The 121,896-nt window shown below is 36.7% G+C and overlaps 3 protein-coding genes across 5 annotated transcripts in view; 2 read left to right on the top strand and 1 right to left on the bottom strand.

Moving 5' to 3' along the window:
* Positions 1 to 5,166: 5,166 nt before the first annotated feature.
* Positions 5,167 to 48,443, top strand: masp2 (MBL associated serine protease 2). 2 transcript variants are annotated; one of them, XM_022676939.2, is made up of 12 exons: positions 5,167 to 5,278; positions 7,668 to 7,717; positions 25,537 to 25,753; positions 27,012 to 27,189; positions 28,808 to 28,939; positions 33,571 to 33,767; positions 42,750 to 42,897; positions 43,296 to 43,414; positions 43,506 to 43,584; positions 45,108 to 45,230; positions 45,351 to 45,425; positions 46,966 to 48,443. In XM_022676939.2, the coding sequence occupies exons 2-12, from the start codon at positions 7,680 to 7,682 to the stop codon at positions 47,742 to 47,744; spliced, it is 2,085 nt and encodes a 694-aa protein (XP_022532660.2). In that variant the 5' UTR covers positions 5,167 to 5,278; positions 7,668 to 7,679; the 3' UTR covers positions 47,745 to 48,443. The 2 variants fall into 2 exon arrangements, with proteins under 2 accessions (XP_022532660.2, XP_007246843.3); XM_007246781.4 differs by lacking the exons at positions 5,167 to 5,278; positions 7,668 to 7,717 and adding an exon at positions 22,366 to 22,474.
* A 5,469-nt stretch (positions 48,444 to 53,912) lies between these two features.
* On the bottom strand, positions 53,913 to 62,482 carry dffa (DNA fragmentation factor, alpha polypeptide). Its single transcript, XM_007246780.4, has 6 exons — positions 62,251 to 62,482; positions 59,633 to 59,791; positions 59,390 to 59,550; positions 58,134 to 58,323; positions 57,654 to 57,781; positions 53,913 to 55,398 (listed from the first exon to the last, which is right to left on the bottom strand). Exons 1-6 carry the CDS (start codon positions 62,339 to 62,341, stop codon positions 55,210 to 55,212), a joined length of 918 nt encoding a protein of 305 aa, XP_007246842.1. The 5' UTR covers positions 62,342 to 62,482; the 3' UTR covers positions 53,913 to 55,209.
* Positions 62,483 to 75,615: 13,133 nt separating this feature from the next.
* Positions 75,616 to 121,896, top strand: part of pex14 (peroxisomal biogenesis factor 14) — a 114,024-nt gene continuing 67,743 nt past the window's right edge. The window contains exons 1-4 of one of the 2 annotated variants that reach the window (XM_049486517.1): positions 75,616 to 75,709; positions 76,583 to 76,611; positions 76,935 to 77,160; positions 84,637 to 84,681. In XM_049486517.1, coding sequence (XP_049342474.1) covers positions 77,125 to 77,160; positions 84,637 to 84,681 — 81 coding nt within the window. In that variant the 5' untranslated portion in view covers positions 75,616 to 75,709; positions 76,583 to 76,611; positions 76,935 to 77,124. Of the gene's footprint in view, positions 75,710 to 76,582; positions 76,612 to 76,934; positions 77,161 to 82,703; positions 83,024 to 84,636; positions 84,682 to 121,896 lie in introns of those variants that run through there. The other variant, XM_022676940.2, reaches the window with a different exon arrangement.

The following is a 121,896-nucleotide window of genomic DNA, read 5'->3' as shown; positions in this document are numbered from 1 at the left end:
GATAAGATTTCAGCCACAATGGTTTCCCCATGGTGGACAAATGCAACTCCAGTTAGTCAGACTTAAAATCGAGTGCTGTGTAGGATGGAATATGCAAATTTGTTCTTTGAAAGGCTATTATTACTGGTGATTCAGTTGTGCTGGGAGGAATTCGGCTGTCAATGTGTTTTGGAGAGATGGATGTGTTTACACTGCTCTAACATGTGGCTCAGATGTGTCTCAGACCACTTGATCTGTGGTCAGATTTGTATCTGTTTTAATTGTTTTCATTTTTAGGTGGCTTGACCTAATCCAGATATAATCCTCATATTTAATACGTATTAAGTGACCAAGTGTGAACAATGTCTAACTGTTGTTTTTCAAGTTTTTTTTATGAGCTTAAATTCAGTAGGTTTGTATTAGCTGCACAGAGACTGCTTTAAAACAGTATTATGTAAAAATTTGCATTTCTTCATTCTATGGTTGTAAGAGCTTTGTGTCACCACTAAAGAACACGCTTTAAACATGCATTTTACAAGCTAAGAGAGATACCAAACCCTGTCATCTATAGTGAAAAATACATCTGAACTGAAGCAGTAGAGTAATACTTTTTTCAAGTTTTAACATTAGAAATATGGAAAGAGATTGAAGCATATGTTGGTGTCTGTGAGATTCCTGTGCTGTCATGCATACACTGCTCTTTTAAGATCTACCTTCAGATTTTTTCATAATGTTTAGGTCTGTGAGGACCATAGAATATCCTTTATCTTGCATCTCTTCAGATAATCTATTGTAGTTATCAGGTTTTTATGTGTTAATGATCTTATCGTCATCCTGCAGTAGAAGCACTTTTTTTCTCTACCAGTTAAATGTGTCACTGGCTGCAACACATGCCTAAAGCATTGTCCATCCATACCTATGTTTAACAGTTGGAAAAGTGTTCTTTATATTTACTTTCTTTTTTTTCTCACAAATATCTTTATTAATTTTTAGCATTTTACAACCAGAAATCATCCCCCCACCCTAAAACCCAATGCTCAATCTATCGATATAAACTTTACATCTTTACAATTTTTACATGTTACAATTTTTTTACAAATCGCAAGAAGGGTAACCACATGTCTTCAAAGTCATCAAGCTTCCCTTTAGCTATACAGGTCAGTTTCTCCAATGCCAGGTTGCTGAACATTTGTTTAATCTTTATATTTACTTTTATTTTTTTTTGTCTTATTGCCTGTGATTGTCCTGTGAACTGTATGCTTCCTAAGCTGAGATCTGTGGTTCTTGGGTTATGAATATCAGGCTCTATGACTGACTGAACCACTGAGATTGCCTCAGAAATGCCACATGATCTCACATGGTTTAAAAGCTTTAGAAGTACTTGCTGACGTGGAGAAAGATGGCCTGATAGCCTGATAATGAGTATAAAGCAGCATGTGTGTTACTACAACAATGAAATAATTACTGTTTGACTAAGCATATGGTCAGAGAACCATAAGATCGGAAGTGCACCACCTTTGTCATTAAGGAAAGTCAAAGAAATAAGACATCTTTCTTTAAAAGTTTTTCTTTAAAATTCCTTTTTCTTTCCCTGGTCCAGAAACAGTTAAGCTAACAAGCAGAGAGGATGTTGTAGCAGCAGCTCATTAGCTGTGCAATGACTCTGTCATATACCCTGCCAGCCCCCCTCAACCTCTCTGTGGTGCAATTACTGAAATGGACTGGAGACGGAGGACCCTGGTATTGAGCATCTTGTATAAACACTGGGATGACCTGTCAGACATGTACTCCAAGAGTCTTGATCACAGCAGGGCCACTTGTGGAGCAAAGCACGAAATTAGCCCAGGTTTACAGAGCCTTTGAACCAGTAATACATTTGTTGTGATAGTGGGGGAATGACAGTTTCGAACCATTTACTGGTATGAAGTCATCATCGTCAAGATGCACAAAAAAAAAACAATCCAAGGTTTGATTGCGGCTCTTTTAATATTCTTTTCAGCTTTATGGATCTGAATAAAGCTAGACAACAGTTCACAATATTACACGTATTATATTACATTGTTTATTATACAACTGTATAGTACTACTGTATATTTGTGTTGGTCACTATAAATACAATTCAATAAAAAATAAAAACCTATTTCCCATTTATATTTCAGTATCTGATTAATGAATTTTAATTCAAAGAGTAAACAAATTACTATGCATATAGAACAGGTGCTTTATAAGTAGGTTTGGACAGAAGGTGGGACCAATATATTAAACACTGCTGTTAAAATACTTGTTATATTCATAATCTCTGTTATTTTACAGGTTATATTCTTCTCCCTAATTCAGTGTAGCCAATTAACCAACTCACTTTAAGGTAATACACAGCATGCATCCAATTAAATAGGTTTAAAAAATAATTTAGACATAGAAGAGACCTGTGTTTGTTTGTGGAATAGAATAGACTAGTTTAGTATAGTAAATAGTTTTTTCACTGAAGGTTTTAGATAGATATGCAAAATTTAATTGGAAAATAATTTGGAAGCAAACGTATTGTTTCTGATGAAAGGGAAAATTCATATTCAAAAGTGAAGCAGTCTCTTTCAAAACCGAGTTTCATACATGTTTTTGAAGATTAATTCTGCTTATAGAGTAATGGAGACATTAAAATAATCAATATGATTAAATAATTTAATACAATCTAATATAATATATTTTTCTTTCCCTTTTTGTCTATTTTGGCTGCAGCATTTTGAAATAGCTGAAGTTTATTTAAGTTACTGGATGTTCCTGCAGTAACTTAAATAAACTTCAGCTAGTTCAAAATGCTGCAGCCTGGGTTCTTACTAAAACTAGAAAATTTGACCATATTAGTCCAGTCCTGTCAGCACTGCACTGGCTTCCAGTCAAATTCCGCATAGACTATAAAATTCTCCTGTTAACGTATAAAGCCCTACACGGGCTCGCTCCTGAGTATTTGCGAGACCTCATCTCCTATTATGAACCACCGCGATTACTTAGATCTCAGGGTGCTGGTTTCTTAGTAGTTCCTAAAATTCAGAGGAGCTCTGCAGGAGGAAGAGCTTTCTCTTATAAAGCGCCTCAACTCTGGAATAATCTCCCCGAATATGTTCGGGACTCAGACACAGTCTCAATCTTTAAGTCTAGACTGAAAACTTACTTGTTTAGTTTAGCTTTTGGTAATTAATGTTTTTTCCTTTAGATAAGGTTGCAGATCCAGGGGTTCATGGACAGAGGGAATTGTGGTAAACTGAGATGCTGGTGCTGTTGTTCTCCCACTGCACACGGTCACTCAGGTTTGTGGACGGTGGAGTGGGTGGATGCTGGTGTTTCAGGGAGCCTCCATGTCTATGTTACCTTCTGGCTCTCTCCCTTTAGTTAGGCTGTTTTATTTAGATCTGCCGGAGTCATTAGCCACACTCTGATAATATTTTATATTCCCTGTTTTACATAAATCGAGTCAAAACTAATTCCATCTCTCTGCCTTCCTCCGAGTTACTGACTGCCCACCTGTCGGACCCGATACCGATGTTGGACCCTCAGGCTCTCGCGTCTCCTGTCCGGCCAGACTGATGGAAGCTTCTGAAGTCAGCTCTTCTCCATCCACCACCCACCACAGATCAGCTGCTCATCGTCCATCTTATTCTCCACTACAGATTACATCCAAGCCATTAGTGGCGCTATTATACTCCAGAATATATAAAACCTATATGGATGTATAAAAGACTTTTTAAATTTTAATTTAAAAGCCGTTTGACCAGTGGTAGGATGGTCCCCCCTTAAATGTGAGTCTTGGTCCTCCCAAGGTTTCTTCCTCCTCCTGCAGCTCTGAGGGAGTTTTTCCTTGCCTCCGCGCTCACTGGGGGTTCTGTATTATGTATATTCTATGTTTAATGTTTTGCCTGATTCTTTGTCCTGTAATCATGTTTCTGTAAAGCTGCTTTGTGCCAACACCTCTTGTAAAAAGCGCTATACAAATAAATTTGATTTGATTTGATATTTTTGTTTTTTGTACCTTTGATTCTTAAATTGAATGTATTTTCATTTGTACAAATGCTGACGACAAAAAAAAAGAATAATAATTTTGCAGCGATGCCACCAAGGGCACCCAAGAGAACCAAGATATCATAATAAAAAAATGAATAATAACTATAATGAATAATATTAAATGTTATTACAAAGTAAAGGCAATGTTTATATTATTTATTTATATCATTTTTTGCACACTAATACTGGGTTAATGTATTCCTGTTGTTTGTTGCTGCCACTGTTGTGTAAATGCAGTAGTGGATAATTAATTAATGTGTGTAAAGTAAGTGCAAGCTGGCAAAGCCATGAATTCTCCCTTTGCATCAGTGAAAAGAAAATGCCAAATATTAATGAAATCTTCTCACTTCATAATTATTTGTTTGGACCCCGCCATATTTATTATAGAATATGATGTAGCCCTGTTGAATTTTCTTGTTATTTAATTTAAAGTTTTAGAGGATATTCTAAAAAAGTTCATTTTATTTATTTGTACAATAGTTTATTTGTGCTCACAAACTTTAATTCACTATTTTCTGTTAAGATCTCTTTTAAGTTGGTGCAAGATGTTTGGTTCAGTTGCCTGTCAGTCAAAAGACTGAGTAGTGGGCGGGGCTAGGAGCTGTTGAGAGCACCTGCAGAGTTGCCAGGTTTACGGTTTCCCCCCCAAATTGAGAGAGACAGAGAGAGAGAGACAGAGAGAGAGAGTGAGAGAGAGAGAGAGAGAGAGAGAGAGAGAGAGAGAGAGAGAGAGAGAGAGAGAGAGAGAGAGAGAGAGAGAGAAATCACAATATAACCAGAAATCACAAGGCTATGAAAAAAAAAGAGTGGGGCAAGAACAGAAATTAGTTAGTAATTGTTTTTGTTGTTGCTAATTTTGCTAATTATGTTATTATTAAATGTTCTTAAAAACGAAGAAACTTATAAAACACTAATGTTAGATAAATAGCAATACTGGTAACACATTTCTTATAAACAAAATACTAAGTCATACATTCATAGTTGTTTTGCCATTTGCTTCAAACGTGTGGCAGATATATATTTTGAGCTAGTTTAAGCTTCTGAAAAGCAAGTTTTAGACTGAATTTGGGCTGGATATTTTTGTTGGACCTGGCAACCCAGATCACCTGGGAGTAGAGAGAGAGACAAACAAACAAGATTCAGCCATGTGGCCCAGCAGCTTCAAGTTTCCTGCTCAAAACATGTCTAAAATGTGGCTTACAGTTCAACCACCTGTGTGACACTTTAAAGCATCGATAATGAGGTAAAAAGTGTTTCTTTGTGTGTAACGTATATAACCTATATGCTGTGTCAATGTAACACAATTTTAGGCTCTGTTGTTGGAAGCTGGTCAAAATATTGTTGTGTATTCAGTTGCTTACCTTTGGCAGCCACCATGCTACCTAGCTAACTAGCTTACTCAGTAGAGCTAAAGTATGATGTGGAGCTGCTTGTGTGATGAAAGGTGGTTAGAGTTTAAGCTGAGCTTAATTGTCTAAATACACACACCACAGTGTTTCTGGTGAGCTCAGTGAGCTTTACAGAGCTAGAGCTGCTGACCAGGGAGCTGTGTCTAAAACAGTCTCTGAATTAAGTGGTATTTTGGTAAAAATAGGTGTTTAAGAACCTGTTAAAAATACAACAGGAAATGGCATCTAGCTAATTTAGTAAGACTTTTACATGTGTGTCCCACATTAAAAAAAAAAATCTGTAATCATTAACAAAGTAACATATAGCAACATGTAACATATAGCAACTTCGGTTCAGTTGCTATATGTTCTGGAAAGATTAGCTGAATAGCTAATAATATGCACCCAGTAGCTAACAGCAGCTAACATTAGATAGGCTACCAAAAAATAGAGATGTAAGCTACACTGCTACACTGTATAAAATATATGTAAATTAATGGGAAGAGTGTCTGTATTTAATAATGGACCATACCTGTATTGTTACTTTATGGAAAAAGTTATTTTTCGAACACCAATTAGCATTAGTTACTTAGATAACTTGCTCAACATTTTAATATTAGAAAGCTTCATTATTATTGGAGCTCTAAGGTAGCTAGTTAGCTAATATAGCTTTGTATACCAGCTGTGTTAGCTAGCTAACTAGTGGGCAAGATAATTTAAAAAGTTAAAGTAGTGGCTAAAGTTCACGTCAGGCTGTGAAAATTGATTATGTTCAGCGTTACATGCCCACCGAGCAGACTAACAAGCTAGCATAGCTACGATTTAACATTAGTTCTGTTTGTTACAGTTGTAACTTACGTAGGTTATTTCTATTGTATAATTTCACATTTATATTATTAGTATTATATACTTATTTTATTCTCATTGTATTATTTACTGCTATTAATACTATTTTAGCTATATTGTAAATGAGCCCCATCTAATGTAAATCTAAGCTTAACCCTTCTACACACACACACGCACAATTTTTGTTTTAAAATGTAACAAAATATTTACTGATATGGGGGCTTTACAAACTAATAAACTAATCCAAAATGTCGTCATAATATTTTAGGTGTAGGGACAAAAGTAATTTCTGAAGTGGCGTATCTGAGTAACTACTGTGGTGTTGACTATATCTCTTGTGATTTGTATGTAATAATAGCAGCAGGTTGTAATGTTTTCCTTACTTAAGTGCCAAAATGCTGGTTTCTGTTTTCAAAAATATTTATAAATTTATTGCATTTTTTAAAAATGTAGAATCTGTTCTGTTCTACACTCTAGAATGTGTTAGTCTCTAAATCAGTTTACTATTCTTCCACTTTAACTTTACTGTTTAAACTGTGTAACTCAGGCTTTGGCAACACAAATGTAGCACTATTTGTCATGCCAATAAAGCACCTTGAATTAAATTGAATTGAATATCTTTTAAAGAGATAGAAAAAGAGAAAATGTACACAGAACTGGTCAAATAGAACTGGTCAAAACATGAGTGTTAGCAGGGCCAGACCCAACTTTGCATAAAAAATACAGTTCTTACATCTCACCCTGTGAGCTACATTTTAACTGTCACCAGAAAAAAAATAATATTTTTAGAAAATGTATAGATTTTCTCTTTAAATACAATAGTGAAAATTTAATAAAAGTAGGTTTCTTACAGTGACCACTATTACTGTTTTTTTTTATTAGGAATGATAATGATGATTGCTATATATTAAGGGCCTCATATATGGACCAGTTCTTAAAATTGCATGCAATAGCTGCTGTAACAGGTTGGTGAAAGTATTTTTTTCCCCTTTCAGTTTGACTTGTCGTCAGTCACTGTGATTAGAAAAAAATGAAATGCTTTGGGGAGCAACTTAATTTTAAAGGTTAATTCAAACTGTCATCATCTGTCTTGAGTCCAAACACTTTTAAGTGCCTAAGAGTAAATGTGTGTAAATATGTGCACTTTAACTTTATTTGATAATTTTCCTATTTTTTCCTCCACAATCCTAAAATCACTCAGCACTTCCAGTGTGCTGACCTGTGGCATCGTTTACCATGTTCATTTTAACCTTAGATTTATCACACTTTTGCCTTATTATTAGATATTGATATGTTTATATAACCTCATTCAGAAGTTCAGTCTGAAATGTCGTATTTTAATGAAACAACTCCTTCACCAAATAATTACCTTAATACTCCTGTTTCCTTTTTACTAAGGGACAGAACTGAATGAAGAGGCTGAATGAAGTATGGCTATGCTGGGTAAGGTAAGTTGTAAATCTGTTATGGAATTATAGTGTGAATTAGATTATTCATAAAGGCAGTCAGAAACAGTCCTAACTCAAAATACATTTTATGTGTTTGTACAGTTTTTTTTGTGTAAAGTTTCTAAAATATTTGCTTTTTTATTTTTGTGCTTTTACTAAAAGGTAGCTAGGCCTCTGACTTGCTAAAGTAACAAGCAATGTGAAATATCCTCATTAAATATTAGAATAATATACCAGAATTAAACAGTTATTAACCCAAAATTTCAATTTTATTAAATCTAACCACATCTCCTTTTATATATCTTTGAAAACAGGTGTTGTTTTGCACTAATTTAACTAATTCATAAATTTATGTAAAATACATCTAAATATCAAAACCTGACAGCCCATCTGAAAAATCAGAAAAAAATGGTCTAAACTGGTCTTAAATGCTAAAGACAAAAAAAGCTCTTTGTATAGTATTTTTATTAACTGCATTGTTAATTACCAATAATTAGCACAATAGCTGATGCATTAAAATATCTATGGTACATCTTATATGATCTATCCTGTTTTTCTGACACAATGTAACCTACTGGCATCACAATAGTAATTTGAGCCTATATATAAACAGACAAAAACTGTATATATATATATATATATATATATATATATATATATATATATATATATATATATATATATATATATATATATATATGTATATAGAAAATGTCTGCAGTGACACACGTAAGCTGTGAATAGAAATGTATAAAAACTTATAAAAGCTTCTTTTTCACGTTTTCTTTTTTGAGATAAACATGCAGCACCTCAGACTGTGGAGGCTTTGGAGAGTAAACAGCTAATCAAAAGCTAATCGAGCAAGTTGACACATACCACTAAAGTACCGGGGTGTGTGTTAATTGTGAGCGGTGCCGGGTCGCTGATGCGTGCCAACAAGCCCAGCAGGAGCAAATGGAGAAATGTTGGGAAGCGTGGCAGGCTGCTGCTGAGTAGCCTTTTAAAACCCGCAGCTAATGCTAGGGGGAATTACTGGTGATAAATCGAGGCTGAGTCCTCCTGCATTGAGCTCCAGCCTGGACGTCACATTGCCATTACTCTTTCAATTTACTCTTTCATGCATCTTTTTCAAGAATTAAACTTCCCATATGGCCTTTTCCTCACTTTTGTGGTCTGGCAGGCTTTTGCCAATTGAGTGGGCCTGACACGTAGGTGCTAGCCTATATAGCAGCGTGTAGCAGACAATAGCACGCGCATGAAAGTAATGAGGAGAAATGGTACACAGGTGCAGCACGCTGATTTTTATTCAGGACGACGGAAAAGCAAATTATTGAATAATGCCAGTCCAGATTAGGCTTTGCTGAAAACAGGGCTCTGCTCCCAGTCAGTGTTTTACGTGAAATTGCCACCAAAATACATCTCAAAACCAGGGTTCATTCCAAGGCCTTCGCTGATTCTTTTATTGAGGTAATTAAAATAAATATTTAAAGCTTAAAAAGGGAAGTACAATACATGTATAGCATTCAATCAATCTGAGTCAATAAATATATATTACCCACCCTGCTATAGGACAAAACCACAGAACCACATTTACAGCATTCAGACATGAACAAATCTTGTGCAACAATCAAATGCAATCATGCAAACATAGCAATCAAAATTCCAGCATGCATATTCAATGAAAAATATCTTTGAATGTAAAAAAAATCCAATTTACATTTTTAAGCTACCTCAGTTTCGACTCCTAGCACTACTCAGGCAGGTAAAACACCATACAACATCTACCAGACTCCATCTGTTTCAAATTTAATTAGGTATTTTAAATGTATATAAATATTTTAACTACCTGATATTGCTTTAGCAAGTGAAGCAAGTGAGTTGATATATTTATATTTAACAACAACCAGCAGCTCTGTGTGCGATCCGCAGCATAGTAATTTTATTTATTCATCTACACATTATTATACACGTATGAGCTGCTGCTTTAGTTCAGAACAGTGTATTATAGTTATTTTGGCTGGTATGACCAAGCCGTGGTAAACACTGCAGCCACCCACGCAAACATCCCACAACCGGTGTTTCAGTTTTATTCTTGACGCCGTTTATATGAATATTAAATTATATACGCTTATATCCAAGCTTCACCATGTAGTGGCTTTTTTTTTTTTAATACTCTTTCCCTTATGCCCTTTCTCACACATTTATGTTGACATGTCTAACAGAGGCAGATTATATTTGCTCAGTGTCACTTATTTTACTCCAATCTTAGATACACACAGTGCATTATTAATATCAGCTAGAAACTTTTGGTTATTAAAACTTCTACTTGAATATTACAACTTTTGGTTCCTCTAATGTTAAATTTATTTGTGGTATTTGTGTTGTTCTAATTTGATGATGTATTAGTTTTATGAATACTTTTATTTTATTTGGTTGTATTTTATATTATTATTTTCTATTTTTAGTATTTACTTAGTTATTTACTTACTTTAGCTTTTGTCTAACTGGGATGTTGTGTAAGGAGTAATCTAATGACATTATAATCCAATTAATTTCTTCATCATATTTCATAACAAATATAACAGAACTCCAAAATATTGTCATGTCAATTTCCAATACAAAAATGAAGGTGCTCCAAAGGTGTTTGAGTAATGCCATAATGAAAACACATTTGCTTTTTCAACCTCCTACATGATTCCTGAGCTCCTGTGGCTCCTGGCTTTTTTCTCAAGGGTATAAATCTGGAAAAATTCAGCAACTTTGCATTGCTGTCTTTCATTTGAGGATTGCTGGTTCAGATCCTGGATTATTCTGCTGGCCATCAACAGCCGGAGTGCGAGAGAGAACAATGCTCTCTTTAGGTTGGGTAGGTGGGGCACTCTACCCACATCACATCTAATGGAAAGTTTAGCAGCACAGACATCTGTTGTACCAGAGCTGGGTTGCTGCGCTTTCCTCTGAGTGGCTGACTATCCAGTAATGCTACATAAGTGGCAGTGGCTGATGTTCACATCCTAGTGTTGGGGGCATTGCTAGTAATAGGTGAAGACCTACTGAGTGGGTTGCGCAACTGCCCTAGCATATTTTAAGATATTATCTTCTGATTTTATAAAGAAATCTTTAGAAAGATTTATGGTTATATTGTTAATTAAAGAAATTTAAAAATAAATGAACAAAAAATGACAGTTAAAAATATATTTTATAAAAATCTGTCAGAAAAGATAAGAGATATTGCTCGGTTAATCAGTGTTAGAAGATTACCAGATCAAATAGTGGTTAAATTGGGTTGTTTTGTGAGGACCATGAAATGTCCCATGCCTAATTGCAGCAGAGACAAAACACTTTTTTTAATATAAAGCCCTAGATCAAAATTAGTGTGGGACAACCTCAATGAAATAATAACAACAAACGAGTTTTAGCATTTGGATCACTGGATGATTCTTTGTCTGAAAAATGTACAATTTGAAATGTAAAGGTTATATTCTGGATTAAAGGTTCTATTTTATTGGCATTTACATCATGTGGAGATTTATGTGGATGGATCTTCATGCTCACACATCTGTATAATATTTACAAAAAGTAATTATTTTATAGCCGTGTGCAAACAACCGATTTTTATTAACAAACAGTTTATTTCTAAGCACAGCATAATGCAGGAGTCTGTCCATGACTGTTCCTAAATTGATTCCTGAGGTCAGATCATTTCATTACTACAGATTAAGGTTAAAGAACTGTGCTGCCACAATCATAAGCATTCCAGCTATAAATATACACCTTTATGCACTCACATACACATACACATACACACACGCACAAAAGAAAATGTGGCGTATAAATTCTTCAGGCTGTCTCTCATTTATTTGCTCTCTCTGATCTAAACTGTCCCCCGGCCCCCTCCACCTCTCTGATTCCAGCTGTGCTTCACTCTAACCTTTTAGCAGCTACAATGACACTGAAGCGGTGGAGGTTCTATATCCGAGAGCATAATTGCCATGTGGTGAACACAGAGGAGCGTTTTGACGCGTGAGGTCAGGGTATTGATCCCGCTCACCACTACGGCTTTCTGCTCCTGGCCTTAGGGGCAGTGGACACACCAGCGTATTTAGTGAGAAAAAGAGAAATCTGTCTTCTGCTTTAGAAGAGTTGGGGAACTGCAAACAGGCAAAACTTCAAATTGGTAGGATTTTGATGTTGTTCACCACTGTGGGTATAAGCCTTTTTAAAAACTACCTTTATTTTTACCTTCTATTTTCCTTGAAATCGTCTTACAATATCTTTATGGATTGATATCCCCAAAATAATTATCATTAATTTTTGAATGACCATTTTCCAAAACATATTTATTCATTTATTTTTAAGACTAGTTAGACTTTTTGCTTACATTCACATGGCTAAAAAAATAATACGAAAACGAAATATTTTGGGCCTCTAAGTCTTCCCCTGGATTAAGATGCTGTCATTATGATCCGAGCACTGTTGATTCAAATACCGGATCATGCTGCTTGCCATCAGCAGCCGGAGTCAGAGAAAGCCCAATTGGCCCTGCTCTCTCTAGGTGGGTAGATGATCTTCACCCTCCTAGTGCTGGATTACTTGTGATTTTTTAAAAAGCAAGTTAATTTGGCTATTTATTTTTTTGTAATCTGCCTTTGGCCAAATGTTTCATTTGTTCAGTTTTGGTTTCATCCAACAATGTTTGTTTCGGGGCATCTCTAAAAGCTACATTAGGTAATTTTGTATAAACCAGTACTCTAAACCCAAAAACCCTACCCTCTACCTACAGTCCTCCTTGAAAATCCACACAAGATAAACACACCAGCTAGCTTTCAGTTCAGACCCACTGTACTTGTAGCAGGATATTTTTCAGTAACTCAATTTTCCTTTCCTTCTCAAGCTCCTCTTATATAAAATGTCTCTCACCACAAAGAGAAAAAAAATTAGGAAAATAACAAATTCCATTACAAACAAACAAAAGATGGTAATTACATGCTAAACAGCATCATTTTCCAGGCTGCAGGTTACTTCTCTGTAACTCCTCACCAATATTCTACAGTTTGACTTCATCTGATTTTTTCTGGGTTAAAGCTGATAAATATGCTATTAGGATGTAAAGCGTATGTCAATAAACACAGCAAATCACACAAGTAATTACAGCAATGTTTTTATTTATTCTACCCGTTTTCACATGCTAATGAAAAGCTAGACACCGTTTTATGGCCAGTTCGGTTCACTCATTAGTTCATGACAATTAAGGACATAAAAGGTCTGGAGTTGATTCCAAGTGCTGGATTTGCATTTGATAGCTGTTATGAAGAACTCTCAGTGTGTGGCTCAAAGAGGTGTAAATGCAAGTCAAGAAGCCCATCATCAAGCGAGGGGCCAAATCAACATTTATAATAAGAAGAAATGCACTGGCAAGCTCAAACACTGACAAACACACACAATGCAAGTAGATATACACAGATCTTCCTTGGTTAAAACAAATCATTACATCTATTTAAGTAAAGGATGTTTTACAGTCTACAACCAAACTATACCATCATGAAAACAGACGGTTAACTTTAAGTTGTAAACCACTGGTAACAGATTGCAACAAACTGCAATATTACACTATTAGAAAACACTTATCTGCCTAGGCTGTGGAACAAAATTCATTGGGCAATAAAAAACAGGATTAAGTTGAAAAGGAATGTAAAGGAAATACTTTCACAATCAGAAGAATTTCCTTATCTGTCAAACATGGTGGAGGCAGTGTTATAGCATGGGCATGTGGAATTGAGTGACTGGTGTCATTAGAAATGGGCCAAATCAACAACTGTTAAGACTAGGTAAGCTGTTTGTAGGCATTTGCACATCTGTGTCAGCAATAGGAGAAGTGTCCACAGAAATATGGGCAGATCAACAAGAATTAAAACAGCCTGTTTATATAGTTAAGTTTTCATACAGTCTATGTATGGACTATGGACTGAACAGTACATTTGAAATGTACAGTATGTGCTACATAAAACAAATACGATGAAAAATTTCCCATTATTCAGGCCTAACAACTAGTCTTTTCTCAACAATTACAAGATTTAGAAAGTAAGTAACAAAGAATTGCTTTGAAGTTTGCTTTCACTGTTGTTCTGTGTTTTTGCAGTTGATAGCAGCTTTTATTTTTAGCCGGTGTGGGTGGCTGAGCTTGAAAAGCATGCCTCTGTTGTGTTGGAGAGAGTGGTAAAGAAATTACACTGTTAGCCCCATTTTCTTGATTAGCAGCTCTTTAGCAGAACACTGATGCCAGAGGCCAGTATTCCACCATATACTGACATACTGACTCCATACCTGCATTCACAAGTGGCAGTGTTATTCTGGTATCTGGTAATAGTTTAAAATGACTTAAAGTATAATAAAATATTTGTCCATTGAATGGAATGAAACTTTGTAGGCAGTCATGCCAGACTGTCAAACTTTTGTCGGAAGTGACCAATAAATACACCTTTGGTCTTGGCGCCATTAACACTACACATCTAATGCGAAATCTGCAGGAACTACATGAATATTTAAAGCTGAATGGAATAAGCTATACTACTTATGTATGTGTAGCTCAATATATACTATATATCAGGGGTCAGCAATAGGCCAGCACGAAATATCTGGCCCGTAAAGTTGTTAAAATTATAATGACAATAATTAATAAAAAAAAATAATAACAATGCTTTTTTGGAGAGCTTTTGTTTACATGCCTCCCCTTTTTCTATGTAGCGTGGATTTAGTTTCCACCTGTTCTTGTTTTTCTGCCCGTTCTTGGGCTTTCTATCTCCTTATAAGGGCGTTTTTTTCCCTGGCAGTGTGCTACTAGTCTAGCACTCTATCCCATTACCCTTGATTTTTCAAAACAGAATATTTTTTGTGGCCCACCAAGTAATGGCTTGGAAAATATCAAACTTAATTGCCGACCCTTGATATATATATTGCCAAAAGTATTAGCTTTTGCGCACATATGAACTTGAGTGACATCCCATTTTAAATCAGAGTTTAATGTGATGTCGGCCCACCCTTTGCACCTATAACAGCTTAAATTATTTTTAGAAGGTTTAGTATAGTGTTTATTTGAAAAAAGTGCATTTGGGAAGCATGACACTGATTGGTCAAGAATGCCTGACTCACAGTCTCCAATTCATCCTGTAGGTGTTTTATCAGGTTAGAGTCAGTCAAGTTCTACCACCCACCAAACTTGCTCATTCATGTCCTTATGTACCTTGCTTTTTCATGTTGGTTCTCTCTGAAAATCATTGCAATCTGACACTTCCTTCTGGGTGCAATTATTTCTTTGATGATAAGTGGATAAAAATATAGATATACAGCTCTGGAAAAAAATTGTGACAAGTTAAAATGATGAGTTGCTTCGATTTTACCAAGTTAAAAACCTCTGGAATATAATGAAGAGGAAGATGGATGATCACAAACCATCAGACCAAGCTGAACTGCTTGAAATTTTGCACCAGGAGTGGCATAAAGTTATTCAAAAGCAGTGTGTAAGACTGGTGGAGGAGAACATGCCAAGATGCATGAAAACTGTGATTAAAAACCAGGGTTATTTCACCAAATATTAATTTCTGAACTCTTAAAACTTTGTGAATATGAACTTATTTTCTTTGCATTATTTGAGGTCTGAAAGCTCTGGACCTTTTTTTGTTATTTCAGCATTTCTCATTTTCTGAAAATAAATGCTCTAAATGACAATATTTTTATTTGCAATTTGGGAGAAATATTTTCCCTAGTTTATGTTAATGTTAATTTTACTTAAACACATACGTATATGTATATGTATTTTCAAAATGTGTTGGTCTCTAATAATCCAACACTTTCTAACTCTTTGTTACATAAAAAAGGCTAGCTTAAGCTTAACAGAGCTGATAGTCATTCAGTTTTTACATTATTTACATAATTTTCCATTACCTTGATTTTAGCTGATTTACTCTTCACTGTTCTGAAGGTGGAGATGACGTGAAGTGACACCAATCAGTACTATTAGCAGCTTAAAGAGCAGCTAAAGGGTTCTTCACAGTTCTTCAGTGAGCGGTTTCTCCAAAGCTGTTTCAAATCTACTAACAAGCAAGTGGCCAACCTGTGACTCAAATCTGACACACTGAATGTCACCTTAATTGGCTGGGGTTGTGAGTAGTTAATAACAATAATTTCCTTCTAAAAACAGCTGTCACTAATGAACTCTTTTATTCCACTGAGGTGACTGAGGGACATGTAAATGCTGTGTAGGACTGTAAGCTTTTTTAAACTCTGTACAGTGACCTAGTTTGAAACTACTGTATGTCTCTGTCTGTTCTGAAACCTGCGGTGCATACTGTACTGTACTGCAAAGTCATATAACATCACATAATATGTTCATATCAATTATATTTTATATAATTTTAGATGGCAATTATATTTTTATAAAACAGTGGAAATTTAAAACATTGTTTGATAAGGTCTATGTGTTCCATTCATGATTCAGTTAATTATCTTCTTAGTGGTTTAGAGTTTGTGGTGATTCTCTTGATTATATTCCAGAGGTTTCTAAATGGTAAAATCGAAGAAACATATTATTTTTAAGTGGTTTCTTTGAATCTTGTACTCAACATTAGTTTAATTATGCATTTTTTTTATGTATGTATTTATTTATTTGTTTGTTTTTAAATATCTTTACTCTTTTTGCTAGACAACATAACAAAATTATTCTGTTTGGATAACGCTTGGCCATGCCACTGCTCCCCAGAGCAGTGAGGCTTACGGGTTTTGCTCAAGGGCCCAATAGTGGCAGGCCTTGAGGTCTTTTTTTTAGGGTTATTCAATTAAAACTGTTGTGGTATTAAGTTACTTTATAGAACTTTCAAGAAAGGAAGAACTAAAGCCATTGTAACCATTTATTTCAGTAAATAAAATACTTTTTTTCAATTTTCTCATAGTTTGATATCCCTATATGTCAGTGTTTATTCAGTGTTTTAGATTTTATAATTCTGTGTGTTCTGTGTGTCTGTATTTATATCTGAATAACTTTTATTTCTTAATTTTCTTGATTTTGTCCTTGTTTTCTGCATTGTGGAAATCATAGGGCCCTAAATATGGGTTCAAATAGCTGTTGGAATATATGGACCATAGTGTGCATTTATAAAGTTAGGGCCGCTGATTGCAGGACCTCATAAACGTAAACTCTGTTCTGTCAAAGTGCCTTTAATGAAGACCGAACATGATCTGGCATCATGCTAAAATTGCACCTCACATCATGTTACACCATGCCTTCTGGATATGCAATGCATGACAAGAAATATTTTATTTTTTTCCATGCCAGTGTGTGAGCTTACTGAACACACTTCAGATCACAGTTCAGATCAGTATAAACAAATTATTGTTTTGTTTAATTCCAAATTGATTTGCTAATGATTAATTTTCTCTTTCACAATGCCAGTTTGTGTCAAATCTATAAATTCATGGCTTTGTTAGATGCCATCTTCACATATACAATAGCTACATGCAGAAACAGCTCTGTGATACCATGTTATTAACAGAGCCGAGCTCAATAAACAGCAGAAACAGCTGTTTCTTGCACTGGCCAACTTGGCTAACGATGAATGGAAGCTAGTAGCCACCAATTAGCATGGCTTCATTAGTGTGGGTCATTAATGGCCATTCACTTCCATTCACAGTTTGATACATTAGCTTTTTTTTGCATAACTATTGGCTGTTAATTCTTCATGTGCTGTTAAATGTTCTGGTGTTTGTATGAGTTTGAGCTATCAGGCCGAGTCAGTATGACGGGAAGACTTGGGGAAAGAAACTGTACAAACTGAGATTGTGTACTCTTCACTGCTGCTGTCAGTCAGAGAGACAGATGAATGTCACTGGTCTAATCGGAGCATTTTCAATTATTTCTCACCATGACTAAACACATTTTCAAAAACAATTGATTTACATATTTAAATAATGAGTGCATCCCTGTACCAAAACTGATAAAAGGTTCTGGAGCTGTCGTAACAGAGCGGTCACCTCCATCCGGGCTGTCCTGTAATTCTGCAGCTCTCCTGAGCTAAACAGAGCTATAATCACACTTTTTTTAGACATGTCTGTTTTTCTGTGTAACATAAAAAGCTAAAGGAGGAGATTTTTTTATTTTCAATCAACACAAATATTAACCTTGAAAAAAATGTAAGTCAGCTGTCTACAACTTAACCCTTAGAACCCTACAGACGGATTTTCCGTCCAAAATCGCACCTTGTGTTCTCAGCTTAATTACTCAGGAATCCCTTCACACATAAACATAATCCATATATGGTTAGAAAAGGCAGAATTACTCTTTCTAAAAATAGTGATGACATCCCAAGAAACCTACACATCTAAATCTGCATGAAACCCATTGGGAAAAACAACTAAAAAATTAGATCTCCCTCCCCAACCAATATTATTTAGCTTTAGTGCTTCAAACATATTTATATGACTCAAAAGTGTCCACAGAAAAAGTGTGAAACTACCTGCTTTACTCAAACTAAAGCTAGGTATGGCACTACTTTATATAGTTTTTATTTTACTTTCACATTTTTACTAAGTAGTTATTTTGCACTAAACATTTTTATTTATTTAGACTAAAAGTTTACATTTTTGTATATAGTTTTCTTTGTGTGTCCTGATCCTCAAAATACTGAGAGGCATAAGCTGCTCTGAGTGTCAGTTTTTTAGTATCTACATGTATCCTAGAGGTGTGATTATCAAGAAAAACAAGTACACCTGATGCTGTTTCCCCATGTATTTTGTCAAAGTAATGAGCCATGAAATGAACTATTATCAATATTCTTATGCTTTCAACTCATAAACACTTACAGTCTAGCCATTTTTGAAAAGATATCTTAGGTGTGAATATATTTAAAGTCTATACATCCAAAAATAGGTTAAAAAAAAAACAGGTGCTTGGTGAAATTTTGACTAAAACATGATCAGTTCCAGGAAAATATAACAATTCTGCTTCCTTTTACATTTTAAATGATTATATTTTTGAGCAACCGTATGTCTTCTGGAGTAAAAGTGATCAGGGCATGTGTCTGTCTAATATAATTACTGTGTTATAAGACCTGAAAGAGAAACTGACAAAAACAAAGAAAAAAAACACACCAAAACTGCCTAGGGTTCAAAGGGTTAAAGGAGAACTCCGGTGTAAAATTGACTTTTGGATGTAGTAAAACATGATAAAAAGTACTTAGCTTTGTTGAATAGCCCACCTCCGCTCTCCCACAGCTTTCTGAGATCCAGTAATTTTGTGCTTCTTGCCCAGCACTCTGTACAACGGCAGTTTCGGGGCATATTTTGCACCTATAAATCACTTTTTACACCGTTATCCAGGTTCAGAGTAGCTCCACACCTCCTTCGTAGAATCCGGAGAGCTCTGACACTGAAAACGAGGCATTAATAACTTTTAAAACTGCACAAGAATCTTATTATAAACCACTGTTTATCCCATGGCGCTAGCTTTCAGCTCCGGGCTGATAATGACATAAACATATAAATACATAGACTCCGCATAGCCTGCCTCCTGGAGCAGCCATTGCCCAGTGCATTTATTTACACTGAGGAAGGTGTTTAATAGACCTATAATAATCACATCTCTACAAGTTATTACTCGATTTTCACACGGTTTGGTTTGTTACAAACAGCAGAGATGTAGTAATGATGATTCAGGGCGCTGTCACACGTTACAAATACCTGCTTTCATGCTGAAATACTTTGTATTATGTACTTTAACAAAGACAGGCATGGTATGGCACCTGTCCCATGACTTGTGGCATATCAGTGTATTTAGTACATAGTGTCTTGAGGTTTTAGACACATTATTAACCAAGAAAATCTGTGTTTGTATTGTTGGATGCCATTCTAATAACATACATAGTATATCGTCGCTGTCCAATAAAAAACACTTATCTCCAAAACAGCAACTTTACAGGAGAGAGAAAAAAACCTTGTAAACTTTCAATGAAAGTCAATGTAAAAATTGTAATTTCAGGTCATTTTGAAGAGTTTCTATTGGTCCGTTCATCAAGATATTTTGGCACAGTGTAAAGGACAGTTTGTCTGTTCAAATTATGTAGTAAACTTAAAATTTACAAAAATGCAGATAAGTGTTTTTCATAGGACAGCGACGATATAAACTAATAGTGAATAACACCAGATTTATTCATTTTTAAGAAAATAACAACAATTAACCTTCAGTGTAAGTTAATATAAAGATATTTAAATAGTATTACTATTGGTCTATTTATCACCAAATGTACGCATAGTGTCCATAATATTAAAAAACAAACTGTGACTGTATTTATATAAATAATATTTACAAATATTTTGAGTTAACTATAAGAACCAGATCAGAGAAATCTTTTAAGCTTGTTATTATATAGAATTATGTCACAACCTAATGGTCTGAAATACTAAATGCAAACAGGTGTTGTTGAATCACGTTTCACTGACGTTTCCTTCATGGCATATTTGTCGCAAAACAAACCACTATGTCCTTGTTTCACTGGCAGCCTGTTGGTTAACAGTTAATGCAGGTCCTGTGGAGTTAATGTAAGAGGCAGCACAGCACTGACTTAGGACAAAATATTGCCTCCACTTTATAAATCACTTCAGCTGTGGCCCAACAACCTGTGATCCCTTAAGCAGATGAGACGAGAGGGGTCACCGCATTAAAGCAGACCCTCACAATCAGCAAGGGCATTTGCAACTGAAAATTACCATTGTCATCTATGTGGATAATTATTATAATCTCCATGTACGTCAACCATTACCAGTGTAGTCTATCGGAAGTGAGGACCCTATTATAAGCTTGCTTGTGGAACATTTGTCGCATTCACTCACTCTCCCTCCCTCTATCTCGCTTTAAAAGCTTCCACTTTTTTTTTTTTTTTTTTTTTTATATAAAATAACGACTAAAATAACCGTTTCACATCACGCCAAAAGGTATAAAAAATGAACGAGGCTCCAGCATTACAAAAGCATAGAATTAATTCCGCACTCAGGATAATTGCCACATGGCACAGCAACAGGCTTTCAACTTTACCTTGTGTTTCTAAAATGATGCAATCTGGTCCCATTCATCACATGCCCATAGCTTGATTGCCACCCGGAGAGGCGCCTCTGGTTGGATCTCTCATTTACCTGCTCACTAGGTGAAAGAAAAATGAGATATGAGCGTTTTCGTCTTGCATTTAAATTTCAAGGTGTGTAATTGCCACAACTTCATCAAAAGGGATCAGAAACGAGGAGAACGTCATTCTAGTTGAAGCATGTTTTTAAAACCTATTATATTCTTTACAGTCTTTAACACAAGCTATAATAGCTTGAGAGGAATACTCACAGGGGCACCATTCACTGATTTTACTCTTCATACTAAATGAACTGGATATTGGACTGGGTGTTTGTGCTTTATCTACAGATGTAGATAAAGGTTATATGCATATGTGAACCCCATTCAAGGGTGTAACCAGGATATCACGCTGGGTGTGCAGTATAGAAAAGTTTTATGAGGTTGAAACAGGAACCAGGAGATATTTGTTCACCTTTATACCATAGAAAAAAGTTTTAAGGAAAAATAGATACGCATAGATGCATAAATGCTTAATTCATAGCTTACCAGTATTATTTTTCTCCTGAATGGCCAGCTATTTAACCATCTTAATCTATCAAAGGTCAGTTTAGACCACTTGAAACCAGCTATCAGCAAAAGATGTTTTTGAGCTGGATATTTAACCAGGGAGTTTAAAAATACACTACATTGCCAAAAGTATCCGCTCGCCTGCATTAGATTTCTTCTTTTTTTCTGACCAGTGATGGTCTATCACTTCCATTGTAATCTCCTTTTAATGCATATTGTATTTACAGCAATAGCTTCCAAATGAAAATGCCACCGCTGGAATCAGCTTTAGACCTTTTCTTGCTTATTTAATGATGGATTAACAAGGGAATAGCCATTTAAAATAACATTTGACATAATGTGCCGAATTACTTTTAAGCCCCTGAAATGAGGAGGCTTTCCAATTCCTGACGTTTCATAGGATATTTTTGTTCAACCCCTTGAATTAAACCATAAAGTCTACACTTCAGTGGCATCTCAGTTGTTTTATTTAACATCTAGTGTGGAGGCATGCAGAGGCCAAATCATTGTGTCACAGCTTCATGTGTATCATGGATGATCTCACTTTTATTTTTTAATTATACTCATGTTTCTGTTATTGAGCTGAAGGATAAACCTCCTGTCAGTATTTTTGTGTATCTTTCAGACTGCCTGAAAGGGGGAAATCAATCAGGGACTAAGAAGAGAAATAAATACAGGCTGTTCATCACTACTAGCTGGAAATGCCTGTTTTAGAGCAGAAGGTATTTGTGATCAATAACCATTCTCACAGAAAACCAAACCGTTCTTCTGTCTAAATAATAGTTCTGTTACTGTTGTGAAGCAGTGAAACAACCACTAAGATTATCTACTTATACTGTAGAATCCACCAACACAAATCTGCCTTTTACCTGCTGGAGTGTCCTGAATACGCAGGAGCTCTGACAGTGTCACCAACTGGGAAAGTCCATGATTGTTGGTCAGCAGTATTTACACAGTTTTGATTAGTGGACTGGTGGTTCAGTAACCTAGAGTACACTATGTGGACATCAGCTTAGCTCCACTGTGAATATGAGGAAAAGTTTATTGTCTTCAGGGAATAACAGACAGATACAAATAATGAAAAGGTACGTAAGGCAACTGCTGGCCTTAATTGAAAGCAAAAAAATTAATAATTTGTGTCTTTTATTCAGTTACTGTCAACTTGTAAACTGTAAATGACTGTGTAGTTGTGAAAGTAAGGGAACTTATGGATAGGGTTAGCAAAGCTAGCATGTCTGGCTAGCTAACATGGCTAACAACATCTAAAATCTATTTCTGTTTTAAATTGATTATTTTAGAGTTTACTTATTATGAATGACATTAGCATTTAAAATTAAGCTACATAATGGCATTGTAACCTGGTATGATATTAGCAGTAGGCTTTTCTATTTCAAAAAGGCTATTTTAGTATTTATGTTGATTTCAGCTGGTCTAAGCTGGTGTTTGATGGTCAATGTGGTTAAAAAGCTGGTCATCCAAATGAAAGCATATTCTACATGTAAAGTTGTAGAGTTTAGAGTTGACTTATTGTAAATGACATTAGCATTTAAAATTAGGCTACATAATGGCAATATAACCTGGTAGGATATTAGCAGTAGGCTATTCTATTCCAAAAACGCTATTTCATTTTTCCTGTTAATTTCAGCTGGTTTAAGCTGGTTTTGATCCAAATCAAAATATATTCTACTTGTAAACTTTTGAACAGTGTACTGTATGTTTTATGAGATTTTGGTCATTCTTTGGTCTTTTTCGTGGAACAGTGTGGTCATGCTGGTCAACCAGCTCAGTCTTTCTGCTGATGTTGGTCAATCTGTTTAACCAGTGTGGTCCTGCTGGTTGGTCTGCTTGTTTATTTTCTTAGTCAACCAGCTTGGTCATGGTCAGTTTGAAAATTTCTAAATAAAGCAAACCCTATGCTAGATAAGAGCTAAACTGGTCAACCAGCTTTTTAGCAGGCAAACCAAATAAATAAATAATAGCATGAAGTTAGCATGTGAGCCTGAGATGTTATTTTGTCTTAACTGTTATGGATATTGGTGTCAATATAACATGTATACAGTTGATCCAGCATCTTCTGCTGAAGGCCTGATATGGGTACTTTGTGTTTTGGCTAAGACTTGGAAATAGAGTAGAAAAAAAGTAGAAATAGAGAAGTAATGTTAAAGGTAAAGTATTGCTACAAGTGTGAATGCACTTTTAGACAAGTTACAGTAAATGGTATTGTCATAACAGCCTGTTAGGCTGAATTGTCCTTGGTGTGCAATGACATTAACACAATATATGCATAAAAACACTCTTAACATCCCAAAACCACTATGAAGCAAGTACATATATGGGTATAAAACATAATTAGGATTATTCAGGCAGTTAAATAACTGGTTGGAAATTGAGTTCCTCTGAGATTATGCTTCTTCTAAAGCATTCAGTTCTTGGCTGTACTTCCTCCCAATGGAAAGAATGCTTTGGATAATGAAGACAGTGATGGCAAGGGATGTTATTAAATCTTTCCATCTTAATCATTATCTCTTAGTGATTATTCTCCCAACAAATTTAACTACCACAAATCGAATTATAATAGAGAAAATGAGCACATGAATTTCTTAGAAACTTGAACTTTCTTAGAAAATATGCAGTAAGTGGTTATAATATTAGAGCAAAATAATATATTTATTGAGGAAAAACAGAGCATTGAATAACCGCTCTAGTACCCTGTTGGGCATCTATAGCCTAAATACAAGATGTGATACAGTTAGTAATAGAGGCCCACCGGATGCCTATGGCTTCCTGCTGCATTACTACATATTTGTTCACAGATGTTGCAGCTGGGCCTGTAGCTCCTGCATACTTATAGGTTGCTGAAGCTGGAGTCTCAGCTGGTGCCATAAATGCTTTATTAGTGATAAACTGGCAAGCAGGCAGGCAAAGAAAAGGTTTAAATCTGGCAGAGACATTCCTGGAAAACCATTGTTTTGTGTGGATGAGCATTGTCCTGCTGAAAAAATATCACTAAGCTGTCAGTGTCCCTCGTATCTCTACTTGAGGTGACCAGCTGTCGTATGTGGTGGCTTTTTTTTTTAGCTTATCACACCAGCAGTCAGGGCAGAACCTCCATCCTCAAATTAAAAATTCATGGATCTTTGACAAAACCTAGATTTGTCGCTAAAGATGACATTGTTTCCATGGCACATGGTATTTTGTGCAAATTTTAGTATCATACGTACAATATAATCCTTCCCTATTCTTAAAATCTATGATCAGTTTCCCCCAATATCAAGTGGAGATTATTGTCATTACAAACCTTTTCAGCATATTTAAAGCCTTCCTTCAGATTCATCACTGTTGGTACTCATCCCAATTACTGTGGTATCATTTGCCCATTTGTGCAGTTTTAATGTCATGATAAGAGACTAAGTCAATTGAGTGCACAGCATAGAACAAAAAAGCAATGACATAAACCAAAATCTAGTAGCAATGATGAGCACTTACGGTAGCAAAAGCTGGAAGTTTTTGATTAGTTTTATATATTTTATAAAGGAAGGTATGTTTAAAGATAGATTTTCCCCTCTTTATTTTGCACACAGAAGAAGGAAAAGGAGAGTAGCATTCCCAAGAAACTCCAATTATGAATGTTAGACACACTGATGTGCCAGAACTCATGGGACAGGTTCTAGTATATGTTCAATGGAAGCTAAAGGATGCTGTGTTACCCTGTGGGATATGTGTGGGGTCTCTTGTATTGAATATGGATGTGATTTCTACAAGAGTCGCTTGTCTGTTTGCATGGGCAGTTCTTGCTAGACACCACCATTAACAATCATTCCCACCCACTGTACTGTCCACTGCCCACTTGTCTTCTACGACATTTATCTGGTACACACCTGATACTGATACAGATCAAGCAATATTAAATGCATGCAAAATTAAAAAATGGAGCATCCTGTCCATTTAGTGCCCACTTTCAGGCCTCGCTTGAACATGACGATTCATATGGCCTTGCCAGGAGCATGTTAACCAGTGTATACAAATGTGGGCATTCCAAAGCCATCTGGTTATCTTTCTTTAGGCATCAAAACCTTAAACATTTCTTTAGACATTTTTATTACTACTTTTATTTGTAATTTTATTAAATGTGTTTGTCTGGTTACAGTGTATCTGTGGCTGTGTTCAGTCTACTCCCACTGGCATTGAGCCTGGAATTAACAGAACCATTCGGTAGCTTCACGTCCCCCAATTTCCCAAATGTGTATCCAAATAAGCAGCATATAGTGTGGAACATCACGGGTCCAGTGGGGCACAAGCTTCGGCTCTACTTCACCCATTTCAGCGTGGAACCCTCACTACACTGCGAATACGACTACTTACAGGTAAGGCCCAAGAAAGCCTCCAGCTGTACTGCACACATAATTGAAAATAAGTTGGATCCAGACTCCAAGCAAGGGTTCCTCCATTACCAATCTACTTTGATCCCTGTGCCAGAAATCACCAGCTAGATTTTTAGAAGTAAGCCAGGATTACTGCCTACTTTGTATTACATAATTAAGACCTTATTCAAACTGGATTACCATCACATGACAAGCTGCAGTAAAATTAAATGTATATGTACCAAATTGTCTATTCTTAAATCTGGATTATATCCACAAATTTTGGCATCTTCAATTCTAGATTTTTCCAATAACTGGTGATCTTTCAGGCTGAGATGTCTCCAATAATTTGGCATCTTTTAGTGTGGATTATCTCCAATAAATATGGGATATTTAAATGTGTGGAGTCTTTTTGCCTTCGCTATCTCCACTAATTTGGAGGTTATTCAATCTGGTTTGTCTTCTGCACTTTGTGATTGTACAAATTTTTGATCAGTACAATTTTGTACAACCTTACAATTTTGGAATCTTTTAACCTGGATTACATCTGGCAATTTTGGCACCTTTTAAACTATGTTAGCGCCGCTCACCTTGCTATCTTTCAATATAGATTATTTAAACTTCCTTTGGTATCTTTAAATCTGAATTATCTCCACCAATTTTGGGATGGTTCACTTTGGATTATCTCCACTAATTTTGGGATTGTTGAATATAAATTATTCCACTAATTTTGGGATTGTTTAATCTGTACTATTCTAACTATTTATGTTTTTTTTATTTGGATTATCTCTACTAATTTAACCTGGATTTAATCTGCCAAATTAGGAACCTTTTTAAAATGTGTTATCTCAACCAAATTTGATGTATTTCAATCTGGATGATAATTTTAGGATTTTCAATCTGTGTTAAATCAGTGTATTTTGGAATCTTTAATCTGGGTTATTCCCACCTCTGTTTTTTACACGGATATTATATCCTGTATCAATGAGTCCCCAAACTACATTACATAACCCAGCTTTACACATCATCCTGGTGGTTTAAAGGAAAGTCATAATTAGCCCTTTAATGAGAAATCTAATTGCATGGCTCTGATACAGCTAAACGCATGCATATAATCAAGTTTATTTTACCATTAAAGAAACATTTTCAGATTTAGTTTTTGTTATCTGTATACTGAAGCTCACCCCAATATACAGTGTGAACAAGATTTTTCTTCCTGTGTGACGAGTAATCATTTATCTTTCTCCCGGTGATGTGACAGGTGTTCCCAGAGGGCAACGACACTGTCCGGTTCTGTGGTGAAGAAGAGAAAAATTATGAGGATTCCCCAAAGAATACCGTCCTCTACTCCTCCACAAACACCATGTCTGTCATCTTCAGATCCGATTACTCTAATGAGGGACGATTCACAGGATTTCAGGCTTTTTATTCCTCAGAAGGTGATTATATTATAATGAATTTACTCTGTTACATCTGTTGTTTAGTTGATAAATGCAGCAACTCTATCTATAATAGTCCAGTATATTTCTACTGCGCTGTCTTTCTAAATTCATTGCTTTGTCACAAAATCTTGAATTTCTGCTATGACAGCTTTATAGTGGATGAAAAAGTTATTCAAAGTTATTGTATAAATAAATATAAAGTGTTTAAAGTTCATTTGAAAAGACGTTTTTAAGTGTTTAAGGTTATTTGAATTATCAATCACTGGAATTTCTTTACTTTTTTGAATTAAGGAATCTTGAAATATGGAAATATTTTTAAAGTTTCAAAACAAACCGTTTACTTCTTACTCTATATAGTCCATATTTAAAACCAAGCTGCAAAAACAGCCAATCATAAAATAATTTTCTTTGACGTTATGAAAACCAATTCAGCCAGCCCACTCAGACTTTCTCAGTTTAGCCCTGCCATGCATACTGTAGCTCTCAGGGCTTCTTTAGCTCTGCTTTTTAAACTAGATACAGGACAGCCAACTGAAAATGGAAAATTATTACCAGTTTTGAGCATGTGTTGTATGTGGACCTCAAGGAAAAATATCAAATAGAATTAAAATGTACACAGAAAACTTAATAGTGTTAAATGAACCCTTAATGTTGATGGGCTATTGTGAAATATTTTGTATATTTGTTATTAAATATGTTTTTAGAAAATAATATTAGGACAAATATTTTTTAATAGGTTTAAGCTGCCACTAGTTTCTATTTATATTATATGTTTAATTTCTAGTCAGTCACACACTGGATTTTTCAGCATCAGAAAAAAAAGATGAACATGTAAAACCAAAAACAAAATTTAAAACAAAGAAGCTTTAAAAACAACATATTAATTTTAATGTTTTAGTAGTCAGTGCGTCCCTGTTCTTTTTTAGAGACTCACTTTCTCAAATCTTCAGGGAGATTTTTAGGAAGTCCATTTTTAACATTTAGAGCATTTTCTGCTTCTCATTATTTAAATCACATTCAGTGATGTTGAGGTCTGGACTTTGTGGTGATTATTTAATTGTTCTGAGAACACCAGCAGATTTCAGCAGTTTCTTATGTATAGTTTAGTAGTCTTACAATTTTGTGTGTGTGTTACTTTTTAACCATTCTGGGAAACTTTCCCTATAATATCTTATGTAAATAAGTGGATCATTTAAATAAACTCTTCTGAAATATGTCCTAAAATAATAGGAGGAAATAAGAGAGGCCTGTTCTAACTGAAAATGTAATTAATCAAAAGTGGTTTCTGACTTTCACACAGTTCTTTAAGTGTATGGCTTAAATAAAAGACGCCAGGTGCTGAACTGTATGTTAATTTAAAGAAATGTAAAGCAATCTTACTTTCTGGGCAAACAGCAAGGACTAATTATTGCACATAGACTATAGTTGATGACTATACACATTATTTTTTTGTGACTCCAATACCCCATCACTCTGATATAGGCTCTTTGGCATACTCATTTGAGAGTCCATATTGTTTGTGTGTGTGTGAGCATGGGTGTTTGTGTGTGTAAGTGAGTGAAACTTTGCCAATGGGAGCTCTACAGCTAATTGCTCTCTTTCTCACTGCGTACAGACATCGACGAGTGCCTGATTACTGTGGATGGAGAGCCTGTGTGTGACCATTATTGCCACAATTACGTGGGGGGCTATTACTGCACTTGCAGACTGGGCTACCAGCTCCACGCCAACAAAAAGGACTGTACTGGTAAGGCTGCCGGCAGGAAAGCATGAAAACTGCGGCCTTCTGTGACTTAATTTGGTCAGTGATCACATGCAGCGTATCAGGAACATCTTATTATTATTGTTTTTAATACTGGAATTGATCAGAAATGACATGAATACAGCTGTGATAAAACATTGTTATTTCAAATGTCATTGTTGCAACAGATCCTAGCAATATTTCAATAGGAATCTCAATATTTAGTAACTATAGCAATAAACATCTGAAACAAACCATGTCTTTGACTCATTATCTGTATCTGTAAGTATCTGTGTTAGAATGGATTCATTATTGGCCTGGCTGTTAAGTGTTCATATTGTAGACTGCTGCACAGTTTCCAACGCACCGTTATTGATTATTTTGAACTTTGAACTTTGTTCGTTTTGCAAGAAGCCACTGAAACACTGTTGTTGCCAGGAATGCTGTACGATCACAGAGCTATTCCACGTTTAATTGTCAACAACACAAAGCGCCCCATGCCCCACCCCCTAAACTACATCACTGCATGCATTAACCTTGTTAAAACAGCTGCATTAGATACCACAGTACAGTGATCAAAATTTACAGATGATTTTTACCATTTAAAGTAAGATTAGCATTTAAAGCTGATGTCTGTAAGTTTTGGGATTTATGGCCCTCTCTGGTGAGAATGAGTAATTGTACTAAGCATGCGGAAGAATCATTTGAAACTGGGTGGGTGTGATGCGGCCTTCTTTCAGAGCGGATTAAGTTCGATTCCAGGTTATGTTCAGTCAGAGAGAGAGAGAGAGAGAGAAAGAGAAAGCTCATTCAGAAACTTCATTTCAACCACACACTTTATTTTTATTATGAGTGAATGAGCTACTGAGCTCTGAGTTTCCTCTTCTGAAGTCTCCATTGCTCCACCAGCCGTTCGCGTTCAGTAAAACTGAGCCGGATCCCCTTTTAGAGGCTGTACATGTGACATAAGTATGCAACGACTTGTGACGTGGCCACAAGAACTCCCGCGAAAAGTGACCCAACACTCCAGTTTTGAGAATGAATATAATAGGCTTAGCAGGGATGATTGTTTCAGCACACTGGTACCATGAAACACAATATTTTGTTCCTTCCCATCTCAGAAATGCTTCAGCTTTAAGTTTAGAAACAATATAATTTGGACTGCCACTTTAATTGTTATTTTTGTAACAGTTTTTAGAGCTCCATCCAATAATCTTGAGATTGAGGAGTTGGGGAGTTCAGAATGAGGCGGGTTGGTGATCATCCTCCTAGATCCTGACTTCACTAACTGTTCTGAATCACAGATTGCAATCAAACCCTCACAGCAATTGAAAAATCCAAAATCTAATAAAAAGCCTTCCCTGGACAATACAGACAGCCTGAATTAAACAGGCTAAACCATAGACTTTGTATAGCTGGACAGAGCATCGTCTCTCAAACGTGAAGCCACCACAGGTCGGGCGCCCCCTGCTGTTCGGCTGCAGAAAGCTGTATAAACCCACCCATCCCCATAGGTTTCAATGGCAAAACAGACAACTTTCAATCACGTTTTTTTTCTAATATACTGTAATTCTACCTCCTTTATTTAAATGCAACAGCTAGTGTAACCTCTGCTTATATTGTCAAATTTTTATATTTCCACAGAATTCGTTTTTTAAAGCGTTATTCAGCTCTATTTAAAAAGGTGTGGTTATTGTAAAAAGGGCAAGCTCACCCAGATAGCATGAAGGCTCTGCCCGAGATCCGCTGATGTACGGCAGCACTGGCTTAGAGTCTGCATAATCCGTGCAGAATTTAGCCAAATGTGCTCAGTTTGTCTCAGCTGCAAAATTAACTGAGCTTCAGTACCGGATTCGTCTCGTTGTTTAAAGCAATAACTAGTCCTGGCATTCACTGCCGTTTGGTGATGTTTTTTTCGCTGTATTTTATTCACTTCCACTTGCTACATACAGAACTATCATGTGTCTGGGTACACGGTTAATATCAATCACGTGCACGAACTGCACTGTTACTATGAAAATATTAATCTTATCGTGCTGCAGATAAGTTCTCCGCTCGGCTCGACCGGACTCCGCTCGGCTCGGCTCGGCAGACTGTGTGAGCTTTGTCGAGGCAGCCCTCAGAGGCGGGTTTATTTAAATGAGTAGGCTGTCTCTCCTCAGTCTTTCTCCCTCCTCTGGTCTCTACTGCGCAGACTCGGGTTTCAGGATCGCCAACATGGCGGAAGATTTTGGCTTCACTTTCATTGAATGAATGGAAACGGCGACACGGCGTCCATCTTTATATACAGTCTATGGGCTAAACATCTAAAACAAATACATGATCACATTTCTCAGCTTGAATTCCAATCTTTAATTGGTACCTTTACCAATGTGAATCATTAAGCTTCATATAAATGCTCCCATATATCCTTCTTCACTTCAACAAGACCCCTGTGAAGTTCTGTAAAGAGGTAAAATTGGTTCTCCTGTGGCGTCGCTCCAGAGAAACCTTTCCAGCACCTTTTATTTTTAAGAGTTTACGTGCTCAGACTGAAGAGCAGCTCTGAAACGACATGCTTACACTCTTCTTTTTATAGCGAGGCAGAGCGTAAGCAGCGTAAATGAACACTGAAGGCTGTGTAGGGTGGGGATTGTGATTGTTAGCATTTCGGGCTCTGCTGCAGCGCCGCCACTGTATAAAGCAGTTGATCTCTGTCAGTCTGAGTGAGACTGGGTTAATTACCGTGGGTTCCTGGGGGAACAGCAGCATGGAGAGCAGTGGAAAATTGATACCTGTTTGCTGCTTTAATAGAGCAGTGATGGTGGGTAATTAATCACAATTACCAGCCCAGACGCGCCTCTTAATTATTATTCTTTGCCAATAGGGAAGAAAGTGACATAACATCACGCAGTGGAACTGTGACGATGACCTGCCTCGAAATCTGCCTAATTATATTAATTACCTGACCTTTGCCACATTCACTACAGTCGCCATTTCTTCACATTTCTTACATCTGGTTCATCTGACAGTGAAATGTTTGTGGAAACAGACATTGCTCATCATTCGATTGATTAAAGCTTATGCTGTGGTCATATATCTACAACCAGGCATAGATACTGGTTGATTTTTCTTTTTTTAAGTGCTCTGGTTAATGGTTTTTGCATGAAAGTTTATTGAGAATGCCAAACACATTCCAGGTTACTGAAAGGAATGCCGAAACGGACAGGCCTTTGGTCACTGTGTGTCTTTTTCATTTATACCAGTGATCTCTAGTCCTGTTTCTGAGAGAGCTACATTCCTACCAAAACCACCACCAAACCACCCCACTTTATCCAGGGATGGATGTTTATTTTTTACTACTGTATTCATGTTTCTGCAGCAAGTGCTGAACAAGTGCTACTTTTAAAGAATGCTGGCCAGTTACTATCTGACTGTCTACAAAATTGTTTAAATATTTGACTAGTGCTACCTGCTGTCATGAGAAATACATATAATAGAAAAAACAAAAGCCCTATGGGATTGGAAAATATTTCACACTTCTAATCAGTGATAAAACTCTTGCGTCCGGACTGCAATTGAAAAAACAGGAGGAGCAGTGAGTTTTTTTGGCTTTCTTGGTCACCTAAGTAGATAATTCAGCCTGTAAGTCTCTCAGAGGACATCTGAGAAAAACACATACATGTTCGTTCCGGACAGGAATAAAATCACCCCATAAAAAAATAAATTACCCCAGGACCCCCTGAATCCCATCTGGATAGGGCTAAAGACAAACATAAAGTGTTAGGACATACAGCCTAAAAGACACATAACAGAAGATAGAAAGATGAAAGTGCGCTCCAGCTCTCACCTCCCTACACCCATCTTTATACCCCTTCTGGGTGAGACAGATCGTTTTAAAAAGTCTGTCCATGATGTAATCAATTCCCTATTTCTGCTTAACCCTACAAAACTAGGGTATCCTGTTCTTTAGAGAAGAGGAAGTTAAACAAGCATAAAAAATATATCTGAAACAGACAAGTAAATCTTAAGATCTCGCAGGATTCTGAAAATTTGAGGAAATATCTAATAATCTTCGTGTTGTCATAAATACATTTCATTTGGTTTGAGCACAGTAAAATATATAATATATTAATCTTACAAAATGGTGTTCAATTAAATGGTGTTCAATTAATTGTTTCAAATAGGGTACATTTCCCTTTTATTCTATTAACTGTGGACAACATTTCTCCCAAACTTCAAGTTAAAATATTGTCATTTAAAGCATTTATTTGCAAAAAACAAGAAATGGCTGAAATATTAAAAAAAGATGCAGAGCTTTTAGACCTTAAATAATGCAAAGAGTTCAGAAATTAATATTTTGTGTAATAACCCGGGTTTTTAATCACAGTTTTTATGCATCTTGGAATGTTTTCCTTCACCAGTCTTACACACTGCTTTTGGATAACTTTATGCCTTTACTCCTGGTGCAAAAATCCAAGCAGTTCAGCTTGGTTTAATTGCTTGTGATCATTCATCTTACTCTTAATTATATTCCAGAGGTTTTTAATGTAGTAAAATCAAAGAAATTCATCATTTTTAAGTGGTCTCTTTTTTCAGAGCTGTACTGCTACTAGTACCGTTCTCATTATTCTGAAAGAGTTGTTTTTTCCCCACAGTGCAGTGCAGTGGTCAGGTGCTGCGGGAGAGGTCAGGGGAGCTGACCAGCCCCGAGTATCCAGCGCCGTACCCCAGAATGCTGCAGTGTGACTACACCATCAGCCTGCTGGAGGGCTTTGAAGTGAGCCTGGACCTCCAGGAGCCGTTTGACGTAGAGACTCATCCCGAGGTGCCCTGCCCTTATGACATCCTGAAGGTGGGTACTGCGGCTACCGGCAGGTTTTGACAGCAATCAGAGCGGGAACGGAAAGAGGAAATCAAGCCTGAAATACCAAGAACAGAACCTGCACTTTCAGTTTAAATGGGTCATATTCAGCCACAGTCTGACACTGTCACTGTCTACAAGAAGTTTTAAATAGTGAAGTTTGACCAGTGTGTTCTTAACAAACTACATAAAGTGTGAAGAAATTAGCCAATGAAGACTTAAATAGGTTCAAATTTTAATTATCTTTAATAATTTGTGTACATTTTATTCATTTTAATTTTATTAAATATCTTTATATTCCATTTTCTGAATGATTTTTGTTCCTGAAATAATTTATATATTATATTAATAAATTATTTTAGGAACAAAAATCATACAGATATTTTAACTTTATTATTGATATTTTAATCTTTCTTAGTTATTTTAAAATAATCTACAGCCTATTTTAAACAAACTTTAATCAGTGTCCTACTATCTAGTTTAAATTTTCATGTGTAACACTGTAATCCTGGATAGGTGGTATTTTTCACTTAACATTTCATCTATCGTTTACTGAAGTTTAGGGGTCTAAAACTTTTATTGTGTCTAAATTTGAAAAAAAAAAGTAATATGCTAAAAATTAAATAAATTGTAAGTTAAAAAAGGTAATTGTGCCTATATTGTTTTTGTTGTATTAAAAGCTTTTTCCACAATATTTCTACTATAAATTATATAGTCAGGTAAATAAAACATATCTTTATTTAGTCTTCTTTTTATTTACATTAAATAAAATAAACTAAAATTTGAGTATTTTATATTTTAGCAGTAACCAGCACATAGTTAGTTAGTAACTCAGCTTGGTTTTACAGCCTACAAAATTACAAGGCCAGTAATGTATAATCTAATTTTACAAAGGTAGCTTTGGGGAAATTCTACACACTGATAGAGTGTTAAAATCTGTAAATATTCAGTTTGACATAAAACCGAGTTCAAACAAATTGTAAGAGGTGTTTTTTTGCAGGAATGTGGCATTCATGCATACACTCTATACATTGAAGGGGTTGTGTTTAAACTAAAAACAAAACTAACCCCTAAAAGAAAGAGAACATAATGAAATATAAAAATGAAGAAATGCACTGATGAGCTTACAAAAAAAAAATGGAGTACTACGGAAAACAACTAAAGTAGATGATCACAGAATTCTTCCTTTGGTGAAGACGATCCCCTTCACAATATCTAGTCAAGTCAAGAACACTTTAGAGCAGGTAGGAGTATCATTGTCAAAGTCTGCAATCAGGAGATGCTGTTATGGATGTAAATACATCATTTATAACACTCAAGAATGCAATGGCTGGATTAGACTGACAGACAACCTATAGAAAGATGCTTTGAACAGATAAAACCTGTAATATTTTATTAAATTTTAGAGAAGGAAAGGAAGGGTTCATGATCTGAAGCAATACCACAACATCTGTCAAACATGGTGGAGGTAGTTTATGGCATGGGCATGTCTGGCTGCCTGTTTTGAAACTGTTTTGTCATTTAACCATTTGAATCTGTTACCTGTTTGAACAAATTATTTTGTCATAGTTAAACATATTTTGTGATATTCTAGAAGATTCTGTATTTTCGGGTGTATGAAGGAAGATCCATATAAAAATCAATCAATCAATCTTTATTTTCAGTTGGGATTACATTGAGGTTGACCCTCATTTTCAGTGCAGCCGAGCATTTACAGTCCAAGGGATTAAAATTAAATGGAAAAGAAAATGTTAAATAATATATCTAATATGAAAAAATAAAATGTATACAAAATCAGAAAATCTAAATAAAATTACCATAAAAAACATAGATAAAAACTAAGGAATGTATAAAAATCTGTCATTAAATAATAAAAATAGTTAAATAAGATCATGGGAATGACAAAATAAAAGTAAGAACAACAGAAATGTATAAATAAAATAAAATAAAATAATGATAAAAGAAACAATAAAGTTAGTTAAAACAGGCACAGGCTGTCTGAAGGTGGTTAAAACTAAAAATTTAATATGATTAAGTGACCCCAACAAGCCGACCTTTAGAGTTTCCTGTAGTGAATTCCAGCTCACTGGTGCTCTGTAGCTAAATGCAGATTTTCCCAGTTCAGTAAAACTCTTGGTACCTAACAGGTGATTCAGCCACTGAAATAAGTCTGAGACATACTTTTATATTAGGCAGTAAAGTGGGTGTATGTTTACAAAAGCTACAGCAGTCACATGTTTCTGTGAGATTATTGGCTGGTCACAAAGCAGAAATGAATTTATCGCCTGACCTATATAACCCCCGCCTTTTCCAATCAATTAATTACCCATGTGTGTGTAAACATATTGATCAGATTACTGACAAAATCTGATTTTTCTGCAGCTATTGGATGCTCTCAATTATGTTGTGCTAACAAGAAATTGAACTGGATTTACTCAAGCTAAAAATAAATGCATTGCCTGAACACATTATTTGATTTAAAAAAAAAATTTGAGTTGAATAAATCCACTTTAAATGCTTGTTACCAAATGAAGGCGTCACTATTGAGAGACATTTAACTGTCAATGCCTTTCTATAGTCACTGGTTTAGAATCATCTTTAAACTTCTAGTTTCTTCTAATTCATTGCTTTTATACTTCATATTCTTCAAAATATGTATTTTCTACAATTCAGCCTCATCACTTACAGTACCAGTCAAAAGTCTGGACACACTTTAAATTATTTTGAAAAAATGTCCTTATTTAAAATATCTGAATTGTATGTACATTAATCCTAAAGTCATCCAGTCTATGAAGAATGCATATGGAATTATTTAGTAAAAAAATATTCAGCAAACCAGAATATGTTTTATATATTAGATTCTTCAAAGCAGCTTGTCTTGCTTAGATGACAGTTTTGTACATCATGGCTGGATTTTCTCAGTCACCTTTATGAGGTAGAGTCACCTGGAATTCAGGATTTTAGTTAACAGCTGTGCTGAACTCATCAAGACTTAATTACTTGAATTTCTTGCCTCTTAATAATGTGTTTAAGAGCATCAGTTGTAAAGTTGTGAAGAGGTAGAGTTACAGGTATACAGTGAATAGCTCTATTTGAGTAATGTTCTAATGCATATTATTACAAGAACTACTCAACTAAGTAAAGGAAATAATTACTAACAAATGAAGGTCAGTCAATCGGAACTTTGAAAGTATCTTCAAGTTAAGTCACAAAGATGCAATGTCATGATGAAACTGGCTCTCATCAGGACCACCCCAGGAAAGAAATGCAAGAGTTTCCTCTGTTTTACAGGATAAGTTTATTAGAGTTACCAGCCTCAGAAACCACAAGTTAACAAACAGCACCACAGATAAGAGCACCTAAATGCTTTACAGTGTATTTTGGTTTGTTTAACAATTTTAAGTTACTTCATGATTCTTTATGACTGGATTACTTTGTCCACTTGTCCACTTGGAAAACTTTGTCCACTTGGCCATTATATTATGGCCAAAGCATTGCTGCAATGTTGCTTAATTTTTTTCTTTTTAGTTTACTACATCATTAGAACACAGCAGTTGTCCTGCACATTGTATCAAAGTTTCATGATTAATTTCATTTCATTTTACAGCGTTTATCTGAGGCTCTTATCCAGAGGGCTTTGCAAGGTTATTCCAGTTACAGAGGTAGGCCAACATAGTGTCATGAGTCTTCCCCAAGGGCTCCTACTGGTGTAGCGCAGCATAGTCACCCAGAGCAGGAACTGAACCCCAGTCTTCCACATGATGGGGTAGCTCACATCACCCTCAAAATGATGAATGGTTAAATAGAAATGCTCCAAAATGGCTTAGAATAAAGTATTATATACTTAGACTATATTTTTTTACAGTAACTTCCACTAAAAGTTAAGGTTTTTCTTTTCCTTTTATTTTGGGAATACATGTTTTTATATTTGATATATGCTTTTAACAGTGACAAGTTATTGCTCAGTTGGCACATCACAAGTGAAACTTCAGCTCTGTGATATTTAACAGCCCAAATCCACAGCATGCCTCTTTAAACAGCCTCTGCATAAACAACAGCATTATCAGTTATTTCTGGCATATACAGCAGACTGAAATGAACACATATCATATTAACACATCATCATTCACCAGGTTCAGACATTTCTAGCTGTAAACAGAGCTATTGACCAACTGTTTACTCTGAGTGATCATTGTTGTGAAGGTGCTAACCACACATCGGTAAGTGACACATCTGATGAGTCAGTCTGTTAATGTATCCTATGGCATGACGAATCCCTGGCATTTCACTGAGAGAATGATACAACTAATAATAATAATAATAATAATAATAATAATTAGAAGTAGAATTTTGTAGCTGGTTCAGCTCTGGTTTTGTAGCTCTCCTGCAACCACTTTCTCATCCCTTCGGTACAGACGCATAATTGAGCTATTAATCTTAAAACTTATTAAACAGGGGCTATAATGAATGATCAGTAACTACTCAGAAACTAATGTGTGAGGTATAAAGTTTTGAAAGAGGATATGAAATGGAAATGGAAATGTTCAAGTGGGCCAAAAGAAACCATCCAAAAGGACCTGTAATATATATATTTTTATATATTTTACATGAATGTTAAACATTTGTACATACAAAGTTTTTTAGTGCTGGTATCTTAAGCTGGTATGTTCAGACTGCAGGCAAATCTGTTAAGATGGCTGTCAAGCACTAAAAAAATAATCTGATTAATTACATTCTCTGTAATTCATCTAAATTCTAATCTAAATTTCTAAAAAAGTATTTTAAATACTTTTAATCTGGATTGTAGTAGCTTGGTACATCTCGGCACGGGCATGACATTTTGGCTTAAATTCTGTAGAAGAGAAGGGAATAAAATCATGATGTCTATGGTTTATATAATCATTGGGATAAACAAATGGTTTAGTGTAGGTGCTGCACGATATATCCTTTAAGCATTGTCATCGTGATGTGTGCATGCTCAATAGTCAGATTGCAGGATGTGTGATGTCACTTAAGGCAATTAAATCAAGCACATTGTTGCAATGTTTTGATTCTTGACACAAGAAGTCGATACACAGCGCTGTCTCTGTGTCTGTGAAAGTGACAGGCTGCTGCTGCCTGAGAAGCGCGAGGGGGAGGGGAGAGTGAGGGGCGGGCAGGAGTAAACACGAGGTAACCGCATGGCCTATATCCACATGGTTGGGCACGTGCTTGTAAATGCACATGTGGAAAGATGTGCATCCTCAGTCCAGCACAGTTTTGTGCAGAAATTTCAGTTGCAGCTGAATTCACGCTTGTACATTTGACATGGTATGTGTCAAAACAAAATCTGATTAGCAACATAGTGTAATTTTCATTACTAATTGTTCACCAAAACATGTCAAATTCACTTAAAGTTAAAAAAGCCACAGTTTCTTAATTTTATGATATTCACCAGAAATACCAGTGCATTTTCCTCGCTTCTCACGCCTACATTCTCACCAGTTACTGAGATAAACTATCCTGCCTATATTCTCAAGGATGAATTATACTTTTGCCTCGAGTCAGTGCAGGGTCTACAGCCTGCGTGAGTGCGTTTCTGTGTTTTTTTTGGGCCGCCCTGCAGTTTAAACTCAGGAAAGCTTCAGTGCAGAAGCATAAATTGTCCTTCAGATTTCAGTGCTGCCTTCCTCTTTTGGACTGTGTTATCCACAAGTAAGAAAAAGTCCCAGGGGCGAAGCAGAGCTGTTTAGTTCGCCACATTATAATGACTGGAACTGTCAGGTCAATGGGCACCAAGGAAGTTGATTAATCAGGGTACTTTTTTTTCCACACATTATTTTTCCTGTAATTATTTCATCAACATGAACACGTTAAATTGACAACACTATTTGCAAGTAATCAAATCGAGTTTGCCTGTCTGGACATCACAAATGTATCTGTAAGGGATCCTGTGGTAAGGAGGTCTTCCATCACTCTGGATTTAATTTTTTTTGTTACTGTTTGTCATGTTGAGTGATGCAGGTGACATGTTGAAATCTGAATTGAGTGGCCAGAGTATATAGACTGAGACATATATATTCAAGTCATATATTCAAGTCTGATTATAACTGCCTTTCAAACCACCTTGCAAAAAAAAAAAAAATCTGATTTTGTGTTTTCTGACTACCCAGGCTATCAAAAATCAACCTGGATACAATCTAAACATGCCAAAAATCTGAACTGGGCTGGCAGTTTGAACATAGACTAAATGAACTATCTTTGTAGTCTGTTATAAAAGCCTTTCTTTCCACCTCCTCTTTAAAGCAAGCTCAGGTTCATCAGGCATGACACTACCCATCAGAGTACGTCCTAAATCCCACAAATCATCCAGCTGAAGGCCAATGAATACCCAATATATGCTCTGGCATGCCTTCTAAACCTGACTGTCTTTGTTTCCCACAAAGGACATGTTGACAAGCTCTCCCCCGCATTTACTGATAAATCAAACGTTCTACACCTATAGTCAAGGTTCCTATACGGTTCTTGGCTGGCGTTTCTGGTTCAAATACATCTTAAATTGTTAAAACTACATTGTGTAAACACTAAAGAGTTTTTTTTTGTACATGCATCTTATTTACACTCTTTACAAATTAACTGAAAGGTTTTTAGAGCAGGGTTTCTAATGAGAATATAGTGAAAGTAACCTTTTTATGTTTATTGACTTATTCTAAATGAATGTGTGATTGAGAATTAAAACATGAGCAACAGCTTAAAAGATATGTAGTTTGTTTGTGTTCATTCACTAAAAGGAGCTTTTTTGTGTGTAGCCGTTTATTTGCCTTTGCAAAATTACTTCTGCAATATATTTTAAGTTTCAAGTTTATAGTATAGTTTTAACATGATTGAGCTTTTTTACCCATTTTCTCCCCAGTTTACACAGCCAATAACCCAGGCCACTCATTAGGACTCCCCCATCACTACTGATGCCGCAACACCAGTAGGATAAAGACTAGCACATGCCTCCTCTGATACATGTGAAGTCAGACATCAACTCTTTTCGAACAGCTGCATCATTGCCGAATAGAATCACAGCACACTCGGAGGAAAGCACAGCAACTCGGTTCTGATGCATCAGCTAACAGACGCTTTGTGACATTCCCCTTTTTGAGTGAGGAGGGAAAAGAGCGCCATCTACCCACCTAGAAAGAGCAAGGCCAATTTTGCTCTCTCAGGGCTCTGGTAGCCGTACCTGTTGTGCTTTCAAACACCTTGGTTTTCATTGGGTTTTGGACGTAGATGCGATTTTTCACTGCGAGAAACTCTGTGGCAGTGTGGCGTTAAACAGATTAAGCCACGGCAGACACACAGAGTCATAATCATTTCAACTTTAGCTCGCTGCGCTATTGTTGAGATTCAGTGCAGACAATCACATTACCTGCTGTCACCAATAATCCACTTTTGCAGCCGGCCAGCAAATGCTACTCGTTCCTGCACGTCCTCCTTAGGGACAGTCTGCAGACTAGGGGTGGGCGATATGACCCTAAAATAATATCACGATATTTCAGGGAAATATCACGATAACAATATTTATATAACAAAGATATAACAAAGATATTTTATTAATTTCAAGAAAACAGTATTGCAGAAAAAAATAATTATGTCGAAGCTTTATTTAGTATAAATGCATTTCACACTTAAATATGATATTTTTTTGCCTTTTCAAGACTCTAATGTAACATAAATATCACAAAATCCTTAAAAAAAAAATAAAGTGGCAAAACTTTTGTGCATGTTTTAAAATTTTACCTGCAAAAAATTATACTAAAATATTCTAAAGTTTCACAGTCAACAGAAGAACAAATACATATAAATATATATGCAAGAATTTTGAACACTTTAACTCCACAGATATAGTGAATTATCATGTGATCTGTTTGGTTTTCAGACGCTTTGGGTTGAGTGAGGAGTCGACTCACTGAGTGAATCTATTCACAAGTCAATGATCCGTGATTCAAAACATTGTTTACAAGCTCATGCGTTGACATGCCGCAGAGCCGCGGAGAAACTCAGACAGTGGATTAAACTTCAGAACGCGAGTTTCTGACTGAAATAAAGACTCTAAAGTTAAAACGTGAAAGAAACAGACGCACACATTATTGTTTAACAATATATCTAACCGCACAGCGATGACTCTGCAGTTTTTAGAAACGGTAGGATTACGAATTTCACACCGCTGAAGTAATATTTCCACTATTTTTCGCTACATGCTCGGTACGTTTGTGTTTGGCTGCATTTGGTAAAGCCTTTCTTCTCAGCAGTTTAAATTGGCATCATATCCTAAACAAATCATATCCTATAGCTAAACAAAATGCGATAGCTTCAGTAATTTCTTTCCAGCGTTTGTTTGTTTCTGACGGAGGTGGTGGAACAGGTTACCGGTGTTCCCCCCCCCTTTTGATATTATGCGCTTCTGACATAGCTTACATATTACCGTGTGTATCAGATATTTTGTAACCAAACCACTGCCACACTACTGAACTGTCCCCCCTTTTCCGAACGGGCTCCTCCACAGCAGAGCCGCTTTCCGCCATACTTGTTGCTGTGTCCAAACGGCCCACGTAATGAACGTACGCCACACGCGTAACTGTATGACGTACATACGTAAACAACGCAGAATACCGCTAATATCGCGATATTTTTTTTTTGTACCGTTTTAAAAATTATACCGGTATTATCGTGAACGATACGGTATAGTACACCCCTACTGCAGACCACTAGAGGGTGCTTCATGGCTCACTGGTGGTCCATGTCCCACAAGTTAAGAAACCTTGCTTTAGAGATCCAAATCCAACACAGTAAGCTTCTGTGGGATATGCCAAAAGTCATGGGACACAAAACTAGTTCATGTCCAGTCCATGACCTTTGTTATCTCATTGTACCTCAGTGTCCTATTTAGTGCTATATTAAGAGTAGCCATCTAAAATAATCTCCTGATTTGTCTTTGATTTCCAGATCACTGTAGGTTCAAGACAGTACGGGCCGTTCTGTGGAAACAAACCACCTGCCAGAATTGAAACCGGCTCTCACATAGTGAAGGTGACGTTCCGCTCAGACGGCTCAGGAAAACACCGGGGCTGGAAGATAAAGTACTCCAGCACAGGTACGGCCTCCTAGCCATTGACATTAATGACATCTGAGAGATTAAACGCTTTCATATTCTTCATCATAACTTCATCAGCTCCAGGCAGCTGTGCTCCTGAATTGTACTGGCAGTAAAGAGTTTGGTGTTAAAAAAATTGCTCCTCCGGGTGATGAATAGTCTGTCACCCAGTAAACAAAACCCCTCTTTCTGTCTGCCTCATGCACTCAGTATTCAAATTTGATGGTTGTCCACGGAGAGATTTTAGGCGCGATACATTCGAGCACACATCAGCATTTCCATGGAGAAAGTTAATAGTTCTGTTTTGTGGTTTCCTCGCTGCACATCGGAACGTACACTGCCATTACCACTAGCTCTGTCTGATGACTTAATGTTCATTGTGCTTCTCTCTCTCCCAGCCAAACCCTGCCCGAACCCAGTAGCTCCCCTTCATGGCTACATTCACCCTCAGCAGGACCAGTACATCTTAACAGACACTTTCAACGTTACGTGTGACCTTGGCTATGAGTTAACTCTGGTAAATGACTGGCATCTCACTTCTGCCAAGTAAATGAACAAATGGAAGTTCTGTTTTCTACAGGGGCTTAAAGTGACTTTTATATCTACAGGGGAACGAAAACCTGCCCACCTATCAAGCCATGTGCCTGAAGGACGGATTCTGGGATGGTCCAATGCCTCTCTGTACATGTAAGTCACTAGAATTGAAACAGGTGTGACCTGTACGTAATTGTCAATGGAGGTTTTATTGAAGGTTTACTGAAGGTGAGATTCCCTATACACCTTAAATATTGTCCAAAAACTTTGAGCCCTTCCAACAGATAACCATGTATTGACCATTTTTCTTTAGTATTGTAAGTTATTTGATTTTAAATGTCTATATGAATAAATAAATATTAGTATAAATAGACAGCCACTTCCAAGAAGCCACTTGTAGTAATAGTTTAATAATTATTAAATGTTATAATTTTTATTAACATTATATGGCACTTATTTGCATATATAATGCACAATTTCTATTTATTTGCAAAATTTCAGAAAATTAATAACATTAAATATAATAGTTACTTAGTAAGTTACTTAGTTACTTAGTTAGTTGGTGCCTACAATACTAATTTCATCAATTTTGTAATGTTCTCGTCCTGTTCTGTGTTTTTCCTGCCCTCCTGTTTGGTTTATTTATCTTTCCCCTGCACGTGGCCCTGTGTGTTCCTTCCGTGTCTCCGCCCCTGTCTTCAGTGTGCTCACCTGCGTTCATCTGTAGCTCCGCCCCCTCGTTACCTGTTCCCATGTGTTTCATGTTTCCGGTCTCCTTCTGTGTGTGTGTCTCAGTGTCCCTTGTTTTTTCTTGTACGTCTTATCATTAGTCAGGTTACACGTTCCTTTGTTTTCGCACTCTCTATGTTCTCTGTGGCTCCTTGTTTCTTTAGTATATTGTTTGTTTTGTACTTTTCTAATAAATACTTGCAGTTGTGTCGGCCTCCTTGTCTCCCTTGCTCCCTACCTGACAGATCTATGCAGTTATTCTCCTTAGTTATTCTCCTTAGTTATTCTCCTAAGCTGTTTCTCCTGGAGAGCTGCACTTATACACAAAAAAAGTATTGGGACACATTGCTTATTCATCATTTCTTCTGAAATCAAGGAAACAAAATGTAGCACAGCTCTGAATACAGTTTTATTTAACCTATATTATCACCTAGCAACTGCTTAGCGACACCATAGCAACCACCCCGGATCCCATAGCAACGCCTTAGCAACCACCTAGCAACGCCTTAGCAACCACCTAGCAACTGCTTAGCAACACCTTAGCAACCACCAGGGATACCATAGCAACGCCTTAGCAACCACCTAGTAACGCCAAAGCAACCACCTAGCAACTGCTTAGCAACTCCTTAACAACCACCACGGATACCATAGCAACGCCTTAGCAACCACCTAGCAACACCTTAGCAACCACCTAGAAACTGCTTAGCAACATCATAGCAACCACTACTGATACCATAGCAACACCTTAGCAACCACCTAGCAACACCTTAGCAACCACCACAGAAACTATAGCAAGCACCTAGCAACATCATAGCAACAAACAAAGCGTTCGGTGGGAGACATTTTAGCTGCACAACCATCCTGCGTTTCCTTCAGGAAATGCACTTTTCTAGTTTACATATATTATCCAATGGAAGATTACTAAGCTTTCTTATTTATATTTGTAGTGGTGGACTGTGGAAACCCCGATCAGATCAGCAATGGAAGTGTCAAATTCACTACAACCAAATATCAGTCTCAGATCCAGTACAGATGCATTCAGTTCTACGAAATGAAAAACAACACCACTGGTAAGAGATCTTTACATCCACACTCTAGCACATAAATGCAAATCATAGAACTTCTAGATGCTGAAAATACTGTACATGTGTGAATTATTAGCAGTGAAATATCTTTTTGTACTTGTTTAGGAGCTTATACCTGTGCTCATGATGGATACTGGAAAGATGCACTGGGTGGAAGAAAGCTTCCAGAATGTACACCTAGTAAGTACGAAAATCTTTTAGTAATAGTAATTAGAATTAAACCACAAAAGACAATTTAATATATTGTGTTAGTTGGCCAAATGTGCAGTGCATTGTATCTTAGCCATTACAATGAAATGACAAAAATCATGGGACCTGTGGCATATGTATGTGGGGCCTCCTTTTTTTTCAGACAATTCTAGCCAGACCGCACTGAACACAATCATTACCATCCACTGCACTGTTCAATGTGGGTGGTAATGCCTTTTATTATGTTTTCCTGATAGATGTGACCTTGTGAATTGAGAAATGGTAAACTTTGGAAATAAAACGTACTAGGGGCGCCGAGTGGTCCTGCGGTCAAAAGCGCTGCCACTATGAGTAGGAGGTCACAGGTTCGAACCCTCGCTCATGCAGCTTTGCAATTAAGTTGCCGGCGCTCAGAGGGAGCACAATTGGCCCTGCTCCCTCTGGGTGGGTAGATGGAGCTCTCTCCTCACATCACTCCTAGGATGATGTCCACAGCACAGGGCGTCTGTGAGCCGATGTATCAGAACCGAGTCACTGCGCTTTCCTCCAAGCTCGCTGTGATGCTGCTCGGCAATGCTGCATCAGCAGCAGCTCGAAAAGAAGTGATGGCTGACTTCACATGTATCGGAGGAAGCATGTGTTTGTGTGTTGGGGGAGTCCTAGTGAGTGGGTTGGGAAATTGGCCACGTAAATTGGGGAGAAATGGGAAAATTAATAAATAAATAAAACGTACTATCTGTCTGGTACCCACTCTCAGGCCTCACTTTAATTCACATTAATAACTCATGCATTTGCCATGAATACATTGGCCTTTGTATTGTGTCCCACTCAAGACTTATACAGATGAAGGTGTTCCCAAGCTGTCCCCTGATGATTTCTTATAAATCTGCACAGCAAATTCTTTTTTATTATTATTTTTTTTTAAATAAATAAACTAACTGAGAGTTAATATCAACGTGTATATCCGTTTAGGAGAAAATGACAACAAAAAGCATAATTACTGATTACAATATCTATATCATACTCAACAAGTGTATGCCAGTGTATGTTTTCATTGCATGGTAACTTTAATCCTTCATGGCATTGATCAGTACATTGCCAGCACTGTCACACTTTACAGTACAGACAATGGTAACTTGCTCTTATAGCCAACAACACTTTGGCTAGGCAAACAACAATTCTAACAAATAACAAATGTAATGGAATACCCAATGGAAGATAGCCCTGCTGGGCAAGACTACACACTGATGGTAGGGTTGGGGGGGACACGTCCATTAGAGAGTTCAGTGACGCTCCACAACACTTTGGAATAAACTCTGAAATACCACACCGCCAAAAAGTTCCCCTCAACTCAACTTGTTGTCTGAGTTGTAGAATAAACTCACACAGTTGAACACTTTCACACATTTTTGTTTAACTCCAGATTTTCGAACTCATATTCAGACATATGCTAGGTGTAGGTCAATATCTAATAATAGTAATATTTAGAGTGTTATAACCTTTATTAACTTGCATCTGCTTTCTCTGAAAGTCTGCGGGAAGCCTCAAGGAAGACTATCCAGGGTGATTGGAGGGGAGAATGCATTAAAGAATGAGATCCCCTGGCAGGTGATGGTTCTGAAAAATGACAAGTTCCAGGGTGGCGGGGCACTGCTCAACGATGACTGGGTCCTCACCGCCGCTCACGTCTTGCGCGGCTACGGCGAAGTGTCCAACCTGAAGGTGAAGATGGGCATCGTCAACCGACAAGACCCTGATGCAGTGCTGGGGATTCCTGTGGAAGTCTTCATCCACCCACATTACCGTCACAATGAGGTCAACTTCAACAATGACATTGGTCTGATTAAATTGGATCATAAGGTACCCATAAGCCCGGCCATCATGCCAGTGTGCTTACCAGGAAGAGACGAGCGGTTCCTGCTAATGACCAATGACTATGGAACAGTGAGTGGGTGGGGCATTTGGAAGAAGACTGGTAGGTTTGGTTCTCCTCAACTGAAGTTTGCAGAAATACCTGTTGTTGACTTTGACCAATGCAAGGCTAAGTATGCCTCTGTAGTGACTGATAAAGGGAAGCTGGTGGTGACGGAAAATATGATATGTGCAGGTCTGACAGAGGGGGGGGTGGATTCCTGTAAAGGGGACAGCGGTGGCCCATATGTGTTTCTGGACAACCAAAGCCGTAGATGGTTCATTGGTGGCATCGTCTCTTGGGGCTATTCGTGTGCTGAAGCTGGTTATTATGGGGTTTACACTAAAGTGACCAATTATCTATCTTGGATAGAAGAGACCATGTCACAAAACAATTAAAGCATAAGATTTATTATTTTAAATTTAAAGAAGTAGCATTCCTGAATTGCAAAGGTGATAAAAAAGGTTTTAATTAATGGTATCAGTGTGCTGGCATGGCCATCTCTGCAATGGCTAATATATTAATTCCAAAAACATACAGACTGTCCCTTTTAATATAAAAAAAATATTTTATTCTATACCATTTCAGTTTTGTTGACATATCCATCCCAGTAGTTTAATAGCACGGATTTCTTCACCCATCATCCAATATCCAAATAAATTAAGGTCAGAATCATCTTTTGAAAACAGTCACTGCAATAAATGGATTTAGCATAGCCAAGAGCCACTTGTTGCATTTAGACAGAGCTGGAACATGCTTGCCTTAATGCAGAGGTGTTGTTTAAAAGTAAAATGAGCTGTTTCTGTCTTTCGACCTCGGCGTTATGATTTATAGTCATTTACCTCTTATGCATTATGCATCTGACACCATATTGCAACCATTACCTTCTATCATCACGGCCATTCAGGCCTCTTGACTTGGGTGTAATGGCCTCTTCAGAGGTTTTCTAGCCCTGTAGAGTCTCAATCGGTTTCACCTCCATTTACACCGGCTCTAATCATTTGGAGTTTAGCACCGTATGAGAAAGAGATCTTTTACAGGTTCAGTGCTAATGTCAGAGCATTAAAATCAACAATAAACTTCAGAATTACACAGTATATATGAGAAATGTGACTTTCAAACATTTCTGCTTTTCAAACTGTTATTCTCACAGTATCAAAGATAATCAAAAGTCATGGGATATCAGTATTTAAACTTATCATGAACTGTTACCTCAAGGAACGGCTTAGAAATGCCAACACCCGTATAAGTTGTGAGGTTATATCTTGTCAGTGAGGTTGAACACTGACTAAGGAAGCTCATGGCAAGGTATAATGAATTATTAGAAATGGAGCAAAGCCTGATAATGGGTTCCAGAAGGATGGGACAGAGATTCATTACCATCCACATTAGACAGCATAGAGGGTGGTAATGATCGTGACCAGCAGTGTCTGGCTTGAACTGTCCATGTGAACAGACAAGCGATCCCAAAGAGACCCTGCACACATATCCCCTGGATCAGTGCCATGTTTTTTTTATAAGCTTCCATGGGATATGGCAAAAGTCATGGGACACTATACTGTTTCCTGTCCCATTACTTTTGGCACACCATTGCATAATCAGTTTTCAGGTTTTTGTCCCCTCAACTCCAAACATTTTTTACCAAGTTGAAAAACTCTGGAATATAATCAAGAGGAAGATGGATGATCACAAGCCATCAAACCAAGCTGAACTGCTTGAATTTTTGCAACAGGGTTGCAGACATAAAGTTATTCAAAAGCAGTGTGTAAGACTGGTGGAGGAGAGCATGCCAAGATGCATGAAAACTGTTTAAAACCAGGTTTATTCCACCAAATATTGATTTCTGAACTCTTAAAACTTGTTTTCTTTGCATTATTTGAGGTCTAAAAGCTCTGCATCTTTTTTGTTATTTCAGCCATGTCTTATTTTCTGCAAATAAATGCTTTAAATGACAATAGTTTTATTTGGAACTTGGAAGAAATGTTGTCTGTGGTTTATACAATAAAACAACAATGTTCTTCTTACTCAAACATATACCTATAATATCAGAAACTGAAGTGGACTCTTTTTTTTCAGAGCTGTATTGCATTTCAAAGCCTACTATTAGTAATTACATACAAACCATCCAAACAGGCAGAGTTATTCTCATAGTACATAAGTAACCAATGGAAATCTAAACCTTCCACATATTTAAGGGGTTAAATCAACAGCAGAGCAACAAGAGATTGTGCTTCTTCTGGGCTTGTTGGTGGTGGGGAGTAGATAACTCACAGTTGATTTATTTGCCCTTGGCAAAATGAGGAATCAGTGATGTGTAGGCTGCTGTGGTCTCAGTGTCAGTGTCGGAAGAGCGTGTGTCTATGTTTGGACACTAACCCAAAGCACTGACATTATACTGACATTCACAGAGAAAGGCTAAAACACCTGTTTGGTATGACTCTTAAAACAAACCACGTATTTTCTCCTTGTCCTAAAGGGTTTTAGACACACAGAGAGGTCGTGCTTGCTAGTTTGCTTTTGCTTTTGTGGAATAAGAATAAACAATATAAGCAATACGCATTAGATTTGATTTTAGTTGATTACCTTCTTTGATGGAACACTTTGGAATTACTGTAGTTTACCTAGAACAGTGAACGAAGGCCTAGTATACAGTAGGTTAAACTATAGCATAGAGAATATTCATGTTATGTATATATACTTCTCTGGAAAAAATTAAGAGACCACTTTAGTTTCTGAATCAGTTTCTCAGATTTTGCTATTTATAGGTATATGTTTGAGTAAAATGAACAGTGTTGTTTTATTCTATAAACTACAGACATTTCACCCAAATTCCAAATAAAACTATTGTCATTTAGAGCATTTATTTGCAGAAAATGAGAAATGGCTGGAAAACCCCCCCCAAAAATGCAGAGCTTTCAGCTTTCAGTTCATATTCATAAAGATTTAAGAGTTCAGAAATCAATATTTAGTGGAATAACCCTGGTTTTTAATTACAGTTTTCATGCATCTTGGCATGTTCTCCTCCACCAGTCTTACACACTGCTTTTGGATAACTTTATGCCACTCCTGGTCCACAATTTAAGCAGTTCAGCTTGGTTTGATGGCTTTTTGATAACCATCTCCCTCTTGAGTATATTTCAGAGGTTTTTAATTTGGTGTGTATATATATATATATATATATATATATATATATATATATATATATATATATATATATATACATTTTATTTTGTAGTGTTTCATCAAAAAAAACAATCAAATCAAATGTGTATTGCTTATATTTGTAATACTTGTAACGCTTTAGAATTACTGTAGTTTTCCTAGAACTATTCTCACTATAAATGATATCAGTAAAATTAATAGAGTAATCAGAGCTTTTGAGAAAAAAGACCAAACAATCAAAGATCTAAGCAGACATAACTGAACAAAAAGGCCCTCCCTTTTCTGATCACACAGTCAGGTGCTCTGTTCCAACAGAACAATGCTCGTCCATATACTGCTGCAGTCTGAAGGGCTTGCTCTGAAAAGACATATACTATGCCTTGGACAGCTGCATGGGATTAATTATTGCAGGGCACATTTAAGAACGTCTACAACTCTATTCTGACATGTCAACTACTTCTGTATGTGTCTAAATTTTTCATCATTTATTATTTTTTGATGATGAGTCTATGTGTCTCTAAAATGCATAGTATATACCATCCTAATGTAAGATTTAAAACATGCATTTTCAATATAGTAATACAAATTCATTAAGACAGTAATTAATGTGTTTTTTATAGAGTAATCAAGTTTAAGTTAAGTTAATATGAGAGCCCGACTGCACAGCATGACACTTTACAGAGAGCAGAGAGCATTAGAAAGACTGGGATAATAAAGCAGTGGCAGGGTTTCTGATAAACTGGCTATAGCACTGACTTTCAGTCAGCTATTAAAGGCTTCATGACAGGAAGACTTATGCAACCGGAACTACACACACTATGAGCGCCATTACAAAGACCCTTGGCTGTGACAGTGCATACAGAGCACCCATCCACTGAATTCTTAATTAATGTTGCACCATGCTGCACCATGCTACAGCCAACACACGCTGGGATCTCCAAGTAAAACTGACCATTAAAAGGCACATATTACGTCTTCACTCTTTATATTTAAATGCATGTGCCTTGACGTAGATCCTTTACATACACTCGTTTGTCAAAAAAAATGGTTGCAAATATAGTTGCACCCTAAAGGAAGTGTCAGATGGCAATGCTATTTGTAAAAAAAAATAATAATAATAAAGGTCAATGATTAAAAATTGAGACTAATTTAGACTAGCGGCAATATTTAATGAGCATATAAATACAGAACAAATCAGATACAGAAATAGTAAGGCATGAGTGTAATGCAACACATCAGACATCTCAGCATAGAGTTACAGAGGTTCCTAAAGGTGTCCTACAATAATCCATCCCATGCAGATTGAGGTAGGAGTGTACTGATAGCGTGTTCAATAGCATCCCACACATTTTTAAACAGACAGATCTGGTGATGCAGAAGGCCATGGCATAGTATCTGTGTCTACAGGGTAAGCTATACAGATGGCAGCAGTATGTGGATGAGCCTTGTCCTGCTGGAATATTTGCATCAGAGTGTTTGTTCAGGACCTTATAAATAAGGATGCCCAATAATTTCGGAATTATATTGCATCGACCAATAATACCTTTTTTTTTATTTTTCGAAATCATCTGCATTGCCGATATGGCCCATATTTCAAAACGATACTCAATGACATTTATTGTATGCCAACAATGGACCAAGTGACACTCCCCACATTGCTACAATTAGCCACCATTGGTTGTGCTATGTTGAAATGTATTGATTTAGGCTTCATGTGTAATATGTGCATCTGCCCAGAATTCATACTAACAAACCTAACTGTGTGCTGTCAAAGTGCCTGTAATGAAGACCAAAGGTGAGCTGGCATTGCATCCCACACACAGGCCTTCAGGACGTGTTTTTTTTTTTTTGCTGTTGCTCATAATATCAAATATCACAGAAAACAGCAAGAAAAAGTAACATACAAAGAAAATACAGCTCTGAAAAAAATAAGAGACCACTTAAAAATGATAAGTTTCTTTGATTTTACCAAATTAAAAACCTCTGATAGATGATCACAAAAATATCAAACCAAGCTGAACTGCTTGAATTCTTGCACCAGGAGTAAAGGCATAAAGCTATCCAAAAGCAGTGTGTAAGACTGGCGGAGGAGAACATGCCAAGATGAAAAAAAAAACAGCTTTATTTCACCAAATACTGATTTCTAAACTCTTAAAACTTTATGAATATGAACTTGTTTTCTTTGCATTATTTGAGGTCTGAAAGTTCTGCATCTTTTTTGTTATTTCAATAATTTCTCATTTTCTGCAAATAAAAAAAGTGACAATTTTATTCGGAATTTGGGAGAAATGTCCGTAGTTTATCAAATAAATCAACAATGTCCATTTTACTCAAACATTTTACTCAAACTACAATTCATTTTTATCTATACAATTCATTTAACATTAGCATTTATAAATGGTATAGATTTTAAACAGGTTCAGTGGGTTCCTTTCATGCTGTTTGTGTCAGGTGGACTGGTCAAAATCTGCCTCAACACTGGTCGGAAGTCTCCCGCTCATTACCTTGTCAGGCGTAACAGTAGTGTCCAGAGTGAGCTCAGCGCTTTTAACAAGACTGTTCTGGTGAACAAGCGGAGGTTTTCCGGAATAAATTTGTCCTTCATTACAGGGTATGGAGGTTATTAGCTACGCGGTGGCCGTGCGCTATATCTACATATATGCAAGCCGTTCTGAGTCAAGGGCACTCTAATAGGCTACAGCTGGAGCTGGAAAATGGACAGCTTATTAATACAAAATCTGATCACTGGAAACTTCAGATAACTTAGAAAGAAGAAAGAGAAAGAAGACTTATATCTGGAATAAAAAGTTTTAAAATAATTGTTAAAATCTGAGAGCCAATGTACATACCATGGAAAGAGCAGTGGGTATGTCTAACAAGGCTCTCTACAATTTGAAGTACTTTAAATTGTCTATTTAAATATTAGAAACTTGGTGTTTTCTGTGGGTATAAGAAGAAACGGACAAAATTACGATAAGGCAATAGTCTAAATGTAATATAAAATATGTCTGTTTAAGACAGAAATAATAATATTAAACAATGTTATATTATACAATTATTTAAAGGACCCTTTTTCTAAGCAGCCAATAGATACCTGTACCAGTCACCATCACAAAGGGAGTAATGGGGGAGAGAGAGCACCATCTACCCCCCCAGAAAGAGCATGGCCAATTATGCTCTCTCTGACTCCGGCTGCTGATGGCAAGCACCAATCAGCAGGATTTGTGATCCTCAGTACATAAAATTATACAATGATTGATATATATATATATATATATATATATATATATATGCAGCTCATAAACAATGTATCAGAGTAAAAGTATTAAACTCATCCAAAATATGTTGTGAAGTAAAAGTGGAAGTAGAAGTAAAAGTAATTACACTTGGTATAACAGCAGTGATGAATTCAATTCAGCAGAAAGTTTTTAATTGTAGAAATTTAAAAGTGTTCCAGCCCCACCAGTATATTTCTTGTTGTATACAGAAATTTCAAAAAGCATTAAGGCTTTTTTACTATTGTACACTTTATCATGTTGTGGACTTAATTTTAAATGGACAAAAGGCTATTTTGTATTCTACACACCATCACCCATAATGATAAGAGATAGAATCTGATAGAATCCTCCTGTAGCAATCCCACTAGTCTTGGGGCAACATAACAATGACCTGATGCATACAGCTACACAGCAGCGGAGTGGCTTCTGGCAAGTCTTTGATTGTCCTTGAGTGGCCCTGCCAAAGCCCAGATTTAAACCCCATCAAACATGTGTGAAGAAACTTCCAATCTGACAGAGCTTGAAAAAGATCTGCCATGAAGAATGGGATAAACTCCCCAAATCCAGGTGTGCAAAGCCTGTAGAGCCACATCCAAGAGTTCTTTTAGCAGTAATTGCTGCTGAAAAGGCTTTTACCAAGTACTGACTAAGGGGTCTGTCTGCATACTTTCTTATGAATAAGAAATTTCAGTGTGTGATTTCTAATCAGTTATTATGGGTCATTAAATGTACATTAGAATGACGGGTGGTCATAGCCATTAAACATCAAATCCACAATAGAATAATAACGTGTGCAATAATTAATCAAAGCAGGCTAAATAATTTCTAAATATATAAAAATACAAAAAACATCCATATACATTGTTATATAAAAATGTCGATACAAACAATGCAATAGAAAAGAAATTGTCAAGAAACTCAAAAATGGCTCAGCCAGTTAAAGGTTTTCTGAAAGTACCCCCCACCCATGCTTTAGTCTTCTCAGTCATGACTGATATATAATAATTTACATCGGGTCAATACTATTGTAAACATTGTCTAGACGCTGTTCTTTTACTGCTAATCTTCTTTATGTGTAGCGTTCTTTTGGCGTTTTTCTTTTAATGGGTGACAATTAGAAACACCCAACTTCACAACAATCAATACTAGTAATAAATCTTTGAGACCTTTTTACCCTCAACACCATATTAGGGCATTGCTCCATTTCTCAATAAAGCTGATTTAAAAATTGACCTATTTCAACAAAAGAATAGTTATATGTTAAACCTCATATTTCTACTCTATAAATATGTATTGCTTTGTAAAGACCATTAGTAAAATGGCTTAAGAGAAAATGATATGAATGAGGTATAAATGTGATCGCAACGATATACTGAAACATGTCATTAAATTCAGGCTTGTATTTTCAGCTGCATGGTTTGGGCTATTTGCGCCGTTTGGCCTGTGTTTCCTCTGTGCTTTGCTGGGAGTGTGTGCTGAGAGAGTGCAGGGCTTGGACCTGCTGTAGACGTTTATTCAGCTCCTCTTCACACGCCTGCACCAAACTGATGGTCCTCTCCCTCTCCCAGCCCAGAGTGTCCATCAACACCTTCACGTCCTCCTTCACCACCATCTACACAAGCACAGGTTTGTACGAAATTATACAAAAGTTAAAATGTTCAGTCAAGTGGTTTTATACCAATTACGGTAAATGTACTTTCAAATACAAATGTCTAAGGCCACACTGAAAAAAATCAAATTCTAGTCTTTTTTACCTTATAATTCAGTAACTATTATATACTATTTTAGCTACCATAAAATATATATTATACAATTATTTTAGTAAGTATTCAAAAACTGCAATAAAACAATATGCAACTTGACAAGAAAGGGTTAAACCAATAAATAAATAAGGATTTCAGAATTCCAGACAACTAATGTGCAGACCAAATACTAACAACCTGTACCTATGCATCACTCTTCTGCTGTCAATATACCAACATGGCAAAAATCATTGTATAAAAGTATGGAAATCGGTCCTGAAGGACAGCTTGGCAATGTCCACCTGTACACACCTGTATAGGTTGCGTGAGATTATCTCCGAGTATGTGTGTGTGTACACTGCAGGGTTCATACACTTTGTAACCAATAAATCTCCAAGATTTTCAATCACCATACGATTTTTTAAACATCAGTGCAGACAATAAAACCGAAAATCAACTAAAACTGTAATTAAAATTGTATTATAGTAGATCTAAAATGAATCAGGTAAAGTGTAGAGCTAAATTACTGAATTAACTCAGAGCTGATGTATTTGTAAGCTCAAAATAAATTTTCTCCATCGATAAACTGAAACACAAAGATTTGTAGACCAAATATCCATGACATTTCCAAACCTTTCAGGGTATTTTTATTTTTCAAAACTTATCCAGGCCTGGAAATTGCTATTTACCTTACAAACCCTGACACTGGCCAGCATGCTCATGGCAAGATGTCATGAAATATCTGACAAGCAATGTCTGATAGTGGGTGCTAGATGGATGAGACATTCCATGATATGTGGGTATTTAACATTTTTCATTTGTGGCTGGAGGCATCTGGCTAGAATTGTCCATGTGTACAGACAAGCAACTCTTTAACTCACTAGGCTCATTTGCACATGGCAAAACTCTTGAGACAAAATCCCAGGGAAAAAAATCTATCTACATGCAAACCAAGAGCCGTTTAGGAACCGTTTTTTTTTTTTTTTTTTTTTAGCAGATTTGCATAAAAGTTGCATTATAAAACACTAAAAGCATACTCTTACTGGTACCTAATAACCAAATGTCCCTGCTCTTTTCTATTGGAGCCAGATTGTGGCCTGCCCCCATGTGTGCGGTCATTAACTACTCCATCTTCTAATTTCCATGGTTTGACATGAGATTAATTTGTTAATTAAAGTTAACAATAAATGAGTGACAGCTTGTCTTCACTGAAGTGCATCACCCGATGGAATAGTCTTGTATTCTTGTCGTCTTCATTCCATGGATCAAAGAGGTTTGGTGCCCCCATGTGGAACACAGACAAAAATGCATCGGGATAAACAATCTGTATAAAGTCACTGTCACTCCTTTTCCTTTCTAGAACTAAAGCAGCTAAAGATGTGTTGAATATTATGTATAAAATGTGATGTTTAAGTCCAGTCCAATTATGATGTATGTCCTGTCAAATTCAGTTCCATCCATAATGTAACACACATAATTCAGTTATTCAAGACCTTTGAGAGCATTTGAATATTACAGCCAGGTAAGAAAAACAGTAGATCACGTAGACCAGTCTCCAACACTTTTGATATTGGACACACACGTACACACTCGTCATTAAAGAAAGAAATAGTTACAAAGTAAGTGTCATACTGCAATGATTTTTAGAATGAAGATTTGAAGAAATGTTACCAGGGACAGTAAAAAATTAAACATTTTGACTGATGTGGGAAACTTTTTTCCCCAATTTTTTCCCCCATTTTCTCCCCAATTTACACGACCAAAAACCCAACCCACTCATTAGGACTCCCCTTATCACTAGAGATGCCCAAACACCTCCTCCGATACACCTCTTTTCGAACTGCTGCTAATGCAGCATTGCCTTGTAGCATCACAGTGCACTCGGAGGAAAGCACAGCGACTCGGTTCTGATACATCAGCTCACAGGCGCCTTGTGCTGCGGACAATCACCCTTTGGAGCGCCATCTACCGACCCAGAGAGAGCAAGGCCAATTGTGCTGTCTCAGGGCTTCGGTCGTTAATGGCAAGCTACATGAGCAGCATTCGAACCTGCAATCTCAAGGTGATCTGGAATCACGCAAAATTGCACCCCACACCATGATACCATGACCAAGTGTGTAAATACCTGCAGTTCCTCATTAGAGAGTCTTGTTTCAGGGCTTGTTCTGCCCTTCAGAACAAGCAGTGTCCCAGAACAGAAGCCTGAATCCGATTCTGCCCCCTCCCCGTCCGCTTCATCCAGACCTTTTCCATCTACAACAAGCACAGCATGCGAATGAGTTCTCAAAATAACACATTATATATTACTGCATTATATAAGTGCAATTGATTTCCCTGCAGAAGTTAAATTAAATAAGCCACTTTGCTCAAAGTCACTTTCTAATGTTTAGCCCCTATAAAAGAGTAAACACGTCATTCGTTACTGAGGAATATTGGATTTTCCCTGCACAATGGCACCACCTTTTGGTTGCAGGCTTTTAATGAACTGGAAAGTGAAGTGATTTATGTTCTTAGACGCTGGTCACGCTTTGTGGTTTGGTTATTTTTTAATAATCTAATAGAATCTAATACTAATATACTAAATCTGAATCTAGAATCTCCTCACCTGTTTGCTGCAGTGCCTGGCCTCCCTCCTTCTCCACTGCCTTCAGATAAAGCTGCAGTAGCTCTTTGGACTGCCTCTCCTCCTCCCGCCGGTCCAGCACACTCTGTAAGGTATCCTGCAAATCCTGGGTCTTCTCCGGAGTGAAGCCCAGCGCTAAGCCAAGGTCTTTATGAGGTACGTCCACCAGACTCTGTAAAAGAATTCTAATACAATCAGTAAACATGTATTACATTTATAAACATCCAAAAGAGTTATGGAAACACTGTTCTTCCAGTGGTAGAACCATGCTGCCTTTTTTTTTTGGTTAGGCACCATATTTAGAACAGAGGAACAGGCTAATACACACAGACAAATCATAGTGTATTCATTCTTGGCCGGGCTCACTTGAAAAAATGATTTGACAGCAAAGTTTTAAAGGAAAAGTTAAACAATTTAAAAAGTATTTTTAAAAAGTAGCTACCAAACAAAATACATGAGTTTATAATTTACAAAAAAAATATTCACTAGTTTTAAATAACAGAGAATCTTACCTAACTAAGATTTTATTATTTATAGAAGACCAGATAGGATAGTTATCAGTTAACTCATCTCTATCCCTATTTAAAACTGGGCTGGTATATAAAGACTTCATACTGTCTGTTTTGTACATGTTTGACCTGTGGTAAATTACAATAATATTATTTAATCATTAATCATTTATTTATTTAAATGCTAGACCTTTTTTAAAGCAACTTCATTATGCTTCTGAATAAAAAACTGTTAATTGTTAATTATTTACCTTGCAGGATTTGCAATTAAATAAATCAACAAACAGATTTTAAGATGGATGTTAAGCAAGCAAAATAAAAAATAAACTTTTAATCTTTTATTTTTTTTTTTTTTTTACTTATTTAGCTGAACAGCAAATCATTTATACCAAAACCATAATTTTATATAACACTACAGTGTTCTTCTAAAACGATACATTGTGAATGTTCTTTGTAATTTTAAAACCAATCTAACTTAGTTTAATCAAACTTTATATTTTCTTTCCTCTCTTTTCTCCTAAATCAAATGTGGTGGGCTAAAAAACTGCATTGTGATTTGATGGTATGTCTTCTAGAATTTAAAAAATCTTAAATGAACAATCACAATTTTAAGCCACAAATGCTGTTATGGCTATTTCTTTAACTCTGTGAAGTAGATTTACAGGAACTGAAAGTGTAAAGTATGATATGTCCACATGATCAGAATCTGAAGGTTCTGCTTAAACTGACCTGTAGGTCTGCCTCGGACATGAGAATGATGTTGGCCAGGTTCTGTTTGAGTTTGTCTGCTACCGTACGCCAGGGTTCCACACCATTGTCCATCCCACTGTCCACTGCGTCTGTCTCCATCTCGACAGTCTCTGATCTGAGCCATGCTGTGCCTCCGTCATCTACAGAGAACAACACAGCTGATCAGGATCTGAGATTACATTCATTTACAGAGGAAATGCTTTCCTGCAAATATAAGCTTACATCTTCTAGCAGGGGTCCACACCTCACCAGTACATAACAACATGAATTTGGTGTTTGGGGGCAGACACAAGAAGTAGGTCTCATCTTTCACAAAAGTGCCATCATCTTCCAGCACCACTGATACTGAGGAATCAGGCTTAAATTCCAGTGTTTCACTGCCTACAGGAGGAATAAAAAAATGATATTAATTTAAGTATTAAAGCTCAGATAAGACAACCATATTCTCCATACTTGTGCTGAAGAAGGAAAGATTAAAGGTCTTGCTTAAGGGCCCAACCCTCGAATCTTGCATCAATTGTTTTTTTTATGAAAAAGTTTATAAAGAGTTGTTTTAAATGCTAATAGAATAGCAATGAGCTAATGAGCAAATCATCTAATTTGACAGGGGTGCTCAAACATTTTCATGCAGATAACTTTTATATGCTACTACATTTTCATAAAAATATCTGCAGGTAAACAATATTAAAGTAATTTTCTTTCTGAAATGATTGTATGCCACTGATTTAGGTCAATAATAATGATAATAATAACAATAATAATAATAATAATAACAATAGCATAAAATGCAATTAAATATTTTTAAAAAGCAAAAATATTTGATGATTAAGATAATTCTAACTTTGGAATTGGAATACAAAAATATTAAACATACAGCACCTGTTAAAACTTTTGACACACCTTTTCTCATTTAATGTGTTTTCTTCCATTCTATTGTAAATTTAATATTTAAGATATTAAAGCTATACAATAAACATATGCAATATACCACATGTAGCTTTGAGGACAGACCTGCACACTCTTTGGTATTTTAATCTCAGTGTCTTCATTAAGGAAGAGTCACCTGAAATAGTTTTCTCAGCATCTTGAAGGAGTTCCTAGAGGTGCTCAACAATAGTTGCTGCTTTTCCCAAAGCTCATCCCAAATAACTACCTCATTTGGGATTTTTATTTTCTAAGTAATTCCCTATGTGTCCTTTAATTGTTTTAATTGTCTTTAATATTAATCTACAATGTAGAAAATAAATAAAAAAGAAAAACATTGAATTATAAGGTGTGTCCAAACTTTTGACTGATACTGTATATTTTACATAAAAATCCAGATTGTTCATGTTAATACATTTTACTTGAGTGTTTTTTTTACACTCAAGTAAAAACAGAGGGTAACATTATGTTCAAACTTAGTTTATATATTGTTTTCTTGATGAGTTGATAATGTAATTATTGTGAGGGGCCTACATATAGCTGTTTACATTGGTCAGTACTTAATCAGTTTAAAATATAGCCATAAACAAAGAAAAATAAAAGAAGGGAAAAGAACTGGAAAGAAAACAAGAAGAAGAGTAGGAGAAGAGTGGTTTTACAAGCTCTTCAGTGTGATTTTGTTGTTTTCACTTTCTGTCCTTTCTTAAGGTGCCCCTAAGGTAACATAATGTAAAAAAATAACAATAATAATAATAATAATAATAATAATAATAATAATAATGAGTGGCTACAACTTATTAATGAGATATAAGGTAAATGGATACTGCATACTGTCTGTGTCTGAGCCCATAAGCTTTTAGAATGAGAATAAAGTGTCTTTTAATTAGAATTACGCCATGTCTCACCACAAGAGACTCAAAAATATCGCCATAATTAATTCCAAAATAAAAATACAATTTACAGAAAAAAAAGTTGTATTGTTATTTTCTGGTTACGACTTAATTATCTCATTCCCATGCCTTAGGATCTCATTTTCACGCCTTAATTAAATTATTTAGACGTGGAAAAGTGATCCTAATGAATGGGAACAAGATGATTTAGTCATAGGCACGACTTAAGATGTGGGAATGAGATAATAAGAGAATAATAAAACTTGCTTTCCTGTAAATTAATTTCCATGAAGAAACTGAACATTACATCAAAGCTCTAATCCAAGGATAATCTTTAGTAAGAAAAGAGTGAATTGGTTTCTTTTTATTTTCATCTTGGAATTAATTATGGGGATATTTTGGAGTCTTTTGCAGTAAAATAACTAAAATGTTCTGTGTAAAATTAAGCTTGGGTTTTATTCTAGAGTAGAATAAAGCGCAGGCTTCCTCATGTAATTTTTTTTTACCTTATGATACTTCATTAGCTAGATATCTCTCAGTATTTTATATTTCTCAGTGTCGTGGCCACGCATTATTATATATATATATATTTTTTACGTGATCTGATCTTTGGGGCTCCGTACTTTGTATTGAACAGAAATAATCAAATACTAATAATCAAATACTAAGAGATACTTAGCTATAATCAAGTATAATGAAGTAAATAATGAGTTTACCTGAGAAAGTCTACTCTTTAATCATCTCTAGAAAGAAATTCAAGCTTTATTTTACACAGAATATTTAGTTATTTAGGGTAAAAGAAATCTTGGAATTTTCTATTGCACCTTAAAAAAGTGCTGCAGTTGCAATGTTTAACTGCTTCTTCCCCATTCTTCAAATTCAGAATGTAGCTTAACTAAACTACTGCACTTTTTTTTAAGGTGGAACGGATATATGGAATAAAAAAGGCAATCTTTAGCCTGATCTAAAGTTTGGGAGCAGTTTAAATATAAAATTCAACTGCTAAACGAGGCGAAACTAACTCACCCTTTATCTTCAGCTGATCCAGAGAGGACACTGCCACCCCTACACACCTCTGCCGGCTGTAGTTACACACTTTACAGGGTCTTACAGACATATTAGCTTTTTGTTTTTATCAGGGTTATCCTCAGCTGTGTGTTTAAAGTGTTAATATATCCATTAACATCAGACCGTAGTCCACACTGTGACAGATAGCTGCTGTTTTGTTTTCGTTTCAGCTCTTCTTCTTTGGAATTGATTGGAGCACAGTGGTGCAGAATATCACCCCCTACAGGCACTACAGCCTTACTACAGCCGTAGGTTACAAGGCTGTGCACATTTCTACTTTTCAGAATTTAATTCAGTTTAACCCCTTTAACAGGCCTTGGCCCATGCACAGGCTACAAGTGTAGGTGATACAGAACCAATTTTCTCTGTTGTACAATTTATTTACATTCTAAAAACATTAAACACTTAAATAATTTGCTTGTTCACTCTTTACTTCACTTAATTTCAGATCAGTAAGAAACAGGGCTGGACTGGGACAAAAAAATCGGCCCTGGCATTTTTGGTTTAGACAGGCCCCTCATAATTAGCAGAGCACAACCAACTTGTAATTTATGTATGTGGGGTTACAGAGAAGCATAATGTATCATCAGCATATTAACTATTATTATCTATTATTAACTCCACCATTTTTGTCTGCTCTGTGTAGTTCAACTGATTTTTTATCCTTTTTATTGAAATCATCTCTAATATGTATTTTGGGTTTTTTCTTTGATATAACAAATAAAATAATTCTTTTTTTTTAGGTTAAAGGTGCTTCCTCCTTTAAACAGCTATAACATGTATTTGTAAAAGTCTACAAACGGGCATTCTGTATAGCCTTACCATTATCAACTTCATAATCAAAATTTAACTTAATTATAATAATGTTTTGTTTTTTGAGATGGAATGTTGTAATGGGGCTCGAGAGAGAGAGAGAGAGAGCGAGAAAAAGAGAGAGACAGTCCGAGAGAGCGACGGAGAAAAAGAGAGAGAGAGAGCGAGAGACAGAGAAAAAAAAGGTAGAGAGCGAGAGAAAAAGAGAGACAGAGAGGCTGCCCTTCTTACGATAAAAAAGTGATGGAGATCAAGCTAGAGTACCCCTTCTTGCAACAAATTATGATGATGTGCCTTAGATCAAGATATTTTAATAATGTCTTAATCTTAATTAGTGGCCATCTGTGAGTGACCCTTGTTGTCCTTCCAGTCAAAAATGGTTCTGTTATGAAGCACATCTTAGGCCACACCAACTAGACATTGTTTTAAAGTGTATAAAATGTGATGCAGTGCTGTATAGGACTCTCTAACGATAGGACAGACTGTACTTTACCATCATGTTGGTAAAAGAAAATTGCTGTAAAAAAAATCCCCATTGTTAAAGTTGTATCTATTCCATCCATTTTAGTTTTTTTTTTTGTCATGCATTAAGTACCTTTTTATTCACTCATAATATTAGATCTACAAATCTTGCCATGATCCAAACTGCAGGATATATTTATCCAGCATGGTGTTGTTGAAGTTAATCATGACTGAATGATGGAACAGTAGTAATATTTATAGGGTCTTAGTTATCCGGTGATCTACACAAAATCTTTTTTTTTTTTTTTTTTTTTTTTTACTTTTCCTTTCCCACAACATGAAATGCAATCTTTATAGGGATGTAAGAATGATACTAAGGTATGGAGACCTCTATTGAAGTACTTGGTTAAATAATGCCGACACAAAATGTTTATTATGTTTATTTAATAAGAATATTAAGGTTGAGAGACAGTGGTGTTATGGACTATACATTTTTTTAAAGACCCAGATCAGGGACCAAGATTCCACTCTAGAAGATCTAATAGAACACTAATATACAGGAGGGAAAAACCAGGATTCCTGTAGAAAACAAAGAACAGGAGAGACAAAGACAAAGAGCAAGAGACCACAAGCAAAATGTTCACCTAAATCTGTAAATCTAATAATTTGCACCGGTACCCCACTGTTCTCAGCAGACCAGGCCACTATTCCCTCTGTCAGAAAAAAGTCATAATCCAATTAAACATCACCCTCACAGTCTAGCAAGCTCACATAATATAACATCGAACAACTGGGGGGTTATACACAAGACCTCAACTCTACACAAGTACTTTACTCTCCCACTCAATCATAATTAAATCCATGACTAAATTACAACTAATATAACATTAAACACCTAACCTTCCCTTTACCCACACAATAATCACTAATCACTATGTAGCAAGCTCTTCACATGGGACATCAGGTAGGCACTTCTTTAACTACCTACCTACCTTTTTTATCTAACTACCAACCCCTTTACCTACCTACCTATTTAACTATCTACTTACCTTTTTATCTAACTACCAACCCCATTACCTACCTACCTATTTACCTACCTCTTTAACTACCTACCTACCTGTTTAGCTAACTACCAACCCCTTTACCTACCTACCTACCTATTTGACTAACTACCTACCTTTTTATCTAACTACAACCCCATTACCTACCTATCTATTTGCCTAACTACCTACCTCTTTAACTACCTACCTGTTTACCCAACTACCAACCCCATTCCCTACCTACCTATTTAACTACCTACCTACCTTTTTACTTAACTACCAACCCCATTCCCTATCTACCTATTTAACTACCTACTTCCATGAATACCTACCTACATTTTTACCTAACTACCAACCCCATTACCTACCTACCTCTTTACCTACCTCTTTAACTACCTACTTCTTTAACTACCTACCTTTTTACCTACCTACAACCCCTTTACCTACCTACCTCTTCAAATACTTATCCTATATTTTTATCTAACTACCAACCTCTTTACCTACCTACCTATTTGACTAACTACCTACCTTTTTATATAACTACCAACCCCATTACCTACCTACCTATTTAACTACCTACCTACCTTTTTAATTAACTACCAACCCCTTTTACCTACATACCTCTTGAACTACCTACCTACCAACCTACCTTCCTATTTACCTAGCTCTTTAACTATCTACCTCTTAAACTACCTACCTACCTACCTCTTAACTACCTACCTACATCTTTAACTACCTAACTCTTTAACTCCCTTCCTAGCTTTTTACCTAACCTCCAACTCCATTACCTACATACCTACCTCTTTTACTACATTCCTACCTGTTTACCTAACTACCAACCCTATTACCTACCTACCTATTTAACTACCTACCTTTTTAACCTAACTACCAACCCCATTACCTTCCTACCTATTTAACAACTTACCTACCTTTTTACATAACTACCAACCCCATTACCTACCTACCTATTTAACTACCTTCCTACTTCTTTACCGAACTACCAACCTACCTACCTCTTTAACTCCCTTTCTAGCTTTTTACCTAACCTCCAACTCCATTACCTACATACCTACCTCTTTACCTACCTTTCTACCTATTTACCTAACTACAAACCTGATTAACTACCTATTTAACTACCTACCTACCTTTTTACCTTACTACCAACCCCATTACCTACCTACCTCTTTTACTACGTTCCTACCTGTTTACCTAACTACCAACCCCATTACCTACCTACCTACCTCTTTTACTACGTTCCTACCTGTTTACCTAACTACCAACCCTATTACCTACCTACCTATTTAACTACCTACCTTTTTAACCTAACTACCAACCCCATTACCTACCTACCTATTTAACTACCTACCTACCTTTTTACCTAACTACCAACCCCATTACCTACCCTCCTATTTAACTACCTACCTACCTTTTTACCTAACTACCAACCCCATTACCTACCCTCCTATTTAACTACCTACCTACATTTATACCTAATTAACAACCCCATTACCTACCTACCTATTTAACTACCTACCTACCTTTTTACCAAAAATACCAACCCCATTATCTACCTACCTCTTTTACTAGCTTTCTACCTTTTTACCTAACTACCAACCCCATTACCTACCTACCTATTTAACTACCTACCTTTTTAACCTAACTACCAACCCCATTACCTACCTACCTTTTTAACTACCTACCTACCTCTTTACCTCACTACCAACCCCATTACCTACTTACCTATTTAAAGACCTACCTACCTTCTTACCTAACTACCAACCCCGTTACCTACCTACTTATTTAACTACTTACCTACATTTTTACCAAACTACCAACCCCATTACCTACCTACCTCTTTAACTCCCTTCCTAGCTTTTTACCTAACCTCCAACCCCATTATCTACGTACCTACCTCTTTTTCTACGTTCCTACCTGTTTACCTAACTACCGACCCTATTACCTACCTACCTATTTAACTACCTACCTTTTTACCTAACTACCAACCCCATTACCTACCTACCTCTTTACATACCACTTTAACTACCTTCCTACCTGTTTACCTAACTACCAACCCCATTACCTACCTACCTACTTCTTTAACTACCTAACTACCTTTTTACCTAACTACCAACCCCATTACATACCTACCTATTTAACTACTTACCTACATTTTTACCAAACTACAACCCTATTACCTACCTACATATTTAACTACCTTCCTATCTCTTTACCTAACTACCAACCCCATTAGCTACTTACCTATTTAACTACTTACATACCTTTTTACCTAGCCATCAACCCAATTACCTACCTACCTCTTTAACTACCTTCCTACATGTTTACCTAACTACCAACCCCATTACCTACCTACCTACCTCTTTAACTACCTACCTACCTTTTTACCTAACTACCAACCCCATTACCTACCTACCTATTTAAGTACCTACCTACCTTTTTACCAAACTACCAACCCCATTACCTACCTACCTCTTTACCAACCCCTTTAACTATCTTTCTACCTGTTTACCTAACTACCAACCTGATACTTACCTACCTACCTCTTTACCTACATTTTTAACTACCTACCTACCTTTTTACCTAACCACCAACCTCATTACCTACCTACCTTTTTACCTACATTTTTAACTACCTACCTTTTTACCTAACTACAAACCCCATTACCTACCTACCTCTTTACCTACATTTTTAACTACCTACCTACATTTTACCTAACTACCAACCCAATTACCTACCTCTTTACATACATTTTTAACTACCTACCTACCTTTTTACTTAACTACCAACCCCATTACCTACATACCTATTTAACTACCTACCTTTTTTACCAAAACTACCAACCCCATTATCTACCTACCCATTTAACTACCTTCCAACCTCTTTACCTAACTACAACCCCATTACCTACCTACCTATTTAACTACTTTCCTACCTCTTTACTGAACTACCAACCCCATTACCTACCTACCTCTTTGCCTACTTCTTTAACTACCTTCCTACCTGTTTTCCTAATTACCAACTTCATGACCTAACTACATTTTTAACTACCTACCTACCTCTTTACCTACCTCTTTAACAATCTACATACCTGTTAACCCAACTACTAACATATTACCTACCTACCTACCTATTTAACTACCAGCCTACATACCTACCTACCTACCTGTTTACCTAAGTACCAACCCCATTACCTACCTATCTATTTAACTACTTACCTACCTTTTTACTTAACCATCAACCCCATTACCTACCTACCTATTTAACTACCTACCTACTTCTTCACCTAACTACCAACCCCATTACCTACTTACCTATTTAAATACCTACCTACCTTTTTACCTAACTACCAACCCCATTACTTACCTACCTCTTTAACTACCTTCCTACCTGTTTACCTAACTACCAATCCCATTACCTACCTACCTATTTAACTACCTACCTACCTTTTTACCTAACCACCAACCCCATTACCTACCTACCTACCTATCTCTTTACCTACCTCTTTAACTACCTTTCTACCTGTTTACCTAACTACCAACCTATACCTACCTACATATTTAACTACCTACCTTTTTACCTAACTACCAACCCCATTAGCTACTTACCTATTTAACTACTTACATACCTTTTTACCTAGCCATCAACCCAATTACCTACCTACCTCTTTAACTACCTTCCTACATGTTTACCTAACTACCAACCCCATTACCTACCTACCTACCTACCTCTTTAACTACCTACCTACCTTTTTACCTAACTACCAACCCCATTACCTACCTACCTATTTAAGTACCTACCTACCTTTTTACCAAACTACCAACCCCATTACCTACCTACCTCTTTAACTACCTTTCTACCTATTTACCTAAGTACAAACCTGATTACCTACCTATTTAACTACCTCCCTACCTGTTTACCTAACTACCAACCCCATTACCTACCCTCCTCCCTCTTTAACTACCTTCCTACCTGTTTACCTAACTACCAACCCCATTACCTACCTACCTATTTAACTACTTACCTACCTTTTTACCAAAAATACCAACCCCATTATGTACCTACCTACCTACCTCTTTAACTACCTTCCTATCCGTTTACCTAGCTACCAACCCCATTACCTACCTACCTATTTAACTACTTACCTACATTTTACCTAACCACCAACCCCATTACCTACCTACCTACCTATCTCTTTACCTACCTCTTTAACTACCTTTCTACCTGTTTACCTAACTACCAACCTATACCTACCTACCTATTTAACTACCTACCTTTTTACCTAACTACCAACCCCATTACCTTCCTACCTATTTAACTACCGACCTACTTTTTTTTTACCTAACTACCAACCCCATTACCTACCTACCTACCTCTTTACCTACCTCTTTAACTACCTTCCTGCCTGTTTACCTAACTACCAACCCCATTACCTACCTACCTCTTTAACTACCTTCCTACCTGTTTACCTAACTACCAACCCCATTACCTACCTACCTATTTAACTACTTACCTACCTTTTTACCAAAAATACCAACCCCATTATGTACCTACCTACCTACCTCTTTAACTACCTTCCTATCCGTTTACCTAGCTACCAACCCCATTACCTACCTACCTATTTAACTACCTACCTACCTCTTTACCTAACTACCAATCCCATTACCTACCTACCTACCTATCTCTTTACCTACCTCTTTAACTACCTTTCTACCTGTTTACCTAACTACCAACCTATACCTACCTACCTATTTAACTACCTACCTTTTTACCTAACTACCAACCCCATTACCTTCCTACCTATTTAACTACCTACCTACTTTTTTACCTAACTACCAACCCCATTACCTACCTACCTCTTTAACTACCTCCCTACCTGTTTACCTAACTACCAACCCCTTTACCTACCCTCCTCCCTCTTTAACTACCTTCCTACCTGTTTACCTAACTACCAACCCCATTACCTACCTACCTATTTAACTACCTACCTACCATTTTACCAAAAATACCAACCCCATTATCTACCTACCTACCTACCTACCTACCTCTTTAACTACCTTCCTATCCGTTTACCTAGCTACCAACCCCATTACCTACCTACCTATTTAACTACTTAACTACATTTTACCTAACTACCAACCCCATTACCTACCTACCTATTTAACTACCTACCTACCTCTTTACCTAACTACCAACCCCATTACCTACCTACCTATTTAACTACCTACCTACCTTTTTACCTAACTACCAACCCCATTACCTACCTACCTACCTATTTAACTACCTACCTACCTTTTTACCTAACTACCAACCCCATTACCTACCTACCTACCTCTTTACCTATTTAACTACCTTCCTACCTGTTTACCTAACTACCAACCCCATTATCTGCTTACCTACCTCCCCCCCTCTTTAACTACCTTCCTACCTGTTTACCCAACTACCAACCCCTTAACCTACCTATCTATTTAACTACCTACTTACCTAAATACCAATCTACCAACCCCATTACCTACCTACCTATTTAACTACCTACCTACCTCTTTACCTAACTACCAACCCCATTACCTACCTACCTATTTAACTACCTACCTACCTTTTAACCTAACTACCAACCCCATTACCTACCTACCTACCTATTTAACTACCTACCCACCTATTTAACTACCTACCTACCTTTTTACCTAACTACCAACCTCATTACCTACCTACCTACCTCTTTACCTATTTAACTACCTTCCTACCTGTTTACCTAACTACCAACCCCATTATCTGCTTACCTACCTCCCCCCCTCTTTAACTACCTTCCTACCTGTTTACCCAACTACCAACCCCATAACCTACCTATCTATTTAACTACCTACTTACCTAAATACCAATCTACCAACCCCATTACCTACCTTCCTATTTAACTACCTACCTTTTTGCCAAACTACCAACCCCATTACCTACCTACCTACCTACCAACCTCATTACCTACCTACCTACCTCTTTACCTATTTAACTACCTTCCTACCTGTTTACCTAACTACCAACCCCATTATCTGCTTACCTACCTCCCCCCCTCTTTAACTACCTTCCTACCTGTTTACCCAACTACCAACCCCATAACCTACCTATCTATTTAACTACCTACTTACCTAAATACCAATCTACCAACCCCATTACCTACCTTCCTATTTAACTACCTACCTTTTTGCCAAACTACCAACCCCATTACCTACCTACCTACCTACCTACCTATCTCTTTACCTACCTCTTTAACCTATTTAACTACCTACCTACCGACCTTTTTACCTAACTACCTACCCCATTACCTACCTACCTCTTTACCTACATTTTAACTACCTACCTACCTTTTTACCTAACTACCAAACCCATTACCTACCTTCCTCTTTAACTACCTTCCTACCTGTATACCTAACTACCAACCCCATTACCTACCTACCTATTTAACTACCTACCTACTTTTTTTTACCTAACTACCAAACCCATTACCTACCTACCTATTTAACTACCTACCTTTTTACCTAACTACCAACCCCATTACCTACCTACTTATTTAACTACCTTCCCACCTGTTTACCTAACTACCAACCCCATTACCTACCTACCTACCTAGCTATTTAACTACCTTCCTACCTGTTTACCTAACTACCAACCCCATTACCTACCTCCCTCCCTCTTTAACTATCTTCCTACATGTTTAATTAACTACCAACAGCATTACCTACCTATTTAACTACTTACCTACATTTCTACCTAACTACCAACCCCATTTCCTACCTACCTATTTAAGTACCTACCTACCGTTTTACCTACATTTTTAACTACCTACCTACCTTTTTACCTAACTACCAAACCCATTAACTACCTACCTTTTTACCTAACTACCAACCCCATTACCTACCTACCTATTTAACTACCTACCTTTTTACCTAACTACCAACCCCATTACCTACCTACCTATTTAACTACCTACCTACCTCTTTACCTAACTACCCACCCTATTACATACCTACCTATTTAACTACCTACCTACTTTTTTACCTAACTACCAACCCCATTACCTACCTACCTACCTCTTTAACTACCTTCCTACCTGTTTACCTAACTACCAACCCCATTACCTACCTACCTACCTACCTACCTACCTATTTAACTACCTTCCTACCTGTTTAATTAACTACCAGCCCTATTACCTACCTACCTATTTAAGTACCTACCTACCTTTTTACCAAACTACAACCCCCATCAACTACCTACTCCTTTAACTACCTACCTACCTCTTTAACTACCTTCCTACCTGTTTACCTAACTACCAATCTCTTTACCTACCTACCTCTTTAACTACATACCTATCCTTTTACCTAACTACCCAACCCCTTTACCTACCTACCTACCTACCTACCTCTTTAACTGTCTACCTACCCGTTTACCTACCTACCCACCCCTTGACCTAACTACCTTCCTACGTCTTCACCTATATATGTATGTATGTATCTATGTATTTATGTATGCCTGTTTGTATGTATCTATGTGTGTATGTATGTGTATGTATGTGTGTAAAAAGAAGCTCTGCTCCCAGATGTTATATGGGCAGCCTTTTCACCGCTTCCTGGCTGTCCTCCTAAAGCGACGCAGGAAGCGCTGTAGCCATCCTCCCTGCAAGGAAAAATGACACAAGAAAACAAAATAAAATAAGACACGGTGTAAAAACTATTGACAAGAACATTTAATACACATTAATAGACAATAGAACAAAACAGCACAATTGCTATAATATTCTACTAATGCACAAATACAATATTCCCTATATCTGCATTATTCTTCTTGATCCTGAGGTTTACTGTTTTATGCTGAACATCTGACCTTAACTTTTCATTTAAAGACAGAGTGGTAAAAAAGAGACTTCACTAATAATTTTACTATAGAAAATTTTCAATATTTACTGAACACTTAAAAAAAACTAAATACTGAATAAAACTCTAGTGCAGGACTAGATTATACCATGAAATAGGATGATTATTACTAAATGACAGATAGTACATGATACATACTTGAAATATCTAGAGAAGCTTCTACATACTGCAGATATTCCTCTATAGCTGCTGTACAGCAGGATTTATTCCTTTAACTCTTACCTGTGCAGCAGGCACTGGCTCAGTCTCCTGAAGGTCCAGCCTGTGGTCTGCCTCCCCAACCAGCACCCCGACTCGGCGACGAGACCTGAAACAACAAAGCAAGCTACACAGGTTAAATGTGGTGCTGCGCTGTTTCTGGGACCTGCCCCGAGTGTGGAGGGTCGGTGAGAGGTGTCCGGTGTCCTGCTGGGGTGGCTCTGCCGACTGAGAAGATAAACAAGGGAAGAAAAAAAATCCTTCATTAGTCAATCTGTGTGGACATTCACAGTGTTACAGCAGTGAAGAGATGGTTAACCCTTAAAAAAATGCTGTTTAAAGAGGATACTCATTCGTTTTAAAGGTGTATGCTGCTTTAAATAACACTGAACTCTGACCTGTAGACTGGGAGCAGGCTCCAGAATCTCCTCCTCTCCGATACCATCCTGCCTACGACCGTCCTCCTCCACATCATGGTCCAAGCCAGCCACAACCTACAAGAAACCGAGAGGAAAAAATTAATGGGTTTCTAAAGAAGCACAGCTGTTCAATTTGAAGATGATGAGGTAAAGACAGAGATGATGTAGGACTGACTGCAAACTCCAAATACCTGTGCAGCTGGCTCAGCCATGATGCCAGGCACTGGTTCAGAGGAGTCCAGCCTGTGAGAGGGCACTGCCTCTGCAACAGACACAATGACTCCCTGAACTGGCCTGGGATGTGGAGGAGAGGGAGGCTCCATGGTGCTGGGGAGGTGGTCTTCTATGCACTGTTTAAGAAAAAAGTCAAGCAATACAAAATGTACTTATTAAATACTGTACTAAAATATACTGTAAGACCATGTGCACTGTTCTGATTTACCCTGAATAAACATATACTATACTGCATGGTGGTTTTCTTGCTTCTCAGCTAATAGCCAGGTTTAATAAGTGTGTCAAAGCTGCACAGATCTCCGTCTCTAATTAATGCACTACTTTTGTTGCTGTACTGTTTCAGTATTTTAGGTGATATGTGGTTTTGGATGCAGCTGTATGACAGTGATGCTTCACTGCAATTTAATCTTTTATTGTGCACTTTTTCCTCACCTGCATAATACAGGCCCTCAGCTCCACACAGGGCTCTGGCACTTCACCCAGCGACTGAAGACTGGTGGACAGAAGGCTGGAGTCATCGGAGCTGAAGTCCAGATCGGAGTCCACCTGCAATTGAAACATATGTTAAATTAATTCCAACCATCATCGAAAACATACACCAAAAATATCACAGTATACAAGTTTTTATAGTATGGGTTTCATATAAATGTAACAATATATAATAGACAACTGTCACTGTGTGTACCTATGGCAATATTGGCTTTACTATGGCTGATTCCATTGTAAATCAGTGTAAAGAGAATTTATGTCAAAGCAATGAACTATTAAGACTATTTATTATTAAATAAAAAGTGCTAATTATGTGCTATCATGCTTTATAAAACATCACAAACTGAATCTGTTTTAGTTTGATGGATCGAAATTAGTCCATATCAGTAAATCTGACATTTTTATATATATATATATATATATATATATATATATATATATATATATATATATATATATATATATATATATAAATATATTACTGGGTCTGATAAAGGTTTAATAGATACTTACAGAAAGAGGCGGAGTGTGAGGAGGTGAAGCCTCTGGAGCACCAGACTCCGCCTGCAGAACAGATACTCACTTTAATTCGAGCTGATCCATCTCCAGCTTTATTTCTGAATTTTATTCAGTTTTATTTAGTTCAGTTTATGAATATGGGTTTGGTCTAAAATGCGAAAAATGTCTACTGACCTCACGTGGAAGGAGGGTAGAAATCCTCAGCCACCAGGCCATTTCCGACCGCGGGGCGTTGGTCCCTCACCTGATCCGGTAACCTGAAGATAAAAACAACAACAAAAAACACAACAACAACAACAACAACAAAGAAAATACAACAATTACAGAATAATTAAATCAGAATAAAGATAATTAAACAGTCTAAAGTGTAAATCAGGTGGTGGGTATGCAGTTGTAAAAGTGTCTCTCGGAAGTGAAAAGCTGCTGCTGCTGCTGCTGCTGCTCAGAAGCTCTAAAGCTCAGAAACAGTTTAAATAAAAACAAATAAATCGAACCTTATATACGCCGCGCTTTGAAAAAAAAGCACATATATATTTTATATATATTATTTTTTATTTTATTTATTGTTATTAGTCGCTATTACCTTGTTTGTAAAACTCAATCAAATAATGAGAATGAGATCAGGTTCAAATAACACGAAAAATACAGAATTAACATAAAAATAAAAATAATAATAATTTTGAGTCGGCGCATGCGCAGTGTCGATAAGAAGCACTCGTCGATGGGTAGCAGAACTCGACAAAACATCCGGCTCTACTTAAAAAGCTACAACAGGTGTTCTGTCAAATTAAGCTACCCATCGATACGTGCTTCTTAAAGGCAGTGCGCATGCGCGCTGACCTGCAATTTTTAAGTATTTCTCGTTTTTTTTTTATCTGTTTTTTTTGTGCATTAAACAACAGTTCGACTCACTGTCATTGCACAGAAGTGTAAATGGAAATGAATAACAATAAATACAATAATTATTATTTAAAAATGATAATATCATGATATCTGGCTGTATTTTGTACCATTATACAGTGATTTATGCTTTCCCAATATATTATATATACGTCTACTACGAACATGCTCGAATATTGTTCTCTTTTTTTGTAGTTTTACAGTTAATATACATTAGGGAAGCACGGTTTGACAAGGAAGCACGACTCGACAGAACACCGGTCATTTTACTGCAGTGAGTACCTGTGGAGCTAACGCCAGTTAATTTAGCAATGCGGTTATTCAGAATTATACGACGCCTCCATTTCTGTTTATTAAAACAAGAAGAAGTGCTGCACGGTGGAAAGTTGCAGTGTTGGAGTCACGGGTGAGGAGTACTTTACTGTTATACTTTGAATATCCTTGTAGTTTAAGCCAATTTAATATTTACTGGAGTTCACATTGTTAGCATTTAAACACTGTACCACAACCAGGTCCAATATACAAATATTATCTAGCTATGATATGAGGTTACCTAAAAAATAACTTTACATCAAATTAGTTTTTTTTTCTTTCTGGTCAAGTCAAGTTTTTTAAGCACCAGTGTCTGTGCCTACTCAAACTCAATACATGTACTCAATACTACTACTAATTAGTAATTCTAATATATATATATATATATATATATATATATATATATATATATATATATATATATATATATAAGCTATATTTAAAGTGGACATAATTTGTGTGTTGTTAACATTATTTGTGTGGAAAAAAACTGCTTATTCTGTAAAAATATAAAATAGTGTGTAATGTTGTGTCCTGTTACACCGACAGGTTTCCTGTAATGAATCTAACGGGGATTCTTGCCCCATTTCTTAGAGACAGAGACCATGGGACAGAACTATACAACAGCAGACAAATATTAGAAATGTATTATCAATTTAGGTCTTTATATTTATGATTAGCACAAACGATACATGAATAATCTGTAAATATTATATATTTATTATGTTTATATATTTATTAGGTGCTGTGCTGTGTATCACGTGTAGTATCTTTGACATTTTGAAAAGGAAAAAGACTAGCATTTTGGTTAATAACTAAAAGGACACAAAGTAGCTGTAAATATCTTTTTTCAGTAATTGCATTTGTGAAGTTTAGAGGAGAAGGAATATAGAATAAAATATAGGAAATAGAATCGAAATGTCCTGCTTATTTTAATTCTTTTTCATATTTTTATTTTTGGTTCCAGTCATGCGATTGGAAATCAAGAAAGATCAGGTAAATATCTAACGTTACTTGTATGTACATTTCTTTCTGTGTGACTGTCTGACTCTTATCTATCTATCTATCTATCTATCTATCTATCTATCTATCTATCTATCTATCTATCTATCTATCTATCTATATGTCTGTCAGTCTATTTTAATCTATCTATCTATCTATCTATATATATATCTATATATATCTATATATATGTGTGTGTGTATGTGTGTGTATGTGTGTGTGTGTGTGTGTGTGTGTGTGTGTGTGTCTGTGTGTGTCTGTCTGTCTTTCTAACTAACTTTTTGTATGTCTGTTTCTGTCTGTCTTTGATTGTTTAGAAATGTAGGTTATAATTTATCAGTGGACCTGTGGAAGCCCCATGTGATTGGTGACTAGGCCTCAGTCACTCAGCAGCTCTGGCTCGATTACTCAGCCTGTCCCAGACTCGGTGAGTCGAAGCAGAAACTCAGTCGCTTCAGCTGTAACTTGTTAGCTGGGTTAGCTAGCAGGAGCTGCAGGCTGGAGAGGATGGCGCCCTCGGATCAGTCCGAGCAGCACAGTAAGGTAAAGAGCTAAAACGGGCTGGCGGCGGTGAGGCCGGGCCGCTGTGCGGTGCTGGGTCTGTGTGTGTTAGTGTATCTGTGGTTAGTTAGTTGGTGGAGGAAAAGTTTTAGCCCAGCTGCTGCTGCTGTTGCTGCTAGCGGGCTGTTTCTGACAGCTGCAGGCCACAGGCAGCTCCAGCCCTCCCGCAGACCGTTTATAAACCAGCCAGGGCTTTATTAACACTTTAACTATATCGTGTTTATTTAGTTATAGAGTTTATATGTGTGTAGATAAAGCCAGCAGCAATCTTCAGCTCTGGAACTACAAGGCTAGCAGGCTAACTAGCTAACGGATATGTGTGCAGAGCCGAGCCCGGGTCAGTGTCCACAGAGAGAGCAGCGTGTTAATGTTTACACTCAGCCTGAGCACTGCACTGACACACCACACATACCGCACAGCCTTAAACACTACAGAGAGAAAGAGCTCTGTGTTTAATCTCTTACATCTACATACTCGTGTGTACACCAATATTCTGTTTTGGTTGGCTGTCTGTTTCTGTCTTGCCTGTTTTTGTTTGTTGTATACATCTGTATCTGTTTATCTTTCTCTCTCTTTTATATCTGTATTTGTCTGTATTTATCTGTCTATATACAGGTCCAGAATCAGTTTCTCTGATTTTGCTATTTATAGGTATTTGTTTGAGTAAAATGAACATTGTCGTTTCATTCTATGAACTACGGACAACGTTTCTCCCAAATTCCAAATAAAAATATTATCACTTAGAGCATTTTTTGTAATTTATTAAAATAACAAAAAAAGATGCAAAGCTTTCAGACCTCGAATAATGCAAAGAAAACAACTTTATTCATAAAGTTTTAAGAGTTCAGAAATCAATATTTGGTTAATCACAGTTTTTTATGCATCTTGGTACGTTCACCTCCACCAGTGTTACACACTGCTTTTGGATAACTTTATGCCTTTACTCCTGGTGCAAAAATTCAAGCAGTTCAGCTTGGTTTGATGGCTTGTAATCATCCATCTTCCTCTTGATTATATTCCAGAGGTTTTCAATTGAGTAAAATCAAAGAAATTCATCATTTTTAATCTACCTATCTATCTATCTACCTATCTATTTTTACATGACTGTTCTGTTTTGGTTGGCTCTGTTTCTGTTTTTCTATGTTTGTTTATTGTATACATCTGTATATTGTCTATTTATCACTTTCTGTCTTATCTGTATATCTATCTGTCAGTACTTGTCTATTTTTGTTTGTCTGTGTTCCTCTCTTGTATATTGTTTTTTTGTGTTTGTCTGTCTTTATATCCCATTGTCTGTCTATCAAACATCTGTTAAAATGTCTGATATTAATGTGTAAAAACATGCACAGTTTTTTTAGTTCCTGTATTATCAAAAGAATAGGACTTTTAAAGTAGGATTGAATTAGGATGCATTAGGGTGTTGGGGATGATGCGGTGTGGTAATCTACTCAACATCTTGTCTTCATAACACTCTTGGCCTAAAGGAAATCAAATTCTCACAGCAATGCTCAACAATCTGGTTGAAACCTTTCACGGACAGTAAAGATAGTCATCTATTTCTGTCCATACATGTCTCTCTCTCGCTCTCTCTCTCTCTCTCTCTCTCTCTCTCTCTATATATATATATATATATATATATATATATATATATATATATATATATATATATATATATATATATATATATATATAGCTATTTATCTGTCTATGTGAGTCTTTCTAGCTATTCTTCTGTAAATTTCTATTTAAATATATAGCTATCTATCTGTTTGTCTTTCTGTCCGACTAGCTATCTATGTATATACATTGCCTGGCCAAAAATCACCACCTGAATTCAGACTTGTCTTGAGATATTCTTTTGATGCTTAATAATCACATATGTTAATGCCACTGAAATGTCTTATCCAGAAGTACTAAATAGAAGCTAAACAATATTTTAAATGTTTTATAAAAGATGGTGATAATACACAATACAAAAATATGTAACTTTTATAATACATGCAACCTTTATGCATGTGCTAAGCATTAAACATTATGATTTTAATTAAATATTTAACTGGGAAAAAAAACCCACATTTGTGTTTCCGCAGCAAAAGAAGAATATTAGCGATTTAATTATTATACAGGCTATTTATTAATATTTTTTTAAATCCTTTAGTTCTCAGTACAGAATCTCAGCCTGAGTGATCAGTGTTTCTCTCTGATCATGTTTGAAGGGTTTGTCTTTGGACGCTGTTATCAGTGTTAGGAAACTCTGTGAGAGGCTCAGTGTGATAAGTGTGTGTTTGCTTAATGCAGGGTTTCTCAATCCTGGTCATGGAACCCCCTGTCCTGCACATTTAGTCCGTTCCCTGCTTCCAGCACACCTGATCCAACTAAAAATATGTAAGGGTAGGGGTCTAAGAACTAGGAGTGGGAATCGCCGGGCATCTCACAATATGTAGATAAAATACTCATCCTAAACAAGCAAATACCAGGAATTATGGGTTTATTGGTGAATTTGACAACTAGTATTCACTGAAGGTTTACCTAATTCATTTTAGGAGCGAGATCATGTGGAGTAATGAAGCAGTAACTTTAGTACGTCAAATTGGAGGACATGCCTTGGGTGGTTTAGAGCACCTGTGTTTCAATAAAATATATATGCTGCACAGTAGAACAGTGCGTCACCACTGAAATTCTGCTAAATCTCCCTAAAGGACTTTAGCTGTCAAACGGTCATTTTTATTTGATGTGATTCACTTCAGTTCACTTCAGCCTTTTTATGTAACCTAATTCTGACTCATTGTTGGCATAGACATCTGATAGCGCTTTCATTAAGTGTTTCCTGAATTCTGATATTTGTGCTGAATATATGACCTCTGCACTGTAGATTCTGTTATTGCTGTTATTGCTGGTTTGTACTGGAGTTGAGCCCCTGTTTGCTCTTGAGCTCAATATCAGCTTCCAGGCTCTGCTGGTGTTTTGTTACAGTGCCGAATGATTGTCAGCTTCCCGACTGAAATCCAACAAGTGAGTGAAAGTGTAGAAGCTCTGTTGTCCTTTTCACCTTGTTCTGATGGAGGAATCAGGCTGTGATATCAGGATTGGCCTTCTGAGAAAAAAGAATATGCATTCAGGATATGCATTTTAATTTTCTCTTATTCCTACATCCAGTTTAACGGGACCAAGTATCTTCAGTGTTATGTAAAAAAAAAAAAAAAAAAAACTTTATCTGTCATTTTGACAATTGAGTCTGACATTGTGTCACAGTCGGTGGTCTAACAGATATAAGGAACTCACAGTTTAAACCAGATCATGATTTTTAATCACAATTTATTTTTTCAGATCCGCAAAATAGAAAACGGGGCAAATGTGAGGAAGTGATTTTAGCTTTACATTTGAAAGTATTTTTGCAATAAGGCTTAATTTGTTTTAATGACTTATTAAAATGTAATCGTATTAATGGAATCAACATTCTACGATTAATCGCACCCTTTTATCTGTATAAGACTGAATGTAATGACAAGGTGTCGTAAAACAACAAAGTAGCTGTGTGTGTGAGTGTAGGAGAAAAGAAAGGAGTAGTTAGTTATGAGATTTAATCCAGATTTTAGCATAAATAAATACAAAATCTACTCTTTAAACTCAGTAGTGATTCTGTGTTTACATCACTAAATAAAACCACTGATACATCACCAGGCTCTGTAAGAGGATTCATTTGCATGAAAAAAAAATGTTTTAAGGTTTCTAGATCAATCATATTTGTAAACTTTGGCAGGACTTATTTTGACCTAGTGTTTGTTTGGTATTTAAAGCTTTCACTGTGATTTATTTATTTATTTTTTGACACTTGAAGGTTTCTTCTGTTTAAACCCCTGTCCACGAGACTCCAGCACCTCACACTATTATAACTTTGCTTCTACTTACACTTCACAGTCTGTATGTGATTAAGGTAAAAACTGTAAAATGTAAACAGCAGCAGTAAAACTGGATTCCTCATTTTTATTGAAAAAAAATAAAATTGAGAATTTTGCATCACATTGACATGCTTATTGTAATGAAGCATGCAGTTGCAGTACACTGATCATGTGTAAGCTAAAATTACCCCATACTGCTCACCTTTACCCTTAATAATCATGCAACCTATCCAACAATACCTTGGCCCCTGTCCATATTCTGATATTGTCTGTCAGGGATCCAGAATGTAATAGGAATGAACTATAATAATGGGTTCAGTCTGAATTCAGTATAAAACTAGAGGACAGTAAAGTACAGACCTGTGTTATGGGCACAGAGACGGAGTAAAATGACGAGAGGGCATTAAAGAGAGTGTAATCCGTTCACCTGAGATTTACTATCTGAGATGTTATTTAGATGTCTGCTGTACTTTTCTTTTGGCAGTGGCTGGAATTTTATTACCTGATTAAGCCCTTTGGACAGGCATGGATCACTGACAATGGAAACAATGACTGAATTTTGCTCCATTTTTATTGTTGAGCTAATAACATTAGCGTGCTAAGTCTCTACTTCCTGTGTTCAGTTTTGAACAGGCCGCTGTTGTTCCACAGTCGTCACCCACCTTTTAGTCTCATCTTTTATAATGGTGGGAAGAATTGACTGAGCTTAAATCTAATTTAAAACTATTAGTAAAGACACTAATAGGGAGGACTCTGTTTACACAATAACTAGACGTTAGAAAATGTGTGTTTTTGCACATTACATTTTGTGACTGGTGTCAGTAATTATGGTGTCTGTAAAAGGTTTTTAGATTTCTAAGCTTTTCTGAGCTTTTCTTAGCTTGCTGGGTCAGTGTTCATCTGTTTAATTTACTGTTTTTGAGGCTAAACCTAAAAATTGGTGTAAAACTTAATCATTTTTTTCCCACATTTGGTTTAGTAAAAAAGGTTTTTCTTTTTTCTTTTCACCAAAAATATTTATTCTTTTTTCTTCCCGGTTTAATGGTATTGCACAACCTACTCTTACAAGATGCAAAAATTTACAAAAATTGTAAAAAAAAAAAAAAAAAAACATTTCTTATTTACAACACCAAATTTGGAAAAAATAAAAAACAAATTTTAACACACAATTTTCTATTTTCATTAACTAATAAATGATACACTGAGCTATCGTTATACTGTAAGCAAGACCATATATATAAATAAATATATAATAAAATTATAGGACAAATGTATTGGTATTAACACTCCAAATGCACAATATCTGAGTAAAAGGAAAGTTTACTGTTTATCCAATCAGAACAGTCTCTTAACAAATCTTTAGATGCAAAGTGCTTGATAAAGCATTGATAAAACAAAATGTATTTTTTTTGTTGTTGTTATTTCTGCCATTTCTCATTTTCTGCAAAATGCTCTAAATGACAATATTTTTATTTTAAATTTGATTTGGGGGAAATGTCTGTAGTTTGTAGAATGAAACAACACTCTTCATTTTGCTCAAACGTATACCTATAAATAATGTGTGTGTGTGTGTTTTTTTAAATATATTAGATATCAGGGTATTTATTTTATCGGCCAATCCTGAGAACTTATCAGATCATATAGGTGAGTTAAGATTTGCAGCAGAACTGTGCGGCTTACAGTTGGTGAAGCTTGGTCTTAGAAAGCTGCAGTACCTTCGTCCAACCACTAGATGGAACTCTGGTGCTGGAGCACAGCTGCTGCCACTAACAGCTCGTTAGCAGTCAGTGTGGAGATTAGCTGTTTCTGTTTAGCAGTTTCTGCTGTTTTTATTTGTATATACAATGTGTCAAATTATTGTTCCTCATGGAGGAAAGAGAAAAAATACTTTTAACCTCACTAACTGGATAATACTGCTCGGGACAGTGCATCGTTCAGCCCATTCAGTGTGTACCAGAGCTAACAAACACTACTAACCACACAAACAATTAACCACCACATTTTAACCACCAGTACTGCAGCAGCCATCTAAAATAATATTTAAAAAATCACAACTTTTCAGGTGTGCAAAAATAAATTAATAAATTCTGCAGTATTGTAGGTAACGCTAGCTTAGCTTATATGTGTCAGACTCTTAGCTGGGGTTTCCCAGTGTTTGTAATGTAAAGGAGAGGATGTGGGAGAGGATGTGTGGCATATTATATATACAGCTTGGATGATGTCACAGTAGAATATTGTTATTATTAGAATAAATGCTTAAAAACACACACACACACACACACACACACATGCCAATTTTAAAATACAAAAAATAAAAGTATGTGTTGCAATTGTTCAAAAATTTAAAATGTTGTGAACACAAACTCATATTAAAATGTTAGATTTTAGAGTGATTTTAGTGTATTTTTATTTAGAAGAGTTGGCCTTGGTCTTACAAAATGTCATGTGGTGCGACTGTGATTAATGTTAAAATTAATACATTTCCTTAATACACTTTACTTTTATTTTACAAATTCCCACTAATATTAAGTGTCTATAAATAAAGCATTTGCATTAATTTTTAGTTTTTTGTAAATAATGATCTTAATTTTGTTTTTTAGTGTCACAATCACTGGCTTTAATGTAGTTGATAGGGTATTTTTTTCCTGTAAATCCTATAAAACCGTTAAAATCTTTTCTAAAATACCATTATCTTCAGCATACAGTATCAATAGTTAATATAAAAGCAGAAAGATGAGCTCTGGATAAAGATATTTCTTTTAAACACATTTTAATATCGGACAACCAAAAAGAATACTTTAAATTATGATTTAATTTGTTAAGAAAAAAAATCCAAACCAACCTGACTCTGTGTGAACAAAAGAAATCTGTAAGTGGGCATTTACTTTTTCACAGCACTGTATGCTGTTTTTTTTTAAATGTTTGTTTATTTAAGGCAGCTGTTTGTTTTAGATGGCTGTAATTAGGTAAAATTACTAAGTTTGCCTGGAATGGTTGATTGGACCCTGCCGATCGGTGATTGGCCCATAAAATGCTGATCAATCCGTCTCTTAAAAATATCCTACATAAATAAAACATTAATAAAATGCACCTGCTGTTGTTTTTAAACCAAGTCAGCATATCAGCTTTATTGATATTTATGGGTTCTGCTTGTGTATAGAAACAGAATTGGCAACATTTGAGGTCAGCATTATTGAGGTTATGCTCATTTGTTGTACTTTAACTTAATAATGTAATTATTGTGACGTGCCTCGTAAATAGAGTTCAGTGTAGAAATAAATATAGCATTACTCCCCACTTAATCTGTTCTGTTTTGTATTGTAATAAAAGGGTCAATTAATGAGTAATTAATAAGTAATTTTCCCGCTTTGTAGTTAGAAATGTAAAGAATGATCATGTATAATGAACAGATTGTTTGCTAACAGTTAACAATATTTCTAATAGGAAATGAAGTCAGAATTCAGTTTAGTTAATAAGTCCAGCTAAACTCACTGTATTATGTAAGAAACACCTCTAGGTGGAGCTGTAACACAAGCCTTCTCTTCTCTTTTCTCTGCAGAGTGGATCTCCAGTCCGAGACGATGCTCCACCACGAGAAGCACTGGTAAGACGATACTCGTGCTCTGAATATCACCTCTATCCTTCCTCACTAAACTCCTCTAAAAACACAGAGTCTAAACATGTGCTCTCAACATGCTTACTCAGATTATGATAGACCATCTTGTGCGCTTACACACTGTTGTTTACACCTGGTCACTTCTTAATGTTTTAAACACATGCATTTTTACACTTTTTGACCCAATGTGCCTCCAGTTAGTCAGCCCAAAATCTGATTTCTGTGCAGGATGGAAGATGTACATTCATAAAAATTGTGCGTTAGTTATTACTGGTGTTACAGTTGTACTGGGAGAAGTTTTGGTTGTTGATTGTGTCTTGTAGACTCAGATACATTTACACTGTTTTAATATGTGGCTCAAATGTGTGTCAGAACACCGCCTGAAATGGGTTTGAATGATGGGATTTGTATTTGTTTTAAATACAATTCAGTTTTTTATATATACACCTTTTTTGCGAGGTTTGCATTTATCCTGATATCATCCTGATAAATAATATATATCAGTGATTTCTCTAATGATGATCTGATAACATTAAGATTCACTTGTTTGCATCAGAATGTAGGACTAAACACCCCATGTCTATTTATGGCCTCTTCCAAACATGGTTTGAGTTATCCGATAAAAAAATGGTCAAAAAATGGATTTCGTACACATTTTAATGCAAGTGTGAACAGAATGGCCTTTTTAATATTAAATTCTGTCAGTCAGGCGTTTGTATGTTTGTTATCTGCCACATTTTAAAGGGCTTTGAGACCTTTTTGTCTAAAACTCCACTATTACTAAACTTTTCACTTTCTCTGAGCACGACAATGGTCAAGATCAACAAATTTTATAGTTGGGAAAACAGAAGTTATGGATGTTTTGTTTGATTTTATGCAGGAAAGTATGCATAAAGGATGCATTTTAGTGACAAGTGTAAACAGAATCAAGGTAATCAAAATAGATCCAGAAACGGATACAAAACGTGTTCTAATACCTGGTAGAAGCAGTTTTGGTCACAGTAAAGGAATTAAGTTTAAATCTGCTAATAAGTAATGTTTGAAAGCTAGTTTTGAATAGGGTCCACTCATCCCTAGCTGTGTTATTAATCATTAATGCAAAAGGCTGTAACTTATTATCCTATAACTCCAAATAATGTTAATATTATTGTATTAGCTGTTTGCCATATAAAAGGTGTCCAGAAAGCTCTCTTGTTATGTGTTTTAACAACATGTACTTTAACATCTCACCTCAGAGACAGCATCAGGGTAATATTTTGCATAAATCTATTTGGGTTGAGCATAATGTTTTGCATAAATTTAGAGCTAGACATAATAGAGACGATGATGAGGTTATTTATTTGTCTTTTTGATGAGCAGACGTAATCAGCCATATTCTAATTATTTCAGCCGTTTTTTTTTTGTCCCAGAAGTTATTATCCTGTAGTTAAGAGTGTTTACTGGTTTATATGTCATTTAAAACCCAGAATCGAACCCATCCCCTTTGTGTTCCCTCTCTCACCGACACACACACTGCCTGCAGCTTGTTTAGTAACATCCGAATGATTAGTTTCTGAATTGTTCCTTTTTGTTTAATGTGATTTCACGGCATATATGATCTCAAACCGAGCTCAAGGCGCTCACCTCAAAAGCGGAAAAAATGTGGATTATTAAGGCTCCTCGGCCTCCTAACCGGTCGACAAGTCGCCTTTTTTCCCCCTCCTTTTCTCTTTTTGATGAGCTGCTCTTTCCCAGTTAAGTGGATTATTACAGTGCTGGATAATTCATGTCACAAGGCATTATTTGGATGAGGTGAATAATTGAAATCTGTGTCTGAAAGGATTTGATGTGGATGAGAGGAAGGGGACTGGTGGCAGGGTTGGAGGGAGTCAGAGGCAGGCTCTGGGCGGCTGTGCCGGGGTGTCAGGCTGGGGACAGCACTCATGCTAACAGGTTCTGACTCACCTCGCCGGGATGGGCGGTCCTCACTCCTCGGTGGCAGGCGGCCCCGGCCGTCTGAGCCATAGCAGGTTTGGACCTGCGCTCCGCTTCGCGCTGTCAATCAAACCCAGCACCAGTCCCATTCAAGCCTGAATGAAGCTCGCCTCCGGGGGCTGGCATCCCCACCCAGCTCACCGGCTCAGCCTCTGTGCTCTATTCCTTACTCTATCTGTCTCTCTCTCTATCTGTCTATCTGTCTCTCTCTCTATCTCTATCTGTCTCTCTCCCCCTCATTCCTCTCCCTCACGCCTCCCGTACATTTCCTCTTTCTTTAATGCTGTGAAAATTTCCACCTCAGGCAAACAGCATAGCACGTTCTACATCTGATGTTTGAGTGTGTGAACGTGGTGTAAAAGTCTCTGAATGATAATTAGAGGTGTAATTAGGAGTGTAAAACGTGAAAACTCAAATGTGTGTATTTTAGTGTGTATTTTTTGCTAGAAGAGTGTTTTATAGAAGATAATAAAAAGATGCTTTACACTCGCAACTGTTTTAGCAACCACAAATGGTTCTTTTGCAGTGTTGCTTATGGAAGTTTTTTTTTTTTTTTTTTTAATATTACTAGAAATATTGATTTTTTTTTTGCAGTATTTTGTCAGTTCTTAGATTCTAAGATGATTCATTCATTAATTCACTGCTTTATTTTATGTAGTGTTTAAGCCCTGGCTGCAAGATAACAGTGTTGTACTCTGTCTGTTGTCTTGATCTCCATTTCAGTTTTCACATATTGAGTAAATTCTTTAAAACTTGAATTGAGCCACTGGGAGTCTAGGTTTATCTTTTGGTTTACATTGTTAATAATAATCTGTTCCTTATTCATTATCACCATCCACATTTACTTACAAATAGAGTTAGTATACACACAGCTTGTCTTGTCTGTGTAGAGAAGTACTGCCAGTAGAATAGGACTCTCTGTAGCAGTTATACATTAACCTATTTACATCATTCCTAATGCCAGCTGTGGGTTAGAGATGGATTAATCCACCAGTATTGAGCTGTAGAGCAGTAGAACTGTGTTCTCTGGAATAATAGTGCTTCATCCAGTCCTTTGGGGATACAGTATAATTAAAAGTCCTCCATGGACAATGGGGACAGTTACATTTACTACAACTACTTTATTTTTTTTCCAGTTACCCTTGATTTTGGTAGAAGCAATAAATTAATAGGTATCCTATGACAGTTTTGTCTATATAGATTAAGATTGTTTATATAAGTGGGCTTTACGTTAAATGTTTTTGCCTTTACTCCACTGTAATGGGGACTGTTAGGGGTGGGTGATGTGGACCTAAAATAATATCTTGATATTTGAGGGTATGTTTATAATAACGGTATTCTCGCTGGTTTGACTAAAATGCTGAATATATATATATATATATATATATATATATATATATATATATATATATATATATATATATATATATATATATATTCTTTCCAGAATATACTACTTCAACAAAAACATTCAACAGAAAACATCAGATTTTTTTTTTTTTTTTTATGAATAACTGATAAAAAACTAACAAGATTTTTTACAGCAAAATAAATGTATCATAAAAGTAACGTCATGTAACATGAGTACTATATCAATATACAATAAATGGCAACAGTCAAAAATTATACCTTTTAAACTTTACAGCAAATCATCATACAAAATAGACTGCTTATTGATTTTAATAATATATATATATATATATATATATATATATATATATATATATTGTTTTATAATTTTTAACAATATCATTGTGTACAATATGATATGGCACACCCCTAATGACCGTACCCTGAGCTGGTAGTGAGGTTATGCTGCAGGGCTGTATGTGAACAGACTCCCAGGCCGACCCTGCCCTGCCCGCTGGGCTCGCTCTGTGTGCCCCAAATATCACCGGCCTCCTGTTGAAAGAGGCAGGGATGCAGAAGCTGAGGGAGGAGGTAAAAAAGGAGGAGAGGGAGGGGAAAAAAAAGAAAAAGTTGTCAGAAGAACATGCCGGTCTCGCTGCGACTTCAAAAGCTCCCCTTCCCCAGGATATTAAGCGACTGTGATGAAAAATTTAGTGAGCGTTAAATAAGGCGCTTTGAAGTGATCTGTTTTGGCTCAGCAGTCTCCGAATTTCCGGAGCCCCTCTGCTATCACCACCATGTTGGGAGAAGGGGAAAAAAAGACCTCACAAAGCCCAGGAATCGGGGGCAGTCTAACAAGATGCCAACATTAACATTACAGCCAGTGGCACTGGCCGGAGGGCGGGGGCGGGTTGGTGGCTTCTCGGCCTTTCTGTCACTGTCTTTTTCACTAATCCCGTTTTAATTTTTTTCCTCCTGGTTTCTCTCTTTTCCCTCCGCTTTGCTGTCACCCCTTGCCCTGCAGTTATGGTAGACATCTGTTGCTCATATGTTAGTTTTGAAAATGAGCTTCTAGTTCTTTGGGGACTTGTGGAACACAGTAGTTCTAGGCAGCAGGCGCTGTTCAGGACCACGCCAGAAGCGGCCTCCCTTTGTTACTGGAAAGGCTGAACTGTTTCTGAGAAAGCAGTTGGAGTTGTTTGGTTTGATTGATTATTTGTTGTTTGATTAGCTTGATGTTGATCCAGGCTCTGCCCACAAAGTATATTGAGAATGGACAAGCTTTAGAAATTGTTATTTAACATGATCTCTGGCTAAATAATGGCAAAACATTGCCAAAAATCCCATTTAACCCTTTTATCTGAACACAGAAATAATTGTGTGGGTTTTTCATTTCACATAGATGTTAGGACACCCCATGAAAACCTTTTGTCTTTTTAGCATTTATAAATAGATTTTTATTGAAACAGTTGTGAAAGATAGAGATTATATAGCTGAACACAAACAGTATGGAAAATAAAATTAAAATAAAAATTGTTTCTTAGATTTACAGTGCTTTTATTTTTATTGCAGATAGTATGAACCCAATGTATTTTATGTTTTGTCTGGCAGAAATTATTTAATTTATTCAAATTCGTTTGCCACATTGTATTGTACGCAATAATATTGACAATATTTTTTTTATATTGTTTTTGCAAAAATACCCAAAATAACGTCACATTATTTTATTCTTGCAACTTTTTAAAAATAATTCTAGAGACTGTTATATATGAGGTTATATCTGTCCAGTATCATTTATTTTATTTTAACCCTGGATCTATGGAGTGTATTATTATTATCATGACTTGTTGAATCTTTGACTCTATTAGAGGTGTGCCATGTCATATCGTATGCAAAAATATCACCAAATAAACTACAATATTTATTTTATTTAAGTGGTGTATTCTTGAAACTTATACATTAATAGTTTTTTTATTAAATGTTTTGTCATATCGGCAAGAATATTGTTATCGAGAAAACACCCTGAACCATTTTGATATTAATTTACAGCTACCGGTATGTTGGCCACCCCTAATATACATTCATTCCTGCTATTCAGGCCTTTCATTTTTTTCTTACAAAAAAGTTGTAGCAATGAAGTCCTTAGTAATGTTGCCATACCTTCTCACTTAAAAAAAAAAAAAAAACACTTGAAAAGGAGGTTTTCCTGTAAACAAAAATACCTTGTCATCACAGTTTCTGTTTCACAGTTGTTTTCACGCATTGTCTATTATGGGACAGGTCAGGACTACAGGACTTCCCTCTTCTTCTACATCTTTGCCTTTATAATGTGTGCAGCATGTGGTTTGGCTGTATCTTGTTGAAAAAAATGCATAGAGCTGCGTGAAAAGTACTTGAAGGCTCCAAGAGCTAAATGTACTAAAATAACCCCATATGCTGATGGTCCCTGGCTTTTGAACGTGTTGCTGATAACAGTCTGAATTATGTTTTTTTTTTATATATATATTTATTTATTTGGTCCAGAGGTTATGGCGTCCTATTCATCTAATAAGAAATATAGGTCAGGAATACTGATGCATCTCACCATAAAATGCATTTATTACTACTGTGCGATGGTTTATCACAGTTTTAGAGAAATTGATGGCTTCTGTTTTGCACAGTACAGTTTTAAATGGTATTTCTGAATGTAATTTTTTGTTGTAAAAGCTATGCAAAAGTAATCCATTGCTCCTGTGGCTATATTAGCAGTTCTTGAATGACTCATCTAGATGCAGCCCATCAAGGGGCATCAGATATTGAGTTTGAAAGCTTAGCTTCATGTATGAAATCTGAACTCTAGCCAAAATTGATCAGATTTATTGGTAAAAGTTCTGTTATCTTCGTTGCTATGAAAAATTTCCAAAACACAATAATGGGAAGAACAGATAAGTCAGTTCTGGGTATCATAATTATAAAGCCCAAAATTTAATTATTCAGAGGTTCAGAGACTGTAACCGGCCATAAATCTAAAGCACTAACACATTGTTCCTTTGGTGAAGCTTTGCAGCAATTAGGAGTGTTTTTTTTGCTTTTTTCTGCTCGTTTTGTTCCTCATTATTTTGCTCTAATTGTGAGTGTAATCCATTACCGGAGCTGTCTGCAGTAAAAAGGCCGTTATGGTTGGCATGGGGACCCAAACCTCTTAGATATTCCCGCATTATTGGGGAAGATGGTCACTAGGAGGCTGTGAGAAGTTCAGCACGGCTGCTTGTACAAGGAATTGAGACACAGTTAAACTGTGCGCGGGTTCAGTTGCCCTAAAGGTAGTCAGTTTTATTAAATTGTAGGGGAGAAAAAATGACTGGAAAGTTAATATTGTCTGTCTTGTAATTATGGCTGGGCAATATGACCGTGTTATTGTTATTATAATAATAAAGTTAGAAAAAACATTGTTCTGAGGAGCTTGTGGGGATCAGCAGGACTTCTGGAACATAGAAAAATGCCACATATCATCATAAAAAGAGCCTGTAAAAATCTTGTGTTCTGTGTCTATTATTAAAAATGTGCTATAAGTCTGTTCATGTTATATATTTGGTGCATGGAGAATAAGCAGTTGTAGTTGTTTCAATATGCAGATGTTTTGAGTCGGATGATATTTTTAAAATCTGGATGATATAAACTGATATTGACAGTAAGCGTGTTAAGGATATCATCAGTACTTAAAGAACACCAACCTAACTGTACATTTCATTACAGAGAGTGTATATAAAAACAAATGTGCAGAAAAATTTAATAAGAGCCACTGTACTATGCATGAAGCAAGCATTTAAATATAGCAGAATCGGACACTGCTGATTAATTTAGCTTTTTGTCTGCATGTTAAAACATAAATACTGTGTATTTAAAAAATACGTACTGTGTATCATAAAAATGTCTTTCCATTTGCGATATTATAATGTGATATAATATTTTTACCCTTTCACCCAGCTCTATCAGTGCCTGATTACTTACACGTGTTGATATTGATATCGGAATTGTATCTTATTGACCAAAATTATTTGATAAGTATATTGTGATTATAGATTTAACTAAACACTTAAATTGTGCATATTTTCTAAAGCTTTTTGTACAATACATGGGGAAAAAAAATCACACTGCATTTTACTGAAATTGGGTTGCTGGTCAGTATACACTATTAAGTTATGAATTGGGTCTGCTTTCTGTTTGAATAACCAATAGGTCAGTACTGTCCAGCTCCAGTGTTCATGTCACAGTCGAGCCAGAACAAAAAAAACCTTGCCATCAGTATGGTTTTATCAGTTTTATAAGAATGACGTTGGAATTTTTCTGTGACAGTAAAATTGCTTGAGAAGCATTAGTTTCATTTTTAGTGTAGATTTTTAATTTAACAATCAACGCATTCTGTGCTTTGTCGTTTTGAAAAGAGGTGGTGGATAATGTATCTGAGGCGTGTGCTTGTTCTTACTGTCTTTAGAATTGAGCAGCAATAGCCGCTCACTGCTCCAGGCATGCGCACTCATGCAGCGGGAGTTTTTTTATTTTTTATTTTGATGTTGTGGTATTACATTTGATCAGTGGCATTTATCAATATTAAAAGTTGCATTTTTCCTGTTGAAGTAGACGAAGAAAAGTTATCAGACATTGTGATTTTAAGAGCAGTCAGCCTGTGGAACGCTTCGTATTTGAGACAGATGTCGGAGCGAGAGCTTGTTGAGCGAGAGCGTTCAGCAGTGCGTGTGTGTGTGTGAGTGTGTGTGAGAGCAGGGAGCTCAGTGTAATGATGTGTTGTGGAGAGTGGCACTTGTGTGTCCTGAGCTGTTGGAGTTTGTGGTTAATGACACAGGAAGGGTCCGCTGCTGCTTTATTGTTGCTGTGTTGCACTCCCTCCCCCACCCCACCCCACCAACACCACTAACACCACTCCCCCCTCCCCCCCCCCTTCGCTGTAGCATCCTTGGAGGACTCTGTATGAATTCTCACTGTCATGTCCAAGGACGAGTGGCGCAGGGTCAGCTAATTGCTTTTATGATTATGATTTCACGTCAGATTTATCGTGCGTGCTCGGAGCGCTGCTCGAGGTCTGCGGCGGACGCCGGCTTCGGGAAAATGAGTTTACGGCTCCGGGCTCGCTCGGCCTTCTTGTTTTAGCACAGGTCGCTCTTTTTGACTCATTACACATTACTGATTGGAGGTGAATCACAAGCCAGGCTTTCCCCCTTCAGACGTCTTTGAGTAAATTTTTCTTGTTTGGGTGTAGAATCCCCGCTTGAACCTCATGTTTGTTTACTGGTATGAAATGCTTATGTCATGATTGAGGGATGACACAGACCAGCATTCTCAGTAGTTTCCCGTTTGAACTGTAAAATGGCATGTCTATAAAGCCCCACGTCTTTCTTCTGACTCTCTGAAGCTTCACTAAGTGACTAAATTATTTGGACTCTCAGTAGTCTCATAGTTTCCAGAATGGTGAACTGCGCTCTTTCTCTTTTTTTCTCCGGTTGATGACTGTTTTTTGCAGCTCTTTGAAAATGATGAGTAGATAGAGATGAGTGGAGCCCAGATTTCATTATTTTGTGGTTTTGGTCTTCTGTGAGCTGCTGGACCAGATCACTGGAGCCCGTTCCCCAAGGGCCAAATACAGTAGATTTATGGCCGGACATCTCCCCACATGAAAAGGCCATTTCTTTTTCATTTTTTTTTCTTTTCTTCATACGCTCAATTTTCATCTGTCAGCCTTTTGAAAGTCTTTTGTTAATTATGAGAGATGAACAGATTTGGGGAAGAAGGCAAGAGCTTCGTTTTAACACCTTCTTTTCAGTCTTGCTTCCTCTTATAATCTGTCTTCTCCTGTGGTGTAAAGATTCAGATTTATTTATTTTTTTGTAGAACTGAATATTGTGGTAAAACGATTCATTGTAATATGAGAATTGTAAGTAATCAGCTAATGTACAACTTCAACCTGGTAGATGTCGTCATTTAAAACAACATATTGAATAGAGATTTAAATTTGAAAGGTAAAATAAGTGATGGACTATATACTAACATTAAGGCTATAATGATTAGTCATTAAAGGTAATTGACAAAGTTCAAAGACATTCAAAGTTTCTGTGCCAACAAATTGTTTACTTGTAAGAGGACATTTAAAGTGGACTGAAATGCAATAGGGGAGGGGTAAGGGTTGATAATTCACTCACACTTGGTCACCAAGATATTAATATACGTACAGCTCTGAAAAGATTAAGAGACTGCTTTAAAAATGATGAGATTCTTTGATTTTACCAGGAGTGGCATAAAGTTATCCAAAAGCAGTGTGTAAGACTGGTGGAGGAGAACATGTCAAGATGCAGGAAAAATGTAATTTAAAAACCAGGGTTATTCCACCAAATATTGATTTCTGTACTTTTAAAACTTTATGAATATGAACTTGTTTTCTTTGCATTATTTGAGGTCTAAAAGCTCTGCACCTTTTTTTATTTCAGCCATTTCTCATTTTCTACAAATAAATGCTCTAGATGACAATATTTATATTTGGAATTTGGTAGAAATATTGTCTGTAGTTTATAGAATAAAACAACAATGTTCATTTTATTCAAACATTTACCTATAAATAGCAAAATCAGAGAAACTTGATTCAGAAACTGAGGTGGTCTCTTAATTTTTTCCAGAGCTGTATAGATATATATTATCTTCCATTCCTATCTACAGGAGGCTTAGCCATGCTTGTTTTAGGAGATGTAGTGGTGAAAGTAGTGAGAAGCAAGTCTTAAACTTGCTGAAAGAGCGATCCCTGCCGCCTGCGGTTTTGTGCTGACTGCTCGAAACCTGGCGAGTGCACGGCCGGCAACATGTGACGTTTTAATAGAATGGTTGTATCCCTGTGGGAAAGCACAATTAGATTTGTCAGATGAGTCAAAAACGATCAACAGGAGAAAGTCCTGAGGATGAGTCAAAGACCAGTGGCTCCTCTGCTTCTGCCTGAGTCACCACTGAAGAACCGTTCGGACCGTATCAGTCAGCCGTTTTGATCTAATCAGGACAGGATTGTTGCGTGTATTAGTTCGTACATTAGTGAGATGCAGTTTTCTCAGTTATGGTAAAGTTTACATTAGAAACGCTGTTTTCTGGCTGGTGTTGACGCGGATGTTGAGCAATTTGTGGCATTTGGGTTTTCCACTTATTGTCGAGCTTAGTATGCCGAGTCATCATTAGTCATAACATACATACAGCTTGTTGCTCAGCAGCATTTACGTTAAAATGGGTCAACATCATTGTAATTAGATCAGTTAGGAATACTTACATACACTATTGTGTTGGAACACTTTCTTCTGAAATCAAGGTTTTAAAAGATATTTTAATAAAAAAAATTTAAAGTTTATCCTGCTTGCTTTTGTTTTAAGTTTGGAGTTTGGAGCAGTGCGGTGATGATTTAATTGCATTCAGCGACAAAAGTGTAAGTAAGAATAGGATGTTGGATGATCACCACCCTAGTTCATCTCAAAAGTATTGAATGGAGCACCATTACTCCAGAGAACTGCTCCACAGCTCAGTGATGGAGAGCTTTGTATTCATTAATCATAGTGTCAGTAAGTTTGTTTAAATGTTTGCTACTCAGATTTTATGCATATGATACTGTTTATTTAATCAAAACAATGTGGGCAATGTGAGTTTTTAAGCAATTCTAAATCATTGTAAAAGTTGAGAATCATTACAGTATTGCAAAACAAAATATTGAGACACTGAATATATTAATATTTTCCCTAGTAAAGGCAAGCTTTTGCTTTTTTGAGACATGGTGTGTAATCGCTACAGATGGCTGAGGCATTGTTGAGTATCAAGCTTGTGATTTTTAAATGATTTTTAGATGATAAAGCCGTTGCTTACAGTAAATGGTGGAAGATCCTGAATTTTATAATATTTGTGAAGCTCTTAATGGCTTGCTTAATTTTATCCATTGTTATTAGCTGCCTTTTTACTGAGTAAATAACCCTAATCAGAAAGGAAGTTTTCTCAGTTGTAGTGTATGCTATTCGGCTATTACTTACTAAACAGTTTGAAGATCTGTTCTGCTGTTGTGTGTGTGTGTGTGTGTGTGTGTGTGTGTGTGTGTGTGTGTGTGTGTGTGTGTGTGTGTGTGTGTGTGTGTGTGTGTGTGCGTGTGCGTGCATGTGCGTGCCTATTAGGGGTGTCACGATCTCGATATTTTATCGAAATCGAATCGAAATGAGGTCATGGTCTCGAGTATCGAAGTCAAAAAGAGGATCGACGATCCCTCCCGCGCGCGCTACGCAAATAGCGCAGCGCGCTACGCAAATGGCGCGGCACCAACACAGCGCATCCTATTCATTTAAATAGAGATAGCCACTGCATGAGCGCAGTCGGCGGGAGTGTGATCACTGTTTTTATCTGTCCAACGGGGGAGGGGGGGCGGGGGTTGGGCGCGCAGGTTTTGTATCTGTATCTAACGGAGGGGTGGGTGCGCGCAGGTGAGAGCGTGTGAACTCGCTGAAATGCGTGTGTCAGTGTGACTTGAGAACACTGACTATAGATCACAGTGAGGTGGATTAAAAATCTTAAACTTATAATTGACTACACCTGTTGCTTTCCATTGAATTAAAAAAACATCTTTCTCTCAGATAAAGTAAACACAAGCGTGTTTCTGACTAAAATAAAAGCTTTTCAGGAGAGATATAAGTTATGTGTAAATATTTATAAGACAATACCTGACAAAATCTGTTTTAATGACGTTAATAAACATCACTGTGACAGCGCTAGTCACAGTTTCACCACATCACTTATCTAACCAGCCTGTACTGATTTCTGCCCCCCAATAATGCTTTCAATAACCTCTAATAGCCTTTAATAGTCTTCAGTAGCCTTTAAAAGACTTACCTGGCGGCCGTGGTGTGTCCACTAAACTCCGTAGTTATAAACATCCTGAGGTTAGCAGCGCGCTAACTGACCTGTTTATAATGTAATCCGAGCAGTGACTCCGTGTCGGCTGTTCTAACCTGCTGCTGTTAGCTGCTTGGGCTGAAAGATGAACTGTAGTGAGCTGTATTATCCGGTTAGTGGGGTTAAAACCTTTATTTGTTTACAGAAACAGTAAAAACGGACTGGCTGAGCCCTGTAGCCCGTGGCTGGGCTGTACTGAAGTAGTGACTGAGTGAAGAGAGCGGGGCTTGTGCTGCTGCAGCTCCGACTAGTGGTTTGATGAAGAACTGCAGCTTCATGTAAGTGAGCAGTTTCACCAGCCATCCACACACAGCTCTGATAAACTGCTTGTTTTAATAGTGCACACTGTTGCTACCAAAAAAAGTCACTAGATGGCATTACCATATATATCTTAATAAATAATAATAATAATATTTATAATATTTATAATAATAATAATAATAAATATATTATTTAAATTTTATGAGGCATAAAATAATAACAAGAAAAAAAAACAAGAAAATCGAGAATCGAATCGAATCGTGACCCTCAAATCGAAAATGAAATCGAATCGAGGATTTAGAGAATCGTGACACCCCTAGTGCCTATGTGTTATCCTGTATGTAGTCTGATAATAACCACAGTGCAGTCCAGCCTTTCACTGCTCTCTGTGACCCTGTGCTGTTAGCTCTCATCTTGAGAACTTTTTATTTTTATTTTCATCACTTGCCTTCCAGTGTCTGTTTTATGCTCGCCACTTTTAAGAAATGCTGTATTTGAAGTCTGTGATTAGGCAGAATACAATAAAATTTAATTTGTACTTGGGATTTTATTTGTAGAATTTGAAATCATTGCCGCTGTATTAATACGAGCGGATTGGCGAGGGCAGATCTGTAATTTCCGAATGGCTGTTACTGTATCATTATACGTTTTGCATGAGGGATGACAGAAATATGACACAGTTTTAATTACAGCACTACAGACTATAGGCTTTAAAGTGCCTGGGAAGGGAACTGCACGGCTTTGGCCATTGACACCAACTTTGTAATTACTCGCGTCTGAATTGAAGTTTTCCTCCTGGCCTTATTTGTATGTCGGGGGAAGCTGGAGGAAGAGCAGGCATGTCAGGAGAAAGAGAGCGGAGACTAAAAGTCTCAGGCTGCCTGTCCCCTGTCAGGCAAACACATGCACTCACGCACGCACACACACACAAACACACACGTCCCTCTCAGCCTCCAATGTCACTTTCAAGGCATAATTATCCCAAGTTGTGTTGATTAGTGTAAGAAGCAATTATGCCAGTTTTTCCGCCGCAAATGAGGAGACGTGATGGCCCCCTGATTGACAGGAAACATCCCTGCTTTAATAAGTAAATGACTATGGTAATGCAGGTACTGAGACCCTTTGATATGTCAGCATCTTTTTCGTTGCAGGCCCTGTCCCTCTGATTTTAATGAACGGGAGGCTGATTGAAGCCCTGTGTGTTTTTTCCACTCGCGCAGTCTGTCAGGAGGGAGGCCTGTATGTAACTCCGTGAGCGTTTCACACCATACAAAACACACACACACACACAGTCTCTCACAGCAGCTTCTTCCAGAAGCGTTTGATCAAATGAATGAGAGGAAAACGGTCTCCTTGGTACAATGCGAAAGCCAGCATTTCCTTGTTGTATCACTTTAAAGCATGCAATTATTTTTCAGAAGTCTGGAAATCAGAGAAAAATGATTTGTAATTGACACATTGGGAATGTTCTTTATCGGCCCGCGCAGTACGTTATTAGCTGTTAATTCATCTGCCAACTCCCCTGCAGCGCCAGTTATTTGTTTAAATGGGGGGATTCCCATGGTGCGTTTGTAACTGCGCTGCTGAAAACACTACTCTCTATAATTATTTAACATTACACGCTGGCTTATAGCGGTTATCGGTTGAGGGATATTAGCGTGGGACGAGGCGCGAGTTGTTTAAACATGAATGAGGCTCCAGCTCGACGCTTTGTGAGGGAGTTTTCTGCCATTCGCATTCTCTGAATGCAGGAGCTTTTCCTGATTTTACTGTCATGCGCTGTATAAGCTCTTACAGTGAAAAGCATAGAGTTAGGTACAATACATGTACAGAAGTATTGGGACACCTGCTCATTTAGCTCTTGTTTATTGTATTGTTTACTGTCTACTGTTAGGGGATTTTGGAGTATTGCAGTGAGGTATTAATTACACACTGTGACGAGTGTCCATAAGGTCAGGACTCATTCCAAACTTCCCAAATGATCCCAAAAATATTTCATGAAGCGCCATTTATCCAGAAAACACAGTTCCACTGCTCTACAGATCAGTGCTGGGGCTTTCTCTAGAGCCTTCTACTCCAAGCCTGGCATAACACAGGGTGCAGAAAATGCTCCTCAGGGTCATATTATTTTGGCAATAGTTCTTTACTACTGCTAGACAAGCTCTGTGTGTGTGTGTGTCTGTGTGTGTGTGTCTCTGTGTGTGTGTGTGTGTGTGTGTGTGTGTGTGTGTGTGTGTGTGTGTGTGTGTGTGTGTGTGTGTGTGTGTGTGTGTGTGTGTGTTTGCTTTTGCAAATCTGTGTCAGCAAGAGGTAAAACTTAAAAGTAGCTGAATGCATTCTTTTAGAACGAGTGTCATCCAACACTTGGACATATAGGGTCAGGCTAAATAAGCCCAATGAATCATTTTTAGTAGGGTTGGCTATTATGATAATATTTACTGTTATAGTGCATCATGCATTTCTTATTTGTCTTAGGATAATGTCTGAGTACACGAACACTAACCAGCTACATGCTTCATTACAAAGTGAGCAAAGATGATTTTACGTAGTGTTCTTTCTATCTTGACGTGTGTTAATCAAGAGAGATTTTATGGTTTAGGTTATGCCCTAAGAATGAGGCCAATGCAGAGTCTGCTTTTAGTTGTGGATAAAGTTTGTCATGAAGGTTAACCATTCTGGATCGGTGCAAATATTTCTTTAGCAGTTTGTAATAAGTGGGAAATACTGGGTCATAGATGTTGAGTGTTTCTAGAACTATTTAAGAGCAGTAGGACCTAACAAGTACAAAAAAACAAACTTTGTGTTTGTATAGGAATTTGTTTTTGAAAAAAAAAAAACAAAAAAAACTTTTTCATTTATTTATTTAAACTTCCTATTATAAAAAAATGTAAAAAAAAAAAAAAAAAAAAAAAAAAAACTGCATGCCATAGGAAGATAGAGAGGTTATGTTACATAAATAAATATATATTTTTTTAATTACCTCTCATTGTGCAGAGAAGCAGAAATGTCTCAGGAGGATTAAGCTACATCATTATACAGGGTTCACGATTTGATAAATTGTGATGTATTGTGAGAGACTATATATTGTATTTTTTAAAAGGACTTTAGAAAAATGGTCATTGTATTAAAAAGCACACTTACATATTAGGGGTGGGCGATATGGCTCTAAAATAAAATCACAATATTTCAGAGTATTTTTGCGATAACGATATACTTGGCGATATAGGAAAACTGAAAAATAATTAATTAATTTCAGGAATATAGTATAATAGTTTAACAGCATAATCATGTGGCAAAATAAATAATATAGCTTAAAATAATATAATGCAGCAAATAATATTGCAGAATATTTAGTGCATATAAACTGCAAACTAAAACAATTATACAATAAATAGACTTAAAGCTTCACAGTAAATAATAGACTACTTTTATGACAGAACATCTCTATTATCAAGATATGGATTTTTATTATCACAATATTTCTGTGTTATGATATATTGTATACGATATAATATTGCCCACCCCTATTACATATGCATAAAATTTAAGCAAAAACAAAAGTCATAGCACAGATATAACACAGCATTTTTATCTAGTTGGCATGGTTTTAACACTACACAAAATTTACCACTTCTGACACCAATCGTCACGAGTAAATCGATAATTAAAAATCTAAACTGTTTGTGAGAAACAATGCAGTACTACAAACAAGCGTCTTTCTAAGTGTGCTTTCTGTTAAATGTATACATGCTCTGAAAGTCACACTAGAGTTTGCTGTTTGTATCTAGTTTTGAGGTCAAAGACATTAAACCAAGACGAATATCTGTACAGTAGAGTACTGTACTGCAGTAAACAGTTACTCTAACGAGGTCATGGTAGACCACAACAACTCATGACTGAAGTACACTGGCATTTAAAGAGAAGGGCACGAGTGCACACGCTCTGAGGAGCTGCCAGTTTATGAGTAGCACTGGAATGATTCACAGAAAGCATATTCAGTGCAATAGAGGGGTGTCCCAGTTCAGTACATCCAGTCTTGTGCAAAGATTTGACACTAGTATAAGTAGTGTATTTAGCTAATTAATCAGCCAATTGTAATGCATGTAAATACTTTTTACTTAATTTGTCATTTGTCTTGCAAACACATTCTATAGCAGCTGGGATGATTAACGCCTGTCCACACATTTTCTATGACGTTTATGTCAGAGTATAGTGAGGACCCTTTAGAAGTTTCAGTTTGTGTCTTTAAGTAATTCCTGATTGATTATGATGTTTAGATCAGTATTTTGTTGTAGAAGCCATTCTCTTAGATGAACACTTCCTCTGCTAGCCTTCCTCTGCTTTGTGAGCAGTAATTCACTTTTTTAGACCTTTATATAGTTGAGCACATTTAAAGCAGAAGACCGTATTATTTTGTTTTCCAAACTGAAAGCAGAAGCGTTTCTGAGAGAAGAAGGGATATAAAATTGTGTTTAATTGTACCAGTGTTTAATTGACCATCCCTGCTAAGCCTAATGTATTCATTCTAAAAACTGAAGTGTCGGGTCGCTTTTCGTGGGAGTTGTTCTGGCCATGGGTCTTTACGTGTTTGTCACACGTACAGCCTCTAAAAGAGGATCCGGCTCAGTTTTACTGAACGTAAGCGGCTGGTGGAGCAATGGAGACTTCAGAAGAGGAAATTCAGAGCTCAGTAGCTCATTTACTCAGTAAAAACAAAGTGTGTAGCTGAAGTAAAGTTTCTGACTGAGCTCTCTCTCTCTCTCTCTCCCTCTCTCTCTCTTTCCCTCCCTCCCTCTCCCTCTCCCTCTCTCTCTCTGACTGAACATAACCTGGAATCGGATTCATCCACCCTGTAAGGAGACCGCATCACACCCGCCCAGTTTAAAATGATTCTTCCGCATGCTCGGTGCAATTACCCATTCTCACCAGAGAGGGCCCTCAATCCCAAAACTAACGGACATCAACTTTAGTAATTAGTAAACTTTTGTATTAGTAAAATGTTTGAAGAATTTATAAATCTAAGAAATGTACACTTCTTAGGGAATATTTCCTTCACCATGGTATTTTGATGTCTCTTCATGAGGTACCAATGTATTACCACATGCTTATGCAAGCATTTTGTCTTTATAGATGAAAATATAAAAAAAACAGAGTATCAGGATAATAATGACAGGATTAGCTAGTAATAACTAATTAGTTAGTTAGTTATACTAGTATCAGGGTAATTTTGGACAGGGCCTCTGTGTGTATGTAGCTTACTCATTGTTACACCATAGTGCAAACATTAGCTGGTAGTAACCGGTTTTGTTTTATCTGTAGTCTTTCATTTATTAGCCTCAGATTTTTTCCAGCTTCATCACAGAACAGATTTTCCTTCAACTCTTTCACACTCTTTTAACTGTGCGTTCAGTTTCATAAAAGTTGTTGTGGTTCTCTACATTTTGGTTAACGCTCAGTTTATTAGCCCTCTTTCCCGCCGTAGGCGATTGTCTCAGAGGCTCGTAAAAGGTGTTTTTGAATGCACAATATGTAGAAGCACTACTTGGATTAAATCATGAACAGAATGAACCCCCCCAGCCCCCTCTCGCTTTACACTAAGCAGACCAGGCCCATGTGTGTGCTGCTGCATAAATATAATAGGATCATTTGCACCAGCACTCAAAATCCGAGCTGTAATTTATATGGATTGAATGAGTGCTGCATTGTGGAAAAGCATGAGTGGACCAAACGCTCATTTGTCACCTCTAATAAATGTTGGAATGTAAATTATGAAGTTCTGCTTCAGATGTAAATGCACTTTATTTCAGTCTCTTAATGCGGAGGCCCTTCGCCAGAACATTAAGAGAATGCGCTGGAAAGGGAGGAGGGGGAAAACATCAAAATTCAGTCTGTTTTTTCTAATCAATAATAAGCACAAAAGAGTTGAGATGAGGGTGCATTATAAAATATCTGAAGCTAGTTCATAAATTATTGCTGGAAATCTGGCTTGTACACAAAAAATGTAAATACATTATTGTTATTAATAATATAGTGACTAATGGTTCTATCAGGGCTGTAATAGCAGTTTAATGAAATATGACAGCAAGAATATATTACGGTTTCACTCTAAAATGAGAGCTCACAGGACATTCATCAGCGCCTTTTCAAACATAATATTTAGGGTTTTTTGTTCAGCTAATTGCTTCTGCTTTTTTCGTTCCTCCACCATGTCTTCTTTTGTGAAGGAAACATGGATAATGGATATTAATTAATAATTGTCACTTTTTTTCTTAGTTTGATGAAAAGTAATGAGAGGAAAACGCTAATGGGATTCATGTTACTGTGTGGCACCGAGAGATTATGTCTTTATCAGACCATACGCAAAAATGAAAAGGAGTGGGTTGGCTTTATATACAAATACAGTAGCTTAAGACAAGGCAGGATGTCATCTTGGAATATTTATCTTGGAGATGAGAGATAAGAAGTGCATTGCTTGGTAAATTAAATGGTAACCTCAGGCAGCTATATCCTTATTATTTTGTTTAACCTTGATTTTATGGTTACATTGGCATCTGTCATGGGCTGGGATCTTCATATATTAGGCAGCAAGTGAACAGTCAGGTTTCTAAAGGTGATAGAAGTTAGATGTTAGTCACATCTCCAAAACATTACCAGAGTTTTTCTCATCAAAGCGGCGAAGTCTTGCTTCAAACACATCAGGCAGGACTTGTGGGGTGTTTGTGCTCAGTATCTACCAAAAACGGTCCAAGAAAGGACAACTGGTGGACCTTCAGGGTCCTTGGGGCACAAGGCTCATTGATGCGATGCTTAAAGGGTCTAGTCCACAATTTAGAGGACTCTAAAAAGATCTGCTCCTAATGTTTTGGTACCAGATAACACAGGACCCCATTAGAGAGGTCTTGGGGAGTCCATGCTTTGAGTGTTAGACAGGAGGTTTAAAAGACTGATCGCTTTATGCTGACTGATCTATGTTGTTTAGCACCTTGATGTTTAACCAAGATGTTGGCTTAAAGGGGACATACTATACATATTTTACACAAGTTACAATAGAACTATGGGTGATTTATATAAAACATATTCTTGATATACAAAACAAGTTCTTTGCTCAAAATCACTCTCACATAAACAGATCTCACCAGCTCAGTTCACACCAGTTGTAGTCCCTTTCAGAATGAGCCGTTTAAGGGCCACTCCATGTATACGCTCAACATTTACCACACAATAGCATTAGCTTGTGCTAAATGGTAAAACACTAACAAGCTGGTTCACACTTATCTGTGATAGGAGCACAAAACTCATTATTTATAATTGCTTATATCTCCCTCATTTCCGACGACACTGGTTCAATCCTGTGTGAGGAGCGGTGTGTTTATTTATTTTTTTCTTTCTTCTTGAGTTTACCTGCTTTGAGATCAACTGTTCTGCAATTGGGTTCAACAACCCTCTGGGCTGGAGAGCTACTAGTCTGTAGCACTCCATCCCATTACACTTCATTTTCCAAAAAATATATATTTCTTTGTGGCCCGCTACTTAATGGCTTGGAAAATATCTGGCTTGCGGCCAAACTTTATTGCTGACCCTTGTTCTACGCACTTTTCCTTATTGTGACATCACAATAAGAGAGACGTCCAAGTGGCTCAGAACTGTGTTCTCTGAAATGATTGTAATCCATCCATCCAGTACTTTTGGAAGGGATGAGCTGGGGTGTTGGGAGTGATGTAGAGTGGTGATCCAACATCGTGGCCTCCCTAACTCTCTTGTCTTAATTTCAGGATTTCAGCAAATAATGAACAAGTGTCTGTTAAGTGTATTAATTTATACTACATCTCAATAACAGTTCTCTCACACAATCTTGTTTGCTCCTATTGACTGTAAGTTTCCGTCCACCAGTCATTAGCTTGTGTATGAGCACTAGAGGTTTCTGGAGATTGCTCCAAACCTCCAGACCCAGTCTTTCAATACGTAGTTTTATCTCAGTGACCTAAGCTCACCTCACCTATAACTCCAGGCCTCACTCAGCACTCACAGACCCTCAGGTCTAACCCAGCACCAGTACCCAGTATTTCCAGATCCTCAGGCCTAGTCTGTAACTTTATGATGTGTTTTACAAGAAAACAGGCACTGTGTAGACTTGCTTAAATAAAATCTCTGTTGCCTGTGGGCTCCTCTGAGAGAACTTTCCCTTCATACAGACTGAGTCAGCCTCTCACTGTTTCTGATGTGGATGATGGAGGAGTTTTTTCCTGTGAGTGAGCTCCTGCTCTCTCCTGACACGAGGTTTCTGCAGATCACTCACAGAAGTTAACGTTTTGGAAATAAGCTAATTTAAGGATGTTCTGGGTGATCACATAATATGTATATATCACATGTTCTGGGTGATCCACACTACAAAAATAATACTGTGGTCCTATGCGTCTTCAAAATAATCTCCAAAAGAATCAGGTAGGTCTTGTGGGGTGTTCCCAGTATTCAGTGTATGTGTATGTATGTATATATATATATATATATATATATATATATATATATATATATATATATATATATATATATATATATATATATATATATATTCTTTAAATTGAAAACCTCTGGAATGTAATCAAGAAGAAGATGGATGGTCACAACCAGCAAACCAAGCTGAACTGCTTGATTTTTCTGCACCAGGAGTGCAGGCATAAAGTTATCCAAAAGCAGTGTGTAAGACTGGTGGAGGAGAAAATGTCAAGATGCATGAAAACAGATTAAAAAAGCAGAACTCTTTAAACCTTATTTCAGACATTAATAATTTCCTGCAAATAAATGCTCTAAATGACTATTTTTTTTTTGGAGTTTGGGAGAAATGTTGTCCGTGGTTTATAGAATAAAACAACAATGTTTATTTTACTTAAATATACCTATAAATAGCAAAATTAACTGATTCAGTAACTTGAGTGGTCTTTTTTTTTTCAAAAGCTGTATATATTCATTCTTTTTTTCCTGATCCATTTTATACCGGATATATAATGATTACTATATTGTAATATAGCACCTGCTTTGCAAGTCCAGTTCCAGTCTTAATGACCGTTTATAAATGATAGTAGAAGCAGATGTGTTTTTCCAGGGCTAAAGACTGGGTTCAGCTCAAGCCCAGTTGAGCCCTTCATCCATAAGTGGCTGTGTCCTCTGGAGAATCCACACATGCTGTTTACCCATGTTCTGTTCATACAACCGGTCCCACTTACACCTCCTTCAAACACACACACACACACACACACACACAGTTTAAATACTGTTCTTCTTCTTAACACTCGCCCCCCCCCCAAGTGTATTCAGCTCATACTGTTCGACCTGGCCTTTTGTGTGCGCCAGCCTCGCGTGACTCTCTTCACTAATTCAGCGCTTATATGCGTCTAACCCTTCCCGCCCTATTTCCGTCACTTTACCCCGTCCGTCCGAGAGTGCTTTTAGGTAAGAAAGGACGGAGAAGAGCGGAGCAGGGGGAAGAGAGCCGTCTCCTGTGGGAACAAGCCGAGCAGCATTGTCATGTGTTTTTCTCAGTCAAGGTCGGCAGAAAATGTCAGAGCAGGTGTGTGTCTGTCACTGAGTGGCCTGCCAGTGCAGCCCCTGAGCTCCAGCACGCCGTGCTGTGACATTGGAGCAGACGCACATGACTCCTTATCACCCCTGTTCCTCATAAACCCACTGCTCACAAGAAGCTCCCTCACAGGGCCTGCTGGACAGAATCTGTTTTGTGAGGTCTGACTGGCTAGTGTGAGGCATTAGCGTCTAGCTTCTTTCCTGCATTAAGTAGATTATAAATAAATCCTTAAATTAAGAAAATATCAGATAGGCTGATTAACAAATTCGCAGTGTAATGCTAAAATTTTTCATTTCCATTTTTGCATGTTTTTAATCTTTACTATAGTGTGAAACTGGCTGTTGACCTGTACACGAAGAATCGTTCAATAAAATTGACATTGACCGCTGCCACTATGATCAGGAGATCGCCATCAGTTAGAATCCAGTTCATGTAGCTTGTCATCAGCTGCTGGAGCCCTGAGAGAGCACAATTGGCCTTGCTCTCTCTCTGGGTGGGTAGATGCCGCTCTTTCCCCGCATCACACCAAAAGGTGATGTCCATTAGCACAAGGCGTCTGTGAGCTGATGTATCGGAACCGAGTCGCTGCGCTTTCCTCCGAGCACACTGTGATGCTACTCGCCAATGCTACATCAGCAGCTGTTTGAAAAGAAGCGGTGGCTGACTGCACATGTATCAGAGGAGGCATGTGCTAGTCTTCACCCTCATGGTGTGTTGGGGCATAGGTTGAGTCCTAATGAGTGGGTTGGGTTATTGGCCTTGTAAATTGGGAGAAAACGGGATTGAAATTAGATATAAAAAAACAATTGACATTGACAAGCAATGTGAAAGACACTACATGGACAAATTGTTTTGTATATTACATTCATTTTTGTACTGAACACAGGTTGAAAATAGAGAGCTTAACCTGGTTTTATTGGAGTAATTTTGGAGGATGCTTCAAAATTATGGTATCCATTATAAACTTTACTGGATGGAACACTATCATTTCAGAGAATACAGTTCCACTGCTTTCTAAGATCGTTTAGCCCATCCCTGATTGTGGTAACTAATCTGAGGCAGGTAGCACTAGCTGGATTGTAGGCTGATGAACAATTACAGAGCAGCGAATATGAACTGATTTTCAGTGTGAATAGTGGCAAATGACTCAGACAGATCTATCTATAAACAGCCTTACAAAAAGGAGAGAGAAAGAGAAGTTAACACAGACATGAGATCTCCTATAAGATACAGATACATTTTATTTTAGATGGAGTATAGTCTAAATCTGAACATTGGTGGTGTAAAAAAACAAACAAAAAAAAATCTTAATTGGTTTCACGAAACTTTCGAATACCTCTGGTGTTTCAGAGTAATTTTTATTGCCTTTTTTATTGAGTTCTTGTCTTTTTTTAAATAGATTTTTTAATACCTGCACTGGCAATTTAGGGGCTGCTAATGCTTATTGTGATTATTACTACTATTATTATTATCAATGCCAAGTATTTAAAAAGATTGCCGTTTCTATAATAATAATCAGCACACTTCTCAAGAACCCTTGAGATATTGTCCTTCTTTCCAGACTGTTTTGTCTGCGTTCTCTCTAAGAACAGGTTGTATTGGTTAGCTCACCCCAAACACTCCAACCAGGCATTTCTTTGATTCTTTAGTGCACTCACTGGTTAGCTGAGGAGTGCTGTTGTGTATATGAAGGCTATGATTTTAATGCATCAGACAGGCAGAATGCTACAGACCAAATGCATTAATTGTGGCCTTTCAAGATCTGTTAATTGAAGAGGCTGAAACCATGATTGTGATTACTGTACGATTAATAGTATAATAGTATAAGCCATTTATTCCTTAGTCTGTGTGTGTATATGTGTTTGATTTGTACTGTATCTGGGAGTGGAAACTGGGTTGGAAGGTTCTGCTGTTCATGCAGATAGTGTATGCTGTGGGCAGGTATGTGGTAAAACCTGTAGGTAAATTCTGGCACAGCCTTGTGGATTTGATGATTCTTCCACCAGATATGCATTTCTCGGAAGATGTAGGTACGTTGTGTAACAGCTTGTTTTGTTCTGAGTCAACAGACATAAATCAATGTTTTCAGATGTTTACAAACCCGCTTCTTGGTTTTGGTGTAAAGTTATAAAGGCGTAAAGTTGAGGGAGATAAACCTCAACTTTAAATCCTCAATGAAAATAGTTGCACCCAGAAGGAATCCACCAACAGGAAAGAAACTCTGTGGGTAGCCGTGCCAGGCTGTCATTAAGTCACTGGCAGAAAATGTGGGTGATTCTATTGGACACTATTATCACTCTTGCAACACTATTGATAATATTATTCAAGCTGCAAAAGCAGGATTATCATAGGACACCATTAGGAACCTCTACATCTCCATAATAAAGACTTCTGGCATGTTGAGAGATACATGTACACCCTACTTCTGTATGTATAGCTCAATAAATATGACCAAGAGACCCCCACATCAGTCTGAATTTTTAAATCATTTGTTGTTCCTGGTAACTTTTTATCTTCCTTTTGTCACATCATGCTTCGACACTTTTACCTGTGTACAAATATTTTTGCAACCATTTTATTTGATGACTGAATTTTGACCTATTCTAAGAGGATTCTGATATTCTGAACTGGTTGCTCTGAATGAGTGAAGCTTGTTTTCAACCCTTTTCAGGCCTTCATAGGCGAGCAGTCCGCACTCTCCCCCCAATCATGTGGCTCTGATTGTGGTTGAGTATCTCTTTAAATGTGAGGTCCATTGTCCTCCCTGCTGTCTAATCAGTCTTGACAGCTCTGACTAACAGAAAAAGCCTGGGAGGCCTGACGCTTCAGCCTCATGTATGTTTGTTTTGCAGCAGTGCTGTTTCAGACCAGTAGATGGTGATATTTATCTTCAGAGTCTGAGCTTTGGAGGACTCCACTTCATGAGAGCGCTTGTTCTCGTTGTTGCGCTCTGTTTCTCTCTCCTTTTTGTCTCTTTTACTTTCTTTTGTGTTCTTCCTTCACTTCCTTTACTTAACTTTCTCTCTCTTACGCTAAGTTTCACAAGCTATTTTTTTTACTAGCATTGCTTTCTCTTAATTTTTTATAACACAATCAGCTTCAGCAGTCACTCTCCCATGTGCCCAAGCTCACTCAAACTGGTGTGGGTGTCTGGGTGGTATAGACAATGCCAGTCAGCCAGCAAAAGGGTCACGGCACCAATTCCTAGACTTTTGAAGATTGCAGAATTGTTGATCCACATCGCGTGATTAGCATCCTCCCCTATTGAATGAGAGTTGTCCAGACAAGATAATGTCACCAGAATGTCACAATCTGTCTGCTCCTGGTGTGGCGATCCTCCACAAGTGTCACATTATGCTTACGCTCAATCCATTGATCACAGGCGAGAGCAGCTCTCTTTAATTGTGGCTGCTCTGTACATCTATTAGCCGTTTTGGTGATGGAGAAGCAGCTGTGTGTGCTCAGCTTGCTGCCGGTATTCCCAGCATTGTGTTTTTGTGAGTGTAAGTGTGTGTGTGGGAGGGTGTATGTAGGCCTTGCTTTGTGATAGTCCTAAGAGACAGTGTGTATTTGTGTGTGTGGATCAGACGGGCATCACAGGGTGGCAGAGGCCTCGTCAGATTGGTGGTCGTAGTCGACAGCATGGTGTTTCTGCTCCGTCCGTGTACGCAGTGTGAGCAGTGGGTGCGAGCGCCGGCATCGTTGCTATTAGTGCTGTTTCCATTTGACTTCAATCAGCTAATTGGATGTGAAGGGTGGTAGTCCCTTATGTGGAAATGAAGGGCAAGGATCCATTGGCAGTGCAAGATTGCTTTGTGTTTATCTCCGTGCCTCATCAACGCTGTGGTGCGCCGTGGCATTGTAGTATTATGTGTCATTGTTCATTTTAATGTCTGGCATGACTACACTCTTGCTCTTTTCCTATCTCGTTTCTGTGGGTGATATATGTATATTTCTTCGCTGTCACCTTATGTTTTGTCGCTGTCAAATGAAAAGCATGTATCTCCAACAAGGTGATTACTCTTCACAGGAGAAGGTAAAAATATTCAAACTTTAAAAAGAAGTTAATATAACCTGTAAGACAGTGTTCTACATTGTTCTGTTTATTCAGAATTACTTACACAAATGTAAAGAGCAGCTCCAAATTGGTTATAATGATAGAATGGTATTAATAATAGATTTGAAGTTAATAGTGGACCAAAATAGGGATACATGTCTTATGTTGGATATCAGCAATATCAAAACCATATCTCTAAAATTGTAGGTTTTTTTTTGTTTGTTTGTTTGTTCCACCAATGTTTATTTTATTAATTAATCAAGGATTGTTACATACATCTATCGATACTTAATACAATATTTGTTTGACAAGGTTAGTTAGAAGAAAAGTTAAAAAGAAGTGAACAATAGCCCCCCCCCACCCCACCCTAAAATTGGTTTTACAGGACAAGGGAAAATAAAACATTTTAACTTTCAGTTAAGTGATTTATTTCAATGTCATTTGGCAATATTTCTGTTGATGTGTTCATCATGAAATTTGGACAAAATATATTTAAAAAAAACGTTCAAAATGGAAAAACATATAAACCCATGCTGTGTGTTTATTTATATACATATTTCAGTATTGTGTTTACTTTTGTATTTATCTTGTATTATTTGTATTGTATTGTTTCAGAAGATTAAAATTTTTAGAATTTTTGGATTTTTTTTTCCCCACACCTTCAAATTTTAGTCTTAGAGGGTTAACATTTTCTGCCTCTGCCTTTTTTTTTTTTTCTTTCTTTCTTACCACTCAAATCATCCCAAACACATTGGTTGATGTTGAGATGTGGACTCTGAGGTTGTCAGTGTGTAACACCAGTGGTTTGGGTGGGATCTCCACATCCTTTCAGTACATTTACTACAAGTTGTCTCCTCAAAGTAGATGGATAGACACATACGTGGAGGTTTTTTAAGGTTGGAGTGAAGCTTTAAATCCTCAAGGAGACTGTGTTTGTGGTTAACCAGGTCTTGTTGTTCGGAGTCCCGTTTTCTATGTATCTGTCAATTTGGTTTTCTTATTTGAAGGTAATAAACAAATACATTTTGTAGTTTTACAATGTGTGATTTTTTTTTCTTCTTCAAGACACATGGATCACTAAGATGGTCAATGATGGCTATAATGACTGTGACTGTAATGAATGTATGACTATATTGTACATATTGAAACATTGTGGTTAGGTATAAATCAAAATCTTCATTTGGCAAAAAAACAAAAAAAAAAAGATCCGGCTGTTGTACAGTTGTGTTGTACAGTGTTCTGGAATTGTGTTGAAATTTCTCGGACCAGTAGAAATGATGCAGAATTACGTGGAATAAAATGTAATTTAATAATCTATTTTTTGTCAAGATTTAATCCAAATGCAACAATATATTAAGAAACTCTATTATATTTTTCTTGCTTTGTTACCATTCTGAAGATGCTGTTTTGGAGCATTTCTTTTGGTCCATGTGTCATAAAATTGTGATAAAGTGTAAATAACTTCCACAATTCACATTATAACAATGAAAAAAATGAACAAAAATGAAAAATGATTTTATATCTGTGTGTGTTTTTAGTTTCTGCGTGTGTGTCTGTGTGTGTATGTCTCTGTGTGTGTGCGCGAATCTCTTCTCTTTTGCTGCTCTGAGAGATGTGTAGACTGTCACACTGAATGTCATCATTGACTGTAAAAGTAGCGGGAAAAAAAAGAAAAGCCTCAAATTACAGGAAAGCAGCACTGCATTAAAGAACAAAGGAGATCGATGGCAGTACATTAAACTTTATGCGATGGGGGGGGAATCAACTAATTAAAATTGATTACTCTTGCTTTGTAAAAGTGTTTCTGAATTAAATTATTGTATGAAAACATTTTGACCAATTGAGGAGCTGAGGAAGTATCCATTACTGGATTGCTGCTGGAGTATTTGCGGTGAGCTGGCCTGAGTAGTTTGTTGTGCTGGCCGTGGTGCTGCTTTATGAATCCTGAGTGCCACTGTTTCATCTGTGATCACCTTTCCCTCCCTCTCCGTCACCCCGGACCTGTCTGTTCAGGCCTTTTACCTGAATTAAAAGGTATTTGTGAGAAATGCCTGGCCTTTTTGTCTCTGTGAAAGTGACATTTGGTCCGGGGCGGTTTGCGATTTATACGCCTCTGGTTTTTATGAATGCGCTGCGGTTGCATCTGAATGACCCGTCAGCTGGCCTGCCTGATTCGGTAAACTGAGCTATTAATAGAGTTCCTTAAAGCTCAGAGTGAGCAGTCTGAGTGAACGGGCCAGGTGTTTGCATTGTGGCGGTAAAGGATTTCTCACTTTTTGGTGACTAGAGTGGAGAATTGAAAAAAGAACTTGGTAATACGATATGCATCACGATACAGGGGTTAGGATTAAATCACAATATCCTAAAATACTGTACACAAGGACATATATTGCGATAGCTTAAATGAGGGGTGTGGCATATTGTATCGTACCCAATTATATTAACATTTTTAAATATCGTAAACAATATTATACACTAAAATAGTGCTGGGCAATTTCACAATTAATCCAAATACAGTTTAAATGGAGTAATCACGATTATTGCATGCAGACATTTTATCCTTTTAATATAAAATATACGAAAACACAACTAATTTCTGAAGTGTTTATCCGTCTTACCTTGGTTATGGCGCCTCCCACAGACCAACTCGCGCATATTTTCTAAACATTACGCTTAGTCCAAGCCCAAGTTCCAGCACTTTAGACACAAACATCCGGTGGGATAAAGCATATATTTAGCTAGAAATTTTCCGGTGAGGATCTGTGATTTTGTGAGCAGGTCAACCTAGTTTTGTACCATTTCTTTACCATTGTAGTTTGATTTTTAGTAGGGGTGAAAAATTGATTATAGTCAAAAATCAGTTTTTTTGGTTTTTGTTTTTTAAATTGAAGATTCTTTTATTTGGCCATAATCGTCCAGCACTACCCTGTTTTTTGCTGTTTTTAGCACAAGTTTTTATTAGCACAATAAAAACACACTGTTTTTATTTCCTAGTATATATATACTACAGACAAATTATATCTGCCCAGTATCATTTATTTTACTTTAATTCTGAATGTATGGAGATATTTGGAGTGCGTTATTAGTGTCATGACATTCTGGACGATTGTTTTCTGTTACAAATCTGGAAAAAAAATAAAATAAAAAATCGTATATATCGCCAAGAGTATCGTTATCGCAAAAATACCATGAAATATCGTGATATTATTTTAGGTCCGTATCGACCACCCCTAGTTTAAATCTAGTTTTATATAAACTGCCACCGTATCGTAAACATACTGTCATGTTTTTTTAAAATCTGAATAAAAATGAAAATAAATATTTACTATTAATGCAACAGAATACAGTACTGTTATGTTAGAGGTTTAAACACAACGCAAAATGATTACATCTAAACTAATCAATAAAAATCAGTGTTTTTGGAAATTAATTCAGTATTGCAAAACTAAATATTACAAGACTTTATATTTATATTCATATATATTCAGTACACTTCTGCTGGTGACTGTAGCTGTTTTTAGCTGGTTTGTAGCTGGTTTACTCTATAAGCTCTGTAGGAAGTTCCACTGCCTCAGAAGAGCCACACATCTCTCTTTTTAATGGCTTTTCATTAAATATTGATATTTTTCCCCCCATATCAGTCCTGCAGTGAGCACCTTTGCACCTGCCAGGCTGATTCTGGTGTTTGTGACCTGCTGGGCTCTCAGCGTGAGCAGCTTTGAGCTGTATTCTAGTTTACTATTTAAATGTATTTTTTTTTCTTCTTGGTGTACAAAACATGCAAATATATATTGTTATTGTTTTGTCCCAATCACATTCCCTTAGTTTTCTAACCACTGGATTGGAATAGGTAGTTTACTGTGTTACTGTGCCTTTAAGACATATCTTGGTATATTGGTATATTTGTCAGTCACCTCTATTTGATAGCCTGTCCTGTATTGTGTATTAATTTATAAAGCTGTTCTTTATAACAGTAGCATATCTTAACTGGTTGGTTGATTGATTTTGAAGGCTGGGAAATAAAATGTATATGTATGTATATTATCCACTTTTTAAAATTCAGTTAATTCAAATTACTGTTTTGTTTTTTGCAATTTAGTTTTCTAGCTAAAATAAAAGGCATCTTGTTTTGATTAATATCATCCTAGATTTACAAGTCTTATTAAATTAAAACAAAGCAAAATTAAACATTTGTCTGAATGCTGAACTCATTTATTTTGCAGGTTTTGATACATTTTGTCATTTTTTTCCCACCGAATAATTGCAAAAGTACAACTTTGAAAATGTTTATTGAATGCTGAACCTTTTTTAATATCTCAGCTGGTTGCAATTTGATTGCATCATCAAAAACGTCATTGTTCACTATAAATTATTCAGTCTTTCTAATATATTCTGCCATTTTTGATAATAATAAAAAAAATGCTTTGCATCCCTATTTTAAGCATATGGCTTATTTTATACAGAGATCTTACCAAGACAGGGGTATTAATTGCAGGTCTTTATCACACTGAACTATAGGTTTATCTGTATCCTGACCTCATTATGAATGATTTGAAAGCTGTTGACATATTTTGTGGTGTCCCACAGGGCTCTGTTTTAGGGTTGCTGAAAGCGATGCTGATTGAGACATTAATGTAGATATGAGAGTGAAGAGCTGAATTGTGGAGAGATGCACAGGGTTTATAGGGCTTTATAATTTCTGCAATGCAGAAAAACACTAGTGGAATCACAGGATTGAGGGAATAAAGCGTTATTCAGATAAAACAGAAATATACAGAAAAAAACACACTATCTGCTAGATGAAATCTGTGAATTTGTTCTTTTAGTATCTGTATTTACTAGGGGCGTCACGGTTCTCTAAATCCTCGATTCGATTTTATTTCCGATTTTAGGGTCACGATTCGATTTGATTCTCGATTTTATTATTATTTTTTTTTACAGCAGAGAGGACTATGCCAGTTTTAGATTAGTCTATGGTCAGTCATTGGTTTGATTAATCAAATTTACAATATCTTATTTCAAAAGATGGGCTTGATATAAGTGATGAAAAGTGATACAAGTGATCCGTAATACACCACATATAGTCAAATTTAAATAATTTAATTAAGATATATATGTAATGCCATCTAGTGGCTTTTTTGGTAGCAGCAGTGTGCACTATTAAAACAGCAATGTGCAACATAAAATAAAACAATACAGGAAGTCATGTACAAAATAATAGAACAATTAGAGCCTTAACAAACTGAACTCTATCCTACTATAACAGTTAAACATGAAAAATAAGACTTTAAGACTTTTTCGGCCCATGAGAATGACTTTTTTTCTTTAACAAAGGTATATTATTAACTTTATCTGAGAGAAAGATGCTCCTTAAGGTACCAAAACTGTTTACATATTTGAGGCTAGACAAAACAACTGTTATTTTTATATTTTCAAATTTTGCTTTAAGAAGATAAGAATGTCCACATTCTCTGGAGAAAGAGCTTCTCTTTGAGCAGTCACAATGTCCGTGGCGTCGGCTACAGTGTGCTGCGCCATTTGCGTAGCGCGCATGTGCTTGCGTAGCTTAGAGGGAGGGATCGTCGATCATCTTTTTGACTTCGAGGCTCGAGACCATGACACAATTTCGATCAATTTCGATGAAATATCGAAATCATGACACCCCTAGTATTTACTACAAATCGTTAAATGCTTCTGTTTTTGTGTTAGGACGTTCACATGAGGAACACTGCCGCTACTTATGCCCCTTGTAGAGAAATGAATAAACTACAGATGCGTTGAATTAAGGATTTAAGGGAATTACTGAAAAGATGTTTGCTGGTTTGAAATAGGGATTTGCAGCAGACGATTTAAGTCGGAAATTGCACTTTTATTTATAGTTATAAAATATGTCATGTATGTTTTTTTGCTACTGCTAAATGTAATTGCAGCTATTGTTTATTTAATTCCATTTATTTTCTTGTTACAAACCTGAAAATCATTTGACAAAAAAGGTTTTAAAAAGTAAAATTCCAAAAAAATATATGAATTTGCCAAAAATAAATCTTTAAATAAATGTATAAGTTTTATAGCACTTTAGGTTTAAAGGGCTGAGAGTCACTGGGTGCATTGCATGTCAAAGCGGGCCACCCTGTTAGGTTTTTATTTCTCTCTCTCTTTTACTTGCCCGTACAGTTAAATTGCGTAATACTCTGTTGATGTCATCTTTGATAGCCCTGCCTGAAGGGCTGAAATTGTCACATATGTTATTTTTAAACCTTTGCAAAGCACACATCAATGAAATTTTCCACTCTGCAGTTTTGTTCATAGAAATGTTCATTCTGACCTTTAGTTGCAGAGGTTCAGAGCATTCAATACAAAAGGGCCACCGTCGTGATTTGAATATCCACAGTCTCATCTGCCTAAGCTCACAAGCTCAATACACACCCAGTAAACGGAAAAAATGTGTGGCCTGCGTAACCATCAGCAGTGGATAGTTTTTATTTATTTATATCTCTACATCCTCAGTGTGACCTTCTAGATGTGTGTATGTGACAGAAAGAGTGGTGGGACGTTTTCAGGTAAAAGCTGAGGACAAAGTAAGAATCGTAATAAAATACAGAATCCGGAAAAACCCAAAAGAGATTAAAAAGAGGGCGGTGAAGTCAGTTGAGTAGTATCGGGTTGTGTATAGGTTGTTGGATAGGTTTCAGAATTGTAATTTAAATGAGTAGAGGTGGTATTAGGGTGTAGTAGGAGCGTAACCGTGCAGTTTAAGGCGTGAATGTTATTGTGTTGTTTAATAATAATAATAAGAATCTCAGTAGTATAGTAATCTGTCTAAATCCACGTGTAAACTTTAGTGACATCCCATTCTTAAACCATAAGGTTTAATATGATGTCAGCCTACCCTATGCTGCTGTATCAGCTTCAACTCTTCTAGTAAGGATTTACACTAGGTTTAGGAGTGTGTTTATGCCTTTTTTTGTTTGTTTTTTTTTGTTTTTGTTTTTTAAAACTTTACTCATTTTCTCCCCAATTTACACGGCCAATTAGCCAACCCACTCATTAGGACTCCCCCTATCACTAGTGATTCCCCAACACCAGGAGGGTGAAGACATGCCTACTCCGACTTAGCATTGCTGAGTAGCATCGCAGCGCACTCAGAGGAAAGTGAAGCGACACGGTTCCGATACATCAGCTCACAGACGCTTTGTGGGAGGAGAGCGCCATCTAACCACCCAGAGAGAGCAATGCCAATTGTGCTCTCTCAGGGCTCTGGTAGCTGAGGGCAAACTACATAAACAGGATTCAAACAGCGATCTCCTAATCATAGTGGCAGTTCTTTGCCCTCTGTACCACTCTTTATGGTAGTTTTTGACCATTCTTCTCGAAGCGCATTTGTGAGGTCAGACAGTGATGTTGGATGAGAATTGGGTTGATGTCAGGACTCTCTGCTGCCCATTTAAGTTCTTTCACACCAAAATCTCTTGGTATGCTGAAGCATTAAGAGTTCCTTTTACTGAAAATAAGGGACCGAGGATAAATGAAAAACTGACCCCAGTCCAGTGAATGTGTGCTTTAAAAAAAGTTGGGTTCAAAATTGCTAAAATGATTAAATTGTGTGAAAAATGCATTTCTAGATTAATCAAATTTGTGGACACATTAACATTTTAACAGCGCTAAATTAAAAATGAAAAATTCAACGGCATCTTTTAAAACTGCCACTAATTAAGCAATAATACCTGAGAGGGAGTGCCATAACATGTAATATTAGCCAACAAGGGAACAGTAGAGAAAATTTATTGCGAATATATATTTGCGTATGGTGATATAATTTTTAACACACTGTTAAACATTTCTACTATAATTATTTTGTCATCTTTAGATGAATAAAGGTACATCAGACTATAACAAATTGGCCTATGGTTATAACACATATAGGTGTCTGTAGCCTGGCAGTGTAAGCATGTGATAATGGTTGATACTGTTAATATTTCCTCATCATTTTGGCCATATCGTCCAATACTACTATATCAGATCAAACTGATCTATGAAGCTTGTGAGTCCTTGATGTAGGCCTGTACGATATAAAAAAAATTTACATTGCAAATGCTCTTTTTTATGCAATATATATTGCGATATTAAATAATGCAGGGCCCATGACGTCACCAACCCCGCCTCCACCCGCGTGCTGTCTCACATCCAGACCAATCAAGAGCGCCCTTTAATCAGGCATTTAATGGCTTTTTAAAAGATAAATAAGGGTTAAAAGCGTAAATTCAGCTGTAACTGGAAATAACTGCGCAAAACTGTGCTGGACTGAGGTGCACAGCTTTCAACACATGTCCACATTTACAAGCACGTGCTCAACCATGTGGATGAAGGCCATGCGGTTACCTCGTGTTTACTCCTGTCCCGCCCCTCGCGCTTCTCAGGCAGCACAGCCCGTCACTCACACAGATACAGAGACAGCGCTGTGTATCTACCTCTTGTGTCAAGAACCAAATCATTGCAACATGACTCGTTTGACTTAATTGCCTTAAGTGACATCACACATTCTGCGATGTTACTATTATGCATGCGCACATCACGATGACGATACCTTAATGTTTGGGTTTGGGCACATTTAATACTTATGTTCTATTACACAGACACACACACACATGCGCACACACTCTTTTACACACACACGTAGAGTCAGGTGTCATTTCTCTTCACTGCTCCCACGAGGGCCTCCATGCCTGCTAAAGGTCAGTTTAACTGGAAAAGATGTCGTAATTAGAAGGACATTTGGATTAAAGAAGGACATTTGATTAAAAACACCATTTAGTGCATCAGCCAGTCAGGAGATAGAAGGAATGTATAATTACATCAAAATCCCATTCCGCTCTTTTTTTTTTTCTCAGGGATTTGGAAAGTGAATGGTTGCACTGAGAGCATCTTAGACAGCATCTCTGTTATCTATGAGAGCAGTTAATTAATATTGAAAGTCAGCTATCCTCTCTTCCTTTTCTCCAGCACTTTCTTTCTCTCTCTCTTTCTCTCTCTATCTTACTGTCTCTCTCTCTATCACTGTTTTGAAGGAATCCGAGACCATCGTAACACAATTGCACCTGTCTCTATTAGCCTTTTATTATATCAGGGCTGCTTCTCTGCAGATGTACATGGCAATTTGAAATGAATTGATTCACACTGAGACTGGATCCTAAGACTGGCTAATGATTTCCTTTTAGCTTCTCTTACCATTTCCTTTTAGCTCTGCTGATGGCCCCCACCTACTGTCCACTCTGCTGTCCTCTCTAAAGCTGAGGTAATTACTGTCAGCAGCCCAACAGCCTCAGTTCCTTCATCTCCACCTCCAGTGTTTGGTTTTCCCCAACAAAGCTTGCAGAGTTTACTCTTTTAACTACTACTACATTTTTACGAATGGCACTTTGAGAGAAAACAATATTGAATAAATGCTCAATAACTGTTTTATTAATTTAACATTAATATCTTTATTGTACTTACACTTTTTAGATTCTTTGTATGTGAATTCTTTTAAACCTTGTTTTTTCTTTTGGTCTTTTTTAATTATAGCTCTGTATAGATCTGTAAACTAATCCATAGATTAGGAACTGCCTGATTTTATAAGTTTAATGGCCAATTCCTATACCTGAATCAATAGTCGAGTCGAGACAAAAAATGAGAGACCACTTGAAAATGATTATTTTTACCAAACTAGAAACCACTGGAATATAATCAAGGAGTGGCATGAAGTTATCCAAAAGCAGTGTGTAAGACTGGTGGAGAATGGTAATTTCTGGTAATTTCGTATTTAGGAGTATTTTTTTCCTCTTCAGTAACACATTCACAGTTTTTATATCAATATATCAAGTCTCTCAGAATCATGCCCTGCAATTCCCACCTAAATTGATCAACATGAAGTATTACTTCAGGGGATGACTTGTTTTTCGTTTCAGTTCTTAATATTTTTGATGTAATTACTAGTTTAAGGTCAGTTGCATTTTATAGATTTTTAGTTAAATTTCTGTTAAAGACAGGATAAACATATACACAGCATATATACAGTTTTTTTTTTGTTTTGTTTTTTTTTATAAACAAAATCCAGTACCTGGTCTACTCTTCACTAGTCTTTGCTTAAGATTTTTCTACAGGAAGTCTCCATTTTATGTGTGGTACTTAGATGGCAGTATTTCTAAGTGAAACAGCTCTTTTATGGTTCAGCATGGGTTTTACAGTTTGTGTACATTTCAACCAGTGGAACTTTACCTGCTTTTGAGAGAGAGAGGAAGTCATTACATGAAAGCGTTCAGACTCTCAGGTATTTTCAGTCTGGCGTGTGCACAGCCAAAACCAGGGTGCATTTTCTTTTATTTTACACCATCTCTGACTCTTATGAATAGGTCCGTACCATTTTCTCTATTTTACCGTAAATCTTACCATTCTTACCCAGTTTCAGGTTATGTTTTCAGTTTTAAACCGGTGAAAATGATTAAAGAATGTCTTTTAAAGTGAGTCTAAAAGTGAGTGGAATCTTATCTTCAAAAGAGCCTGACTTTGTTCAGTTTCAGTCAAAAACTCTCCAGGTTTTGGTAATGAATTTCATTCTACTTTACCAGATTCAGTTACTCTGCTGACTTGGCCAACAGGGCTTTTAGATGAACCAAGAGCTATTAGGAAAAAAAAAGCCTTGTGCCAGAAACATGTATATTTGATTTAATGTCTTTAGGTGTTTTTACATGTTAATTATGTAGATTAGGGCTGAAATATGTAGCTGAATTAGACTGTGGTAATAAAATCCTGGATTTAATGAGCTGTGATCTTTACACAGCTAATTTCCTAGACGACTAAATTCCTTTGGTGATTTGTTTTTATTATTGATATAAATTTGTATAAATCATAATTGGATTTAATAAAACTTATTTTAAGCAAACAATTAAGCAAAACATTTACACCACCAAAAAATAAGTAAATCTCTTACAAATACATATATATATATATATATAGTGTATAGTGTATCAATTACAATTGCATGGTATAGTTTTTT

This window comes from Astyanax mexicanus, chromosome 13, assembly GCF_023375975.1.
Source record: "Astyanax mexicanus isolate ESR-SI-001 chromosome 13, AstMex3_surface, whole genome shotgun sequence".
NCBI lineage: Eukaryota > Metazoa > Chordata > Actinopteri > Characiformes > Acestrorhamphidae > Astyanax > Astyanax mexicanus.
The sequence above is the reverse complement of the archived record's forward strand: the minus strand, read 5'-3'. Positions and strand labels throughout refer to the sequence as shown.

Excerpts from the sequence above, each read along its gene's own strand:
- masp2 (XM_007246781.4), top strand. The coding sequence starts at position 22,419 with ATGAGGAAAAGTTTATTGTCTTCAGGGAATAACAGACAGATACAAATA. Across the intron at positions 25,754-27,011 it reads GCGAATACGACTACTTACAG|GTGTTCCCAGAGGGCAACGA; the intron begins GTAAGGCCCAAG and ends GTGATGTGACAG. Across the intron at positions 28,940-33,570 it reads CAACAAAAAGGACTGTACTG|TGCAGTGCAGTGGTCAGGTG; the intron begins GTAAGGCTGCCG and ends TTTTCCCCACAG.
- dffa (XM_007246780.4), bottom strand. The coding sequence starts at position 62,341 with ATGTCTGTAAGACCCTGTAAAGTGTGTAACTACAGCCGGCAGAGGTGT. Across the intron at positions 59,792-62,250 it reads GGATCAGCTGAAGATAAAGG|GCAGTGAAACACTGGAATTT; the intron begins GTGAGTTAGTTT and ends TTCCTCCTGTAG. Across the intron at positions 57,782-58,133 it reads CCAGGCACTGCAGCAAACAG|ATGGAAAAGGTCTGGATGAA; the intron begins GTGAGGAGATTC and ends TGCTTGTTGTAG.